Below are 138,591 nucleotides of genomic sequence, written 5' to 3'. Positions count from 1 at the left end.
TAAAGAGTGAACCTGGAGGGTCCAGTTGCATGTGGTTCTGCAAAATGGGTCCCCTGGGGAGTTCACTTGTACCCAAAGTCATCCTTTGGGGTCACTGTTGGATGGGCGAATGGGGCTTGTAACCCATTTTCTGGGGCCCGATTTTTCAGTCGTTTTCCATGTGGGCCAGGGCTATATTTAGGGTTGCTGTGAAAAAGCGAACAGGGAGGGTCCAGTTGAAATGAGGGGCTCCGTAAAGGCTCCCCTGCAAAGTTCAGTTGTACCCAAAGCCTTCCTCTGGGGGCACTTTTGGATGGGCGAAAGGGAGTCGAAATGCATTTTCTGAGGCTTGATTTTTCAGTCTCCTCCCTTTGCGGCTAGGGCTATATTTAGGCTTGTGTAGAACGTGTGAACCCGGAGGGTCCAGTTGCATGTGGTTCTGCAAAATGGCTCCCCTGGGGAGTTCAGTTGTCCTCAAAGCCTTCCTTTGGGGGCACTTTTGGATGGGCGAAAGGGGCTCGTAACGCGTTTTCTTTGGCCCGATTTTTCAGTCGTCTCCGATGCGGGCTAGGGCTATATTTAGGGTTGCTGTGAAAGAGCGAATACGGAGGGTCCAGCTGCATGTGGGGCTGCGTAAAGGCTCCCCTGGGGAGTTCAGTTGTACCCAAAGCCTTCCTTTGGGGGCACTTTTGTATGGGCGAAATGGGCTTGTAACTCCTTTTCTGTGGTCCTATTTTTCATTCGCCTCCCCTGCCAGGTATGGCTATATTTAGTCTTGCGTAGAAAGAGCGAACCCGGAGGGTCCAGTTGCATGTGGGGCTGCGTCAAGGCTCCCCTGGGGAGTTCAGTTGTACCCAAAGCCTTCTTTTGGGGCACTTTTGGATGGGCGAAAGGGGCTTGTAACACGTTTTCTGGGGCCCCATTTTTCAGTCATCTTCAATGTGGTCCAGGGATATATTTAGGGTTGATGAGAAAGAGCGAACCCGGAGGGTCCAGTTGCATGTGGGGCTGCATAAAGGCTCCCCTGGGGAGTTCTCTTGTACCCAAAGCCTTCCTTTGGGGATACTTTTGGATGATTTAAAGGGACTCGTAATGCATTTTCTCGGGCCTGATTTTTCAGTTGTCCTTGATGCCTTCTAGGGCTATATTTAGGTTTGCGGCGAAAGAGCGAACCCGGAGGGTCCATTTGCATGTGGGGCTGCGTAAAGGCTCCCCTGCGGAGTTCAGTTGTACCCAAAGCCTTCCTTTGGGGGCACTTTTGGATGGGTGAATGGGGCTTGTAACGCTTTGTCTTCGGCCCGATTTTTCAGACGTCTCCCATGCCGGCTAGGGATATGTATAGGTTTGCTCCGAAAGAGCGAACCCGGAGGGTCCAGTTGCATGTGGGCCTGCATAAAGGCTCCCCTGGGGAGTTCAGTTGTACCCAAAGCCTTCCTTTGGAAGCACTTTTGGATGGGCGAGAGGGCCTTGTAACGCGTTTTCTGGGCCCGATTTTTCAGTCATCTCCCATGCCGGCTAGGGATATATTTAGGGTTGCTCGGAAAGAGCGAAACCGGAGGGTCCAGTTGCATGTGGGGCTGCGTAAAGGCTCCCCTGGGGAGTTCACTTGTACCCAAAGCCTTCCTTTGGGGGCACATTTGGATGGGCGAAAGGGGCTTGTAACGCATTTTCTGGGGTCTGATTTTTCAGTCGTCTGCCATGCGGGCCAGGGTTATATTTAGGGTTGCTGTGAAAGAGCGAACACAGACGGTCCAGTTGCATGTGGGGCTGCGTAAAGGCTCCCCTGGGGAGTTCAATTGTACCCAAAGCCTTCCTGTGGGGGCACTTTTGGATGAGCGAATGGGGCTTGTAACGCTTTGTCTTTGGCCCGATTTTTCAGTGGTCTGCAATGCAGGCTACGGCTATAGTTAGGCTTGCTGTGAAAAAGCGAACCCGGAGGGTCCAGTTGCATGTGGGGCTGCATAAAGGCTCCCCTGGGGAGTTCAGTTGTACCCAAAGCCTTCCTTTGGGGGCGCTTTTGGATGGGCGAAAGGGGCTTGTAACGCATTTTCTCGGGCCTGATTTTTCAGATGTCCTTGATGCCTTCTAGGACTATATTTAGGTTTGCTGCGAAAGAGCGAACCCGGAGGGTCCAGTTGCATGTGGGCCTGCATAAAGGCTCCCCTGGGGAGTTCAGTTGTACCCAAAGCATTCCTTTGGGGGCACTTTTGGATGGGGGAGAGGGCCTTGTAACGCTTTTTCTCGGGACCGATTTTTCAATCGCCTCCGATGCCGGCTAGGACTGTGTTTAGGTTTGCTGTTAAAGAGTGAATAAGCCTAAATATATCCCTAGCCGCAAAGGGAGAGGACTGAAAAATCGGGCAACAGAAAACGTATTCTGAGCCCCTTTCGCCCATCCGAAATTGCCCCCAGAGGAAGGATTTGGGTACAAGTGAACTCCCCAGGGGAGCCTTTATGCAGCCCCACATGAAACTGGACCCTCCGAATTCGCTCTTTCACAGCAAGCCTAAATATATCCCTAGCCGCAAAGGGAGAAGACTGAAAAAGCGTGCCTCAGAAAACGCATTGCGAGTCCATTTGGACCATCCAAAAGTGTCCCCAAAGGAAGGCTTTGGGTAAAACTGAAGTCCGCAGGGGAGCCTTTATGGAGGCCCACATGCAACTGCACCCTCCGGGTTCGCTCTTTCCGAGCAACCCTGAATATAGCCCATAGCTGGCATCAGAGATGACTGAAAAATCGGGCTAAAGAAAACGCGTTACAAGCCCCTTTCGCCCATCCAAAAGTGCCCCCAGAGGATGTCTTTGTGTACAATTGATCTCACCAGGGGAGCCTTTATGCAGGCCCACATTCAACTGGACCCTCCGTGTTCGCTCTTTCCGAGCAACCCTAAGTATAGCCCTAGCTGGCATCGGAGACAACTGAAAAATCGGGCCCCTGAAAACGCGATACAAGCCCCATTCGCCCATCCAAAAGTGCCCCCAAACGAAGGCTTTGGGTACAAGTGAACACCCCAGGGGAGCCTTTTTGCAGAACCACATGCAACTGGACCCTCCGGGTTCGCTGTTTCCGAGCAACCCTAAATTTTACGTTGCCAGCATGGCAGAAGACTGAAAACTCGGGCCCAAGAAAACGCGTTACGAGCCCCATTCGCCCATGCAAAAGTGCCCCCAAAGGAAGGCTTTGGGTACAACTGAACTCCCCAGGGGACCAATTTTTCAGAACCACATGCAACTGGACCTTCCGGGTTCGCTATTTCAAAGTAAGCCTAAATATATCCCTAGCCGGCATGGGAGACGACTGAAAAATCAGGCCCCAGAAAACTTATTCCGAGCCCCTTTCGCACATCCAAAAGTTCCCCCAAAGGAAGGCATTGGGTACAACTGAACTCCCCAGGGGAGCCTTTATGCAGCCCCACATGCAACTGGACTCTCCGGATTCGCTCTTTCACAGCAACCCTAAATATAGCCATAGCCCACATGGAAGATGACTGAAAAATCATGCCCCAGAAAACTCGTTACAAGCCTCATTCGCCCATGCAAAAGTGCCCCGAAAGGAAGGCTTTGGGTACAAGTGAACTCCCCAGGGGAGCCTTTACGCAGGCCCACATGCAACTGGACCCTCCGTGTTCGCTCTTTCCGAGCAAGAGTAAACTGTACAAAATATATTTAGTGTTGCTCGGAATCAGCGAACAGGGAGGGTCCAGTTGCATGTGGGGCTGGGTAAAGGCTCCCCTGGGGAGTTCTCTTGTACCCAAAGCCTTCCTCTGGGGGCACTCTTGGATGGACGAAAGGGGCTTGTAACACATTATCTGGGGCCTCATTTTTGAGTCAACTTCAATGTGGTCCAGGGCTATATTAAGTTTTGCAGAGAAAGAGCGAACCCGGAGGGTCCAGTTGCATGTGGGGCTGCGTAAAGGCTCCCCTGGGGAGTTCACTTGTACCCAAAGCCTTCCTGTGGGTGCACTTTTGGATGGTCGAAAGGGGCTTGTAACGCGTTTTCTGGGGCCCGATTTTTCAGTCGTCCTTGATGCCTTCTAGGGTGATATATAGGATTGCTGTGAAAGAGCGAACCCGGAGGGTCCAGTTGCATGTGGGGCTGTATAAAGGCTCCCCTGGGGAGTTCAGATGTACCCAAAACCTTCCTTTGGGGGCACTTTTGGATGGTCCAAATGGACTCGTAATGCATTTTTTGAGGCCCGCTTTTTCAGTCTTCTCCCTTTGTGGCTAGGGTTATGTTAAGGCTTGCTATGAAAGATCGAACTCCGAGGGTCCAGTTGCATGTGGGACTGCGTAAAGGCTCCCCTGGGGAGTTCTCTTGTACCCAAAGCCTTCCTCTGATGGCACTTTTGGATGGGCGAAAGGGGCTTGTAATGCTTTGTCTTTGGCCCGATTCTTCAGTCGTGTGCGATGCGAGCTAGGGCTATATTTAGGCTTGCTGTGAAAGAGCGAATCTGGAGGGTCCAGTTGCATGTGGGGCTGCGTAAAGGCTCCCCTGCGGAGTTCAGTTTTACCCAAAGCCTTCCTTTGGGGGCACTTTTGGATGGGCGAAAGGGGCTTGTAACGCGTTGTCTTTGGCCTGATATTTCAGTCGTCTCCGATGCCGGCTAGGGATATATTTAGGGTTGCTCGTAAACAGCGAACACAAAGGGTGCAGTTGCATGTGGTGCTGCGTAAAGGCTCCCCTGGGGAGTTCACTTGTACCCAAAGCCTTCCTCTGGGGCCCTTTTGGATGGGCGAAAGGGACTTGCAATGCATTTTCTGAGGCTTGATTTTTCAGTCTCCTCCCTTTGCGGCTAGGGCTATATTGAGGCTTGCGTAGAAAGAGCGAACCCGGATGGTCCAGTTGCATGTGGGGCTGCGTAAAGCCTCCCCTCGGGAGGTCAGTTGTACCAAAAGCCTTCCTTTGGGGGCACTTTTGGATGGGCGAAAGGGGCTCGTAACGCGTTGTCTTTGGCCCGATTTTTCAGTTGTCTCCGATGCGGGCTAGGGCTATATTTATGGTTGCTGTGAAAGAGCGAATCCGGAGGGTCCAGTTGCATGTGGGGCTGCGTAAAGGCTCCCCTGGGGAGTTCAGTTGTACCCAAAGCCTTCCTCTGGGGGCACTTTTGAATGGGCGAAAGGGGCTTGTAACACGTTTTCTTGGGCCCCGTTTTTCAGTCATCTTCAATGTGGTCCAGGGCTATATTTAGGCTTGCGTAGAAAGAGTGAACCCGGAGGGTCCAGTTGCATGTGGGGCTGCATAAACGCTCCCTTGGGGAGTTCTCTTGTACCCAAAACCTTCCTTTGGGGGTACTTTTGGATGATTTAAAGGGACTCGTAATGCATTTTCTGAGGGCCGCTTTTTCAGTCTCCTCCCTTTGAGGCTAGGGCTATATTTAGGGTTGCTGAGAAAGAGCGAATAAGGAGGGTGCAGTTGCATGTGGGGCTGCGTAAAGGCTCCCCTGGGGAGTTCAGTTGTACCCAAAGCCTTCCTTTGGGGGCACTTTTAGATGGGCGAAAGGGGCTTGTAATGTGTTGTCTTTCGCCCGATTTTTCAGTCGTCTCCCATGCCGGCTAGGGATATATTTAGGGTTGCTCGGAAAGAGAGAGCCCGGAGGGTCCAGTTGCATGTGGGGCTGCGTAAAGGCTCCCCTGGGGAGGTCAGATGTACCCAAAGCCTTCCTTTGGGGGCACTTTTGGATGGACGAAAGGAACTTGTATCGCATTTTCTTTAGCCCGATTTTTCAGACCTCTCTGATGCCAGCTAGGGATATATTCAGGGTTGCTCGGAAAGAGCGAACACGGAGGGTCCAGTTGCATGTGGGGCTGTATAAAGGCTCCCCTGGGGAGTTCACTTTTACCCAAAGCCTTCCTTTTGGGGGCACTTTTGGATGGTCCAAGTGGACTCGCAATGCGTTTTCTGAGGCACGCTTTTTCAGTCTTCTCCCTTTGCGGCTAGGGATATATTTAGGCTTGCTGTGAAAGAGCGAACCCGGAGGGTATAGTTGTATGTGGGACTGCGTAAAGGCTCCCCTGGGGAGTTCAGATGTACCCAAAGCCTTCCTTTGGGGGCACTTTTGGATGGTCCAAATGGACTCGCAATGCGTTTTCTGATGCCCGCTTTTTCAGTCTTCTCCCTTTGCGGCTAGGGCTATATGTAGGCTTGCTGTGAAATAGCGAATACGGAGGGTCCAGTTGCATGTGGGGCTGCGTAAAGGCTCCCCTGGGGAGTTCAGATGTACCCAAAGCCTTCCTCTGGGGGCACTTTTGGATGGGCGAAAGGGGCTCGGAATGCGTTTTCTGAGGCTTGCTTTTTCATTCTTCTGCATTTGCATCTAGGGCTATATTTAAGACTTGTGTAGAAAGAGTGAACATGGAGGGTCCAGTTGCATGTGGTTCTGCAAAAGGGCTCCCCTGGGGAGTTCAGTTGTATCCAAAGCCTTCCTTTTGGGGCACTTTTGGATGGGCGATAGGGGCTTGTAACTCTTTTTCTGGGGGCCGATTTTTCATTCGCCTCCCAGGCCGGCTAGGGTTATATTTAGGCTTGCGTACAAAGAGTGAACCCAGAGGGTCCAGTTGCATGTGGGGCTGTGTAAAGGCTCCCCTGGGGAGTTCACTTGTACCCAAAGCGTTCCTCTGGGGGCACTTTTGGATGGGCGAAAGGGACTCGGAAAGTGTTTTCTGTGGCCTGCTTTTTCAGTCTTCTCCCTTTGCGGCTAGGGCTATATTTAGGCTTGCTCCTAAAGAGTGAACCTGGAGGGTCCAGTTGCATGTGGTTCTGCAAAATCGGTCCCCTGGGGAGTTCACTTGTACCCAAAGTCATCCTTTGGGGTCACTGTTGGATGGGCGAATGGGGCTTGTAACCCATTTTCTGGGGCCCGATTTTTCAGTCGTTTTCCATGCGGGCCAGGGCTATATTTAGGGTTGCTGTGAAAAAGCGAACATGGAGGGTCCAGTTGAAAAGAGGGGCTCCGTAAAGGCTCCCCTGCAAAGTTCAGTTGTACCCAAAGCCTTCCTCTGGGGGCACTTTTGGATGGGCGAAAGGGAGTCGCAATGCATTTTCTGAGCCTTGATTTTTCAGTCTCCTCACTTTGCGGCTAGGGCTATATTTAGGCTTGTGTAGAACGTGTGAACCCGGAGGGTCCAGTTGCATGTGGTTCTGCAAAATGGCTCCCCTGGGGAGTTCAGTTGTCCCCAAAGCCTTCCTTTGGGGGCACTTTTGGATGGGCAAAAGGGGCTCGTAACGCGTTTTCTTTGGCCCGATTTTTCAGTCGTCTCCGATGAGGGCTAGGGTTATGTTCAGGGTTGCTCAGAAAGAGCGAACATGGAGGGTCCAGCTGCATGTGGGGCTGCGTAAAGGCTCCCCTGGGGAGTTCAGTTGTACCCAAAGCCTTCCTTTGGGGGCACTTTTGGATGGGCGAAAGGGGCTTGTAACTCCTTTTCTGTGGTCCTATTTTTCATTCGCCTCCCCTGCCGGGTAGGGCTATATTTAGGCTTGCGTAGAAAGAGCGAACCCAGAGGGTCCAGTTGCATGTGGGGCTGCGTCAAGGCTCCCCTGGGGAGTTCAGTTGTACCCAAAGCCTTCTTTTGGGGCACTTTTGGATGGGCGAAAGGGGCTTGTAACACGTTTTCTGGGGCCCCATTTTTCAGTCATCTTCAATGTGGTCCAGGGATATATTTAGGGTTGATGAGAAAGAGCGAACCCGGAGGGTCCAGTTGCATGTGGGGCTGCATAAAGGCTCCCCTGGGGAGTTCAATTGTACCCAAAGCCTTCCTTTGGGGGTACTTTTGGATGATTTAAAGGGACTCGTAATGCATTTTCTCGGGCCTGATTTTTCAGTTGTCCTTGATGCCTTCTAGGGCTATATTTAGGTTTGCGGCGAAAGAGCGAACACGGAGGGTCCAGTTGCATGTGGGGCTGCGTAAAGGCTCCCCTGCGCAGTTCAGTTGTACCCAAACCCTTCCTTTGGGGGCACTTTTGGATGGGCGAAAGGGACTTGTAACGCTTTGTCTTTGGACCGATTTTTCAGTCATCTCCCATGCCGGCTAGGGATATATATAAGGTTGCTCGGAAAGAGCGAATACGAAGCGTCCAGTTGCATGTGGGGCTGCGTAAAGGCTCCCCTGGGGAGTTCAGTTGTACCCAAAGCCTTCCTCTGGGGGCACTTTTGGATGGGCGAAAGGGAGTCGCAATGTATTTTCTGAGGCTTGATTTTTCAGTCTCCTCCCTTTGCTGCTAGGGCTATATTTAGGCTTGTGTAGAACGTGTGAACCCGGAGGGTCCAGTTGCATGTGGTTCTGCAAAATGGCTCCCCTGGGGAGTTCAGTTGTACCCAAAGCCTTCCTTTGGGGGCACTTTTGGATGGGCGAAAGGGGCTTGTAACGCCTTTTCTGTGGTCCGATTTTTCATTCGCCTCCCCTGCCGGGTAGGGCTATATTTAGGATTGCATAGAAAGAGTGAACCCGTATGGTCCAGTTGTATGTGGGGCTGCGTAAAGGCTCCCCTGGGGAGTTCAGTTGTACCCAAAGCATTCCTTTGGGGAACTTTTGGATGGGCGAATGTGGCTTGTAACACGTTTTCTGGGGCCCCATTTTTCAGTCATCTTCAATGTTTTCCAGGGATATATTTAGGGTTGCTGCGGAAGAGCGAACCCGGAGGGTCCAGTTGCATGTGGGGCTGCATAAAGGCTCCCCTGGGGAGTTCAGTTGTACCCAAAGCATTCCTTTGGGGGCACTTTTGGATGGGCGAGAGGGCCTTGTAACGCTTTTCCTCGGGACCGATTTTTCAATCGCCTCCGATGCCGGCTAGGGCTATGTTTAGGCTTGCTGTTAGAGAGTGAATAAGCCTAAATATATCCCTAGCCGCAAAGGGAGAGGACTGAAAAATCGGGGAACAGAAAACATATTCTGAGCCCCTTTCGACCATCCAAAATTGCCCCCAGAGGAAGGATTTGGGTACAAGTGAACTCCCCAGGGGAGCCTTTATGCAGTCCCACTTACAACTGCACCCTCCGGATTCGCTCTTTCACAGCAAGCCTAAATATATCCCTAGCCGCAAAGGGAGAAGACTGAAAAAGCGTGCCTCAGAAAACGCATTGCGAGTCCACTTGGACCATCCAAAAGTGTCCCCAAAGGAAGGCTTTGGGTAAAACTGACGTCCGCAGGGGAGCCTTTATGGAGGCCCACATGCCACTGCACCCTCCGGGTTCGCTCTTTCCGAGCAACCCTGAATATAGCCCATAGCTGGCATCAGAGATGACTGAAAAATCGGGCTAAAGAAAACGCGTTACAAGCCCCTTTCGCCCATCCAAAAGTGCCCCCAGAGGAAGGCTTTGGGTACAATTGATCTCACCAGGGGAGCCTTTATGCAGGCCCACATTCAACTGGACCCTCCGTGTTCGCTCTTTCCGAGCAACCCTAAGTATAGCCCTAGCTGGCATCGGAGACGACTGAAAAATCGGGCCCCTGAAAACGCGATACAAGCCCCATTCGCCCATCCAAAAGTGCCCCCAAACGAAGGCTTTGGGTACAAGTGAACACCCCAGGGGAGCCTTTTTGCAGAACCACATGCAACTGGACCCTCCGGGTTCACTGTTTCCGAGCAACCCTAAATATTACGTTGCCAGCATGGCAGAAGACTGAAAACTCGGGCCCAAGAAAACGCGTTACAAGCCCCATTCGCCCATGCAAAAGTGCCCCCAAACGAAGGCTTTGGGTACAACTGAACTCCCCAGGGGACCAATTTTTCAGAACCACATGCAACTGGACCCTCCGTATTCGCTCTTTCAAAGTAAGCCTATATATATCCCTAGCCGGCATGGGAGACGACTGAAAAATCAGGCCCCAGAAAACGTATTCCGAGCCCCTTTCGCACATCCAAAAGTTTCCCCAAAGGAAGACATTGGGTACAACTGAACTCCCCAGGGGAGCCTTTATGCAGCCCCACATGCAACTGGACACTCCTGATTCGCTCTTTCACAGCAACCCTAAATATAGCCCTAGCCCACATGGAAGATGACTGAAAAATCATGCCCCAGAAAACTCCTTACAAGACACATTCGCCCATGCAAAAGTGCCCCGAAAGGAAGGCTTTGGGTACAAGTGAACTCCCCAGGGGAGCCTTTACGCAGGCCCACATGCAACTGGACCCTCCGTGTTCGCTCTTTCCGAGCAAGAGTAAACTGTACAAAATATATTTAGTGTTGCTCGGAATCAGCGAACAGGGAGGGTCCAGTTGCATGTGGGGCTTCGTAAAGGCTCCCCTGGGGAGTTCTCTTGTACCCAAAGCCATCCTCTGGGGGCACTCTTGGATGGGCGAAAGGGCCTTGTAACACATTATCTGGGGCCTCATTTTTGAGTCAACTTCAATGTGGTCCAGGGCTATATTAAGTTTTGCAGAGAAAGAGCGAACCCGGAGGGTCCAGTTGCATGTGGGGCTGCGTAAAGGCTCCCCTGGGGAGTTCACTTGTACCCAAAGCCTTCCTCTGGGTGCACTTTTGGATGGGCGAAAGGGGCTTGTAACGCGTTTTCTGGGGCCCGATTTTTCAGTCGTCCTTGATGCCTTCTAGGGAGATATTTAGGCTTGCTGTGAAAGAGCGAACCCGGAGGGTCCAGTTGCATGTGGGGCTGTATAAAGGCTCCCCTGGGGAGTTCAGATGTACCCAAAACCTTCCTTTGGGGGCACTTTTGGATGGTCCAAATGGACTCGTAATGCATTTTTTGAGGCCCGCTTTTTCAGTCTTCTCCCTTTGCGGCTAGGGTTATGTTAAGGCTTGCTATGAAAGATCGAACTCCGAGGGTCCAGTTGCATGTGGGACTGTGTAAAGGCTCCCCTGGGGAGTTCTCTTGTACCCAAAGCCTTCCTCTGATGGCACTTTTGGATGGGCGAAAGGGGCTTGTATTGCGTTGTCTTTGGCCCGATTCTTCAGTCGTGTCCGATGAGAGCTAGGGCTATATTTAGACTTGCTGTGAAAGAGCGAATCTGGAGGGTCCAGTTGCATGTGGGGCTGCGTAAAGGCTCCCCTGGGGAGTTCAGTTTTACCCAAAGCCTTCCTTTGGGGGCACTTTTGGATGGGCGAAAGGGTCTTGTAACGCGTGGTCTTTGGCCTGATATTTCAGTCGTCTCCCTTTGCGGCTAGGGCTATATTTAGGGTTGCTCGTAAACAGCGAACACAAAGGGTGCAGTTGCATGTGGTGCTGCGTAAAGGCTCCCCTGGGGAGTTCACTTGTACCCAAAGCCTTCCTCTGGGGCCCTTTTGGATGGGCGAAAGGGACTTGCAATGCATTTTCTGAGGCTTGATTTTTCAGTCTCCTCCCTTTGCGGCTAGGGCTATATTTAGGCTTGCGTAGAAAGAGCGAACCCGGAGGGTCCAGTTGCATGTGGGGCTGCGTAAAGGCTCCCCTGGGGAGGTCAGTTGTACCAAAAGCCTTCCTTTGGGGGCACTTTTGGATGGGCGAAAGGGGCTCGTAACGCGTTGTCTTTGGCCCGATTTTTCAGTTGTCTCCGATGCGGGCTAGGGCTATATTTATGGTTGCTGTGAAAGAGCGAATCCGGAGGGTCCAGTTGCATGTGGGGCTGCGTAAAGGCTCCCGTGGGGAGTTCAGTTGTACCCAAAGCCTTCCTCTGGGGTCACTTTTGAATGGGCGAAAGGGGCTTGTAACACGTTTTCTTGGGCCCCGTTTTTCAGTCATCATCAAAGTGGTCCAGGGCTATATTTAGGGTTGCTGTGAAAGAGTGAACCCGGAGGGTCCAGTTGCATGTGGGGCTGCATAAACGCTCCCCTGGGGAGTTCAGATGTACCCAAAGCCTTCCTTTGGGGGTACTTTTGGATGATTTAAAGGGACTCGTAATGCATTTTCTGAGGGTCGATTTTCAGTCTCCTCCCTTTGAGGCTAGGGCTATATTTAGGGTTGCTGAGAAAGAGCGAATAAGGAGGGTGCAGTTGCATGTGGGGCTGCGTAAAGGCTCCCCTGGGGAGTTCACTAGTACCCAAAGCCTTCCTTTGGGGGCACTTTTGGATGGTCCAAAGGGACTCGTAATGCATTTTCTGGGGCCCGCTTTTTTCAGTCTTCTCCCTTTGCGGCTAGGGCTATGTTAAGGCTTGCTGTGAAAGAGTGAATAAGCAGGGTCCAGTTGCATGTGGGGCTGCGTAAAGGCTCCCCTGGGGAGTTCAGTTGTACCCAACGCCTTCCTTTGGTGGCACTTTTGGATGGGTGAATGGGGCTTGTAACGCATTTCTGTGGCCCGATTTTTCAATCGTCTCCCATGCCGGCTAGGGATATGTTTAGGTTTGCTCCGAAAGAGCGAAGCCGGAGGGTTCAGTTGCATGTGGGCCTGCATAAAGGCTCCCCTGCGGATTTCAGTTGTACCCAAAGCCTTCCTTTGGGGGCACTTTTGGATGGGCGAAAGGGACTCGCAATGCGTTTTCTGAGGCCCACTTTTTCAGTCTTCTCGCTTTGCGGCTAGGGCTATATTTAGGCTAGCGTAGAAAGAGTGAACCCGGAGGGTCCAGTTGCATGTGGTTGCGCAAAAAGGCTCCCCTGGGGTGTTCACTTGTACCCAAAGCCTTCCTTTGGGGGCACTTTTGGTTGGGCGAAAGGGGCTTGTAATGCGTTTTCTGTGGCCCGATTTTTCAGTCATATTCAATGAGGGCCAGGTCTATATTTAGGGTTGCTGTGAAAGAGCGAATCCGGAGGGTCCAGTTGCATGTGGGGCTGCATAAAGTCTCCCCTGGGGAGTTCTCTGGTACCCAAAGCCTTACTCTGGGGGCACTTTTGGATGGGCGAATGGGGCTTGTATCCCGTTTTCTGGGGCCCGATTTTTCAGTTATCTTCCATGCGGGCCAGGGATATATTTAGGCTTGCTGTGAAAGAGAGAACCCGGAGGGTCCAGTTGCATGTGGGGCTGCGTAAAGGCTCCCTTGGGGAGTTCACTTGTACCCAAAGCCTTCCTTTGGGGGCACTTTTGGATGGGCGAAAGGGGCTTGTAACGCGTTTTCTGGGGCCCGATTTTTCAGTCGTCTTCCAAGCGGGCCAGGGCTATATTTAGGGTTGCTGTGAAAGAGCGAATCCGGAGGGTCCAGTTGCATGTGGGGCTGCGTAAAGGCTCCCCTTGGGAGTTCAGTTGTACCCAAAGCCTTCCTCTGGCGGCACTTTTGGATGGGCGAATGGGGCTTGTATCCCGTTTTCTGGGGCCCGATTTTTCAATCTTCTCCCATGCTGGCTATTGATATGTTTAGGCTTGCGTAGAAAGAGTGAACCCGGAGGGTCCAGTTGCATGTGCGCCTGCATAAAGGCTCCCCTGGGGAGTTCAGTTGTACCCAAAGCCTTCCTTTGGGGGCACTTTTGGATGGGCGAAAGGGGCTTGTAATGCGTTTTCTTTGGCCCGATTTTTCAGTCGTCTCCGATGAGGGCTAGGGCTATATTTAGGGTTGCTCGGAAAGAGCGAACCCGGAGGGTCCAGTTGCATGTGGGGCTGCATAAAGGCTCCCCTGGGGAGTTCACTTGTACCCAAAGCCTTCCTTTGGGGGCAGTTTTGGATGAGCGAATGGGGTTTGTATCCCGTTTTCTGGGGCCCGATTTTTCAGTCATCTTCCATGCGGGCCAGGGGTATATTTAGGCTTGCTGTGAAAGAGCGAACACGGAGGGTCCAGTTGCATGTGGGGCTGCGTAAAGGCTCCCCTGGGGAGTTCAGTTGTACCGAAAGCACTCCTCTGGGGGCACTTTTGTGTGGGCGAAAGGGACTCGCAATGCGTTTTCTGAGGCCCACTTTTTCAGTCTTCTCACTTTGCGGCTAGGGCTATATTTAGGCTTGCGTAGAAAGAGTGAACCCGGAGGGTCCAGTTGCATGTGGGGCTGCGTAAAGGCTCCCCTGGGGAGTTTTCTTGTACCCAAAGCCTTCCTCTGGGGGAACTTTTGGATGGGCGAATGGGGCTTGTATCGCGTTTTCTGGGGCCCTATTCTTCAGTCGTCTCCCATGCCGGCTAGGGATATGTTTAGGTTTGCTCCGAAAGAGCGAACCCGGAGGGTCCAGTTGCATGTGGGGCTGTATAAAGGCTCCCCTGGGGAGTTCACATGTACGCAAAAACTTCCTTTGGGGGCAGTTTTGGATGGTCCAAAGGGAGTCGTAATGCATTTTCTGAGGCCCGCATTTTCAGTCTTCTCCCTTTGCAGCTAGGGCTATATTTAGGCTTGCTGTGAAAGAGAGAATAAGGAGGGTCCAGTTGCATGTGGGGCTGCGTAAAGGCTCCCCTGGGGAGATCACTTGTACCCAAAGCCTTCCTTTGGGGGCACTTTTGGATGGGCGAAAGGGCTTTGTAACGTGTTTTCGGGGCCCGATTTTTCAGTTATCTTTCATGCCGGCCAGGGCTATATTTAGGGTTGCTCGGAAAGAGTGAACCCGGAGGGTCCAGTTGCATGTGGGGCTGCGTAAAGGCTCCCCTGGGGAGTTCAGTTGTACCCAAAGACTTCCTTTGGGGTCAGTATTGTATGGGTGAAAGGGTCTTGTAACGCGTTGTCTTTGTCCCGATTTTTCAGTCGTCTCTGATGCAGGCTAGGGCTATATTTAGGGTTGATCTGAAAGTGCGAACCCGGAGGGTCCAGTTGCATGTGGGGCTGCGTAAAGGCTCCCCTGGGGAGTTCACTTGTACCCAAAGCATTTCTTTGGGGGCACTTTTGGATGGGCGAATGGGGCTTGTAACGCGTTTTCTGGGGCCAGAGTTTTCAGTCATCTTCCATGCGGGCCAGGTATATATATAGGGTTGCTGTGAAAGAGCGAATATTGAGGGTCCAGTTGCATGTGGGGCTGCATAAAGGCTCCCCTGGGGAGTTGACTTGTACCCAAAGCCTTCCTCTGGGGGCACTTCTGGATGGTCGAAAGAGACTCGCAATGCGTTTTCTGAGGCCCGCTTTTTCAGTCTTCTCCCATTGCGCCGAGGGCTATATTTAGGCTTGCGTAGAAACAGTGAACCCGGAGGGTCCAGTTGCATGTGGTTGCGCAAAAAGGCTCCCCTGGGGTGTTCACTTGTACCCAAAGCCTTCCTTTGGGGGCACTTTTCGATGGGCGAAAGGGGCTTGTAATGCGTTTTCTGGGGCCCGATTTTTCAGTCATATTCAATGAGGGCCAGGTCAATATTTAGGGTTGCTGTGAAAGAGCGAACCCGGAGGGTCCAGTTGCATGTGGGGCTGCGTAAAGTCTCCCCTGGGGAGTTCTCTTGTACCCAAAGCCTTCCTCTGGGGGAACTTTTGGATGGGCGAATGGGGCTTGTAACGCGTTTTCTGGGGCCCGATTTTTCAGTCGTCTCCCATGCCAGCTAGGGATATGTTTAGATTTGCTCCGAAAGAGCGAAGCCGGAGGGTCCAGTTGCATGTGGGGCTGTATAAAGGCTGCTCTGGGGAGTTCAGATGTACCCAAAGCCTTCCTTTGGGGGCACTTTTTGATGGTCCAAAGGGAGTCATAATGCATTTTCTGAGGCCCGCTTTTTCAGGCTTCTCCCTTTGCGGCTAGGGCAATATTTAGGCTTGCGTAGAAAGAGTGAACCCGGAGGGTCCAGTTGCATGTGGGGCTGCGTAAAGGCTCCCCTGGGGAGTTCAGTTGTACCCAAAGCCTTCCTTTGGGGGCACTTTTGGATGGGCGAAAGGGACTCGCAATGCGTTTTTTGAGGCCCGATTTTTCAGTCTTCTCCCTTTGCGGCTGGGGCTATATTTAGGCTTGCGTAGAAAGAGTGAACCCGGAGGGTCCAGTTGCATGTGGGGCTCCGTGAACGCTCCCCCGGGATAGTTCAGTTGTACCCAAAGCCTTCCTTAGGGGCACTTTTGGATGGGCGAAAGGGTCTTGTAACCCGTTTTCTGGGGCCCGATTTTTCAATCTTCTCCCATGCCGGCTATTGATATGTTTAGGTTTGCTCCGATAGAGCGAAGCCGGAGGGTCCAGTTGCATGTGGGCCTGCATAAAGGCTCCCCTGCGGAGTTCAGTTGTACCCAAAGCCTTCCTTTGGGGGCACTTTTGGATGGGCGAAAGGGGCTTGTAATGCGTTTTCTTTGGCCCGATTTTTCAGTCGTCTCCGATGAGGGCTAGGGCTATATTTAGGGTTGCTCGGAAAGAGCGAACACGGAGGGTCCAGTTGCATGTGGGGCTTCGTAAATGCTCCCCTGGGGAGTTCACTTGTACCCAAAGCCTTCCTTTGGGGAACTTTTGGATGGGCGAAAGGGCCTTGTAATGTGTTTTCTGGGGCCCGATTTTTCAGTCATCTTTCATGCGGGCCAGGGCTATATTTAGGGTTGCTCGGAATGAGCGAACCCGTTGGGTCCAGTTGCATGTGGGGCTGCGTAAAGGCTCCCCTGGGGAGTTCAGTTGTACCCAAAGCCTTCCTTTGGGGTCAGTATTGTATGGGTGAAAGGGTCTTGTAACACGTTGTCTTTGGCCCGATTTTTCAGTCTTCTCCCTTTGCGTCTAGGGCAATTTTCAAGACTTGCCTAGAAAGTGTGAACCCGGAGGGATCAGTTGCTTGTACGGCTGCAAAAAGGCTCCCCTGGGGAGTTCACTTGTACCCAAAGCCTTCCTCTGGGGGAACCTTTAAATGGGCAAAAGGGACTCGCAATGCGTTTTCTGAGGCCCGATTTTTCAGTCATCTTCCATGTGGGCCAGGGCTATATATAGGCTTGCTGAGAAAGAGCGAACACGGAGGGTCCAGTTGCATGTGGGGCTGCGTAAAGGCTCCCCTGCGGAGTTCACTTGTATCCAAAGCCTTCCTTTGGGGGCACTTTTGGATGGGCGAAAGGGGCTTATAACGCGTTTTCTGGGGCCCGATTTTTCAGTCCTCTCCGATGAGGGCTAGGGATATATTTAGTGTTACTTGGAAACACCGAACCCGGAGGGATCAGTTGCATGTAGAGCTGCAAAAAGGCTCCGTTGTGGAGTTCAGTTTTACCCAAAGTCTTCCTTTGGGGGCACTTTTGGATGGTCCAAGTGGACTCGCAATCCGTTTTCTGAGGCCCGCTTTTTCAGTCTTCTCCCTTTGCGTCTAGGGCTATATTTAAGACTTCCGTAGAAAGTGTGAACCCGGAGGGATCAGTTGCATGTAGGGCTGCAAAAAGGCTCCCCTGGGGAGTTCACTTGTACCCAAAGCCTTCCTTTGGGGGCACTTATGGATGGGCGAATGGGGCTTGTAACCCGTTTTCTGGGGCCCGATTTTTCAGTCATCTTCCATGCGGGCCAGGAATATATTTAGGTTTGCTGTGAAAGAGCGAATACGGACGGTCCAGTTGCCTGTGGGGCTGCGTAAAGGCTCCCCTGGGGAGTTCTCTTGTACCCAAAGCCTTCCTTTGGGGGCACTTTTGGATGGGCGAATGGGGCTTTTATCCCATTTTCTGGGGCCCGATTTTTCAATCTTCTCCCATGCCGGCTATTGATTTGTTTAGGTTTGCTCCGAAAGAGCGAACCCGGAGGGTCCAGTTGCATGTGGGCCTGCATAAAGGCTCCCCTGGGGAGTTCAGTTGTACCCAAAGCCTTCCTTTGAGGGTACTTTTGGATCGGCGAAAGGGACTCGCAATGCGTTTTTTGAGGTCCGATTTTTCAGTCTTCTCCATTTGCGGCTAGGGCTTTATTTAGGCTTGCGTAGAAAGAGTGAACCCGGAGGGTCCAGTTGCATGTGGGGCTCCGTGAACGCTCCCCTGGGGAGTTCAGTTGTACCCAAAGCCTTCCTTTGGGGGCACTTTTGGATGGGCGAAAGGGTCTTGTAACGCCTTTTCTGTGGCCCGATTTTCAGTCGTCTCCCATGCCGGCTAGGGATATGTTTAGGTTTGCTCCGAAAGAGCGAAGCCGGAGGGTCCAGTTGCATGTGGGGCTACGTAAAGGCTCCCCTGGAGAGTTCAGTTGTACCCAAAGCCTTCCTTTGGGGGCACTTTTGGAGGGGCGAAAGGGGCTTGTAACCCGGTTTCTGGGGCCAGATTTTTCAGTCCTCTCCGATGAGGGCTAGGGAAATATTTAGTGTTACTCGGAAACAGCGAACCCGGAGGGTCCAGTTACATGTGGGGCTGCGTAAAGGCTTCCCTGGGGAGTTCAGCTGTACCCAAAGCCTTCCTTTGGGGGCACTTTTGTATGGGCGAAAGGGACTCGCAATGCGTTTTCTGAGGCCCACTTTTTCAGTCTTCTCCCTTTGCGGCTAGGGCTATATTTAGGCTTGCGTAGAAAGAGTGAACCCGGAGGGTCCAGTTGCATGTGGTTGCGCAAAAAGGCTCCCCTGGGGTGTTCACTTGTACCCAAAGCCTTCCTTTGGGGGCACTTTTGGATGGGCGAAAGGGGCTTGTAACCCGTTTTCTGGGGCCCGATTTTTCAGTCATATTCAATGAGGGCCAGGTCTATATTTAGGGTTGCTGTGAAAGAGCGAATACGGAGGGTCCAGTTGCATGTGGGGCTGCGTAAAGGCTCCCCTGGGGAGTTCTCTTGTACCCAAAGCCTTCCTCTGGGGGCACTTTTGGATGGGCGAATGGGGCTTGTATCCCGTTTTCTGGGGACCGATTTTTCAGTCATCTTCCATGCGGGTCAGGGCTATATTTAGGGTTCCTGTGAAAGAGCGAACACGGAGGGTCCAGTTGCATGTGGGGCTGTGTAAAGGCTCCCCTGGGGAGTTCAGTTGTACCCAAAGCCTTCCTTTGGGGGCACTTTTGGATGGGCGAATGGGGATTGTATCCCGTTTTCTGGGGCCCGATTTTTCAATCTTCTCCCATGCCGGCTATTGATATGTTTAGGTTTGCTCCGAAAGAGCGAAGCCGGAGGGTCCAGTTGCATGTGGGCCTGCATAATGGCTCCCCTGGGGAGTTCAGTTGTACCCAAAGCCTTCCTTTGGGGGCACTTTTGGATGGGCGAAAGGGGCTTGTATCCCGTTTTCTGGGGCCCGATTTTTCAGTCATCTTCCATGCGGGTCAGTGTTATATTTAGGGTTGCTGTGAAAGAGCGAAGCCGGAGGGTCCAGTTGCATGTGGGGCTTCGTAAAGGCTCCCCTGGGGAGTTCACTTGTACCCAAAGCCTTCCTTTGGGGTCAGTATTGTATGGGTGAAAGGGTCTTGTAACACGTTGTCTTTGGCCCGATTTTTCAGTCTTCTCCCTTTGCGTCTAGGGCAATTTTCAAGACTTGCCTAGAAAGTGTGAACCCGGAGGGATCAGTTGCTTGTACGGCTGCAAAAAGGCTCCCCTGGGGAGTTCACTTGTACCCAAAGCCTTCCTCTGGGGGAACCTTTAAATGGGCAAAAGGGACTCGCAATGCGTTTTCTGAGGCCCGATTTTTCAGTCATCTTCCATGTGGGCCAGGGCTATATATAGGCTTGCTGAGAAAGAGCGAACACGGAGGGTCCAGTTGCATGTGGGGCTGCGTAAAGGCTCCCCTGCGGAGTTCACTTGTATCCAAAGCCTTCCTTTGGGGGCACTTTTGGATGGGCGAAAGGGGCTTATAACGCGTTTTCTGGGGCCCGATTTTTCAGTCCTCTCCGATGAGGGCTAGGGATATATTTAGTGTTACTTGGAAACACCGAACCCGGAGGGATCAGTTGCATGTAGAGCTGCAAAAAGGCTCCGTTGTGGAGTTCAGTTTTACCCAAAGTCTTCCTTTGGGGGCACTTTTGGATGGTCCAAGTGGACTCGCAATCCGTTTTCTGAGGCCCGCTTTTTCAGTCTTCTCCCTTTGCGTCTAGGGCTATATTTAAGACTTCCGTAGAAAGTGTGAACCCGGAGGGATCAGTTGCATGTAGGGCTGCAAAAAGGCTCCCCTGGGGAGTTCACTTGTACCCAAAGCCTTCCTTTGGGGGCACTTATGGATGGGCGAATGGGGCTTGTAACCCGTTTTCTGGGGCCCGATTTTTCAGTCATCTTCCATGCGGGCCAGGAATATATTTAGGTTTGCTGTGAAAGAGCGAATACGGACGGTCCAGTTGCCTGTGGGGCTGCGTAAAGGCTCCCCTGGGGAGTTCTCTTGTATCCAAAGCCTTCCTTTGGGGGCACTTTTGGATGGGCGAATGGGGCTTTTATCCCATTTTCTGGGGCCCGATTTTTCAATCTTCTCCCATGCCGGCTATTGATTTGTTTAGGTTTGCTCCGAAAGAGCGAACCCGGAGGGTCCAGTTGCATGTGGGCCTGCATAAAGGCTCCCCTGGGGAGTTCAGTTGTACCCAAAGCCTTCCTTTGAGGGTACTTTTGGATCGGCGAAAGGGACTCGCAATGCGTTTTTTGAGGTCCGATTTTTCAGTCTTCTCCATTTGCGGCTAGGGCTTTATTTAGGCTTGCGTAGAAAGAGTGAACCCGGAGGGTCCAGTTGCATGTGGGGCTCCGTGAACGCTCCCCTGGGGAGTTCAGTTGTACCCAAAGCCTTCCTTTGGGGGCACTTTTGGATGGGCGAAAGGGTCTTGTAACGCCTTTTCTGTGGCCCGATTTTCAGTCGTCTCCCATGCCGGCTAGGGATATGTTTAGGTTTGCTCCGAAAGAGCGAAGCCGGAGGGTCCAGTTGCATGTGGGGCTACGTAAAGGCTCCCCTGGAGAGTTCAGTTGTACCCAAAGCCTTCCTTTGGGGGCACTTTTGGAGGGGCGAAAGGGGCTTGTAACCCGGTTTCTGGGGCCAGATTTTTCAGTCCTCTCCGATGAGGGCTAGGGAAATATTTAGTGTTACTCGGAAACAGCGAACCCGGAGGGTCCAGTTACATGTGGGGCTGCGTAAAGGCTTCCCTGGGGAGTTCAGCTGTACCCAAAGCCTTCCTTTGGGGGCACTTTTGTATGGGCGAAAGGGACTCGCAATGCGTTTTCTGAGGCCCACTTTTTCAGTCTTCTCCCTTTGCGGCTAGGGCTATATTTAGGCTTGCGTAGAAAGAGTGAACCCGGAGGGTCCAGTTGCATGTGGTTGCGCAAAAAGGCTCCCCTGGGGTGTTCACTTGTACCCAAAGCCTTCCTTTGGGGGCACTTTTGGATGGGCGAAAGGGGCTTGTAACCCGTTTTCTGGGGCCCGATTTTTCAGTCATATTCAATGAGGGCCAGGTCTATATTTAGGGTTGCTGTGAAAGAGCGAATACGGAGGGTCCAGTTGCATGTGGGGCTGCGTAAAGGCTCCCCTGGGGAGTTCTCTTGTACCCAAAGCCTTCCTCTGGGGGCACTTTTGGATGGGCGAATGGGGCTTGTATCCCGTTTTCTGGGGACCGATTTTTCAGTCATCTTCCATGCGGGTCAGGGCTATATTTAGGGTTCCTGTGAAAGAGCGAACACGGAGGGTCCAGTTGCATGTGGGGCTGTGTAAAGGCTCCCCTGGGGAGTTCAGTTGTACCCAAAGCCTTCCTTTGGGGGCACTTTTGGATGGGCGAATGGGGATTGTATCCCGTTTTCTGGGGCCCGATTTTTCAATCTTCTCCCATGCCGGCTATTGATATGTTTAGGTTTGCTCCGAAAGAGCGAAGCCGGAGGGTCCAGTTGCATGTGGGCCTGCATAATGGCTCCCCTGGGGAGTTCAGTTGTACCCAAAGCCTTCCTTTGGGGGCACTTTTGGATGGGCGAAAGGGGCTTGTATCCCGTTTTCTGGGGCCCGATTTTTCAGTCATCTTCCATGCGGGTCAGTGTTATATTTAGGGTTGCTGTGAAAGAGCGAAGCCGGAGGGTCCAGTTGCATGTGGGGCTTCGTAAAGGCTCCCCTGGGGAGTTCACTTGTACCCAAAGCCTTCCTTTGGGGAACTTTTGGATGGGCGAAAAGGCCTTGTAACTTGTTTTCTGGGGCCCCATTTTTCAGTCATCTTTCATGCGGGCCAGGGCTATATTTAGGGTTGCTCGGAAAGAGCAAACCCATTGGGTCCAGTTGCATGTGGGGCTGCGTAAAGGCTCCCCTGGGGAGTTCAGTTGTACCCAAAGCCTTCCTTTGGGATACGTATTGTATGGGTGAAAGGGTCTTGTAACGCGTTGTCTTTGGCCTGATTTTTCAGTCTTCTCCCTTTGCGTCTAGGGCTATTTTCAAGACTTGCGTAAAAAGAGTGAACCCGGAGGGATCAGTTGCTTGTACGGCTGCAAAAAGGCTCCCCTGGGGAGTTCACTTGTACCCAAAGCCTTCTTCTGGGGGAACCTTTCGATGGGTAGAAGGGACTCGCAATGTGTTTTCTTTGGCCCGCTTTTTCAATCGTCTCCCATGCCGGCTCGGGATATATTTAGTGTTGCTCGGAAACAGCGAACCCGGAGGGTTGCATGTGGGGCTGCGTAAAGGCTCCCCTGGGGAGTTCAGTTGTACCCAAAGACTTCCTTTGGGGTCAGTATTGTATGGGTGAAAGGGTCTTGTAACGCGTTGTCTTTGTCCCGATTTTTCAGTCGTCTCTGATGCAGGCTAGGGCTATATTTAGGGTTGATCTGAAAGTGCGAACCCGGAGGGTCCAGTTGCATGTGGGGCTGCGTAAAGGCTCCCCTGGGGAGTTCACTTGTACCCAAAGCATTTCTTTGGGGGCACTTTTGGATGGGCGAATGGGGCTTGTAACGCGTTTTCTGGGGCCAGAGTTTTCAGTCATCTTCCATGCGGGCCAGGTATATATATAGGGTTGCTGTGAAAGAGCGAATATTGAGGGTCCAGTTGCATGTGGGGCTGCATAAAGGCTCCCCTGGGGAGTTGACTTGTACCCAAAGCCTTCCTCTGGGGGCACTTCTGGATGGTCGAAAGAGACTCGCAATGCGTTTTCTGAGGCCCGCTTTTTCAGTCTTCTCCCATTGCGCCGAGGGCTATATTTAGGCTTGCGTAGAAACAGTGAACCCGGAGGGTCCAGTTGCATGTGGTTGCGCAAAAAGGCTCCCCTGGGGTGTTCACTTGTACCCAAAGCCTTCCTTTGGGGGCACTTTTCGATGGGCGAAAGGGGCTTGTAATGCGTTTTCTGGGGCCCGATTTTTCAGTCATATTCAATGAGGGCCAGGTCAATATTTAGGGTTGCTGTGAAAGAGCGAACCCGGAGGGTCCAGTTGCATGTGGGTCTGCGTAAAGTCTCCCCTGGGGAGTTCTCTTGTACCCAAAGCCTTCCTCTGGGGGAACTTTTGGATGGGCGAATGGGGCTTGTAACGCGTTTTCTGGGGCCCGATTTTTCAGTCGTCTCCCATGCCAGCTGGGGATATGTTTAGATTTCTCCGAAAGAGCGAAGCCGGAGGGTCCAGTTGCATGTGGGGCTGTATAAAGGCTGCTCTGGGGAGTTCAGATGTACCCAAAGCCTTCCTTTGGGGGCACTTTTTGATGGTCCAAAGGGAGTCATAATGCATTTTCTGAGGCCCGCTTTTTCAGGCTTCTACCTTTGCGGCTAGGGCAATATTTAGGCTTGCGTAGAAAGAGTGAACCCGGAGGGTCCAGTTGCATGTGGGGCTGCGTAAAGGCTCCCCTGGGGAGTTCAGTTGTACCCAAAGCCTTCCTTTGGGGGCACTTTTGGATGGGCGAAAGGGACTCGCAATGCGTTTTTTGAGGCCCGATTTTTCAGTCTTCTCCCTTTGCGGCTGGGGCTATATTTAGGCTTGCGTAGAAAGAGTGAACCCGGAGGGTCCAGTTGCATGTGGGGCTCCGTGAACGCTCCCCCGGGATAGTTCAGTTGTACCCAAAGCCTTCCTTAGGGGCACTTTTGGATGGGCGAAAGGGTCTTGTACCCCGTTTTCTGGGGCCCGATTTTTCAATCTTCTCCCATGCCGGCTATTGATATGTTTAGGTTTGCTCCGATAGAGCGAAGCCGGAGGGTCCAGTTGCATGTGGGCCTGCATAAAGGCTCCCCTGCGGAGTTCAGTTGTACCCTAAGCCTTCCTTTGGGGGCACTTTTGGATGGGCGAAAGGGGCTTGTAATGCGTTTTCTTTGGCCCGATTTTTCAGTCGTCTCCGATGAGGGCTAGGGCTATATTTAGGTTTGCTCGGAAAGAGCGAACACGGAGGGTCCAGTTGCATGTGGGGCTTCGTAAATGCTCCCCTGGGGAGTTCACTTGTACCCAAAGCCTTCCTTTGGGGAACTTTTGGATGGGCGAAAGGGCCTTGTAACGTGTTTTCTGGGGCCCGATTTTTCAGTCATCTTTCATGCGGGCCAGGGCTATATTTAGGGTTGCTCGGAATGAGCGAACCCGTTGGGTCCAGTTGCATGTGGGGCTGCGTAAAGGCTCCCCTGGGGAGTTCAGTTGTACCCAAAGCCTTCCTTTGGGGTCAGTATTGTATGGGTGAAAGGGTCTTGTAACACGTTGTCTTTGGCCCGATTTTTCAGTCTTCTCCCTTTGCGTCTAGGGCAATTTTCAAGACTTGCCTAGAAAGTGTGAACCCGGAGGGATCAGTTGCTTGTACGGCTGCAAAAAGGCTCCCCTGGGGAGTTCACTTGTATTCAAAGCCTTCCTCTGGGGGAACCTTTAAATGGGCAAAAGGGACTCGCAATGCGTTTTCTGAGGCCCGATTTTTCAGTCATCTTCCATGTGGGCCAGGGCTATATATAGGCTTGCTGAGAAAGAGCGAACACGGAGGGTCCAGTTGCATGTGGGGCTGCGTAAAGGCTCCCCTGCGGAGTTCACTTGTATCCAAAGCCTTCCTTTGGGGGCACTTTTGGATGGGCGAAAGGGGCTTGTAACGCGTTTTCTGGGGCCCGATTTTTCAGTCCTCTCCGATGAGGGCTAGGGATATATTTAGTGTTACTTGGAAACACCGAACCCGGAGGGATCAGTTGCATGTAGAGCTGCAAAAAGGCTCCGTTGTGGAGTTCAGTTTTACCCAAAGTCTTCCTTTGGGGGCACTTTTGGATGGTCCAAGTGGACTCGCAATCCGTTTTCTGAGGCCCGCTTTTTCAGTCTTCTCCCTTTGCGTCTAGGGCTATATTTAAGACTTCCGTAGAAAGTGTGAACCCGGAGGGATCAGTTGCATGTAGGGCTGCAAAAAGGCTCCCCAGGGGAGTTCAGTTGTACCCAAAGCCTTCTTTTGGGGGCACTTATGGATGGGCGAATGGGGCTTGTAACCCGTTTTCTGGGGCCCGATTTTTCAGTCATCTTCCATGCGGGCCAGGGATATATTTAGGTTTGCTGTGAAAGAGCGAATACGGACGGTCCAGTTGCCTGTGGGGCTGCGTAAAGGCTCCCCTGGGGAGTTCTCCTGTACCCAAAGCCTTCCTTTGGGGGCAATTTTGGATGGGCGAATGGGGCTTTTATCCCATTTTCTGGGGCCCGATTTTTCAATCTTCTCCCATGCCGGCTATTGATTTGTTTAGGTTTGCTCCGAAAGAGCGAACCCGGAGGGTCCAGTTGCATGTGGGCCTGCATAAAAGCTCCCCTGGGGAGTTCACTAGTACCCAAAGCTTTCCTTTGGGGGCACTTTTGGATGGGCGAATGGGGCTTGTATCCCGTTTTCTGGGGCCCGATTTTTCAGTCATCTTCCATGCGGGCCAGGGGTATATTTAGGCTTGCTGTGAAAGAGCGAACACGGAGGGTCCAGTTGGATGTGGGGCTGCGTAAAGGCTCCCCTGGGGAGTTCAGTTGTACCCAAAGCCTTCCTTTGAGGGCACTTTTGGATGGGCGAAAGGGACTCGCAATGCGTTTTTTGAGGTCCGATTTTTCAGTCTTCTCCATTTGCGGCTAGGGCTTTATTTAGGCTTGCGTAGAAAGAGTGAACCCGGAGGGTCCAGTTGCATGTGGGGCTCCGTGAACGCTCCCCTGTGGAGTTCAGTTGTACCCAAAGCCTTCCTTTGGGGGCACTTTTGGATGGGCGAAAGGGTCTTGTAACGCCTTTTCTGTGGCCCGATTTTCAGTCGTCTCCCATGCCGGCTATTGATATGTTTAGGTTTGCTCCGAAAGAGCGAAGCCGGAGGGTCCAGTTGCATGTGGGGCTACGTAAAGGCTCCCCTGGGGATTTCAGTTGTACCCAAAGCCTTCCTTTGGGGGCACTTTTGGAGGGGCGAAAGGGGCTTGTAACCCGGTTTCTGGGGACCGATTTTTCAGTCCTCTCCGATGAGGGCTAGGGATATATTTAGTGTTACTCGGAAACAGCGAACCCGGAGGGTCCAGTTACATGTGGGGCTGCGTAAAGGCTTCCCTGGGGAGTTCAGCTGTACCCAAAGCCTTCCTTTGGGGGCACTTTTGTATGGGCGAATGGGGCTTGTATCCCGTTTTCTGGGACCCGATTTTTCAGTCATCTTCCATGCGGGCCAGGGGTATATTTAGGCTTGCTGTGAAAGAGCGAACCCGGAGGGTCCAGTTGCATGTGGGGCTGCAAAAAGGCTCCCCTGGGGAGTTCACTTGTACCCAAAGCCTTCCTCTGGGGGAACGTTTTGATGGGCCAAAGGGACTCGCAATGCGTTTTCTGAGGCCCGCTTTTTCAATCGTCTCCCATGCCGGCTAGGGATATTTTTAGTGTTGCTCGGAAACAGCGAACCCGGAGGGTCCAGTTGCATGTGGGGCTGCGTAAAGGCTCCCCTGGGGAGTTCACTTGTACCGAAAGCATTCCTCTGGGGGCACTTTTGGGTGGGCGAAAGGGACTCGCAATGCGTTTTCTGAGGCCCACTTTTTCAGTCTTCTCCCTTTGCGGCTAGGGCTATATTTAGGCTTGCGTAGAAAGAGTGAACCCGGAGGGTCCAGTTGCATGTGGTTGCGCAAAAAGGCTCCCCTGGGGTGTTCAGTTGTACCCAAAGCCTTCCTTTGGGGGCACTTTTGGATGGGCGAAAGGGGCTTGTAACCCGTTTTCTGGGGCCCGATTTTTCAGTCATATTCAAAGAGGGCCAGGTCTATATTTAGGGTTGCTCTGAAAGAGCGAACACGGAGGGTCCAGTTGCATGTGGGGCTGCGTAAAGGCTCCCCTGGGGAGTTCTCCTGTACTCAAAGCCTTCCTCTGGGGGCACTTTTGGATGGGCGAATGGGGCTTGTATCCTGTTTTCTGGGGACCGATTTTTCAGTCATCTTCCATGCGGGTCAGGGCTATATTTAGGGTTCCTGTGAAAGAGCGAACACGGAGGGTCCAGTTGCATGTGGGGCTGTGTAAAGGCTCCCCTGGGGAGTTCAGTTGTACCCAAAGCCTTCCTTTGGGGGCACTTTTGGATGGGCGAAATGGGCTTGTATCCCGTTTTCTGGGGACCGATTTTTCAGTCATCTTCCATGCGGGTCAGTGTTATAGTTAGGGTTGCTGTGAAAGAGCGAAGCCGGAGGGTCCAGTTGCATGTGGGCTTCGTAAAGGCTCCCCTGGGGAGTTCACTTGTACCCAAAGCCTTCTTTTGGGGAACTTTTGGATGGGCGAAAAGGCCTTGTAACTTGTTTTCTGGGGCCCCATTTTTCAGTCATCTTTCATGCGGGCCAGGGATATATTTAGGGTTGCTCGGAAAGAGCAAACCCGTTGGGTCCAGTTGCATGTGGGGCTGCGTAAAGGCTCCCCTGGGGAGTTCAGTTGTACCCAAAGCCTTCCTTTGGGATAAGTATTGTATGGGTGAAAGTGTCTTGTAACGCGTTGTCTTTGGCCCGATTTTTCAGTCTTCTCCCTTTGCGTCTATGGCTATTTTCAAGACTTGCGTAAAAAGAGTGAACCCGGAGGGATCAGTTGCTTGTAGGGCTGCAAAAAGGCTCCCCTGGGGAGTTCACTTGTACCCAAAGCCTTCCTCTGGGGGAACCTTTCGATGGGTAGAAGGGACTCGCAATGTGTTTTCTTTGGCCCACTTTTTCAATCGTCTCCCATGCCGGCTCGGGATATATTTAGTGTTGCTCGGAAACAGCGAACCCGGAGGGTTGCATGTGGGGCTGCGTAAAGGCTCCCCTGGGGAGTTCTCTTGTACCCAAAGCCTTCCTCTGGGGGCACTTTTGGATGGGCGAATGGGGCTTGTATCCCGTTTTCTGGGGCCCGATTTTTCAGTCATCTTCCATGCGGGCCAGGGGTATATTTAGGCTTGCTGTGAAAGAGCGAACACGGAGGGTCCAGTTGCATGTGGGGCTGCGTAAAGGCTCCCCTGGGGAGTTCAGTTGTACCCAAAGCCTTCCTTTGGGGGCACTTTTGGATGGGGTAAAGCGGCTTGTAACGCGTTTTCTGGGGCCCGATTTTTCAGTCCTCTCCGATGAGGGCTAGGTGTATATTTAGTGTTACTTGGAAACAGCGAACCCGGAGGGTCAAGTTGCATGTGGGTCTGCGTAGAGGCTCCCCTGGGGAGTTCAGTTGTACCCAAAGCCTTCCTTTGGGGGCACTTTTGGATGCGTGAAAGGGACTTTTAACGCGTTTTCCGGGGCCCTATTTTTCAGTCGTCTCTGATGCCGGCTAAGGTTATATTTAGGGTTGCTGTGAAAGAGCGAACCCGGAGGGTCCAGTTGCATGTGGGGCTGCATAAAGGCTCCCCTGGGGAGTTCAGATGTACCCAAAGCCTTCCTTTGGGGGCACTTTTGGATGGTCCAAGTGCACTCGCAATGCGTTTTCTGAGGCCCGCTTTTTGGGTCTTCTCCCTTTGCGGCTAGGGCTATATTTAAGGCTTGCGTAGAAAGAGTGAACCCGGAGGGATCAGTTGCATATAGGGCTGCAAAAAGGCTCCCCTGGGGAGTTCAGTTGTACCCAAAGCCTTCCTTTGGGGGCATTTTTGGATGGGTGAAAGGGTCTTGTAACGCGTTTTCTGGGGCCCGATTTTTCAGTCGTCTCCCATGCCGGCTAGGGATATGTTTAGGTTTGCTCCGCAAGAGCGAACCCGGAGGGTCCAGTTGCATGTGGGGCTGCAAAATGGCTCCCCTGGGGAGTTCACTTGTACCCAAAGCCTTCCTTTGGGGTCACTTTTGGATGGGCGAGAGGGCCTTGTAACCCATTTTCTGGGGCCCGATTTTTCATTCGTTTTTCATGCGGGCCAGGGCTATATTTAGAGTTGCTGTGAAAGAGCGAATACGGAGGGTCCAGTTGCATGTGGGGCTGCGTAAAGGCTCACCTCCGGAGTTCTCTTGTACCCAAAGCCTTCCTTTGGGGGCACTTTTGGATGGTCCAAATGGACTCGCAATGCGTTTTCTGAGGCCCGCTTTTTCAGTCTTCTCACTTTGCGTCTAGGGCAATTTTCAAGACTTACGTAGAAAGAGTGAACCCGGAGGGATCAGTTGCTTGTAGGGCTGGAAAAAGGCTCCCCTGGGGAGTTCATTTGTACCCAAAGCCTTCCTTTGGGGGAACTTTTGGATGGGCAAATGGGGCTTGTAATCCATTTTCTGGGGCCCGATTTTTCAGTCATCTTCCATGCGGGCCAGGGATATGTTTAGTGTTGCTGTGAAAGAGCGAATACGGAGGGTCCAGTTGCATGTGGAGCTGCAAAAATCTCCCCTGGGGAGTTCAGTTGTACCCAAAGCCTTCCTCTGGGGGAACCTTTCGATGGGCAAAAGGGACTCGCAATGTGTTTTCTGAGGCCCGCTTTTTCAATCGTCTCCCATGCCGGCTAGGGATATATTTAGTGTTGCTCGGAAACAGCGAACCCGGAGGGTCCAGTTACATGTGGGGCTGCGTAAAGGCTCCCCTTGGGAGTTCATTTGTACCGAAAGCATTCCTCTGGGGGCACTTTTGGATGGGCGAAAGGGACTCGCAATGCGTTTTCTGAGGCCCATTTTTTCAGTCGTCTTCCAAGCGGGCCAGGGCTATATTTAGGCTTGCGTAGAAAGAGTGAACCCGGAGGGTCCAGTTGCATGTGGTTGCGCAAAAAGGCTCCCCTGGTGTGTCCACTTGTACCCAATGCCTTCCTTTGGGGGCACTTTTGGATGGGCGAAAGGGGCTTGTAATGCGTTTTCTGGGGCCCGATTTTTCAGTCATATTCAATGAGGGCCAGGTCTATATTTAGGGTTGCTGTGAAAGAGCGAATACGGAGGGTCCAGTTGCATGTGGGGCTGCGTAAAGGCTCCCCTGGGGAGTTCTCTTGTACCCAAAGCCTTCCTCTGGGGGCACTTTTGGATGGGCGAATGGGGCTTGTATCCCGTTTTCTGGGGCCCGATTTTTCAGTCATCTTCCATGCGGGCCAGGGGTATATTTAGGCTTGCTGTGAAAGACCAAACACGGAGGGTCCAGTTGGATGTGGGGCTGCGTAAAGGCTCCCCTGGGGAGTTCAGTTGTACCCAAAGCCTTCCTTTGGGGGCACTTTTGGATGGGCGAAAGAGCCTTGTAACGCGTTTTCTGGGGCCCGATTTTTCAGTCCTCTCCGATGAGTGCTAGGCATATATTTAGTGTTACTTGGAAACAGCGAACCTGGAGTGTCAAGTTGCATGTGGGTCTGCGTAGAGGCTCCCTTGGGGAGTTCTCTTGTACCCAAAGCCTTCCTTTGGGGGCACTTTTGGATGGGCGAAAGGGGCTCGGAATTCGTTTTCTGGGGCCTGATTTTTCAGTCATCTTCTTTGCCTGCAAGTGTTATATTTAGGGGTGCTCGGAAACAGCGTACTCGGAAAGTCCAGTTGCATGTGGGGCTGCGTAAAGGCTCCCCTGGGGAGTTCTCTTGTACCCAAAGCCTTCCTCTGGGGGCACTTTTGGATGGGCGAATGGGGCTTGTATCCCGTTTTCTGGGGCCCGATTTTTCAGTCATCTTCCATGCGGGCCAGGGGTATATTTAGGCTTGCTGTGAAAGACCGAACACGGAGTGTCCAGTTGGATGTGGGGCTGCGTAAAGGCTCCCCTGGGGAGTTCAGTTGTACCCAAAGCCTTCTTTTGGGGTGTCGTGGTTCTGCTCGAGTGGGCAGCCGAGCTCCACCACAGCCGCTCTCTCACTCCCCCTCCTCAAAGAGGAATGGGGAGAAAATATGTGAAAGGGGCTCAAGGATTGAGATAAGGACGAGAAAATCACGCAATAATTAGTGTAACGGGCAAACCAGACTCAGCATAAGAAGACAGATAGTAAGATTTATTGCTCATTACTAACAAGCTAGAGAAGTGAGAAACAAAGGAAAGAAACCAAAAGCACCTCCCCCCCATCCACCCTCTTCCACCTCCTCCCCCCGAGCGGCGCAGGGGAACGGGGGAATGGGGGTTATGGTCAGTCTACAGCACTTCTTCTCTGCCGCTCCTTCTCGGTCACTCTCGTCCCCTGTGCTGTGGGGTCCCACCCACGGGATGCAGTCCTTGACGAACTGATCCGGCGTGGGCTTCCCACAGGCAGCAGCTCTTCCAGAACTGCTCCAGATATGGGTCCGTACCACGGGGTCCATCCCTCAGGAGAAAACTGCTCCAACCTGGCTCCCCTACGGGCAGCAGCTCCTGCCAGATCACCTGCTCCTGCGTGGTCTCCTCTCCACGGGCTACAGGTCCGGCCCGGAATCTGCTCCGGCAGGGGTCTTCCACAGGCGGCAGCCTCCGTCGGTGCAGGGCCACCTGCTCCACCGTGGTCTCCTCCACGGGCTGCAGCGTGAAACCCTGCTCCACCGTGGTACTCCATGGGCTGCAGGGGGACATCCTGCTTCACCATGGTCCTCACCACAGGCCGCAGGGGACTTCTGCTCCGGCGCCTGGAGCACCTCTCCCCCTCCTTCTACACTGACCTTGGCACCTGCAAGGCTGTTTCTCACTCCCTTGACTCTCCCGGCTGCTGTGTGGCGCAGCAGTTTTTTCCCTGTCTTAAATATGCTCTCACAGAGGCGCAAAACAACATCGCTTATTGGCTCAGATTTGGAAAACAATGGGGCCCTTCCGAAACATGGGGCAGCTTCTAGATCTTTCTCACAGAAACCACCCCTATGGCCCCCTGCTACCAAAGCCTTGCCACGTAAACCCACTACATGGGGGCACTTTTGGATGGTCGAATGGGGCTTGTATCCCGTTTTCTGTCTCCTGATTTTTCAGTCATCTTCCAGGCGGGCCAGGGCTATATTTAGGCTTGCTGTGAAAGAGAGAACACGGAGGGTGCACTTGCATGTGGGGCTCCGTAAAGGCTCCCCTGGGGAGTTCTCTTGTACCCAAAGCCTTCCTCTGGGGGCACTTTTGGTTGGGCGAGAGGGCCTTGTAACGCATTTTCCTGGGCCCGATTTTTCAGTCGTCTACCATGAGGGCTAGGGCTATATTTAGGGTTGCTCCAAAAGAGCGAACCCGGAGGGTCGAGTTGCATGTGGGGCTGCGTAAAGGCTCCCCTGGGGAGTTCTCTTGTACCCAAAGCCATCCTCTGGGGGAACATTTCGATGGGCCAAAGGGACTCGCAATGCGTTTTCTGAGGCCCGCTTTTTCAATCGTCTCCCATGCCGGCTAGGGATATATTTAGTGTTGCTCGGAAACAGCGAAGAAGGAGGATCAAGTTGCATGTGGGGCTGCGTAAAGGCTCCACTGGGGAGTTCAGTTGTACCCAAAGCCTTCCTTTGGGGGCATTTTAGGATGGGCGAAAGGGGCTTGTAACGCGTTATCTTGGGCCCGATTCTTCAGTCGTCTCTGATGCCGGCTAGGGCTATATTTAGGGTTGCTGTGAAAGAGCTAACCCGGAGGGTTCAGTTGCATGTGGGGCTGCATAAAGGCTCCCCTGGGGAGTTCAGATGTACACAAAGCCTTCTTTTGGGGGCACTTTTGTATGGTCCACGTGGACTCGCAATGTGTTTTCTGAGGCCCGCTTTTTCAGTCTTCTCCCTTTGCGGCTAGGTCTATATTTAAGGCTTGTGTAGAAAGAGTGAACCCGGAGGCATCAGTTGCATGTAGGGCTGCAAAAAGGCTCCCCTGGGGAGTTCAGATGTACCCAAAGACTACCTTTGGGGGAACTTTTGGATGGGCGAAGGGGTCTTGTAACGCATTGTCTTTAGCCCGATTTTTCAGTCTTCTCTGATGCAGGCTAGGGCCATATTTAGGTTTGCTGGGAAAGAGCGAACACGGAGGGTCCAGTTCCATGTGGGGCTGCGTAAAGGCTCCCCTGCGGAGTTCAGTTGTACCCAAAGCCTTCCTCTGGGGGCACATTTGGATGGGCGAATGGGGTTTGTAACGCGTTTTCTGGGGCCAGAGTTTTCAGTCTTCTGCCATGCTGGCTACATATATGTTTCAATTTGCTCCGAAAGAGCGAATCCAGAGGGTCCAGTTGCATGTGGGCCTTCATAAAGGCTGCCCTGTGGAGTTCAATTGTACCCAAAACCTTCCTCTGGGCGCACTTTTGGATGGGCGAAAGGGACGCGCAATGCGTTTTCTGAGGCTTGCTTTTTCAGTCTTCTCCCTTTGCGGCTAGGGATATATTTAGGCTTGCGCAGAAAGAGTGAACCCGGAGGGTCCAGTTGCATGTGGGGCTGCGTAAAGGCTCCCCTGGGGAGTTCACTTGTACCAAAAGCCTTCCTTTGGGGGCACTTTTGGATGGGCGAAAGGGGCTTGTATCCCGTTTTCTGGGGCCCGAGTTTTCAGTAATCTTCCATGCGGGCCAGGGCTATATTTAGGGTTGCTGTGAAAGAGCGAATACGGAGGGTCCAGTTGCATGTGGGGCTGCGTAAAGGGTCACCTGCGGAGTTCAGTTGTACCCAAAGCCTTCCTTTGGGGGCACTTTTGGATAGGCGAAAGGGGCTTTTAACGCGTTGTCTTTGGCCCGATTTTTCAGTCGTCTCCGATGCAGAATAGGGCTATAATTAGTGTTGCTCGGAAAGAGCGAACACGGAGGGTCCAGTTGCATGTGGGGCTGCGTAAAGGCTCCCCTGCGGAGTTCAGTTGATGACAAAGCCTTCCTCTGGGGGCACTTTTGGATGGGCGAAAGGGACTCGCAATGCGTTTTCTGAGGACCGATTTTTCAGTCTTCTCCCTTTGCGGCTAGGGTTATATTTAGGCTTGAGTAGATAGAGTGAACCCGGAGGGTCCAGTTGCATGTGGGGCTGCGTAAAGGCTGCCCTGTGGAGTTCAGTTGTACCCAAAGCCTTCCTTTGGGGGCACTTTTGGATGGGCGAAAAGGGGTTGTAACGCATTTTCTGGGGCCCGATTTTTCAGTCATCTTCCATGCAGGCCAGGGCTATATTTAGGGTTGCTGTGAAAGAGCGAATACGGAGGGTCCAGTTGCATGTGGGGCTGCGTAAAGGCTCCCCTAGGGAGTTCAGTTGTACCCAAAGCCTTCCTTTGGGGGCACTTTTGGATGGGCGAATGGGGTTTGTATCGTGTTTTCTGCGGCCGGAATTTTCAGTCTTCTGCCATGCTGGCTAAGGATATGTTTCAGTTTGTTCTGAAAGAGTGAACCCGGAGGGTCCAGTTGCATGTGGTCCTGCATAAAGGCTCCCTTGGGGAGTTCACTTTTACCAAAAGCCTTCCTTTGGGGGCACTTTTCGATGGGCGAAAGGGGCTTGTTACGCGTTTTCTCGGGCCCGATTTTTCAGTCGTCTCAGATGCAGGCAAGGGTTTTATTTAGGATTGCTGTGAAAGAGGGAACCCGGAGGGTCCAGTTGCATGTGGGGATGCATAAAGACTCCCCTGGGGAGTTCAGATGTACCCAAAGCCTTCCTTTGGGGGCACTTTTGGATGGTCCAAGGGGACTTGCAATGCATTTTCTGAGGCCTGCTTTTTCAGTCTTCTCCCTTTGCGGCTAGGTCTATATTTAGGCTTGCGTAGAAAGAGTGAACCCGGAGGGTCCAGTTGTATGTGGTTCTGCAAAATGGCTCCCCTGGGGAGTTCAGTTGTACCCAAAGCCTTCCTTTGGGGGCACTTTTGGATGGGCGAAAGGGGCTTGTAACGCGTTGTCTTTGGCCCAATTTTTCAGTCGTCTCCGAGGCCAGCTAGAGCTATATTTAGGGTTGCTCGGAAAGAGCGAACACGGAGGGTCCAGTTGCATGTGGGGCTACGTAAAGGCTCCCCTGGGGAGTTCACTTTTACCCAAAGCCTTCCTTTTGGGGGCACTTTTGAATGGGCAACAGGGGCTTGAACGGCGTTTTCTTTGGCCCGAATTTTCAGTCTTCTGCCATGTGGGCCAGGGCTATATTTAGGGTTGCTGTGAAAGAGCGAATACAGAGGGTGCAGTTCCATGTGGGACTGCGTAAAGGCTTCCCTAGGGAGTTCACTTGTTCCCAAAGCCTTCCTTTGGGGGCACTTTTGGATGGGCGAAAGGCGTTTGTATCCCGTTTTCTTTGGCCCGATTTTTCAGTCATCTTCCATGTGGGCCAGGGCTGTATATAGGGTTGCTGTGAAAGAGCGAACACGGAGGGTCCAGTTGCATGTGGGGCTGCGTAAAGGCTCCCCTGGGGAGTTCTCTTGTACCCAAAGCCTTCCTTTGGGGGCACATTTGGATGGGCGAATGGGGTTTGTAACGCGTTTTCTGGGGCCAGAGTTTTCAGTCTTCTGCCATGCTGGCTACAGATATGTTTCGATTTGCTCCGAAAGAGCGAACACGGAGGGTCCAGTTCCATGTGGGGATGCGTAAAGGCTCCCCTGCGGAGTTCAGTTGTACCCAAAGCCTTCCTTTGGGGGCACATTTGGATGGGCGAATGGGGTTTGTAACGCGTATTCTGAGGCCCGCTTTTTCAGTTTTCTCCCTTTGCGGCTAGGGTTATATTTAGGCTTGAGTAGATAGAGTGAACCCGGAGGGTCCAGTTGCATGTGGGGCTGCGTAAAGGCTCCCCTGGGGAGTTCAGTTGTACCCAAAGCCTTCCTTTGGGGGCACTTTTGGATGGGCGAAAGGGGCTTGTAACGCGTTTTCTCGGGCCCGATTTTTCAGTCGTCTCAGATGCAGGCTAGGGTTATATTTAGGGTTGTTGTGAAAGAGGGAACCCGGAGGGTCCCGTTGCATGTGGGGATGCATAACGACTACCCTGGGGAGTTCAGATGTACCCAAAGCCTTCCTTTGGGGGCACTTTTGGATGGTCCAAGGGGACTTGCAATGCATTTTCTGAGGCCTGCTTTTTCAGTCTTCTCCCTTTGCGGCTAGGTCTATATTTAGGCTTGCGTAGAAAGAGTGAACCCGGAGGGTCCAGTTGTATGTGGTTCTGCAAAATGGCTCCCCTGGGGAGTTCAGTTGTACCCAAAGCCTTCCTTTGGGGGCACTTTTGAATGGGCGAAAGGGGCTTGTAATGCGTTGTCTTTGTCCCAATTTTTCAGTCGTCTCCGAGGTCAGCTAGAGCTATATTTAGGGTTGCTCGGAAAGAGCGAACACGGAGGGTCCAGTTGCATGTGGGGCTACGTAAAGGCTCCCCTGGGGAGTTCACTTTTACCCAAAGCCTTCCTTTTGGGGGCACTTTTGAATGGGCAACAGGGGCTTGAACGGCGTTTTCTTTGGCCCGAATTTTCAGTCTTCTGCCATGTGGGCCAGGTCTATATTTAGGGTTGCTGTGAAAGAGCGAATACAGAGGGTGCAGTTGCATGTGGGACTGCGTAAAGGCTCCCCTGGGGAGTTCAGTTGTACCCAAAGCCTACCTTTGGGGGCACTTTTGGGTGGGCGAAAGGCGCTTGTATCCCGTTTTCTGGGGCCCGAGTTTTCAGTCGTCTCCGATGACAGCAGGGGCTTTATTTAGGGTTTCTCGGAAAGAGCAAACACGGAGGGTCCAGTTGCATGTGGGGCTGCGTAAAGGCTCCCCTGCGCAGTTCAGTTGTACCCAAAGCCTTCTTTTGAGGGCACTTTTGGATGGGCGAAATGGGCTTGAAATGCGTTGTCTTTGGCCCGATTTTTCACTCGTCTCCGATGCAGGATAGGGCTATAATTAGGGTTGCTCGGAAAGAGCGAACACGGAGGGTCCAGTTCCATGTGGGGCTGCGTAAAGGCTCCCCTGCGGAGTTCAGTTGTACCCAAAGCCTTCCTTTGGGGGCACATTTGGATGGGCGAATGGGGTTTGTAACGCGTTTTCTGGGGCCAGAGTTTTCAGTCTTCTGCCATGCTGGCTACGGATATGTTTCAATTTGCTCCGAAAGAGCGAATCCAGAGGGTCCAGTTGCATGTGGGCCTTCATAAAGGCTGCCCTGTGGAGTTCAATTGTACCCAAAACCTTCCTCTGGGCGCACTTTTGGATGGGCGAAAGGGACTCGCAATGCGTTTTCTGAGGCTTGCTTTTTCAGTCTTCTCCCTTTGCGGCTAGGGCTATATTTAGGCTTGCGTAGAAAGAGTGAACCCGGAGGGTCCAGTTGCATGTGGGGCTGCGTACAGGCTCCCCTGGGGAGTTCACTTGTACCAAAAGCCTTCCTTTGGGGGCACTTTTGGATGGGCGAAAGGGGCTTGTATCCCGTTTTCTGAGGCCCGAGTTTTCAGTCATCTTCCATGCGGGCCAGGGCTATATTTAGGGTTGCTGTGAAAGAGCGAATACGGAGGGTCCAGTTGCATGTGGGGCTGCGTAAAGGGTCACCTGCGGAGTTCAGTTGTACCCAAAGCCTTCCTTTGGGGGCACTTTTGGATGGGCGAATGGGGTTTGTAACGCGTTTTCTGGGGCCCGAGTTTTCAGTCTTCCACCATGCTGGCTAGGGATATGTTTTGGTTTGCTCCGAAAGAGCGAACCCGGAGGGTCCAGTTGCATGTGGTCCTGCATAAAGGCTCCCCTGCGGAGTTCACTTGTACCAAAAGCCTTCCTTTCGGGGTACTTTTCGATGGGCGAAAGGGGCTTGTAACGCGTTTTCTCGGGCCCGATTTTTCAGTCGTCTCAGATGCAGGCTAGGGTTATATTTAGGGTTGCTGTGAAAGAGGGAACCCGGAGGGTCCAGTTGCATGTGGGGATGCATAAAGAGTCCCCTGGGGAGTTCAGATGTACCCAAAGCCTTCCTTTGGGGGCACTTTTGGATGGTCCAAGGGGACTTGCAATGCATTTTCTGAGGCCTGCTTTTTCAGTCTTCTCCCTTTGCGGCTAGGGCTATATTTAGGCTTGCGTAGAAAGAGTGAACCCGGAGGGTCCAGTTGTATGTGGTTCTGCAAAATGGCTCCCCTGGGGAGTTCAGTTGTACCCAAAGCCTTCCTTTGGGGGCACTTTTGGATGGGCGAAAGGGGCTTGTAACGCGTTGTCTTTGGCCCAATTTTTCAGTCGTCTCCGAGGCCAGCTAGAGCTATATTTAGGGTTGCTCGGAAAGAGCGAACACGGAGGGTCCAGTTGCATGTGGGCCTGCATAAAGGCTCCCCTGCGGAGTTCAGTTGTACCGAAAGCCTTCCTTTGGGGGCACTTTTGAATGGGCGAAAGGGGCTTGAACGGCGTTTTCTTTGGCCCAAGTTTTTAGTCTTCTGCCATGGGGTGCAGGGCTATATTTAGGGTTGCTGTGAAAGAGCGAATACGGAGGGTCCAGTTGCATGTGGGACTGCGTAAAGGCTCCCCTGGGGAGTTTACTTGTACCCAAAGGCTTCCTTTCGGGGCACGTTTGGATGGACGAAAGGGCTTGTAATCTGTTTTCTGGATCCCGATTTTTCAGTCGTCTCCGATGCCGCCTAGGGATATATTTAGGGTTGCTGTGAAAGAGCGAAACCGGAGGGTCCAGTTGCATGTCCGGCTGCATCATGGCTCCCCTGGGGAGTTCAGTTGTACCCAAAGCCTTCCTTTGAGGGCACTATTGGATGGGCGAAAGGGGCTCGGAAATCGTTTTTTGAGGCCCAAGTTTTCAGTCATCTCCCATGCCGGCTATGGCTATATATAGGCTTGCGTAAAAAGAGTGAACCCGGAGGGTTCAGTTGCATGTGGGGCTGCAAAAAGGCTCCCCTGGGGAGTTCAGTTGTACCCAAAGCCTTCCTTTGGGGGCACTTTTGGATGGGCGAAAGGGACTTGTAACCCGTTTTCTGGGGCCCGATTTTTTAGTCATCATCCATGCGGGCCAGGGCTACATTTAGGGTTGCTGTGAAAGAGCGAATACGGAGGGTCCAGTTGCATGTGGGGCTGCGTAAACTCTCCCCTGGGGAGTTCAGATGTACCCAAAGCCTTCCTCTGGGGGCACTTTTGGATGGTCCAAGTGGACTCGCAATGCGTTTTCTGAGGCTTGCTTTTTCAGTCTTTTCCCTTTGTGGCTGGGGCTATATTTAGGCTTGCGTAGAAAGAGTGAACCCGGAGGGTCCAGTTGCATATGGGGCTGCGTATATGCTCCCCTGGGGACTACTGTTTTACCCAAAGCCGTTTTTTGAGAGCACATTTGGATGGGGAAAAGGGGCTCGGAAAGCGTTTTCTGAGGCCCAACTTTTTAGTCGTCTCCCATGCCGGCTAGGGTTATATTTAGGCTTGCGTAGAAAGAGTGAACACGGAGGGTTCAGTTACATGTGGGGCTTCGTCATGGCTCCACTGGGGACTTCTGTTGTACCCAAAAGCTTACTTTGGGGGCACTTTTGGATGGGCGAGAGGGCCTTGTAACCCATTTTCTGGGGCCCGATTTTTCAGTCATCTTCCATGCGGGCCAGGGCTATATTTAGGGTTGCTGTGAAAGAGCGAATAGGGAGGGTCCAGTTGCATGTGGGACTGCGTAAAGGCTCCCCTGGGGAGTTCACTTGTACCCAAAGCCTTCCTTTTGGGGCACTTTTGGGTGGTCCAAGTGGACTCGCAATGCGTTTTCTGAGGCCCACTTTTTCAGTCTTCTCCCTTTGCGGCTAGGGCTATATTTAGGCTTGTGTAGAAAGACTGAACACGGAGGGTCCTATTGCATGTGGTTCTGCAAAATATCTCCCCTGGGGAGTTCAGTTGTACCCAAAGCCTTCCTTTGGGGGCACTTTTCGATAGGCGAAAGGGGCTTGTAACCCGTTTTCTGGGGACCGATTTTTCAGTCATCTTCCATGCGGGCCATGGCTATATTTAGGGTTGCTCGGAAAGAGCGAATATGGAGGGTCCAGTTGCATGTGGGGCTGCGTAAAGGCTCCCCTGGGGAGTTCACTTGTACCCAAAGCCTTCCTCTGAGGGCATTTTTGGATAGGCGAAAGGGGCTCGGAAAGCGTTTTCTTGGGCCCAAGTTTTCAGTCTTCTACCATGCCGGCTAGGGTTATATTTAGGGTTTCTCAGAAAGAGCGAACACGGTGGGTCCAGTTGCATGTGTGGCTGCGTCATGGCTCCCCTGGGGAGTTCAGTTGTACACAAAGCCTTCCTTTGAGGGCACATTTGGATGGGCGAAAGTGGCTTGTAACCCCTTTTCTGGGGCCCGATTTTTCAGTCGTCTCCGATGCCAGCAGGGGCTTTATTTAGGGTTGCTCGGAAAGAGCGAAGCCGGAGGCTGCAGTTGCATGTGGGGCTGCGTAAAGGCTCCCCTGGGGAGTTCACTTGTACCCAAAGCCTTCCTTTGGGGGCAGATTTGGATGGGCGAAAGGGACTCGCAATGCGTTTTCTGAGGCTTGCTTTTTCAGTCTTCTCCCTTTGCGGCTAGGGTTATATTTAGGCTTGCGTACAAAGAGTGAACCCGGAGGGTCCAGTTGCATGTGGGGCTGCAAAAAGGCTCCCCTGGGGAGTTCACTTGTACCCAAAGCCTTCCTTTGGGGGCACTTTTGGATGGACGAAAGGGGATTGTAACGCATTTTCTGGAGCCCGAGTATTTAGACTTCTGCCATGCAGGGTAGGGATATATTTAGGGTTGCTCGGAAAGAGTAAACACGGAGGGTCCAGTTGCATGTGGGCCTCCATAAAGGCTCCCCTGGGGAGTTCACTTGTACCCAAAGCCTTCCTTTGGGGGCACTTTTGGATGGGCGAAAGGGTCTTGTAACGCATTTTCTGGGGCCCTATTTTTCAGTCGTCTCTGATGCCGCCTAGGAATATATTTAGGCTTGCTGTGAAAGAGCGAATAAGGAGGGTCCAGTTGCATGTGGGCCTCCATAAAGGCTCCCCTGTGGAGTTCAGTTGTAGCCAAAGCCTTCCTTTGGGGGCACTTTTGGATGGGCGAAAGGGGCTTTTACCTCGTTCTCCGGGGCCCGATTTTTCAGTCGTCTCCGATGCCAGCAGGGGCTATATTTAGTGTTGCTTTAAAAGAGCGAATATGGAGGGTCCAGTTGCATGTGGGGCTGCGTAAAGGCTCCCCTGGGGAGTTCACTTGTACCCAAAGCCTTCCTTTGGGGGCACTTTTCGATGGGCGAAAGGGGCTTGTAACCCAATTTCTTGGGCCCGATTTTTCAGTCGTCTCCTTTGCCGCCTAGGGATATATTTAGGCTTGCTGTGAAAAGTGAATAAGGAGGGTCCAGTTGCATGTGGGGCTGCGTAAAGGCTCCCCTGGGGAGTTCAGTTGTACTCAATGCCATCCTTTGGGGGCACTTTTGGATGGGCGAAAGGGGCTCGTAACGCGTTGTCTTTGGCCAGATTTTTCAGTCTTCTCCCATGCCGGCTAGGGATATACTTAGGGTTGCTCGGAAAGAGCGAATACGGAGGGTCCAGTTGCATGTGGGGCTGCGTAAAGGCTCCCCTGGGGAGTTCAGATGTACCCAAAGCCTTCCTGTGGGGGCACTTTTGGATGGTCCAAGTGGACTCGCAATGCGTTTTCTGAGGCCCGATTTTTCAGTCTTCTCCCTTTGTGGCAAGGGATATATTTAGGCCTGCGTAGAAAGACTGAACCCGGAGGGTCCAGTTGCATGTGGGGCTGCGTAAAGGCTCCCCTGCGGAGTTCAGTTGTACCCAAAGCCTTCCTCTGGGTGCACTTTTGGATAGGCGAAAGGGGTTCGGAAAGCGTTTTCTGCGGCCCAGGTTTTCAGTCTTCAGTCATGCCGGCTAGGGTTATATTTAGGGTTGCTCAGAAAGAGCGAACACGGAGGGTCCAGTTGCATGTGGGGCTGCGTCATGGCTCCCCTGGGGACTTCTGTTGTACCCAAAGCCTTCCTTTGAGGGCACATTTGGATGGGCAAAAGGGGCTCGGAAAGCGTTTTCTGCGGCCCAACTTTTCAGTCGTGTCCCATGCCGGCTAGGGCTATATGTAGGCTTGCGTAGAAAGAGTGAACCCGGAGGGTCCAGTTGCATGTGGGGCTGCGTATAGGCTCCCCTTGGGACTACTGTTGTACCCAAAGCCGTTTTTTGAGAGCACATTTGGATGGGGAAAAGGGGCTCGGAAGGCGTTTTCTGCGGCCCAACTTTTTAGTCGTCTCCCATGCCGGCTAGGGCTATATTTAGGCTTGCGTAGAAAGAGTGAACCCGGAGGGTTCAGTTGCATGTGGGGCTTCGTCATGGCTCCCCTGGGGACTTCTGTTGTACCCAAAGGCTTCCTTTGGGGGCACTTTTGGATGGGCGAAAGGGTCTTTTAACCCGTTTTCTGGGGCCCGATTTTTCAGTAATCTTCCATGCGGGCCAGGGCTATATTTAGGGTTGCTGTGAAAGAGCGAATAGGGAGGGTCCAGTTGCATGTGGGACTGCGTAAAGGCTCCCCTGGGGAGTTCACTTGTACCCAAAGCCTTCCTCTGGGGGCATTTTTGGGTGGTCCAAGTGGATTCGCAATGCGTTTTCTGAGGCCCACTTTTTCAGTCTTCTCCCTTTGCAGCTAGGGCTATGTTTAGGCTTGTGTAGAAAGAGTGAACCCGGAGGGTCCTACTGCATGTGGTTCTGCAAAATGTCTCCCCTGGGGAGTTCACTTGTACCCAAAGCCTTCCTTTGGGGGCACTTTTCGATGGGCGAAAGGTGCTTGTAACCCGTTTTCTGGGGACCGATTTTTCAGTCATCTTCCATGCGGGCCAGGGCTATATATAGGGTTGCTGTGAAAGAGCGAATAAGGAGGGTCCAGTTGCATGTGGGGCTGCGTAAAGGCTCCCTTGGGGAGTTCAGTTGTACCCAAAGCCTTCCTTTGGGGGCACTTTTGGATGGGCGAAAGGGGCTCGTAACGCTTTGTCTTTGGCCCGATTTTTCAGTCTTCTCCCATGCCGGCTAGGGATATACTTAGGGTTGCTCGTATACAGCAAAACCGGAGGGTCCAGTTGCATGTGGGGCTGCGTAAAGGCTCCCCTGGGGAGTTCAGTTGTACCGAAAGCCTTCCTGTGGGGGCACTTTTGGATGGTCCAAGTGGACTCGCAATGCGTTTTCTGAGGTCCGCTTTTTCAGTCTTCTCCCATTTGGCTAGGGCAATATTTAGGCCTGCGTAGAAAGACTGAACCCGGAGGGTCCAGTTGCATGTGCGCCTCCATAAAGGCTCCCCTGGGGAGTTCACTTGTACCCAAAGCCTTCCTTTGGGGGCACTTTTGGATAGGCGAAAGGGGCTCGGAAAGCGTTTTCTGGGGCCCAAGTTTTCAGTCTTCTGCCATGCGGGCTAGGGTTATATTTAGGGTTGTTCAGAAAGAGCGAACACGGACGGTCCAGTTGCATGTGGGGCTGCGTCATGGCTCCCCTGGGGACATCTGTTGTACCCAAAGCCTTCCTTTGGGGGCACTTTTGGATGGGCGAAAGGGGCTTGTAACCCCTTTTCTGGGGCCCGATTTTTTAGTCATCTTCCATGCGGGACAGGGCTACATTTAGGGTTGCTGTGAAAGAGCGAACACGGAGGGTCCAGTTGCATGTGGGGCTACGTAAAGGCTCCCCTGGGGAGTTCACTTGTACCCCAAGCCTTCCTTTGAGGGCACTTTTGGATATGCGAATGTGGCTTGTAACGCATTTTCTGGGGCCCGAATTTTCAGTCGTCTCCCATGCTGGCTAGGGTTATATTTAGGGTTGTTCGGAAAGAGCGAACACGGAGGTTCCATTTGCATGTGGGGCTGCGTAAACACTCCCCTGCGGAGTTCAGATGTACCCAAAGCCTTCCTCTGCGGGCACTTTTGGATGGGCGAAAGGGACTCGTAATGCGTTTTCTGAGGCTTGCTTTTTCAGACTTTTCCCTTTGTGGCTAGGGCTATATTTAGGCTTGCGTAGAAATTGTGAACCCGGAGGGTCCAGTTGCATGTGGTTCTGCAAAATGTCTCCCCTGGGGAGTTCAGTTGTACCCAAAGCCTTCCTTTGGGGGCACTTTTGGATGGCCGAAAGGGAATTGTAACGCGTTTTCTGGGGCCTGATTTTTCAGTCATCTCCGATGCCAGCAGGGGATTTATTTAGGGTTGCTCGGAAAGAGCAAACACGGAGGGTAAAGTTCCATGTGGGGCTGCGTAAAGGCTCCCTTGGGGAGTTCACTTGTACCCAAAGCCTTCCTGTGGGGGCACCTTTGGATGGGCAAAAGGGTCTTGTAACGCATTTTCTGGGGCCCGATTTTTCCTTCGTCTCCGATGCCGCCTAGGGATATATTTAGGCTTGCTGTGAAAGAGCGAATATGGAGGGTCCAGTTGCATGTGGGGCTGCGTCATGACTCCCCTGGGGAGTTCACTTGTACCCAAAGCCTTCCTTTGGGAGTACTTTTGGATGGGCGAAAGGGGCGCGTAACGCATTTTCTGCGGCCCGAGTTTTCAGTCGTCTCCTATTCTGGCTAGGGTTATATTTAGGGTTGCTAAGTTAGAGCGAACACGGAATGTGCAGTTGCATGTGGGGCTGTGTAAAATCTCCCCTGGGGAGTTCAGTTGTACCCAAAGCCTTCCTCTGGGGGCACTTTTGGATGGGCGAAAGGGGCTTGTAACGCATTTTCTGGGGCTCGAGTTTTGAGTCTTCTGCCATGTGGGCCAGGGCTATATTTAGGGTTGCTTGGAAAGAGTAAACATGGAGGGTCCAGTTGCATGTGGGACTGCGTAAAGGCTCCCCTGGGGAGTTCAGTTGTATCCAAAGCATTCCTTTGAGGCCACATTTGGATGGGTGAAAAGGGCTTGTAACGCGTTTTCAGGGGCCCGATTTTTCAGTCATCTCCGATGCCAGCAGTGGACATATTTAGGGTTGCTCGGAAAGAGCGAACCCGGAGGGTAGAGTTGCATGTGGGGCTGCATAAAGGCTCCCCTGCGAAGTTCACTTGTACCCAAAGCCTTCCTTTGGGGGCACTTTTGGATGGTCCAAGTGGACTCGGAATGCGTTTTCTGAGGCCCGATTTTTCAGTCTTCTCCCTTTGCGGCTAGGGCTATATTTAGGCTTGCCTAGAAAGAGTGAACCCGGAGGCTCCAGTTGCATGTGGGGCTGCGTAAAGGCTCCCCTGGGGAGTTCAGTTGTACCCAAAGCCTTCCTTAGGGGGCACTTTTGGATGGGCGAAAGGGGCTTTTAACGCATTTTCTGGGGCCCGAGTTTTTAATCTTCTGCCATGCTGGCTAGGGTTATATTTAGGGTTGCTCGGAAAGAGCAAACACGGAGGGTCCAGTTGCATGTCGGCCTCCATAAAGGCTCCCCTGGGGAGTTCAGTTGTACCCAAAGCCTTCCTTTGGGGGCACTTTTGGATGGGCGAAACGGGCTCGGAAAGCATTGTCTTCGGCCTGATTTTTCAGTCATCTCCGATGCCGCCTTGGGATATATTTAGTTTTGCTGTGAAAGAGAGAATAAGAAGGGTCCAGTTGCATGTGGGGCTGCGTAAAGGCTCCCCTAGTGAGTTCACTTCTACCCAAAGCCTTCCTCTGGGGGCACTTTTGGATGGTCCAAGTGGACTCGCAATGCGTTTTCTGAGGCCAGCTTTTTCAGTCTTCGCCCTTTGTGGATAGGGATATATTTAGGCTTTCGTAGAAAGACTGAACACGGAGGGTCCTGTTGCATGTGGTTCTGCAAAATGGCTCCCCTGGGGAGTTCAGTTGTACCCAAAGACTTCCTTTAGGGCACTTTTGGTTGGGCGAAACGGATTGTAACGCGTTTTCTGGGGCCCGAGTTTTAGTCTTCTTCCATGCTGGCTAGGGTTATATTTAGGGTTGCTCGGAAAGATCAAACACGGAGGGTGCAGTTGCATGTGGGCCTCCATAAAGGCTCCCCTGCGGAGTTCAGTTGTACCCAAAGCCTTCCTCTGGGGGCACTTTTGGATGGGCGAAAGGGGCTCGTAACGCGTTGTCTTTGGCCCGATTTTTCAGTCTTCTCCCATGCCGGCTAGGGATATACTTAGGGTTGCTCGTATACAGCAAAACCGGAGGGTCCAGTTGCATGTGGGGCTGCGTAAAGGCTCCCCTGGGGAGTTCAGTTGTACCGAAAGCCTTCCTGTGGGGGCACTTTTGGATGGTCCAAGTGGACTCGCAATGCGTTTTCTGAGGTCCGCTTTTTCAGTCTTCTCCCATTTGGCTAGGGCAATATTTAGGCCTGCGTAGAAAGACTGAACCCGGAGGGTCCAGTTGCATGTGCGCCTCCATAAAGGCTCCCCTGGGGAGTTCACTTGTACCCAAAGCCTTCCTTTGGGGGCACTTTTGGATAGGCGAAAGGGGCTCGGAAAGCGTTTTCTGGGGCCCAAGTTTTCAGTCTTCTGCCATGCGGGCTAGGGTTATATTTAGGGTTGTTCAGAAAGAGCGAACACGGACGGTCCAGTTGCATGTGGGGCTGCGTCATGGCTCCCCTGGGGACATCTGTTGTACCCAAAGCCTTCCTTTGGGGGCACTTTTGGATGGGCGAAAGGGGCTTGTAACCCCTTTTCTGGGGCCCGACTTTTTAGTCATCTTCCATGCGGGACAGGGCTACATTTAGGGTTGCTGTGAAAGAGCGAACACGGAGGGTCCAGTTGCATGTGGGGCTACGTAAAGGCTCCCCTAGGGAGTTCACTTGTACCCCAAGCCTTCCTTTGAGGGCACTTTTGGATATGCGAATGTGGCTTGTAACGCATTTTCTGGGGCCCGAATTTTCAGTCGTCTCCCATGCTGGCTAGGGTTATATTTAGGGTTGTTCGGAAAGAGCGAACACGGAGGTTCCATTTGCATGTGGGGCTGCGTAAACACTCCCCTGCGGAGTTCAGATGTACCCAAAGCCTTCCTCTGCGGGCACTTTTGGATGGGCGAAAGGGACTCGTAATGCGTTTTCTGAGGCTTGCTTTTTCAGACTTTTCCCTTTGTGGCTAGGGCTATATTTAGGCTTGCGTAGAAATTGTGAACCCGGAGGGTCCAGTTGCATGTGGTTCTGCAAAATGTCTCCCCTGGGGAGTTCAGTTGTACCCAAAGCCTTCCTTTGGGGGCACTTTTGGATGGCCGAAAGGGAATTGTAACGCGTTTTCTGGGGCCTGATTTTTCAGTCATCTCCGATGCCAGCAGGGGATTTATTTAGGGTTGCTCGGAAAGAGCAAACACGGAGGGTAAAGTTCCATGTGGGGCTGCGTAAAGGCTCCCTTGGGGAGTTCACTTGTACCCAAAGCCTTCCTGTGGGGGCACCTTTGGATGGGCAAAAGGGTCTTGTAACGCATTTTCTGGGGCCCGAGTTTTCCTTCGTCTCCGATGCCGCCTAGGGATATATTTAGGCTTGCTGTGAAAGAGCGAATATGGAGGGTCCAGTTGCATGTGGGGCTGCGTCATGACTCCCCTGGGGAGTTCACTTGTACCCAAAGCCTTCCTTTGGGAGTACTTTTGGATGGGCGAAAGGGGCGCGTAACGCATTTTCTGGGGCCCGAGTTTTCAGTCGTCTCCTATTCTGGCTAGGGTTATATTTAGGGTTGCTAAGTTAGAGCGAACACGGAATGTGCAGTTGCATGTGGGGCTGTGTAAAATCTCCCCTGGGGAGTTCAGTTGTACCCAAAGCCTTCCTCTGGGGGCACTTTTGGATGGGCGAAAGGGGCTTGTAACGCATTTTCTGGGGCTCGAGTTTTGAGTCTTCTGCCATGTGGGCCAGGGCTATATTTAGGGTTGCTTGGAAAGAGTAAACATGGAGGGTCCAGTTGCATGTGGGACTGCGTAAAGGCTCCCCTGGGGAGTTCAGTTGTATCCAAAGCATTCCTTTGAGGCCACATTTGGATGGGTGAAAAGGGCTTGTAACGCGTTTTCAGGGGCCCGATTTTTCAGTCATCTCCGATGCCAGCAGTGGACATATTTAGGGTTGCTCGGAAAGAGCGAACCCGGAGGGTAGAGTTGCATGTGGGGCTGCATAAAGGCTCCCCTGCGAAGTTCACTTGTACCCAAAGCCTTCCTTTGGGGGCACTTTTGGATGGTCCAAGTGGACTCGGAATGCGTTTTCTGAGGCCCGATTTTTCAGTCTTCTCCCTTTGCGGCTAGGGCTATATTTAGGCTTGCCTAGAAAGAGTGAACCCGGAGGGTCCTGTTGCATGTGGGGCTGCGTAAAGGCTCCCCTGGGGAGTTCAGTTGTACCCAAAGCCTTCCTTAGGGGGCACTTTTGGATGGGCGAAAGGGGCTTTTAACGCATTTTCTGGGGCCCGAGTTTTTAATCTTCTGCCATGCTGGCTAGGGTTATATTTAGGGTTGCTCGGAAAGAGCAAACACGGAGGGTCCAGTTGCATGTCGGCCTCCATAAAGGCTCCCCTGGGGAGTTCAGTTGTACCCAAAGCCTTCCTTTGGGGGCACTTTTGGATGGGCGAAACGGGCTCGGAAAGCATTGTCTTCGGCCTGATTTTTCAGTCATCTCCGATGCCGCCTTGGGTTATATTTAGTTTTGCTGTGAAAGAGAGAATAAGAAGGGTCCAGTTGCATGTGGGGCTGCGTAAAGGCTCCCCTAGTGAGTTCACTTCTACCCAAAGCCTTCCTCTGGGGGCACTTTTGGATGGTCCAAGTGGACTCGCAATGCGTTTTCTGAGGCCAGCTTTTTCAGTCTTCGCCCTTTGTGGATAGGGATATATTTAGGCTTTCGTAGAAAGACTGAACACGGAGGGTCCTGTTGCATGTGGTTCTGCAAAATGGCTCCCCTGGGGAGTTCAGTTGTACCCAAAGACTTCCTTTAGGGCACTTTTGGTTGGGCGAAACGGATTGTAACGCGTTTTCTGGGGCCCGAGTTTTAGTCTTCTTCCATGCTGGCTAGGGTTATATTTAGGGTTGCTCGGAAAGATCAAACACGGAGGGTGCAGTTGCATGTGGGCCTCCATAAAGGCTCCCCTGCGGAGTTCAGTTGTACCCAAAGCCTTCCTCTGGGGGCACTTTTGGATGGGCGAAAGGGGCTCGTAACGCGTTGTCTTTGGCCCGATTTTTCAGTCTTCTCCCATGCCGGCTAGGGATATACTTAGGGTTGCTCGTATACAGCAAAACCGGAGGGTCCAGTTGCATGTGGGGCTGCGTAAAGGCTCCCCTGGGGAGTTCAGTTGTACCGAAAGCCTTCCTGTGGGGGCACTTTTGGATGGTCCAAGTGGACTCGCAATGCGTTTTCTGAGGTCCGCTTTTTCAGTCTTCTCCCATTTGGCTAGGGCAATATTTAGGCCTGCGTAGAAAGACTGAACCCGGAGGGTCCAGTTGCATGTGCGCCTCCATAAAGGCTCCCCTGGGGAGTTCACTTGTACCCAAAGCCTTCCTTTGGGGGCACTTTTGGATAGGCGAAAGGGGCTCGGAAAGCGTTTTCTGGGGCCCAAGTTTTCAGTCTTCTGCCATGCGGGCTAGGGTTATATTTAGGGTTGTTCAGAAAGAGCGAACACGGACGGTCCAGTTGCATGTGGGGCTGCGTCATGGCTCCCCTGGGGACATCTGTTGTACCCAAAGCCTTCCTTTGGGGGCACTTTTGGATGGGCGAAAGGGGCTTGTAACCCCTTTTCTGGGGCCCGATTTTTTAGTCATCTTCCATGCGGGACAGGGCTACATTTAGGGTTGCTGTGAAAGAGCGAACACGGAGGGTCCAGTTGCATGTGGGGCTACGTAAAGGCTCCCCTGGGGAGTTCACTTGTACCCCAAGCCTTCCTTTGAGGGCACTTTTGGATATGCGAATGTGGCTTGTAACGCATTTTCTGGGGCCCGAATTTTCAGTCGTCTCCCATGCTGGCTAGGGTTATATTTAGGGTTGTTCGGAAAGAGCGAACACGGAGGTTCCATTTGCATGTGGGGCTGCGTAAACACTCCCCTGCGGAGTTCAGATGTACCCAAAGCCTTCCTCTGCGGGCACTTTTGGATGGGCGAAAGGGACTCGTAATGCGTTTTCTGAGGCTTGCTTTTTCAGACTTTTCCCTTTGTGGCTAGTGCTATATTTAGGCTTGCGTAGAAATTGTGAACCCGGAGGGTCCAGTTGCATGTGGTTCTGCAAAATGTCTCCCCTGGGGAGTTCAGTTGTACCCAAAGCCTTCCTTTGGGGGCACTTTTGGATGGCCGAAAGGGAATTGTAACGCGTTTTCTGGGGCCTGATTTTTCAGTCATCTCCGATGCCAGCAGGGGATTTATTTAGGGTTGCTCGGAAAGAGCAAACACGGAGGGTAAAGTTCCATGTGGGGCTGCGTAAAGGCTCCCTTGGGGAGTTCACTTGTACCCAAAGCCTTCCTGTGGGGGCACCTTTGGATGGGCAAAAGGGTCTTGTAACGCATTTTCTGGGGCCCGATTTTTCCTTCGTCTCCGATGCCGCCTAGGGATATATTTAGGCTTGCTGTGAAAGAGCGAATATGGAGGGTCCAGTTGCATGTGGGGCTGCGTCATGACTCCCCTGGGGAGTTCACTTGTACCCAAAGCCTTCCTTTGGGAGTACTTTTGGATGGGCGAAAGGGGCGCGTAACGCATTTTCTGGGGCCCGAGTTTTCAGTCGTCTCCTATTCTGGCTAGGGTTATATTTAGGGTTGCTAAGTTAGAGCGAACACGGAATGTGCAGTTGCATGTGGGGCTGTGTAAAATCTCCCCTGGGGAGTTCAGTTGTACCCAAAGCCTTCCTCTGGGGGCACTTTTGGATGGGCGAAAGGGGCTTGTAACGCATTTTCTGGGGCTCGAGTTTTGAGTCTTCTTCCATGTGGGCCAGGGCTATATTTAGGGTTGCTTGGAAAGAGTAAACATGGAGGGTCCAGTTGCATGTGGGACTGCGTAAAGGCTCCCCTGGGGAGTTCAGTTGTATCCAAAGCATTCCTTTGAGGCCACATTTGGATGGGTGAAAAGGGCTTGTAACGCGTTTTCAGGGGCCCGATTTTTCAGTCATCTCCGATGCCAGCAGTGGACATATTTAGGGTTGCTCGGAAAGAGCGAACCCGGAGGGTAGAGTTGCATGTGGGGCTGCATAAAGGCTCCCCTGCGAAGTTCACTTGTACCCAAAGCCTTCCTTTGGGGGCACTTTTGGATGGTCCAAGTGGACTCGCAATGCGTTTTCTGAGGCCCGATTTTTCAGTCTTCTCCCTTTGCGGCTAGGGCTATATTTAGGCTTGCCTAGAAAGAGTGAACCCGGAGGGTCCTGTTGCATGTGGGGCTGCGTAAAGGCTCCCCTGGGGAGTTCAGTTGTACCCAAAGCCTTCCTTAGGGGGCACTTTTGGATGGGCGAAAGGGGCTTTTAACGCATTTTCTGGGGCCCGAGTTTTTAATCTTCTGCCATGCTGGCTAGGGTTATATTTAGGGTTGCTCGGAAAGAGCAAACACGGAGGGTCCAGTTGCATGTCGGCCTCCATAAAGGCTCCCCTGGGGAGTTCAGTTGTACCCAAAGCCTTCCTTTGGGGGCACTTTTGGATGGGCGAAACGGGCTCGGAAAGCATTGTCTTCGGCCCGATTTTTCAGTCATCTCCGATGCCGCCTTGGGATATATTTAGTTTTGCTATGAAAGAGAGAATAAGAAGGGTCCAGTAGCATGTGGGGCTGCGTAAAGGCTCCCCTAGTGAGTTCACTTCTACCCAAAGCCTTCCTCTGGGGGCACTTTTGGATGGTCCAAGTGGACTCGCAATGCGTTTTCTGAGGCCAGCTTTTTCAGTCTTCGCCCTTTGTGGATAGGGATATATTTAGGCTTTCGTAGAAAGACTGAACACGGAGGGTCCTGTTGCATGTGGTTCTGCAAAATGGCTCCCCTGGGGAGTTCAGTTGTACCCAAAGACTTCCTTTAGGGCACTTTTGGTTGGGCGAAACGGATTGTAACGCGTTTTCTGGGGCCCGAGTTTTAGTCTTCTTCCATGCTGGCTAGGGTTATATTTAGGGTTGCTCGGAAAGATCAAACACGGAGGGTGCAGTTGCATGTGGGCCTCCATAAAGGCTCCCCTGCGGAGTTCAGTTGTACCCAAAGCCTTCCTCTGGGGGCACTTTTGGATGGGCGAAAGGGGCTCGTAACGCGTTGTCTTTGGCCCGATTTTTCAGTCTTCTCCCATGCCGGCTAGGGATATACTTAGGGTTGCTCGTATACAGCAAAACCGGAGGGTCCAGTTGCATGTGGGGCTGCGTAAAGGCTCCCCTGGGGAGTTCAGTTGTACCGAAAGCCTTCCTGTGGGGGCACTTTTGGATGGTCCAAGTGGACTCGCAATGCGTTTTCTGAGGTCCGCTTTTTCAGTCTTCTCCCATTTGGCTAGGGCAATATTTAGGCCTGCGTAGAAAGACTGAACCCGGAGGGTCCAGTTGCATGTGCGCCTCCATAAAGGCTCCCCTGGGGAGTTCACTTGTACCCAAAGCCTTCCTTTGGGGGCACTTTTGGATAGGCGAAAGGGGCTCGGAAAGCGTTTTCTGGGGCCCAAGTTTTCAGTCTTCTGCCATGCGGGCTAGGGTTATATTTAGGGTTGTTCAGAAAGAGCGAACACGGACGGTCCAGTTGCATGTGGGGCTGCGTCATGGCTCCCCTGGGGACATCTGTTGTACCCAAAGCCTTCCTTTGGGGGCACTTTTGGATGGGCGAAAGGGGCTTGTAACCCCTTTTCTGGGGCCCGATTTTTTAGTCATCTTCCATGCGGGACAGGGCTACATTTAGGGTTGCTGTGAAAGAGCGAACACGGAGGGTCCAGTTGCATGTGGGGCTACGTAAAGGCTCCCCTAGGGAGTTCACTTGTACCCCAAGCCTTCCTTTGAGGGCACTTTTGGATATGCGAATGTGGCTTGTAACGCATTTTCTGGGGCCCGAATTTTCAGTCGTCTCCCATGCTGGCTAGGGTTATATTTAGGGTTGTTCGGAAAGAGCGAACACGGAGGTTCCATTTGCATGTGGGGCTGCGTAAACACTCCCCTGCGGAGTTCAGATGTACCCAAAGCCTTCCTCTGCGGGCACTTTTGGATGGGCGAAAGGGACTCGTAATGCGTTTTCTGAGGCTTGCTTTTTCAGACTTTTCCCTTTGTGGCTAGGGCTATATTTAGGCTTGCGTAGAAATTGTGAACCCGGAGGGTCCAGTTGCATGTGGTTCTGCAAAATGTCTCCCCTGGGGAGTTCAGTTGTACCCAAAGCCTTCCTTTGGGGGCACTTTTGGATGGCCGAAAGGGAATTGTAACGCGTTTTCTGGGGCCTGATTTTTCAGTCATCTCCGATGCCAGCAGGGGATTTATTTAGGGTTGCTCGGAAAGAGCAAACACGGAGGGTAAAGTTCCATGTGGGGCTGCGTAAAGGCTCCCTTGGGGAGTTCACTTGTACCCAAAGCCTTCCTGTGGGGGCACCTTTGGATGGGCAAAAGGGTCTTGTAACGCATTTTCTGGGGCCCGATTTTTCCTTCGTCTCCGATGCCGCCTAGGGATATATTTAGGCTTGCTGTGAAAGAGCGAATATGGAGGGTCCAGTTGCATGTGGGGCTGCGTCATGACTCCCCTGGGGAGTTCACTTGTACCCAAAGCCTTCCTTTGGGAGTACTTTTGGATGGGCGAAAGGGGCGCGTAACGCATTTTCTGGGGCCCGAGTTTTCAGTCGTCTCCTATTCTGGCTAGGGTTATATTTAGGGTTGCTAAGTTAGAGCGAACACGGAATGTGCAGTTGCATGTGGGGCTGTGTAAAATCTCCCCTGGGGAGTTCAGTTGTACCCAAAGCCTTCCTCTGGGGGCACTTTTGGATGGGCGAAAGGGGCTTGTAACGCATTTTCTGGGGCTCGAGTTTTGAGTCTTCTTCCATGTGGGCCAGGGCTATATTTAGGGTTGCTTGGAAAGAGTAAACATGGAGGGTCCAGTTGCATGTGGGACTGCGTAAAGGCTCCCCTGGGGAGTTCAGTTGTATCCAAAGCATTCCTTTGAGGCCACATTTGGATGGGTGAAAAGGGCTTGTAACGCGTTTTCAGGGGCCCGATTTTTCAGTCATCTCCGATGCCAGCAGTGGACATATTTAGGGTTGCTCGGAAAGAGCGAACCCGGAGGGTAGAGTTGCATGTGGGGCTGCATAAAGGCTCCCCTGCGAAGTTCACTTGTACCCAAAGCCTTCCTTTGGGGGCACTTTTGGATGGTCCAAGTGGACTCGGAATGCGTTTTCTGAGGCCCGATTTTTCAGTCTTCTCCCTTTGCGGCTAGGGCTATATTTAGGCTTGCCTAGAAAGAGTGAACCCGGAGGGTCCTGTTGCATGTGGGGCTGCGTAAAGGCTCCCCTGGGGAGTTCAGTTGTACCCAAAGCCTTCCTTAGGGGGCACTTTTGGATGGGCGAAAGGGGCTTTTAACGCATTTTCTGGGGCCCGAGTTTTTAATCTTCTGCCATGCTGGCTAGGGTTATATTTAGGGTTGCTCGGAAAGAGCAAACACGGAGGGTCCAGTTGCATGTCGGCCTCCATAAAGGCTCCCCTGGGGAGTTCAGTTGTACCCAAAGCCTTCCTTTGGGGGCACTTTTGGATGGGCGAAACGGGCTCGGAAAGCATTGTCTTCGGCCCGATTTTTCAGTCATCTCCGATGCCGCCTTGGGATATATTTAGTTTTGCTATGAAAGAGAGAATAAGAAGGGTCCAGTAGCATGTGGGGCTGCGTAAAGGCTCCCCTAGTGAGTTCACTTCTACCCAAAGCCTTCCTCTGGGGGCACTTTTGGATGGTCCAAGTGGACTCGCAATGCGTTTTCTGAGGCCAGCTTTTTCAGTCTTCGCCCTTTGTGGATAGGGATATATTTAGGCTTTCGTAGAAAGACTGAACACGGAGGGTCCTGTTGCATGTGGTTCTGCAAAATGGCTCCCCTGGGGAGTTCAGTTGTACCCAAAGACTTCCTTTAGGGCACTTTTGGTTGGGCGAAACGGATTGTAACGCGTTTTCTGGGGCCCGAGTTTTAGTCTTCTTCCATGCTGGCTAGGGTTATATTTAGGGTTGCTCGGAAAGATCAAACACGGAGGGTGCAGTTGCATGTGGGCCTCCATAAAGGCTCCCCTGCGGAGTTCAGTTGTACCCAAAGCCTTCCTCTGGGGGCACTTTTGGATGGGCGAAAGGGACTCGCAGTGTGTTTTCTGAGGCTTGCATTTTCAGTCTTCTCCCTTTGTGGCTAGGGCTATATTTAGGCTTGTGTAGAAAGAGTGAACCAGGAGGGTCCAGTTGCATGTGGGGATGCATAAAGACTCCCCTGGGGAGTTCACTTGTACCCAAAGCCTTCCTTTGGGGGCACTTTTGGATGGGTGAAAGGGGCTCGGAAAGCATTTTCTGGGGCCCAATTTTTCAGTCGTCTCTGATGCAGGCTAGGGATATATTTAGGCTTGCTCGGAAAGAGCAAATACAGAGGGTCCAGTTGCATGTGGGACTGCGTAAAGGTTCCCCTGGGGAGTTCAGTTGTACCCAAAGCCTTCCTTTGGGGGCACTTTTGGATGGGCGAAAGGGGCTCGGAATGCGTTTTCTGCGGCCCGAGTTTTCAGTCGTCTCCCATGCCGGTTAGGGCTATATTTAGGGTTGCTCGGAAACAGCGAACCGGAGGATCCAGTTGCATGTGGGACTGCGTAAAGGCTCCCCTGGGTAGTTCAGTTGTACCCAAAGCCTTCCTGTGGGGGCACTTTTGGATGGTCCAAGTGGACTCGCAATGCGTTTTCTGAGGGCCGATTTTTCAGTCTTCTCCTTTTGCGGCTAGGTCTATATTTAGGCTTGCGTAGAAAGAGTGAACCTGGAGGCTGCAGTTGCATGTGGGGCTGCAAAAAGGCTCCCCTGGGGAGTTCAGTTGTACCCAAAGCCTTCCTTTGGGGGCACTTTTGGATGGGCGAAAGGGGCTTGTAACGCATTTTCTGGAGCCCGATTTTTCAGTCGTCTCCGATGCCGCCTAGGGATATATTTAGGCTTGCTGTGAAAGAGCGAATAAGGGGGGTCCAGTTGCATGTGGGGCTGTGTAAAGGCTCCCCTGGGGAGTTCACTTGTACTCAAAGCCTTCCTTTGGGGGCACTTTTGAATAGGCGAAAGGGGCTCGGAAAGCATTTTCTGGGGCCCAATTTTTCAGTGGTCTCCCATGTGGGGCAGGGCTATATTTAGGGTTGCTGTGAAAGAGCGAATACGGAGGGTCCAGTTGCATGTGGGGCTGCGTAAAGGCTCCCCTAGGGAGTTCAGTTGTACCCAAAGACTTCCTTTGGGGGCACTTTTGGTTGGGCGAAACGGGTTGTAACTCGATTTCTGGGGCCCGAGTTTTTAGTCTTCTTCCATGCTGGCTAGGGATATATTTAGGGTTGCTTGGAAAGATCAAACACGGAGGGTACAGTTGCATGTGGGCCTCCATAAAGGCTCCCCTGCGGAGTTCAGTTGTACCCAAAGCCATCCTCTGGGGGCACTTTTGGATGGGCGAAAGGGACTCGCAATTTGTTTTCTGAGGCTTGCTTTTTCAGTCTTCTCCCTTTGTGGCTAGGGCTATATTTAGGCTTGCGTAGAAAGAGTGAACCAGGAGGGTCCACTTGAATGTGGGGCTGCGTAAAGGCTCCCCTGGGGAGTTAACTTGTACCCAAAGCCTTCCTTTGGGGGCACTTTTGGATAGGTGAAAGGGGCTCGGAAAGCATTTTCTGGGGCCCAATTTTTCAGTCGTCTCCCATGTGGGGCAGGGCTATATTTAGGGTTGCTGTGAAAGAGCGAATACGGATGGTCCAGTTGCATGTGGGGCTCCATAAAGGCTCCCCTGCAGAGTTCAGTTGTACCCAAAGCCTTCCTTTGGGGGCACTTTTGGATGGTTCAATTGGACTCGCAATGCGTTTTCTGAGGCCCACTTTTTCAGACTTCTCCCTTTCTGGCCAGGGCTATATTTAGGCTTGAGTAGAAAGAGTGAACCCGGATGGTCCAGTTGCATGTGGTTCTGCAAAATGTCTCCCCTGGGGAGTTCAGTTGTACCCAAAGCCTTCCTTTGGAGGCACTTTTGGATGGGCGAAAGGGGCTTGTAACCTGTTTTCTGGGGCCCGATCTTTCAGTCATCTTCCAAGCGGGCCAGGGCTATATTAAGGTTTGATGCGAAAGAGCGAATACGGAGGGTCCAGTTGCATGTGGGGCTGCGTAAAGTCTACCCTGTGGAGTTCACTTGTACCCAAAGCCTTCCTTTTGGGGGCACTTTTGGATGGGCGAAACGGTCTTGTAACGCGTTGTCTTTGGCCCGATTTTTCAGTCGTCTCTGATTCCGGCTAGGGTTATATTTAGGTTTGCTCGGAAAGAGCGAATTAGGAGGGTCCAGTTGCATGTGGGCCTCCATAAAGGCTCCCCTGGGGAGTTCAGTTGTACCCAAAGCCTTCCGTTGGGGGCACTTTCCGATGGGCGAAATGGGCTCGGAATGCGTTTTCTGCGGCCCGAGTTTTCAGTCGTCTCCCATGCCGGCTAGGGCTTTATTTAGTGTTCCTCGGAAACAGCGAACCAGAGGGTCCAGTTGCATGTGTGGCTGCGTAAAGGCTCCCCTGGGGAGTTCAATTGTACCCAAAGCCTTCCTGTGGGGGCACTTTTGGATGGGCGAAAGGGACTGGCAATGCGTTTGCTTAGGCTTGCTTTTTCAGTCTTATCCCTTTGCGGCTACGGCTATATTTAGGCTTGCGTAGAAAGAGTGAACCCGGAGGGTCCAGTTGCATGTGGTTCTGCAAAATGGCTCCCCTGGGGAGTTCACTTGTACCCAAAGCCTTCCTTTGGGGGCACTTTTGGATGGGCGAAAGGGGCTTGTATCCCGTTTTCTGGGGCCCGAGTTTTCAGTCTTCTGCCATGCGGGCTATGGTAATATTTAGGGTTGCTGTGAAAGAGCGAATACGGAGGGTGCAGTTGCATGTGGGGCTGCGTAAAGGCTCCCCTGGGGAGTTCACTTGTACCCAAAGCCTTCCTTTGAGGGCAGTTTTGGATGGGCGAAAGGGGCTTGTAACGCATTTTCTGGGGCTCGATTTTTCAGTCATCTCCGATGCTGGATAGGGATATATTTAGGCTTGCTGTGAAAGAGCGAATAAGGAGGGTCCACTTGCATGTGGTTCTGAAAAATGGCTCCCCTGGCGAGTTCAGTTGTACCCAAAGCCTTCCTGTGGGGGCACTTTTGGATGGTCCAAGTGGACACGAAATGAGTTTTCTGAGGCCCGCTTTTTCAGTCTTCTCCCTTTGCGGCTAGGGATATATTTACGGTTGCTGTGAAAGACTGAACCCGGAGGGTCCTGTTGCATGTGTTTCTGCAAAATGGCTCCCCTGGGGAGTTCAGTTGTACCCAAAGCCTTCCTTTGGGGGCACTTTTGGATGGGCGTAAGGGGCTCGGAAAGCGTTTTCTGCGGCCCGAATTTTCTCTCGTCTCCCATGCCGGCTAGGGTTATATTTAGGGTTGCTCGGAAACAGTGAAACCGGAGGATCCAGTTGCATGTGGGGCTGCAAAAAGGCTCCCCCGAGCAGTTCAGATGTACCCAAAGCCTTCCTTTGGGGGCACTTTTGAATGGGAGAAACGGTCTTGAAACGCGTTGACTTTGGCCCGATTTTTTAGTCGTCTCTGATGCGTGCTAGGGCTATATTTAGGGTTGCTCGGAAACAGTGAAACCGGAGGGTCCAGTTGCATGTGGGACTGCGTAAAGGCTCCCTTGGGTAGTTCAGTTGTACCCAAAGCCTTCCTCTGGGCGCACTTTTGGATGGTCCAAGTGGACTCGAAATGCGTTTTCTGAGGCCCGATTTTTCAGTCTTCTCCTTTTGCGGCTAGGGCTATATTTAGGCTTGCGTAGAAAGAGTGAACCCGGAGGGTTCAGTTGCATGTGGGGCTGCAAAAAGGCTCCCCTGGGGAGTTCAGTTGTACCCAAAGCCTTCCTTTGGGGGCACTTTTGGATGGGCGAAAGGGGCTTGTAACGCGTTTTCTGGGGCCCGATTTTTCAGTCATCTTCCATGCGGGCCAGTGATGTATTTAGATTTCCTCGGAAAGAGCGAACACGGAGGGTCCAGCTGCATGTGGTGCTGCAAAAATGCTCCCCTGGGGAGTTCACTTGTGCCCAAAGCCTTCCTCTGGGGGCACTTTTGGATGGAGAAAGGGGCTTGTAACGCATTTTCTGGGGCCCGATTTTTCAGTCGTCTCCGATGCCGCCTAGGGATATATTTAGGGTTGCTCGGAAAGAGCGAATAAGGAGGGTCCAGTTGCATGTGGGGCTGCGTAAAGGCTCCCCTGGGCAGTTCACTTGTACCCAAAGCCTTCCTTTGGGGGCACTTTTGGATTGGTGAAAGTGGCTCGGAAAGCATTTTCTGGGGCCCAATTTTTCAGTTGTCTCCCATGTGGGGCAGGGCTATATTTAGGGTTGCTGTGAAAGAGCGAATACGGAGGGTCCAGTTGCATGTGGGGCTGCATAAAGGTTCCCCTGCAGAGTTCAGTTGTACCCAAAGCCTTCCTTTGGGGGCATTTTGGATGGTTCAATTGGACTCGCAATGCGTTTTCTGAGGCCCACTTTTTCAGACTTCTCCCTTTCTGGCCAGGGCTATATTTAGGCTTGCGTAGAAAGACTGAAACCGAATGGTCCAGTTGCATGTGGTTCTGCAAAATGTCTCCCCTGGGGAGTTCAGTTGTACCCAAAGACTTCCTTTGGGGGCACATTTGGATGGGCGAAACGGTATTGTAACGCGTTGTTTTGGCCCGATTTTTAAGTCGTCTCTGATGCAGGCTAGGGATATATTTAGGCTTGCTCGGAAAGAGCGAACACGGAGGGTCCAGTTGCATGTGGGACTGCGTAAAGGATCCCCTGGGGAGTTCAGTTGTACCCAAAGCCTTCCTTTGGGGGCACTTTTGGATGGGCGAAAGGGGCTCGGAATGCGTTTTCTGCGGCCCGAGTTTTCAGTCGTGTCCCATGCCGGCTAGGGCTATATTTAGGGTTGCTCGGAAACAGCGAACCGGAGGATCCAGTTGCATGTGGGACTGCGTAAAGGCTCCCCTGGGTAGTTCAGTTGTACCCAAAGCCTTCCTGTGGGGGCACTTTTGGATGGTCCAAGTGGACTCGCAATGCGTTTTCTGAGGCCCGAGTTTTCAGTCGTCTCCTTTTGCGGCTAGGGCTATATTTAGGCTTGCTGTGAAAGAGTGAACCCGGAGGCTGCAGTTGCATGTGCGGCTGCAAAAAGGCTCCCCTGGGGAGTTCACTTGTACCCAAAGCCTTCCTTTGGGGGCACTTTTGGATAGGTGAAAGGGGCTCGGAAAGCATTTTCTGGGGCCGAATTTTTCAGTTGTCTCCCCTGTGGGGCAGGGCTATATTTAGGGTTGCTGTGAAAGAGTGAACCCGGAGGGTTAGTTGCATATGGGGCTGCAAAAAGACTCCCCTGGGGAGTTCAGTTGTACTCAAAGCCTTCCTTTGGGGGCACTTTTGGATGGGCGAAAGGGGCTTGTAACGCATTTTCTGGGGCTCGATTTTTCAGTCATCTCCGATGCGGGATAGGGATATATTTAGGCTTGCTGTGAAAGAGCGAATAAGGAGGGTCCACTTGCATGTGGTTCTGCAAAATGACTCCCCTGGCGAGCTCAGTTGTACCCAAAGCCTTCCTCTGGGGGCACTTTTGGATGGTCCAAGTGGACTCGCAATGAGTTTTCTGAGGACCGCTTTTTCATTCTTCTCCCTTTGCGGCTAGGGGTATATTTAGGGTTGCTGTGAAAGATTGAACCAGGAGGGTACTGTTGCATGTGTTTCTGCAAAATGGCTCCCCTGGGGAGTTCAGTTGTACCCAAAGCCTTCCTTTGGGGGCACTTTTGGATTGTCCAAGTGGACTCGCAATGCGTTTTCTGAGGCCCGATTTTTCAGTCTTCTCCTTTTGCGGCTAGAGTTTTATTTAGTCTTGCGTAGAAAGAGTGAACCCGGAGGGTTCTGTTGCATATGGTTCTGCAAAATGGCTCCCCTGGGGAGTTTAGTTGTAACCAAAGACTTCCTTTTGGGGCACTTTTGGATGGGCGAAAGGGGCGCGTAACGCATTTTCTGGGGCCCGAGTTTTCAGTCTTCTGCCATGCGGGCTAGGGTTATATTTAGGGTTGCTGTGAAAGAGCGAATACGGAGGGTCCAGTTGCATGTGGGGCTCCGTAAAGGCTCCCCTGGGGAGTTCAGATGTACCCAAAGCCTTCCTCTGGGGGCACTTTTGGATGGACTAAACGGACTCGCAATGCGTTTTATGAGGCCCGCTTTTTCAGTCTTCTCCTTTTGCGGCTAGGGCTATATTTAGGCTTGCGTAGAAAGATTGAACCCGGAGGGTCCAGTTGCATGTGGGGCTGCGTAAAGGCTCCCCTGGGGAGTTCACTTGTACCCAAAGCCTTCCTCTGGGGGCACTTTTGGATGGGCGAAAGGGGCTCGGAATGTGTTTTCTGCGGCCCAAGATTTCAGTCGTCTCTCATGCAGGCTAGGGGTTTATTTAGGTTTGCGTAGAAAGAGTGAACCCGGAGGGTTCAGTTGCATGTGGGGCTGCAAAAAGGCTCCCCTGGGGAGTTCAGTTGTACCCAAAGCCTTCCTTTGGGGGCACTTTTGGATGGGCGAAAGGGGCTCGGAAAGCGTTTTCTGCGGCCCGAGTTTTCAGTCGTCTCCCATGCCGGTTAGGGCTATATTTAGGGTTGCTCGGAAACAGCGAACCAGAGAGTCCAGTTGCATGTGGGGCTGCGTAAAGGCTCCCCTGGGGAGTTCACTTCTACCCAAAGCCTTCCTGTGGGGGCACTTTTGGATGGTCCAAGTGGACTCGGAATGCGTTTTCTGAGGCCCGATTTTTCATTCTTCTCCCTTTGCGGCTAGGGCAATATTTAGGATTGCTGTGAAAGACTGAACCCGGAGAGTCCTGTTGCATGTGTTTCTGCAAAATGGCTCTCCTGGGGAGTTCAGTTGTACCCAAAGACTTCCTGTGGGGGCACTTTTGGATGGTCCAAGTGGACTCGCAATGTGTTTTCTGAGGCCCAATTTTTCAGTCTTCTCCTTTTGCGGCTAGGGCTATATTTAGGCTTGCGTAGTAAGAGTGAACCCGGAGGGTTCAGTTGCATGTGGGGCTGCAAAAAGGCTCCCCTGGGGAGTTCAGTTGTACCCAAAGCCTTCATTTAGGGGCACTTTTGGATGGGCGAAAGGGGCTCGTAACGCGTTTTCTTTCGCCCGATTTTTCAGTCGTCTCACATGCGGGCTAGGGCTATATTTAGGGTTGCTTGGAAAGAGCGAATACGGAGGGTCCAGTTGCATGTGGGCCTGCGTAAAGGCTCCCCTGGGGAGTTCAGTTGTACCCAAAGCCTTCCTTTGGGGGCACTTTTGGATGGGCGAAAGGGGCTCGTAACGTGTTGTTTTTGGCACGATTTTTCAGTTATCTTCCATGCGGGAGAGTGTTATATTTAGGGCTGCTCGGAAAGAGCGAACACGGAGGGTCCAGTTGCATGTGGGACTGCGTAAAGGCTCCCCTGGGGAGTTCAGTTGTACCCAAAGCCTTCCTTTGGGGGCACTTTTGGATGGTCCAAGTGGACTCGTAATGCGTTTTCTGAGGCCCTATTCTTCAGTCTTCTCCCTTTGCGGCTAGGGCAATATTTAGGCTTGCGTAGAAAGACTGAACCCGGAGGGTCCTGTTGCATGTGGTTCTGCAAAATGGCTCCCCTAGGGAGTTCAGTTGTACCCAGAGACTTCCTTTGGGGGCACTTTTGGATGGGCGAATCGGTCTTGTAACGCATTGTTTTGGCCCGATTTTTCAGTCGTCTCTGATGCAGGCTAGGTATATATTTAGGCTTGCTCGTAAAGAGCGAACACGGAGGGTCCAGTTGCATGTGGGACTGCGTAAAGGCTCCCCTGGGGAGTTCAGTTGTACCCAAAGCCTTCCTTTGGGGGCACTTTTGGATGGTCCAAGTGGACTCGCAATGCGTTTTCTGAGGCCCGCTTCTTCAGTCTTCTCCCTTTGCGGCTAGGGCTATATTTAGGATTGCGTAGAAAGACTGAACACGGAGGGTCCAGTTGCATGTGGGACTGTGTAAAGGCTCCCCTGGGGAGTTCAGTTGTACCCAAAGCTTTCCTTTAGGGGCACTTTTGGATGGTCCAAGTGACTCGCAATGCGTTTTCTGAGGCCCGCTTCTTCAGTCTTCTCCCTTTGCGGCTAGGGCTATATTTAGGATTGCGTAGAAAGACTGAACACGGAGGGTCCAGTTGCATGTGGGGCTGCAAAAAGGCTTCCCTTGGGAGTTCAGTTGTACCCAAAGCCTTCCTTTGGGGGCACTTTTGGATGGGCGAAAGGGGCTTGTAACGCGTTTTCTCGGGCCCGATTTTTCAGTCATCTTCCATGCGGGCCAGTGATATATTTAGTGTTGCTGTGAAAGATCGAATATGGAGGGTCCAGTTGCATGTGGGGCTGCGTAAAGGCTTCCCTGGGGAGTTCAGTGGTACCCAAAGCCTTCCTTTGGGGGCACTTTTGGATGGGCGAAAGGGACTCGCAATGCGTTTTCTGAGGCTTGCTTTTTTAGTCTTCTCCGTTTGTGGCTAGGGCTATATTTAGGCTTGCGTAGAAAGAGTGAACCAGGAGGGTCCAGTTCCATGTGGGGCTGCGTAAAGGCTCCCCTGGGGAGTTCACTTGTACCCAAAGCCTTCCTTTGGGGGCACTTTTGGATGGGCGAAAGGGGCTTGTAACGCATTTTCTGGAGCCCGAGTTTTCAGTCGACTCCGATGCCGCCTAGGGATATATTTAGGCTTGCTGTGAAAGAGCGAATAAGGAGGGTCCAGTTGCATTTGGGGCTGTTAAAGGCTCCCCTGGGGAGTTCACTAGTACCCAAAGCCTTCCTTTGGGGGCACTTTTGGATGGTCCAAGTGGACTCGCAATGCGTTTTCTGAGGCCCCCTTTTTCAGTCTTCTCCCTTTGCGGCTAGGGCTATATTTAGGATTGCGTAGAAAGACTGAACCCGGAGGGTCCAGTTGCATGTGGGGCTGCAAAAAGGCTCCCCTGGGGAGTTCACTTGTACCCAAAGCCTTCCTTTGGAGGCACTTTTGGATGGGCGAAAGGGGCTTGTAACGCATTTTCTGGGGCCCGATCTTACAGTCGTCTTCCAAGCGGGCCAGGGATATATTTAGGTTTGATGCGAAAGAGCAAATACGGAGGGTCCAGTTGCATGTGGGGCTGCGTAAAGGCTCCCCTTGGGAGTTCAGTTGTACCCAAAGCCTTCCTTTGGGGGCACTTTTGGATGGGCGAAACGGTCTTGTAACGCGTTGTCTTTGGCCCGATTTTTCAGTCGTCTCTGATTCCGGCTAGGGCTATATTTAGGTTGCTCGGAAAGAGCGAATTACGAGGGTCCAGTTGCATGTGGGCCTCCATAAAGGCTCCCCTGGGGAGTTCACTTGTACTCAAAGCCTTCCTTTGGGGACACTTTTGGATGGGCGAAATGGGCTCGGAAAGCGTTTTCTGCGGCCCGAGTTTTCAGTCGTCTCCCATGCCGGCTAGGGCTTTATTTAGTGTTCCTCGGAAACAGCGAACCAGAGGGTCCAGTTGCATATGGGGCTGCGTAAAGGCTCCCCTGGGGAGTTCACTTGTACCCAAAGCCTTCCTCTGGGGGCACTTTTGGATGGGCGAAAGGGGCTTGTAACGCATTTTCTGGGGCCCGAGTTTTAAGTCTTCTGCCATGCGGGCTAGGGATATATTTAGGGTTGCTGTGAAAGAGCGAATACGGAGGGTGCAGTTGCATGTGGGGCTACGTAAAGGCTCCCCTGGGGAGTTGAGTTGTACCCAAAGCCTTTCTTTGAGGGCACTTTTGGATGGGCGAAAGGGGCTTGTAACGCATTTTCTGGGGCTCGATTTTTCAGTCATCTCCGATGCGGGATAGAGATATATTTAGGCTTGCTGTGAAAGAGCGAATAAGGAGGGTCCACTTGCATGTGGTTCTGAAAAATGGCTCCCCTGGCGAGTTCAGTTGTACCCAAAGCCTTCCTGTGGGGGCACTTTTGGATGGTCCAATTGGACACGCAATGAGTTTTCTGAGGCCCGCTTTTTCAGTCTTCTCCCTTTGCGGCTAGGGATGTATTTACGGTTGCTGTGAAAGACTGAACCCGGAGGGTCCTGTTGCATGTGTTTCTGCAAAATGGCTCCCCTGGGGAGTTCAGTTGTACCCAAAGCCTTCCTTTGGGGGCACTTTTGGATGGGCGAAAGGGGCTCGGAAAGCGTTTTCTGCGGCCCGAGTTTTCAGTCGTCTCCCATGCCGGCTAGGGCTATATTTAGGGTTGCTCGGAAACAGCGAACCGGAGGATCCAGTTGCATGTGGGGCTGCGTAAAGGCTCCCCTGGGGAGTTCAGTTGTACCCAAAGCCTTCCTTTGGGGGCACTTTTGGATGGGCGAAAGGGGCTCGTAACGTGTTGTTTTTGGCACGATTTTTCAGTTATCTTCCATGCGGGAGAGTGTTATATTTAGGGCTGCTCGGAAAGAGCGAACACGGAGGGTCCAGTTGCATGTGGGACTGCGTAAAGGCTCCCCTGGGGAGTTCAGTTGTACCCAAAGCCTTCCTTTGGGGGCACTTTTGGATGGTCCAAGTGGACTCGCAATGCGTTTTCTGAGGCCCCCTTTTTCAGTCTTCTCCCTTTGCGGCTAGGGCTATATTTAGGATTGCGTAGAAAGACTGAACCCGGAGGGTCCAGTTGCATGTGGGGCTGCAAAAAGGCTCCCCTGGGGAGTTCACTTGTACCCAAAGCCTTCCTTTGGAGGCACTTTTGGATGGGCGAAAGGGGCTTGTAACGCATTTTCTGGGGCCCGATCTTACAGTCGTCTTCCAAGCGGGCCAGGGATATATTTAGGTTTGATGCGAAAGAGCGAATACGGAGGGTCCAGTTGCATGTGGGGCTGCGTAAAGGTTCCCCTTGGGAGTTCAGTTGTACCCAAAGCCTTCCTTTGGGGGCACTTTTGGATGGGCGAAACGGTCTTGTAACGCGTTGTCTTTGGCCCGATTTTTCAGTCGTCTCTGATTCCGGCTAGGGCTATATTTAGGTTGCTCGGAAAGAGCGAATTACGAGGGTCCAGTTGCATGTGGGCCTCCATAAAGGCTCCCCTGGGGAGTTCACTTGTACTCAAAGCCTTCCTTTGGGGACACTTTTGGATGGGCGAAATGGGCTCGGAAAGCGTTTTCTGCGGCCCGAGTTTTCAGTCGTCTCCCATGCCGGCTAGGGCTTTATTTAGTGTTCCTCGGAAACAGCGAACCAGAGGGTCCAGTTGCATGTGGGGCTGCGTAAAGGCTCCCCTGGGGAGTTCACTTGTACCCAAAGCCTTCCTCTGGGGGCACTTTTGGATGGGCGAAAGGGGCTTGTAACGCATTTTCTGGGGCCCGAGTTTTAAGTCTTCTGCCATGCGGGCTAGGGATATATTTAGGGTTGCTGTGAAAGAGCGAATACGGAGGGTGCAGTTGCATGTGGGGCTACGTAAAGGCTCCCCTGGGGAGTTGAGTTGTACCCAAAGCCTTTCTTTGAGGGCACTTTTGGATGGGCGAAAGGGGCTTGTAACGCATTTTCTGGGGCTCGATTTTTCAGTCATCTCCGATGCGGGATAGAGATATATTTAGGCTTGCTGTGAAAGAGCGAATAAGGAGGGTCCACTTGCATGTGGTTCTGAAAAATGGCTCCCCTGGCGAGTTCAGTTGTACCCAAAGCCTTCCTGTGGGGGCACTTTTGGATGGTCCAATTGGACACGCAATGAGTTTTCTGAGGCCCGCTTTTTCAGTCTTCTCCCTTTGCGGCTAGGGATGTATTTACGGTTGCTGTGAAAGACTGAACCCGGAGGGTCCTGTTGCATGTGTTTCTGCAAAATGGCTCCCCTGGGGAGTTCAGTTGTACCCAAAGCCTTCCTTTGGGGGCACTTTTGGATGGGCGAAAGGGGCTCGGAATGCGTTTTCTGCGGCCCGAATTTTCACTCGTCTCCCATGCCGGCTAGGGCTATATTTAGGGTTGCTCGGAAACAGTGAAACCGGAGGGTCCAGATGCATGTGGGGCTGCAAAAAGGCTCCCCTGGGCAGTTCAGATGTTCCCAAAGCCTTCCTTTGGGGGCACTTTTGGATGGGCGAAACGGTCTTGTAACGCTTTGTCTTTGGCCCGATTTTTCAGTCGTCTCTGATGCGTGCTAGGGCTATATTTAGGTTTGCTCGGAAAGAGCGAACTACGAGGGTCCAGTTGCATGTGGGGCTGCGTAAAGGCTCCCCTGGGTAGTTCAGTTGTACCCAAAGCCTTCCTGTGGGGCCACTTTTGGATGGTCCAAGTGGACTCGAAATGCGTTTTCTGAGGCCCGAGTTTTCAGTTTTCTCCGTTTGTGGCTAGGGCTATATTTAGGCTTGCGTAGAAAGAGTGAACCCGGAGGCTGCAGTTGCATGTGGGGCTGCAAAAAGGCTCCCCTGGGGAGTTCAGTTGTACCCTAACCCTTCCTTTGGGGGCACTTTTGGATGGGCGAAAGGGGCTTGTAACGCGTTTTCTCGGGCCCGATTTTTCAGTCATCTTCCATGCGGGCTAGTGATGTATTTAGATTTCCTCGGAAAAAGCGAACACGGAGGGTCAAGCTGCATGTGGGGTTGCGTAAAGGCTCCCCTGGGGAGTTCAGATGTACCCAAAGTCTTCCTCTGGGGGCACTTTTGGATGGAGAAAGGGGCTTGTAACGGATTTTCTGGGGCCCTATTTTTCAGTCGTCTCCGATGCCGCCTAGGGATATATTTAGGCTTGCTGTGAAAGAGCGAATAGGGAGGGTCCAGTTGCATGTGGGGCTGCAAAAAGGCTCCCCTGGGGAGTTCAGTTGTACCCAAAGCCTTCCTTTGGGGGCACTTTTGGATGGGCGAAAGGGGCTTGTAACGCATTTTCTGGGGCCCGATTTTTCAGTCGTCTCTGATGCAGGCTAGGGATATATTTAGGCTTGCTCGGAAAGAGCGAACACGGAGGGTCCAGTTGCATGTGGGACTCTGTAAAGGTTCCCCTGGGGAGTTCAGTTGTACCCAAAGCCTTCCTTTGGGGACACTTTTGGATGGGCGAAAGGGGCTCGGAAAGCGTTTTCTGCGGCCCGAGTTTTCAGTCGTCTCCCATGCCGGCTAGGGCTATATTTAGGGTTGCTCGGAAACAGCGAACCGGAGGATCCAGTTGCATGTGGGGCTGCGTAAAGGCTCCCCTGGGGAGTTCTCTTGTACCCAAAGCCTTCCTTTGGGGGCACTTTTGGATGGGCGAAAGGGGCTCGTAACGTGTTGTTTTTGGCACGATTTTTCAGTTATCTTCCATGCGGGAGAGTGTTATATTTAGGGCTGCTCGGAAAGAGCGAACACGGAGGGTCCAGTTGCATGTGGGACTGCGTAAAGGCTCCCCTGGGGAGTTCAGTTGTACCCAAAGCCTTCCTTTGGGGGCACATTTGGATGGTCCAAGTGGACTCGCAATGCGTTTTCTGAGGCCCGCTTCTTCAGTCTTCTCCCTTTGCGGCTAGGGCTATATTTAGGGTTGCTCGGAAACAGCGAACCGGAGGATCCAGTTGCATGTGGGGCTGCGTAAAGGCTCCCCTGGGGAGTTCAGTTGTACCCAAAGCCATCCTGTGGGGGTACTTTTGGATGGTCCAAGTGGACTCGCAATGCGTTTTCTGAGGCCCAAGTTTTCAGTCTTCTCCTTTTGCGGCTAGGGCTATATTTAGGCTTGCTGTGAAAGAGTGAACCCGGAGGCTGCAGTTGCATGTGGGGCTACAAAAAGGCTCCCCTGGGGAGTTCAGTTGTACCCAAAGCCTTCCTTTGGGGGCACTTTTGGATGGGCGAAAGGGGCTTGTAACGCGTTTTCTCGGGCCCGAGTTTTCAGTCATCTTCCATGCGGGCCAGTGATATATTTAGATTTGCTCGGAAAGAGCGAACACGGAGGGTCCAGCTGCATGTGGGGCTGCGTAAAGGCTCCCCTGGGGAGATCACTTGTACCCAAAGCCTTTCTCTGGAGGCACATTTGGATGGCGAAAGGGGCTTGTAACGCATTTTCTGGGGCCCGAGTTTTCAGTCTTCTGCCATGCGGGCTATGGTTATATTTAGGTTTGCTGTGAAAGAGCGAATAAGGAGGGTCCACTTGCATGTGGTTCTGCAAAATGGCTCCCCTGGGGAGTTCAGTTGTACCCAAAGCCTTCCTGTGGGGGCACTTTTGGATGGTCCAAGTGGACACGCAATGAGTTTTCTGAGGCCCGCTTTTTCAGTCTTCTCCCTTTGCGGCTAGGGATATATTTACGGTTGCTGTGAAAGACTGAACCCGGAGGGTCCTGTTGCATGTGTTTCTGCAAAATGGCTCCCCTGGGGAGTTCAGTTGTACCCAAAGCCTTCCTTTGGGGGCACTTTTGGATGGGCGAAAGGGGCTCGGTATGCGTTTTCTGCGGCCCGAATTTTCACTCGTCTCCCATGCCAGCTAGGGCTATATTTAGGGTTGCTCGGAAACAGTGAAACCGGAGGGTCCAGTTGCATGTGGGGCTGCAAAAAGGCTCCCCTGGGCAGTTCAGATGTACCCAAAGCCTTCCTTTGGGGGCACTTTTGGATGGGCGAAACGGTCTTGTAACGCGTTGTCTTTGGCCCGATTTTTCAGTCGTCTCTGATGCGTGCTAGGGCTATATTTAGGCTTGCTCGGAAAGAGCGAACACGGAGGGTCAAGTTGCATGTGGGACTGCGTAAAGGCTCCCCTGGGGAGTTCAGTTGTACCCAAAGCCTTCCTTTGGGGGCACTTCTGGATGGGCGAAAGGGGCTCGGAAAGCGTTTTCTGCGGCCCGATTTTTCAGTCGTCTCCGATGCAGTCTAGGGATATATTTAGGCTTGCTCGGAAAGAGCGAACACGGAGGGTCCAGTTGCATGTGGGACTGTGTAAAGGTTCCCCTGGGCAGTTCACTTGTACCCAAAGCCTTCCTTTGGGGGCACTTTTGGATGGGCGAAAGGGGCTCGGAAAGCGTTTTCTGCGGCCCGAGTTTTCAGTCGTCTCCCATGCCGGCTAGGGCTATATTTAGGGTTGCTCGGAAACAGCGAACCGGAGGATCCAGTTGCATGTGGGGCTGCGTAAAGGCTCCCCTGGGGAGTTCAGTTGTACCCAAAGCCTTCCTTTGAGGGCACTTTTGGATGGGCGAAAGGGGCTCTGAATACGTTTTCTTGGGCCTGATGTTTCAGTCGTCTCCCATGCCGGCTAGGGCTATATTGAGGCTTGCGTAGAAAAAGTGAACCCGGAAAGTTCAGGTGCAGGTGAGGTTGCGTAAAGTCTCCCCTGGGGAGTTCAGATGTACCCAAAGCCTTCCTTTGAGGGCACTTTTGTATTGGCGAAAGGGGCTTGTAACGCATTTTCTGGGGCTCGATTTTTCAGTCATCTCCGATGCGGGATAGGGATATATTTAGGCTTGCTGTGAAAGAGCGAATAAGGAGGGTCCACTTGCATGTGGTTCTGCAAAATGACTCCCCTGGCGAGTTCAGTTGTACCCAAAGCCTTCCTGTGGGGGCACTTTTGGATGGTCCAAGTGGACTCGCAATGCATTTTCTGAGGCCCGCTTTTTCATTCTTCTCCCTTTTCGGCTAGGGCTATATTTAGGGTTGCTGTGAAAGACTGAACCAGGAGGGTACTGTTGCATGTGTTTCTGCAAAATGGCTCCCCTGGGGAGTTCAGTTGTACCCAAAGCCTTCCTTTGGTGGCACTTTTGGATTGTCCAAGTGGACTCGCAATGGGTTTTCTGAGGCCCGATTTTTCAGTCTTCTCCTTTTGCGGCTAGGGCTATCTTTAGGATTGCGTAGAAAGAGTGAACCCGGAGGGTTCAGTTGCATGTGGGGCTGCAAAAACGCTCCCCTGGGGAGTTCAGTTGTACCCAAAGCCTTCCTTTGGGGGCACTTTTGGATGGGCGAAAGGGGCTCGGAAAGCGTTTTCTAAGGCCCGATTTTTCAGTCGTCTCCCATGCCGGCAAGGGCTATATTTAGGGTTGCTCGGATACAGCTAAAACAGATGGTCCAGTTGCATGTGGGGCTGCGTAAAGGCTCCCCTGGGGAGTTCAGTTGTACCCTAACCCTTCCTTTGGGGGCACTTTTGGATGGGCGAAAGGGGCTTGTAACGCGTTTTCTCGGGCCCGATTTTTCAGTCATCTTCCATGCGGGCTAGTGATGTATTTAGATTTCCTCGGAAAGAGCGAACACGGAGGGTCAAGCTGCATGTGGGGCTGCGTAAAGGCTCCCCTGGGGAGTTCAGATGTACCCAAAGTCTTCCTCTGGGGGCACTTTTGGATGGAGAAAGGGGCTTGTAACGGATTTTCTGGGGCCCTATTTTTCAGTCGTCTCCGATGCCGCCTAGGGATATATTTAGGCTTGCTGTGAAAGAGCGAATAGGGAGGGTCCAGTTGCATGTGGGGCTGCAAAAAGGCTCCCCTGGGGAGTTCAGTTGTACCCAAAGCCTTCCTTTGGGGGCACTTTTGGATGGGCGAAAGGGGCTTGTAACGCATTTTCTGTGGCCCGAGTTTTCAGTCTTCTGCAACGCGTTCTAGGGTTATATTTAGGGTTGCTGTGAAAGAGCGAATACGGAGGGTCCAGTTGCATGTGGGGCTGCGTAAAGGCTCCCCTGGGGAGTTGAGTTGTACCCAAAGCCTTCCTTTGGGGGCACTTTTGGATGGGCGAAAGGGGCTCCTAACTCATTTTCTGGGGCAAGAGTTTTCAGTCATCTTCCATGCGGGCCAGTGCTATAGTTAGGATTGCTGTGAAAGAGCGAATAGGGAGGGTCCAGTTGCATGTGGGGCTGCGTCATTGCTCCCCTGGGGAGTTCAGATGTACCCAAAGCCTTTTTTGGGGGGCACTTTTGAATGGACTAAAGGGACTAGCAATGCGTTTTCTGAGGCCTGCTGTTTCAGTCTTCTCCTTTTGCGGCTAGGGCTATATTTAGGCTTGCGTAGAAAGAGTGAACCCGGAGGGTCCAGTTGCATGTTGGGCTGCGTAAAGGTTCCCCTGGGGAGTTCAGTTGTACCCAAAGCCTTGCTTTGGGGGCAATTTTGGATGGGCAAAAGGGGCTTGGAAGGCGTTTTCTCGGGCCCGATTTTTCATTCGTCTCCGATGCAGGCCAGGGCTATACTTAGGTTTGCTCCGAAAGAGCGAACACGGATGGTGCAGTTGCATGTGGGACTGCATAAAGGCTCCCCTGGGTGGTTCCGTTCCACCCAAAGCCCATCTTATGTGCAGATCAACTCTCCAGCAGAGCCTTTACGCTGCCCCACATGCAACTGGACCCTCCAGTTTCGTTGTATCCGAGCAAAACTAAAAATAGCACTAGCCGGCATGGGAGACGTCTGAAAACTTGGGCCGCAGAAAACGCTTTCCGAGCCCCTTTCGACCATCCAAAAGTATCCCCAAAGGAAGGCTTTGGGTACAAGTGAACTCCCCAGGGGAGCCTTCGTGCAGCCGCACATACAACTCGACCTTTCGTATTCGATCTTTACGGACAACCCGAATCATAGCTCTAGTCGGTATGGGAGAGGAATTGAAAATATGGACCCAGAAAATGCATTCAAAGACCCTTTCGCCCATCCATAAATTCCCCCAAAGAAAGGTTTTGGGGAGAGCTGAACCCCCCAGGGGAGCCTTCACGCAGCCCCACATGCCTCTGGACCCTCTGTCTTCGCTCTTTCTGAGCAACCCCAATAATATCTTTTCCGGATTTGGAGAGGAATTCAAAAGAGGGCCCGAGAAATGGAGTTCAAAGCCCCTTTCGCCCATCAAAATGCGCCGCAAAGGAAGGCCTTTGGTACAGGTGAACTCCCCAAGGGGACCTTCCCACAGCCTGAAAAATTGGGCCCTGGAAAACGCGTTCATTTAAGGATATGGTGAGTGGGTTAGGTTAATGTTTCGGGTTCTGGTTAGGTTTAGGTTAAGGTGAGAGTATTAGGGTTAGGTTAGGGATAGGGTTAGAGAATTAGGTTTAGTGTAAGGGTAAGTTTTAGGTTTAGTGTAACTTTTTTTTACCGTAAGGTTAAGGGTTAAGTTTTGGATAAGAGTAAGGGTTAGAGTTAGGGTAAGTGTTAAAGGGTTAGAGGAAGGGGAAGAGGAAGGGGAATGGAAAGGGGAAGGGGAAGGAAAGGGTAACGGGAACGGGAATAGGATCGGGAAGTGTTAATGTAGTGGCCGTCCCGGTGCTGGTATTCAGTTACATGCGGATGGGAGGCTTGCGGTCCCAAGCTCCCGGCTGCTTCCGTCCGGAGGCGAGGAAGCAGACCGTCCCGAGCCCCTTGGTTCCGGTCTTGGGAGACAATAGTGCTAACCGCAGCGGGGTCCAGAGCCGACCTCGGGTGTCTCGGAGACGGCTATCCAATGGCACAAGTATCTAGCCACATACGGCGCGGTACTTGCAATGCGTTGAACGAGGTTGTTGCTGTTGAGACGTTCGGGGACCGGCTGTTCCGAAATCTGTTGACTGTGTCGGGAGGCATGCCGGCAGACTGTCCCGTGTCCCCGGTGTCCGGCCTCGATCGGCACGTTGGCCGGCGTACCGTGAAGCGGGAGGCTGGTGTCCGATGGAACGGGAACTCGCCGTTCCCGTTCTATCCCGTGCAGATCGGCGAAGGACCATCCCACGCTCCCGGTTATATCCGTTCGGAGGTGCGGGAGCAGACCGTCCCGAGCCCCTTGACTCAGGTCGTGGGCAAAGTGCGTGCTAGCCACACCGCGGTCCGGGCCCCGTCTTGGGCGGCTCGGGGAAGGAGATCCCACGACACAGTGGTCCGGCCACGAGCTGCATGCGGAGCGGCCGTGTCGTGAACAGGAGGCTGTCATCCGCTGGCTCGGGGGCTGGCTGTCCCCGAGACCAAAGCTTCTGTCCTGTGCGGAGCGGCGGCCGTCCGTCCCGAACAGCCATGCTCCGGTCCTGGCCGATGTGTGTGCTAGCCGCACTAGGTCCCGATCGGACCTCGGTCGGCTCCGCTATTTCGATCGCAGGATTCGAGTGTCCCTCCACGGGCAGCGTGGGTCCGGCTTCCCGAGCCCTTTGGCTCCATCCTGGGTGTCGTGTTTGCTCGCCGCACCGGGGTCCGGATCCCATTTCGGGCGCTTCGGGGAAGGAGATCCTACGACACGGTTGTCCGGCCACAAGCGCTGTGGCTGCCAGCCGTGTGGAGAAGTGGAGGCTGCCGTTCAGCGGCTCGGAGTTACGCAGTGCCGGGGACCGGGCATTCAGACAGTCGAGAGCGGCAGGCGTCCGGATGTGGACACGGGGCTCCGGTCCTGGGCGACGTGTGTGCTAGCTGCACGGGGGTCCGGGTTCTGTCTTGGGCGGCTCGGGAAACGAGATCCCACGACACAGTGGTCCGGCCACGAGCTGCATGCGGAGCGGCCGTGTCGTGAACAGGAGTCTGTCATCCGCTGGCTCGGGGGCTGGCTGTCCCCGAGACCAAAGCTTCTGTCCTGTGCGGAGCGGCGGCCATCTGTCCCGAACAGCCATGCTCCGGTCCTGGGCGACGTGTGTGCTAGCTGCACGGGGGTCCGGGTTCTGTCTTGGGCGGCTCGGGAAACGAGATCCCACGACACAGTGGTCCGGCCACGAGCTGCATGCGGAGCGGCCGTGTCGTGAACAGGAGGCTGTCATCCGCTGGCTCGGGGGCTGGCTGTCCCCGAGACCAAAGCTTCTGTGCTGTGCGGAGCGGCGGCCGTCCGTCCCGAACAGCCATGCTCCGGTCCTGGGCGATGTGTGTGCTAGCCGCACTAGGTCCCGGTCGGACCTCGGTCGGCTCCGCTATTTCGATCGCAGGATTCGAGTGTCCCTCCACGGGCAGCGTGGGTCCGGCTTCCCGAGCCCTTTGGCTCCATCCTGGGCGTCGTGTTTGCTCGCCGCACCGGGGTCCGGATCCCATTTCGGGCGCTTCGGGGAAGGAGATCCTACGACACGGTTGTCCGGCCACAAGCGCTGTGGCTGCCAGCCGTGTGGAGAAGTGGAGGCTGCCGTTCAGCGGCTCGGAGTTACGCAGTGCCGGGGACCGGGCATTCAGACAGTCGAGAGCGGCAGGCGTCCGGATGTGGACACGGGGCTCCGGTCCTGGGCGACGTGTGTGCTAGCTGCACGGGGGTCCGGGTTCTGTCTTGGGCGGCTCGGGAAACGAGATCCCACGACACAGTGGTCCGGCCACGAGCTGCATGCGGAGCGGCCGTGTCGTGAACAGGAGGCTGTCATCCGCTGGCTCGGGGGCTGGCTGTCCCCGAGACCAAAGCTTCTGTGCTGTGCGGAGCGGCGGCCGTCCGTCCCGAACAGCCATGCTCCGGTCCTGGGCGATGTGTGTGCTAGCCGCACTAGGTCCCGATCGGACCTCGGTCGGCTCCGCTATTTCGATCGCAGGATTCGAGTGTCCCTCCACGGGCAGCGTGGGTCCGGCTTCCCGAGCCCTTTGGCTCCATCCTGGGCGTCGTGTTTGCTCGCCGCACCGGGGTCCGGATCCCATTTCGGGCGCTTCGGGGAAGGAGATCCTACGACACGGTTGTCCGGCCACAAGCGCTGTGGCTGCCAGCCGTGTGGAGAAGTGGAGGCTGCCGTTCAGCGGCTCGGAGTTACGCAGTGCCGGGGACCGGGCATTCAGACAGTCGAGAGCGGCAGGCGTCCGGATGTGGACACGGGGCTCCGGTCCTGGGCGACGTGTGTGCTAGCTGCACGGGGGTCCGGGTTCTGTCTTGGGCGGCTCGGGAAACGAGATCCCACGACACAGTGGTCCGGCCACGAGCTGCATGCGGAGCGGCCGTGTCGTGAACAGGAGGCTGTCATCCGCTGGCTCGGTGGCTGGCTGTCCCCGAGACCAAAGCTTCTGTCCTTTTGCGGAGCGGCGGCCGTCCGTCCCGAACAGCCATGCTCCGGTCCTGGGCGATGTGTGTGCTAGCCGCACTAGGTCCCGATCGGACCTCGGTCGGCTCCGCTATTTCGATCGCAGGATTCGAGTATCCCTCCACGGGCAGCGTGGGTCTGGCTTCCCGAGCCCTTTGGCTCCATCCTAGGCGTCGTGTTTGCTCGCCGCACCGGGGTCCGGATCCCATTTCGGGCGCTTCGGGGAAGGAGATCCTACGACACGGTTGTCCGGCCACAAGCGCTGTGGCTGCCAGCCGTGTGGAGAAGTGGAGGCTGCCGTTCAGCGGCTCGGAGTTACGCAGTGCCGGGGACCGGGCATTCAGACAGTCGAGAGCGGCAGGCGTCCGGATGTGGACACGGGGCTCCGGTCCTGGGCGACGTGTGTGCTAGCTGCACGGGGGTCCGGGTTCTGTCTTGGGCGGCTCGGGAAACGAGATCCCACGATACAGTGGTCCGGCCACGAGCTGCATGCGGAGCGGCCGTGTCGTGAACAGGAGGCTGTCATCCGCTGGCTCGGGGGCTGGCTGTCCCCGAGACCAAAGCTTCTGTGCTGTGCGGAGCGGCGGCCGTCCGTCCCGAACAGCCATGCTCCGGTCCTGGGCGATGTGTGTGCTAGCCGCACTAGGTCCCGATCGGACCTCGGTCGGCTCCGCTATTTCGATCGCAGGATTCGAGTATCCCTCCACGGGCAGCGTGGGTCTGGCTTCCCGAGCCCTTTGGCTCCATCCTAGGCGTCGTGTTTGCTCGCCGCACCGGGGTCCGGATCCCATTTCGGGCGCTTCGGGGAAGGAGATCCTACGACACGGTTGTCCGGCCACAAGCGCTGTGGCTGCCAGCCGTGTGGAGAAGTGGAGGCTGCCGTTCAGCGGCTCGGAGTTACGCAGTGCCGGGGACCGGGGATTCAGACAGTCGAGAGCGGCAGGCGTCCGGATGTGGACACGGGGCTCCGGTCCTGGGCGACGTGTGTGCTAGCTGCACGGGGGTCCGGGTTCTGTCTTGGGCGGCTCGGGAAACGAGATCCCACGATACAGTGGTCCGGCCACGAGCTGCATGCGGAGCGGCCGTGTCGTGAACAGGAGGCTGTCATCCGCTGGCTCGGGGGCTGGCTGTCCCCGAGACCAAAGCTTCTGTGCTGTGCGGAGCGGCGGCCGTCCGTCCCGAACAGCCATGCTCCGGTCCTGGGCGATGTGTGTGCTAGCCGCACTAGGTCCCGGTCGGACCTCGGTCGGCTCCGCTATTTCGATCGCAGGATTCGAGTGTCCCTCCACGGGCAGCGTGGGTCCGGCTTCCCGAGCCCTTTGGCGCCATCCTGGGTGTCGTGTTTGCTCGCCGCACCGGGGTCCGGATCCCATTTCGGGCGCTTCGGGGAAGGAGATCCTACGACACGGTTGTCCGGCCACAAGCGCTGTGGCTGCCAGCCGTGTGGAGAAGTGGAGGCTGCCGTTCAGCGGCTCGGAGTTACGCAGTGCCGGGGACCGGGCATTCAGACAGTCGAGAGCGGCAGGCGTCCGGATGTGGACACGGGGCTCCGGTCCTGGGCGACGTGTGTGCTAGCTGCACGGGGGGCCGGGTTCTGTCTTGGGCGGCTCGGGAAACGAGATCCCACGACACAGTGGTCCGGCCACGAGCTGCATGCGGAGCGGCCGTGTCGTGAACAGGAGGCTGTCATCCGCTGGCTCGGGGGCTGGATGTCCCCGAGACCAAAGCTTCTGTGCTGTGCGGAGCGGCGGCCGTCCGTCCCGAACAGCCATGCTCCGGTCCTGGGCGATGTGTGTGCTAGCCGCACTAGGTCCCGATCGGACCTCGGTCGGCTCCGCTATTTCGATCGCAGGATTCGAGTATCCCTCCACGGGCAGCGTGGGTCCGGCTTCCCGAGCCCTTTGGCTCCATCCTGGGCGTCGTGTTTGCTCGCCGCACCGGGGTCCGGATCCCATTTCGGGCGCTTCGGGGAAGGAGATCCTACGACACGGTTGTCCGGCCACAAGCGCTGTGGCTGCCAGCCGTGTGGAGAAGTGGAGGCTGCCGTTCAGCGGCTCGGAGTTACGCAGTGCCGGGGACCGGGGATTCAGACAGTCGAGAGCGGCAGGCGTCCGGATGTGGACACGGGGCTCCGGTCCTGGGCGACGTGTGTGCTAGCTGCACGGGGGGCCGGGTTCTGTCTTGGGCGGCTCGGGAAACGAGATCCCACGACACAGTGGTCCGGCCACGAGCTGCATGCGGAGCGGCCGTGTCGTGAACAGGAGGCTGTCATCCGCTGGCTCGGGGGCTGGCTGTCCCCGAGACCAAAGCTTCTGTGCTGTGCGGAGCGGCGGCCGTCCGTCCCGAACAGCCATGCTCCGGTCCTGGGCGATGTGTGTGCTAGCCGCACTAGGTCCCGATCGGACCTCGGTCGGCTCCGCTATTTCGATCGCAGGATTCGAGTGTCCCTCCACGGGCAGCGTGGGTCCGGCTTCCCAAGTCCTTTGGCTCCATCCTGGGCGTCGTGTTTGCTCGCCGCACCGGGGTCCGGATCCCATTTCGGGCGCTTCGGGGAAGGAGATCCTACGACACGGTTGTCCGGCCACAAGCGCTGTGGCTGCCAGCCGTGTGGAGAAGTGGAGGCTGCCGTTCAGCGGCTCGGAGTTACGCAGTGCCGGGGACCGGGGATTCAGACAGTCGAGAGCGGCAGGCGTCCGGATGTGGACACGGGGCTCCGGTCCTGGGCGACGTGTGTGCTAGCTGCACGGGGGTCCGGGTTCTGTCTTGGGCGGCTCGGGAAACGAGATCCCACGACACAGTGGTCCGGCCACGAGCTGCATGCGGAGCGGCCGTGTCGTGAACAGGAGGCTGTCATCCGCTGGCTCGGGGGCTGGCTGTCCCCGAGACCAAAGCTTCTGTGCTGTGCGGAGCGGCGGCCGTCCGTCCCGAACAGCCATGCTCCGGTCCTGGGCGATGTGTGTGCTAGCCGCACTAGGTCCCGGTCGGACCTCGGTCGGCTCCGCTATTTCGATCGCAGGATTCGAGTGTCCCTCCACGGGCAGCGTGGGTCCGGCTTCCCGAGCCCTTTGGCGCCATCCTGGGTGTCGTGTTTGCTCGCCGCACCGGGGTCCGGATCCCATTTCGGGCGCTTCGGGGAAGGAGATCCTACGACACGGTTGTCCGGCCACAAGCGCTGTGGCCGCCAGCCGTGTGGAGAAGTGGAGGCTGCCGTTCAGCGGCTCGGAGTTACGCAGTGCCGGGGACCGGGCATTCAGACAGTCGAGAGCGGCAGGCGTCCGGATGTGGACACGGGGCTCCGGTCCTGGGCGACGTGTGTGCTAGCTGCACGGGGGTCCGGGTTCTGTCTTGGGCGGCTCGGGAAACGAGATCCCACGATACAGTGGTCCGGCCACGAGCTGCATGCGGAGCGGCCGTGTCGTGAACAGGAGGCTGTCATCCGCTGGCTCGGGGGCTGGCTGTCCCCGAGACCAAAGCTTCTGTGCTGTGCGGAGCGGCGGCCGTCCGTCCCGAACAGCCATGCTCCGGTCCTGGGCGATGTGTGTGCTAGCCGCACTAGGTCCCGATCGGACCTCGGTCGGCTCCGCTATTTCGATCGCAGGATTCGAGTGTCCCTCCACGGGCAGCGTGGGTCCGGCTTCCCGAGCCCTTTGGCTCCATCCTGGGTGTCGTGTTTGCTCGCCGCACCGGGGTCCGGATCCCATTTCGGGCGCTTCGGGGAAGGAGATCCTACGACACGGTTGTCCGGCCACAAGCGCTGTGGCTGCCAGCCGTGTGGAGAAGTGGAGGCTGCCGTTCAGCGGCTCGGAGTTACGCAGTGCCGGGGACCGGGCATTCAGACAGTCGAGAGCGGCAGGCGTCCGGATGTGGACACGGGGCTCCGGTCCTGGGCGACGTGTGTGCTAGCTGCACGGGGGTCCGGGTTCTGTCTTGGGCGGCTCGGGAAACGAGATCCCACGACACAGTGGTCCGGCCACGAGCTGCATGCGGAGCGGCCGTGTCGTGAACAGGAGGCTGTCATCCGCTGGCTCGGGGGCTGTCTGTCCCCGAGACCAAAGCTTCTGTCCTGTGCGGAGCGGCGGCCATCTGTCCCGAACAGCCATGCTCCGGTCCTGGGCGACGTGTGTGCTAGCTGCACGGGGGTCCGGGTTCTGTCTTGGGCGGCTCGGGAAACGAGATCCCACGACACAGTGGTCCGGCCACGAGCTGCATGCGGAGCGGCCGTGTCGTGAACAGGAGGCTGTCATCCGCTGGCTCGGGGGCTGGCTGTCCCCGAGACCAAAGCTTCTGTGCTGTGCGGAGCGGCGGCCGTCCGTCCCGAACAGCCATGCTCCGGTCCTGGGCGATGTGTGTGCTAGCCGCACTAGGTCCCGGTCGGACCTCGGTCGGCTCCGCTATTTCGATCGCAGGATTCGAGTGTCCCTCCACGGGCAGCGTGGGTCCGGCTTCCCGAGCCCTTTGGCGCCATCCTGGGTGTCGTGTTTGCTCGCCGCACCGGGGTCCGGATCCCATTTCGGGCGCTTCGGGGAAGGAGATCCTACGACACGGTTGTCCGGCCACAAGCGCTGTGGCTGCCAGCCGTGTGGAGAAGTGGAGGCTGCCGTTCAGCGGCTCGGAGTTACGCAGTGCCGGGGACCGGGGATTCAGACAGTCGAGAGCGGCAGGCGTCCGGATGTGGACACGGGGCTCCGGTCCTGGGCGACGTGTGTGCTAGCTGCACGGGGGGCCGGGTTCTGTCTTGGGCGGCTCGGGAAACGAGATCCCACGACACAGTGGTCCGGCCACGAGCTGCATGCGGAGCGGCCGTGTCGTGAACAGGAGGCTGTCATCCGCTGGCTCGGGGGCTGGCTGTCCCCGAGACCAAAGCTTCTGTCCTTTTGCGGAGCGGCGGCCGTCCGTCCCGAACAGCCATGCTCCGGTCCTGGGCGATGTGTGTGCTAGCCGCACTAGGTCCCGATCGGACCTCGGTCGGCTCCGCTATTTCGATCGCAGGATTCGAGTATCCCTCCACGGGCAGCGTGGGTCTGGCTTCCCGAGCCCTTTGGCTCCATCCTGGGCGTCGTGTTTGCTCGCCGCACCGGGGTCCGGATCCCATTTCGGGCGCTTCGGGGAAGGAGATCCTACGACACGGTTGTCCGGCCACAAGCGCTGTGGCTGCCAGCCGTGTGGAGAAGTGGAGGCTGCCGTTCAGCGGCTCGGAGTTACGCAGTGCCGGGGACCGGGGATTCAGACAGTCGAGAGCGGCAGGCGTCCGGATGTGGACACGGGGCTCCGGTCCTGGGCGACGTGTGTGCTAGCTGCACGGGGGTCCGGGTTCTGTCTTGGGCGGCTCGGGAAACGAGATCCCACGACACAGTGGTCCGGCCACGAGCTGCATGCGGAGCGGCCGTGTCGTGAACAGGAGGCTGTCATCCGCTGGCTCGGGGGCTGGCTGTCCCCGAGACCAAAGCTTCTGTGCTGTGCGGAGCGGCGGCCGTCCGTCCCGAACAGCCATGCTCCGGTCCTGGGCGATGTGTGTGCTAGCCGCACTAGGTCCCGATCGGACCTCGGTCGGCTCCGCTATTTCGATCGCAGGATTCGAGTGTCCCTCCACGGGCAGCGTGGGTCCGGCTTCCCAAGTCCTTTGGCTCCATCCTGGGCGTCGTGTTTGCTCGCCGCACCGGGGTCCGGATCCCATTTCGGGCGCTTCGGGGAAGGAGATCCTACGACACGGTTGTCCGGCCACAAGCGCTGTGGCTGCCAGCCGTGTGGAGAAGTGGAGGCTGCCGTTCAGCGGCTCGGAGTTACGCAGTGCCGGGGACCGGGCATTCAGACAGTCGAGAGCGGCAGGCGTCCGGATGTGGACACGGGGCTCCGGTCCTGGGCGACGTGTGTGCTAGCTGCACGGGGGTCCGGGTTCTGTCTTGGGCGGCTCGGGAAACGAGATCCCACGACACAGTGGTCCGGCCACGAGCTGCATGCGGAGCGGCCGTGTCGTGAACAGGAGGCTGTCATCCGCTGGCTCGGGGGCTGGCTGTCCCCGAGACCAAAGCTTCTGTCCTGTGCGGAGCGGCGGCCGTCCGTCCCGAACAGCCATGCTCCGGTCCTGGGCGATGTGTGTGCTAGCCGCACTAGGTCCCGATCGGACCTCGGTCGGCTCCGCTATTTCGATCGCAGGATTCGAGTGTCCCTCCACGGGCAGCGTGGGTCCGGCTTCCCGAGCCCTTTGGCGCCATCCTGGGTGTCGTGTTTGCTCGCCGCACCGGGGTCCGGATCCCATTTCGGGCGCTTCGGGGAAAGAGATCCTACGACACGGTTGTCCGGCCACAAGCGCTGTGGCTGCCAGCCGTGTGGAGAAGTGGAGGCTGCCGTTCAGCGGCTCGGAGTTACGCAGTGCCGGGGACCGGGCATTCAGACAGTCGAGAGCGGCAGGCGTCCGGATGTGGACACGGGGCTCCGGTCCTGGGCGACGTGTGTGCTAGCTGCACGGGGGTCCGGGTTCTGTCTTGGGCGGCTCGGGAAACGAGATCCCACGACACAGTGGTCCGGCCACGAGCTGCATGCGGAGCGGCCGTGTCGTGAACAGGAGGCTGTCATCCGCTGGCTCGGGGGCTGGCTGTCCCCGAGACCAAAGCTTCTGTCCTGTGCGGAGCGGCGGCCGTCCGTCCCGAACAGCCATGCTCCGGTCCTGGGCGATGTGTGTGCTAGCCGCACTAGGTCCCGGTCGGACCTCGGTCGGCTCCGCTATTTCGATCGCAGGATTCGAGTGTCCCTCCACGGGCAGCGTGGGTCCGGCTTCCCGAGCCCTTTGGCGCCATCCTGGGCGTCGTGTTTGCTCGCCGCACCGGGGTCCGGATCCCATTTCGGGCGCTTCGGGAAAGGAGATCCTACGACACGGTTGTCCGGCCACAAGCGCTGTGGCTGCCAGCCGTGTGGAGAAGTGGAGGCTGCCGTTCAGCGGCTCGGAGTTACGCAGTGCCGGGGACCGGGGATTCAGACAGTCGAGAGCGGCAGGCGTCCGGATGTGGACACGGGGCTCCGGTCCTGGGCGACGTGTGTGCTAGCTGCACGGGGGTCCGGGTTCTGTCTTGGGCGGCTCGGGAAACGAGATCCCACGATACAGTGGTCCGGCCACGAGCTGCATGCGGAGCGGCCGTGTCGTGAACAGGAGGCTGTCATCCGCTGGCTCGGGGGCTGGCTGTCCCCGAGACCAAAGCTTCTGTGCTGTGCGGAGCGGCGGCCGTCCGTCCCGAACAGCCATGCTCCGGTCCTGGGCGATGTGTGTGCTAGCCGCACTAGGTCCCGATCGGACCTCGGTCGGCTCCGCTATTTCGATCGCAGGATTCGAGTGTCCCTCCACGGGCAGCGTGGGTCCGGCTTCCCGAGCCCTTTGGCTCCATCCTGGGCGTCGTGTTTGCTCGCCGCACCGGGGTCCGGATCCCATTTCGGGCGCTTCGGGGAAGGAGATCCTACGACACGGTTGTCCGGCCACAAGCGCTGTGGCTGCCAGCCGTGTGGAGAAGTGGAGGCTGCCGTTCAGCGGCTCGGAGTTACGCAGTGCCGGGGACCGGGCATTCAGACAGTCGAGAGCGGCAGGCGTCCGGATGTGGACACGGGGCTCCGGTCCTGGGCGACGTGTGTGCTAGCTGCACGGGGGTCCGGGTTCTGTCTTGGGCGGCTCGGGAAACGAGATCCCACGACACAGTGGTCCGGCCACGAGCTGCATGCGGAGCGGCCGTGTCGTGAACAGGAGGCTGTCATCCGCTGGCTCGGGGGCTGGCTGTCCCCGAGACCAAAGCTTCTGTCCTGTGCGGAGCGGCGGCCGTCCGTCCCGAACAGCCATGCTGCGGTCCTGGGCGATGTGTGTGCTAGCCGCACTAGGTCCCGGTCGGACCTCGGTCGGCTCCGCTATTTCGATCGCAGGATTCGAGTGTCCCTCCACGGGCAGCGTGGGTCCGGCTTCCCGAGCCCTTTGGCGCCATCCTGGGTGTCGTGTTTGCTCGCCGCACCGGGGTCCGGATCCCATTTCGGGCGCTTCGGGGAAGGAGATCCTACGACACGGTTGTCCGGCCACAAGCGCTGTGGCCGCCAGCCGTGTGGAGAAGTGGAGGCTGCCGTTCAGCGGCTCGGAGTTACGCAGTGCCGGGGACCGGGCATTCAGACAGTCGAGAGCGGCAGGCGTCCGGATGTGGACACGGGGCTCCGGTCCTGGGCGACGTGTGTGCTAGCTGCACGGGGGTCCGGGTTCTGTCTTGGGCGGCTCGGGAAACGAGATCCCACGACACAGTGGTCCGGCCACGAGCTGCATGCGGAGCGGCCGTGTCGTGAACAGGAGGCTGTCATCCGCTGGCTCGGGGGCTGGCTGTCCCCGAGACCAAAGCTTCTGTGCTGTGCGGAGCGGCGGCCGTCCGTCCCGAACAGCCATGCTCCGGTCCTGGGCGATGTGTGTGCTAGCCGCACTAGGTCCCGGTCGGACCTCGGTCGGCTCCGCTATTTCGATCGCAGGATTCGAGTGTCCCTCCACGGGCAGCGTGGGTCCGGCTTCCCGAGCCCTTTGGCGCCATCCTGGGCGTCGTGTTTGCTCGCCGCACCGGGGTCCGGATCCCATTTCGGGCGCTTCGGGAAAGGAGATCCTACGACACGGTTGTCCGGCCACAAGCGCTGTGGCTGCCAGCCGTGTGGAGAAGTGGAGGCTGCCGTTCAGCGGCTCGGAGTTACGCAGTGCCGGGGACCGGGCATTCAGACAGTCGAGAGCGGCAGGCGTCCGGATGTGGACACGGGGCTCCGGTCCTGGGCGACGTGTGTGCTAGCTGCACGGGGGTCCGGGTTCTGTCTTGGGCGGCTCGGGAAACGAGATCCCACGATACAGTGGTCCGGCCACGAGCTGCATGCGGAGCGGCCGTGTCGTGAACAGGAGGCTGTCATCCGCTGGCTCGGGGGCTGGCTGTCCCCGAGACCAAAGCTTCTGTGCTGTGCGGAGCGGCGGCCGTCCGTCCCGAACAGCCATGCTCCGGTCCTGGGCGATGTGTGTGCTAGCCGCACTAGGTCCCGATCGGACCTCGGTCGGCTCCGCTATTTCGATCGCAGGATTCGAGTGTCCCTCCACGGGCAGCGTGGGTCCGGCTTCCCGAGCCCTTTGGCTCCATCCTGGGTGTCGTGTTTGCTCGCCGCACCGGGGTCCGGATCCCATTTCGGGCGCTTCGGGGAAGGAGATCCTACGACACGGTTGTCCGGCCACAAGCGCTGTGGCTGCCAGCCGTGTGGAGAAGTGGAGGCTGCCGTTCAGCGGCTCGGAGTTACGCAGTGCCGGGGACCGGGCATTCAGACAGTCGAGAGCGGCAGGCGTCCGGATGTGGACACGGGGCTCCGGTCCTGGGCGACGTGTGTGCTAGCTGCACGGGGGTCCGGGTTCTGTCTTGGGCGGCTCGGGAAACGAGATCCCACGACACAGTGGTCCGGCCACGAGCTGCATGCGGAGCGGCCGTGTCGTGAACAGGAGGCTGTCATCCGCTGGCTCGGGGGCTGTCTGTCCCCGAGACCAAAGCTTCTGTCCTGTGCGGAGCGGCGGCCATCTGTCCCGAACAGCCATGCTCCGGTCCTGGGCGACGTGTGTGCTAGCTGCACGGGGGTCCGGGTTCTGTCTTGGGCGGCTCGGGAAACGAGATCCCACGACACAGTGGTCCGGCCACGAGCTGCATGCGGAGCGGCCGTGTCGTGAACAGGAGGCTGTCATCCGCTGGCTCGGGGGCTGGCTGTCCCCGAGACCAAAGCTTCTGTGCTGTGCGGAGCGGCGGCCGTCCGTCCCGAACAGCCATGCTCCGGTCCTGGGCGATGTGTGTGCTAGCCGCACTAGGTCCCGGTCGGACCTCGGTCGGCTCCGCTATTTCGATCGCAGGATTCGAGTGTCCCTCCACGGGCAGCGTGGGTCCGGCTTCCCGAGCCCTTTGGCGCCATCCTGGGTGTCGTGTTTGCTCGCCGCACCGGGGTCCGGATCCCATTTCGGGCGCTTCGGGGAAGGAGATCCTACGACACGGTTGTCCGGCCACAAGCGCTGTGGCTGCCAGCCGTGTGGAGAAGTGGAGGCTGCCGTTCAGCGGCTCGGAGTTACGCAGTGCCGGGGACCGGGCATTCAGACAGTCGAGAGCGGCAGGCGTCCGGATGTGGACACGGGGCTCCGGTCCTGGGCGACGTGTGTGCTAGCTGCACGGGGGGCCGGGTTCTGTCTTGGGCGGCTCGGGAAACGAGATCCCACGACACAGTGGTCCGGCCACGAGCTGCATGCGGAGCGGCCGTGTCGTGAACAGGAGGCTGTCATCCGCTGGCTCGGGGGCTGGCTGTCCCCGAGACCAAAGCTTCTGTCCTTTTGCGGAGCGGCGGCCGTCCGTCCCGAACAGCCATGCTCCGGTCCTGGGCGATGTGTGTGCTAGCCGCACTAGGTCCCGATCGGACCTCGGTCGGCTCCGCTATTTCGATCGCAGGATTCGAGTATCCCTCCACGGGCAGCGTGGGTCTGGCTTCCCGAGCCCTTTGGCTCCATCCTGGGCGTCGTGTTTGCTCGCCGCACCGGGGTCCGGATCCCATTTCGGGCGCTTCGGGGAAGGAGATCCTACGACACGGTTGTCCGGCCACAAGCGCTGTGGCTGCCAGCCGTGTGGAGAAGTGGAGGCTGCCGTTCAGCGGCTCGGAGTTACGCAGTGCCGGGGACCGGGGATTCAGACAGTCGAGAGCGGCAGGCGTCCGGATGTGGACACGGGGCTCCGGTCCTGGGCGACGTGTGTGCTAGCTGCACGGGGGTCCGGGTTCTGTCTTGGGCGGCTCGGGAAACGAGATCCCACGACACAGTGGTCCGGCCACGAGCTGCATGCGGAGCGGCCGTGTCGTGAACAGGAGGCTGTCATCCGCTGGCTCGGGGGCTGGCTGTCCCCGAGACCAAAGCTTCTGTGCTGTGCGGAGCGGCGGCCGTCCGTCCCGAACAGCCATGCTCCGGTCCTGGGCGATGTGTGTGCTAGCCGCACTAGGTCCCGATCGGACCTCGGTCGGCTCCGCTATTTCGATCGCAGGATTCGAGTGTCCCTCCACGGGCAGCGTGGGTCCGGCTTCCCGAGCCCTTTGGCTCCATCCTGGGCGTCGTGTTTGCTCGCCGCACCGGGGTCCGGATCCCATTTCGGGCGCTTCGGGGAAGGAGATCCTACGACACGGTTGTCCGGCCACAAGCGCTGTGGCTGCCAGCCGTGTGGAGAAGTGGAGGCTGCCGTTCAGCGGCTCGGAGTTACGCAGTGCCGGGGACCGGGCATTCAGACAGTCGAGAGCGGCAGGCGTCCGGATGTGGACACGGGGCTCCGGTCCTGGGCGACGTGTGTGCTAGCTGCACGGGGGTCCGGGTTCTGTCTTGGGCGGCTCGGGAAACGAGATCCCACGACACAGTGGTCCGGCCACGAGCTGCATGCGGAGCGGCCGTGTCGTGAACAGGAGGCTGTCATCCTCTGGCTCGGGGGCTGGCTGTCCCCGAGACCAAAGCTTCTGTGCTGTGCGGAGCGGCGGCCGTCCGTCCCGAACAGCCATGCTCCGGTCCTGGGCGATGTGTGTGCTAGCCGCACTAGGTCCCGATCGGACCTCGGTCGGCTCCGCTATTTCGATCGCAGGATTCGAGTGTCCCTCCACGGGCAGCGTGGGTCCGGCTTCCCGAGCCCTTTGGCTCCATCCTGGGCGTCGTGTTTGCTCGCCGCACCGGGGTCCGGATCCCATTTCGGGCGCTTCGGGGAAGGAGATCCTACGACACGGTTGTCCGGCCACAAGCGCTGTGGCTGCCAGCCGTGTGGAGAAGTGGAGGCTGCCGTTCAGCGGCTCGGAGTTACGCAGTGCCGGGGACCGGGCATTCAGACAGTCGAGAGCGGCAGGCGTCCGGATGTGGACACGGGGCTCCGGTCCTGGGCGACGTGTGTGCTAGCTGCACGGGGGTCCGGGTTCTGTCTTGGGCGGCTCGGGAAACGAGATCCCACGACACAGTGGTCCGGCCACGAGCTGCATGCGGAGCGGCCGTGTCGTGAACAGGAGGCTGTCATCCGCTGGCTCGGTGGCTGGCTGTCCCCGAGACCAAAGCTTCTGTCCTTTTGCGGAGCGGCGGCCGTCCGTCCCGAACAGCCATGCTCCGGTCCTGGGCGATGTGTGTGCTAGCCGCACTAGGTCCCGATCGGACCTCGGTCGGCTCCGCTATTTCGATCGCAGGATTCGAGTATCCCTCCACGGGCAGCGTGGGTCTGGCTTCCCGAGCCCTTTGGCTCCATCCTAGGCGTCGTGTTTGCTCGCCGCACCGGGGTCCGGATCCCATTTCGGGCGCTTCGGGGAAGGAGATCCTACGACACGGTTGTCCGGCCACAAGCGCTGTGGCTGCCAGCCGTGTGGAGAAGTGGAGGCTGCCGTTCAGCGGCTCGGAGTTACGCAGTGCCGGGGACCGGGCATTCAGACAGTCGAGAGCGGCAGGCGTCCGGATGTGGACACGGGGCTCCGGTCCTGGGCGACGTGTGTGCTAGCTGCACGGGGGTCCGGGTTCTGTCTTGGGCGGCTCGGGAAACGAGATCCCACGATACAGTGGTCCGGCCACGAGCTGCATGCGGAGCGGCCGTGTCGTGAACAGGAGGCTGTCATCCGCTGGCTCGGGGGCTGGCTGTCCCCGAGACCAAAGCTTCTGTGCTGTGCGGAGCGGCGGCCGTCCGTCCCGAACAGCCATGCTCCGGTCCTGGGCGATGTGTGTGCTAGCCGCACTAGGTCCCGATCGGACCTCGGTCGGCTCCGCTATTTCGATCGCAGGATTCGAGTATCCCTCCACGGGCAGCGTGGGTCTGGCTTCCCGAGCCCTTTGGCTCCATCCTAGGCGTCGTGTTTGCTCGCCGCACCGGGGTCCGGATCCCATTTCGGGCGCTTCGGGGAAGGAGATCCTACGACACGGTTGTCCGGCCACAAGCGCTGTGGCTGCCAGCCGTGTGGAGAAGTGGAGGCTGCCGTTCAGCGGCTCGGAGTTACGCAGTGCCGGGGACCGGGGATTCAGACAGTCGAGAGCGGCAGGCGTCCGGATGTGGACACGGGGCTCCGGTCCTGGGCGACGTGTGTGCTAGCTGCACGGGGGTCCGGGTTCTGTCTTGGGCGGCTCGGGAAACGAGATCCCACGATACAGTGGTCCGGCCACGAGCTGCATGCGGAGCGGCCGTGTCGTGAACAGGAGGCTGTCATCCGCTGGCTCGGGGGCTGGCTGTCCCCGAGACCAAAGCTTCTGTGCTGTGCGGAGCGGCGGCCGTCCGTCCCGAACAGCCATGCTCCGGTCCTGGGCGATGTGTGTGCTAGCCGCACTAGGTCCCGGTCGGACCTCGGTCGGCTCCGCTATTTCGATCGCAGGATTCGAGTGTCCCTCCACGGGCAGCGTGGGTCCGGCTTCCCGAGCCCTTTGGCGCCATCCTGGGTGTCGTGTTTGCTCGCCGCACCGGGGTCCGGATCCCATTTCGGGCGCTTCGGGGAAGGAGATCCTACGACACGGTTGTCCGGCCACAAGCGCTGTGGCTGCCAGCCGTGTGGAGAAGTGGAGGCTGCCGTTCAGCGGCTCGGAGTTACGCAGTGCCGGGGACCGGGCATTCAGACAGTCGAGAGCGGCAGGCGTCCGGATGTGGACACGGGGCTCCGGTCCTGGGCGACGTGTGTGCTAGCTGCACGGGGGGCCGGGTTCTGTCTTGGGCGGCTCGGGAAACGAGATCCCACGACACAGTGGTCCGGCCACGAGCTGCATGCGGAGCGGCCGTGTCGTGAACAGGAGGCTGTCATCCGCTGGCTCGGGGGCTGGATGTCCCCGAGACCAAAGCTTCTGTGCTGTGCGGAGCGGCGGCCGTCCGTCCCGAACAGCCATGCTCCGGTCCTGGGCGATGTGTGTGCTAGCCGCACTAGGTCCCGATCGGACCTCGGTCGGCTCCGCTATTTCGATCGCAGGATTCGAGTATCCCTCCACGGGCAGCGTGGGTCCGGCTTCCCGAGCCCTTTGGCTCCATCCTGGGCGTCGTGTTTGCTCGCCGCACCGGGGTCCGGATCCCATTTCGGGCGCTTCGGGGAAGGAGATCCTACGACACGGTTGTCCGGCCACAAGCGCTGTGGCTGCCAGCCGTGTGGAGAAGTGGAGGCTGCCGTTCAGCGGCTCGGAGTTACGCAGTGCCGGGGACCGGGGATTCAGACAGTCGAGAGCGGCAGGCGTCCGGATGTGGACACGGGGCTCCGGTCCTGGGCGACGTGTGTGCTAGCTGCACGGGGGTCCGGGTTCTGTCTTGGGCGGCTCGGGAAACGAGATCCCACGACACAGTGGTCCGGCCACGAGCTGCATGCGGAGCGGCCGTGTCGTGAACAGGAGGCTGTCATCCGCTGGCTCGGGGGCTGGCTGTCCCCGAGACCAAAGCTTCTGTGCTGTGCGGAGCGGCGGCCGTCCGTCCCGAACAGCCATGCTCCGGTCCTGGGCGATGTGTGTGCTAGCCGCACTAGGTCCCGATCGGACCTCGGTCGGCTCCGCTATTTCGATCGCAGGATTCGAGTGTCCCTCCACGGGCAGCGTGGGTCCGGCTTCCCAAGTCCTTTGGCTCCATCCTGGGCGTCGTGTTTGCTCGCCGCACCGGGGTCCGGATCCCATTTCGGGCGCTTCGGGGAAGGAGATCCTACGACACGGTTGTCCGGCCACAAGCGCTGTGGCTGCCAGCCGTGTGGAGAAGTGGAGGCTGCCGTTCAGCGGCTCGGAGTTACGCAGTGCCGGGGACCGGGGATTCAGACAGTCGAGAGCGGCAGGCGTCCGGATGTGGACACGGGGCTCCGGTCCTGGGCGACGTGTGTGCTAGCTGCACGGGGGTCCGGGTTCTGTCTTGGGCGGCTCGGGAAACGAGATCCCACGACACAGTGGTCCGGCCACGAGCTGCATGCGGAGCGGCCGTGTCGTGAACAGGAGGCTGTCATCCGCTGGCTCGGGGGCTGGCTGTCCCCGAGACCAAAGCTTCTGTCCTGTGCGGAGCGGCGGCCGTCCGTCCCGAACAGCCATGCTCCGGTCCTGGGCGATGTGTGTGCTAGCCGCACTAGGTCCCGGTCGGACCTCGGTCGGCTCCGCTATTTCGATCGCAGGATTCGAGTGTCCCTCCACGGGCAGCGTGGGTCCGGCTTCCCGAGCCCTTTGGCGCCATCCTGGGTGTCGTGTTTGCTCGCCGCACCGGGGTCCGGATCCCATTTCGGGCGCTTCGGGGAAGGAGATCCTACGACACGGTTGTCCGGCCACAAGCGCTGTGGCCGCCAGCCGTGTGGAGAAGTGGAGGCTGCCGTTCAGCGGCTCGGAGTTACGCAGTGCCGGGGACCGGGCATTCAGACAGTCGAGAGCGGCAGGCGTCCGGATGTGGACACGGGGCTCCGGTCCTGGGCGACGTGTGTGCTAGCTGCACGGGGGTCCGGGTTCTGTCTTGGGCGGCTCGGGAAACGAGATCCCACGACACAGTGGTCCGGCCACGAGCTGCATGCGGAGCGGCCGTGTCGTGAACAGGAGGCTGTCATCCGCTGGCTCGGGGGCTGGCTGTCCCCGAGACCAAAGCTTCTGTGCTGTGCGGAGCGGCGGCCGTCCGTCCCGAACAGCCATGCTCCGGTCCTGGGCGATGTGTGTGCTAGCCGCACTAGGTCCCGGTCGGACCTCGGTCGGCTCCGCTATTTCGATCGCAGGATTCGAGTGTCCCTCCACGGGCAGCGTGGGTCCGGCTTCCCGAGCCCTTTGGCGCCATCCTGGGCGTCGTGTTTGCTCGCCGCACCGGGGTCCGGATCCCATTTCGGGCGCTTCGGGAAAGGAGATCCTACGACACGGTTGTCCGGCCACAAGCGCTGTGGCTGCCAGCCGTGTGGAGAAGTGGAGGCTGCCGTTCAGCGGCTCGGAGTTACGCAGTGCCGGGGACCGGGCATTCAGACAGTCGAGAGCGGCAGGCGTCCGGATGTGGACACGGGGCTCCGGTCCTGGGCGACGTGTGTGCTAGCTGCACGGGGGTCCGGGTTCTGTCTTGGGCGGCTCGGGAAACGAGATCCCACGATACAGTGGTCCGGCCACGAGCTGCATGCGGAGCGGCCGTGTCGTGAACAGGAGGCTGTCATCCGCTGGCTCGGGGGCTGGCTGTCCCCGAGACCAAAGCTTCTGTGCTGTGCGGAGCGGCGGCCGTCCGTCCCGAACAGCCATGCTCCGGTCCTGGGCGATGTGTGTGCTAGCCGCACTAGGTCCCGATCGGACCTCGGTCGGCTCCGCTATTTCGATCGCAGGATTCGAGTGTCCCTCCACGGGCAGCGTGGGTCCGGCTTCCCGAGCCCTTTGGCTCCATCCTGGGTGTCGTGTTTGCTCGCCGCACCGGGGTCCGGATCCCATTTCGGGCGCTTCGGGGAAGGAGATCCTACGACACGGTTGTCCGGCCACAAGCGCTGTGGCTGCCAGCCGTGTGGAGAAGTGGAGGCTGCCGTTCAGCGGCTCGGAGTTACGCAGTGCCGGGGACCGGGCATTCAGACAGTCGAGAGCGGCAGGCGTCCGGATGTGGACACGGGGCTCCGGTCCTGGGCGACGTGTGTGCTAGCTGCACGGGGGTCCGGGTTCTGTCTTGGGCGGCTCGGGAAACGAGATCCCACGACACAGTGGTCCGGCCACGAGCTGCATGCGGAGCGGCCGTGTCGTGAACAGGAGGCTGTCATCCGCTGGCTCGGTGGCTGGCTGTCCCCGAGACCAAAGCTTCTGTCCTTTTGCGGAGCGGCGGCCGTCCGTCCCGAACAGCCATGCTCCGGTCCTGGGCGATGTGTGTGCTAGCCGCACTAGGTCCCGATCGGACCTCGGTCGGCTCCGCTATTTCGATCGCAGGATTCGAGTATCCCTCCACGGGCAGCGTGGGTCTGGCTTCCCGAGCCCTTTGGCTCCATCCTAGGCGTCGTGTTTGCTCGCCGCACCGGGGTCCGGATCCCATTTCGGGCGCTTCGGGGAAGGAGATCCTACGACACGGTTGTCCGGCCACAAGCGCTGTGGCTGCCAGCCGTGTGGAGAAGTGGAGGCTGCCGTTCAGCGGCTCGGAGTTACGCAGTGCCGGGGACCGGGCATTCAGACAGTCGAGAGCGGCAGGCGTCCGGATGTGGACACGGGGCTCCGGTCCTGGGCGACGTGTGTGCTAGCTGCACGGGGGTCCGGGTTCTGTCTTGGGCGGCTCGGGAAACGAGATCCCACGATACAGTGGTCCGGCCACGAGCTGCATGCGGAGCGGCCGTGTCGTGAACAGGAGGCTGTCATCCGCTGGCTCGGGGGCTGGCTGTCCCCGAGACCAAAGCTTCTGTGCTGTGCGGAGCGGCGGCCGTCCGTCCCGAACAGCCATGCTCCGGTCCTGGGCGATGTGTGTGCTAGCCGCACTAGGTCCCGATCGGACCTCGGTCGGCTCCGCTATTTCGATCGCAGGATTCGAGTATCCCTCCACGGGCAGCGTGGGTCTGGCTTCCCGAGCCCTTTGGCTCCATCCTAGGCGTCGTGTTTGCTCGCCGCACCGGGGTCCGGATCCCATTTCGGGCGCTTCGGGGAAGGAGATCCTACGACACGGTTGTCCGGCCACAAGCGCTGTGGCTGCCAGCCGTGTGGAGAAGTGGAGGCTGCCGTTCAGCGGCTCGGAGTTACGCAGTGCCGGGGACCGGGGATTCAGACAGTCGAGAGCGGCAGGCGTCCGGATGTGGACACGGGGCTCCGGTCCTGGGCGACGTGTGTGCTAGCTGCACGGGGGTCCGGGTTCTGTCTTGGGCGGCTCGGGAAACGAGATCCCACGATACAGTGGTCCGGCCACGAGCTGCATGCGGAGCGGCCGTGTCGTGAACAGGAGGCTGTCATCCGCTGGCTCGGGGGCTGGCTGTCCCCGAGACCAAAGCTTCTGTGCTGTGCGGAGCGGCGGCCGTCCGTCCCGAACAGCCATGCTCCGGTCCTGGGCGATGTGTGTGCTAGCCGCACTAGGTCCCGGTCGGACCTCGGTCGGCTCCGCTATTTCGATCGCAGGATTCGAGTGTCCCTCCACGGGCAGCGTGGGTCCGGCTTCCCGAGCCCTTTGGCGCCATCCTGGGTGTCGTGTTTGCTCGCCGCACCGGGGTCCGGATCCCATTTCGGGCGCTTCGGGGAAGGAGATCCTACGACACGGTTGTCCGGCCACAAGCGCTGTGGCTGCCAGCCGTGTGGAGAAGTGGAGGCTGCCGTTCAGCGGCTCGGAGTTACGCAGTGCCGGGGACCGGGCATTCAGACAGTCGAGAGCGGCAGGCGTCCGGATGTGGACACGGGGCTCCGGTCCTGGGCGACGTGTGTGCTAGCTGCACGGGGGGCCGGGTTCTGTCTTGGGCGGCTCGGGAAACGAGATCCCACGACACAGTGGTCCGGCCACGAGCTGCATGCGGAGCGGCCGTGTCGTGAACAGGAGGCTGTCATCCGCTGGCTCGGGGGCTGGATGTCCCCGAGACCAAAGCTTCTGTGCTGTGCGGAGCGGCGGCCGTCCGTCCCGAACAGCCATGCTCCGGTCCTGGGCGATGTGTGTGCTAGCCGCACTAGGTCCCGATCGGACCTCGGTCGGCTCCGCTATTTCGATCGCAGGATTCGAGTATCCCTCCACGGGCAGCGTGGGTCCGGCTTCCCGAGCCCTTTGGCTCCATCCTGGGCGTCGTGTTTGCTCGCCGCACCGGGGTCCGGATCCCATTTCGGGCGCTTCGGGGAAGGAGATCCTACGACACGGTTGTCCGGCCACAAGCGCTGTGGCTGCCAGCCGTGTGGAGAAGTGGAGGCTGCCGTTCAGCGGCTCGGAGTTACGCAGTGCCGGGGACCGGGGATTCAGACAGTCGAGAGCGGCAGGCGTCCGGATGTGGACACGGGGCTCCGGTCCTGGGCGACGTGTGTGCTAGCTGCACGGGGGGCCGGGTTCTGTCTTGGGCGGCTCGGGAAACGAGATCCCACGACACAGTGGTCCGGCCACGAGCTGCATGCGGAGCGGCCGTGTCGTGAACAGGAGGCTGTCATCCGCTGGCTCGGGGGCTGGCTGTCCCCGAGACCAAAGCTTCTGTGCTGTGCGGAGCGGCGGCCGTCCGTCCCGAACAGCCATGCTCCGGTCCTGGGCGATGTGTGTGCTAGCCGCACTAGGTCCCGATCGGACCTCGGTCGGCTCCGCTATTTCGATCGCAGGATTCGAGTGTCCCTCCACGGGCAGCGTGGGTCCGGCTTCCCAAGTCCTTTGGCTCCATCCTGGGCGTCGTGTTTGCTCGCCGCACCGGGGTCCGGATCCCATTTCGGGCGCTTCGGGGAAGGAGATCCTACGACACGGTTGTCCGGCCACAAGCGCTGTGGCTGCCAGCCGTGTGGAGAAGTGGAGGCTGCCGTTCAGCGGCTCGGAGTTACGCAGTGCCGGGGACCGGGGATTCAGACAGTCGAGAGCGGCAGGCGTCCGGATGTGGACACGGGGCTCCGGTCCTGGGCGACGTGTGTGCTAGCTGCACGGGGGTCCGGGTTCTGTCTTGGGCGGCTCGGGAAACGAGATCCCACGACACAGTGGTCCGGCCACGAGCTGCATGCGGAGCGGCCGTGTCGTGAACAGGAGGCTGTCATCCGCTGGCTCGGGGGCTGGCTGTCCCCGAGACCAAAGCTTCTGTCCTGTGCGGAGCGGCGGCCGTCCGTCCCGAACAGCCATGCTCCGGTCCTGGGCGATGTGTGTGCTAGCCGCACTAGGTCCCGGTCGGACCTCGGTCGGCTCCGCTATTTCGATCGCAGGATTCGAGTGTCCCTCCACGGGCAGCGTGGGTCCGGCTTCCCGAGCCCTTTGGCGCCATCCTGGGTGTCGTGTTTGCTCGCCGCACCGGGGTCCGGATCCCATTTCGGGCGCTTCGGGGAAGGAGATCCTACGACACGGTTGTCCGGCCACAAGCGCTGTGGCCGCCAGCCGTGTGGAGAAGTGGAGGCTGCCGTTCAGCGGCTCGGAGTTACGCAGTGCCGGGGACCGGGCATTCAGACAGTCGAGAGCGGCAGGCGTCCGGATGTGGACACGGGGCTCCGGTCCTGGGCGACGTGTGTGCTAGCTGCACGGGGGTCCGGGTTCTGTCTTGGGCGGCTCGGGAAACGAGATCCCACGACACAGTGGTCCGGCCACGAGCTGCATGCGGAGCGGCCGTGTCGTGAACAGGAGGCTGTCATCCGCTGGCTCGGGGGCTGGCTGTCCCCGAGACCAAAGCTTCTGTGCTGTGCGGAGCGGCGGCCGTCCGTCCCGAACAGCCATGCTCCGGTCCTGGGCGATGTGTGTGCTAGCCGCACTAGGTCCCGGTCGGACCTCGGTCGGCTCCGCTATTTCGATCGCAGGATTCGAGTGTCCCTCCACGGGCAGCGTGGGTCCGGCTTCCCGAGCCCTTTGGCGCCATCCTGGGCGTCGTGTTTGCTCGCCGCACCGGGGTCCGGATCCCATTTCGGGCGCTTCGGGAAAGGAGATCCTACGACACGGTTGTCCGGCCACAAGCGCTGTGGCTGCCAGCCGTGTGGAGAAGTGGAGGCTGCCGTTCAGCGGCTCGGAGTTACGCAGTGCCGGGGACCGGGCATTCAGACAGTCGAGAGCGGCAGGCGTCCGGATGTGGACACGGGGCTCCGGTCCTGGGCGACGTGTGTGCTAGCTGCACGGGGGGCCGGGTTCTGTCTTGGGCGGCTCGGGAAACGAGATCCCACGATACAGTGGTCCGGCCACGAGCTGCATGCGGAGCGGCCGTGTCGTGAACAGGAGGCTGTCATCCGCTGGCTCGGGGGCTGGCTGTCCCCGAGACCAAAGCTTCTGTGCTGTGCGGAGCGGCGGCCGTCCGTCCCGAACAGCCATGCTCCGGTCCTGGGCGATGTGTGTGCTAGCCGCACTAGGTCCCGATCGGACCTCGGTCGGCTCCGCTATTTCGATCGCAGGATTCGAGTGTCCCTCCACGGGCAGCGTGGGTCCGGCTTCCCGAGCCCTTTGGCTCCATCCTGGGTGTCGTGTTTGCTCGCCGCACCGGGGTCCGGATCCCATTTCGGGCGCTTCGGGGAAGGAGATCCTACGACACGGTTGTCCGGCCACAAGCGCTGTGGCTGCCAGCCGTGTGGAGAAGTGGAGGCTGCCGTTCAGCGGCTCGGAGTTACGCAGTGCCGGGGACCGGGCATTCAGACAGTCGAGAGCGGCAGGCGTCCGGATGTGGACACGGGGCTCCGGTCCTGGGCGACGTGTGTGCTAGCTGCACGGGGGTCCGGGTTCTGTCTTGGGCGGCTCGGGAAACGAGATCCCACGACACAGTGGTCCGGCCACGAGCTGCATGCGGAGCGGCCGTGTCGTGAACAGGAGGCTGTCATCCGCTGGCTCGGGGGCTGTCTGTCCCCGAGACCAAAGCTTCTGTCCTGTGCGGAGCGGCGGCCATCTGTCCCGAACAGCCATGCTCCGGTCCTGGGCGACGTGTGTGCTAGCTGCACGGGGGTCCGGGTTCTGTCTTGGGCGGCTCGGGAAACGAGATCCCACGACACAGTGGTCCGGCCACGAGCTGCATGCGGAGCGGCCGTGTCGTGAACAGGAGGCTGTCATCCGCTGGCTCGGGGGCTGGCTGTCCCCGAGACCAAAGCTTCTGTGCTGTGCGGAGCGGCGGCCGTCCGTCCCGAACAGCCATGCTCCGGTCCTGGGCGATGTGTGTGCTAGCCGCACTAGGTCCCGGTCGGACCTCGGTCGGCTCCGCTATTTCGATCGCAGGATTCGAGTGTCCCTCCACGGGCAGCGTGGGTCCGGCTTCCCGAGCCCTTTGGCGCCATCCTGGGTGTCGTGTTTGCTCGCCGCACCGGGGTCCGGATCCCATTTCGGGCGCTTCGGGGAAGGAGATCCTACGACACGGTTGTCCGGCCACAAGCGCTGTGGCTGCCAGCCGTGTGGAGAAGTGGAGGCTGCCGTTCAGCGGCTCGGAGTTACGCAGTGCCGGGGACCGGGGATTCAGACAGTCGAGAGCGGCAGGCGTCCGGATGTGGACACGGGGCTCCGGTCCTGGGCGACGTGTGTGCTAGCTGCACGGGGGGCCGGGTTCTGTCTTGGGCGGCTCGGGAAACGAGATCCCACGACACAGTGGTCCGGCCACGAGCTGCATGCGGAGCGGCCGTGTCGTGAACAGGAGGCTGTCATCCGCTGGCTCGGGGGCTGGCTGTCCCCGAGACCAAAGCTTCTGTCCTTTTGCGGAGCGGCGGCCGTCCGTCCCGAACAGCCATGCTCCGGTCCTGGGCGATGTGTGTGCTAGCCGCACTAGGTCCCGATCGGACCTCGGTCGGCTCCGCTATTTCGATCGCAGGATTCGAGTATCCCTCCACGGGCAGCGTGGGTCTGGCTTCCCGAGCCCTTTGGCTCCATCCTGGGCGTCGTGTTTGCTCGCCGCACCGGGGTCCGGATCCCATTTCGGGCGCTTCGGGGAAGGAGATCCTACGACACGGTTGTCCGGCCACAAGCGCTGTGGCTGCCAGCCGTGTGGAGAAGTGGAGGCTGCCGTTCAGCGGCTCGGAGTTACGCAGTGCCGGGGACCGGGGATTCAGACAGTCGAGAGCGGCAGGCGTCCGGATGTGGACACGGGGCTCCGGTCCTGGGCGACGTGTGTGCTAGCTGCACGGGGGTCCGGGTTCTGTCTTGGGCGGCTCGGGAAACGAGATCCCACGACACAGTGGTCCGGCCACGAGCTGCATGCGGAGCGGCCGTGTCGTGAACAGGAGGCTGTCATCCGCTGGCTCGGGGGCTGGCTGTCCCCGAGACCAAAGCTTCTGTGCTGTGCGGAGCGGCGGCCGTCCGTCCCGAACAGCCATGCTCCGGTCCTGGGCGATGTGTGTGCTAGCCGCACTAGGTCCCGATCGGACCTCGGTCGGCTCCGCTATTTCGATCGCAGGATTCGAGTGTCCCTCCACGGGCAGCGTGGGTCCGGCTTCCCAAGTCCTTTGGCTCCATCCTGGGCGTCGTGTTTGCTCGCCGCACCGGGGTCCGGATCCCATTTCGGGCGCTTCGGGGAAGGAGATCCTACGACACGGTTGTCCGGCCACAAGCGCTGTGGCTGCCAGCCGTGTGGAGAAGTGGAGGCTGCCGTTCAGCGGCTCGGAGTTACGCAGTGCCGGGGACCGGGCATTCAGACAGTCGAGAGCGGCAGGCGTCCGGATGTGGACACGGGGCTCCGGTCCTGGGCGACGTGTGTGCTAGCTGCACGGGGGTCCGGGTTCTGTCTTGGGCGGCTCGGGAAACGAGATCCCACGACACAGTGGTCCGTCCACGAGCTGCATGCGGAGCGGCCGTGTCGTGAACAGGAGGCTGTCATCCGCTGGCTCGGGGGCTGGCTGTCCCCGAGACCAAAGCTTCTGTCCTGTGCGGAGCGGCGGCCGTCCGTCCCGAACAGCCATGCTCCGGTCCTGGGCGATGTGTGTGCTAGCCGCACTAGGTCCCGATCGGACCTCGGTCGGCTCCGCTATTTCGATCGCAGGATTCGAGTGTCCCTCCACGGGCAGCGTGGGTCCGGCTTCCCGAGCCCTTTGGCGCCATCCTGGGTGTCGTGTTTGCTCGCCGCACCGGGGTCCGGATCCCATTTCGGGCGCTTCGGGGAAGGAGATCCTACGACACGGTTGTCCGGCCACAAGCGCTGTGGCTGCCAGCCGTGTGGAGAAGTGGAGGCTGCCGTTCAGCGGCTCGGAGTTACGCAGTGCCGGGGACCGGGCATTCAGACAGTCGAGAGCGGCAGGCGTCCGGATGTGGACACGGGGCTCCGGTCCTGGGCGACGTGTGTGCTAGCTGCACGGGGGTCCGGGTTCTGTCTTGGGCGGCTCGGGAAACGAGATCCCACGACACAGTGGTCCGGCCACGAGCTGCATGCGGAGCGGCCGTGTCGTGAACAGGAGGCTGTCATCCGCTGGCTCGGGGGCTGGCTGTCCCCGAGACCAAAGCTTCTGTCCTGTGCGGAGCGGCGGCCGTCCGTCCCGAACAGCCATGCTCCGGTCCTGGGCGATGTGTGTGCTAGCCGCACTAGGTCCCGGTCGGACCTCGGTCGGCTCCGCTATTTCGATCGCAGGATTCGAGTGTCCCTCCACGGGCAGCGTGGGTCCGGCTTCCCGAGCCCTTTGGCGCCATCCTGGGCGTCGTGTTTGCTCGCCGCACCGGGGTCCGGATCCCATTTCGGGCGCTTCGGGAAAGGAGATCCTACGACACGGTTGTCCGGCCACAAGCGCTGTGGCTGCCAGCCGTGTGGAGAAGTGGAGGCTGCCGTTCAGCGGCTCGGAGTTACGCAGTGCCGGGGACCGGGGATTCAGACAGTCGAGAGCGGCAGGCGTCCGGATGTGGACACGGGGCTCCGGTCCTGGGCGACGTGTGTGCTAGCTGCACGGGGGTCCGGGTTCTGTCTTGGGCGGCTCGGGAAACGAGATCCCACGATACAGTGGTCCGGCCACGAGCTGCATGCGGAGCGGCCGTGTCGTGAACAGGAGGCTGTCATCCGCTGGCTCGGGGGCTGGCTGTCCCCGAGACCAAAGCTTCTGTGCTGTGCGGAGCGGCGGCCGTCCGTCCCGAACAGCCATGCTCCGGTCCTGGGCGATGTGTGTGCTAGCCGCACTAGGTCCCGATCGGACCTCGGTCGGCTCCGCTATTTCGATCGCAGGATTCGAGTGTCCCTCCACGGGCAGCGTGGGTCCGGCTTCCCGAGCCCTTTGGCTCCATCCTGGGTGTCGTGTTTGCTCGCCGCACCGGGGTCCGGATCCCATTTCGGGCGCTTCGGGGAAGGAGATCCTACGACACGGTTGTCCGGCCACAAGCGCTGTGGCTGCCAGCCGTGTGGAGAAGTGGAGGCTGCCGTTCAGCGGCTCGGAGTTACGCAGTGCCGGGGACCGGGCATTCAGACAGTCGAGAGCGGCAGGCGTCCGGATGTGGACACGGGGCTCCGGTCCTGGGCGACGTGTGTGCTAGCTGCACGGGGGTCCGGGTTCTGTCTTGGGCGGCTCGGGAAACGAGATCCCACGACACAGTGGTCCGGCCACGAGCTGCATGCGGAGCGGCCGTGTCGTGAACAGGAGGCTGTCATCCGCTGGCTCGGGGGCTGGCTGTCCCCGAGACCAAAGCTTCTGTCCTGTGCGGAGCGGCGGCCGTCCGTCCCGAACAGCCATGCTCCGGTCCTGGGCGATGTGTGTGCTAGCCGCACTAGGTCCCGGTCGGACCTCGGTCGGCTCCGCTATTTCGATCGCAGGATTCGAGTGTCCCTCCACGGGCAGCGTGGGTCCGGCTTCCCGAGCCCTTTGGCGCCATCCTGGGTGTCGTGTTTGCTCGCCGCACCGGGGTCCGGATCCCATTTCGGGCGCTTCGGGGAAGGAGATCCTACGACACGGTTGTCCGGCCACAAGCGCTGTGGCCGCCAGCCGTGTGGAGAAGTGGAGGCTGCCGTTCAGCGGCTCGGAGTTACGCAGTGCCGGGGACCGGGCATTCAGACAGTCGAGAGCGGCAGGCGTCCGGATGTGGACACGGGGCTCCGGTCCTGGGCGACGTGTGTGCTAGCTGCACGGGGGTCCGGGTTCTGTCTTGGGCGGCTCGGGAAACGAGATCCCACGACACAGTGGTCCGGCCACGAGCTGCATGCGGAGCGGCCGTGTCGTGAACAGGAGGCTGTCATCCGCTGGCTCGGGGGCTGGCTGTCCCCGAGACCAAAGCTTCTGTGCTGTGCGGAGCGGCGGCCGTCCGTCCCGAACAGCCATGCTCCGGTCCTGGGCGATGTGTGTGCTAGCCGCACTAGGTCCCGGTCGGACCTCGGTCGGCTCCGCTATTTCGATCGCAGGATTCGAGTGTCCCTCCACGGGCAGCGTGGGTCCGGCTTCCCGAGCCCTTTGGCGCCATCCTGGGCGTCGTGTTTGCTCGCCGCACCGGGGTCCGGATCCCATTTCGGGCGCTTCGGGAAAGGAGATCCTACGACACGGTTGTCCGGCCACAAGCGCTGTGGCTGCCAGCCGTGTGGAGAAGTGGAGGCTGCCGTTCAGCGGCTCGGAGTTACGCAGTGCCGGGGACCGGGCATTCAGACAGTCGAGAGCGGCAGGCGTCCGGATGTGGACACGGGGCTCCGGTCCTGGGCGACGTGTGTGCTAGCTGCACGGGGGTCCGGGTTCTGTCTTGGGCGGCTCGGGAAACGAGATCCCACGATACAGTGGTCCGGCCACGAGCTGCATGCGGAGCGGCCGTGTCGTGAACAGGAGGCTGTCATCCGCTGGCTCGGGGGCTGGCTGTCCCCGAGACCAAAGCTTCTGTGCTGTGCGGAGCGGCGGCCGTCCGTCCCGAACAGCCATGCTCCGGTCCTGGGCGATGTGTGTGCTAGCCGCACTAGGTCCCGATCGGACCTCGGTCGGCTCCGCTATTTCGATCGCAGGATTCGAGTGTCCCTCCACGGGCAGCGTGGGTCCGGCTTCCCGAGCCCTTTGGCTCCATCCTGGGTGTCGTGTTTGCTCGCCGCACCGGGGTCCGGATCCCATTTCGGGCGCTTCGGGGAAGGAGATCCTACGACACGGTTGTCCGGCCACAAGCGCTGTGGCTGCCAGCCGTGTGGAGAAGTGGAGGCTGCCGTTCAGCGGCTCGGAGTTACGCAGTGCCGGGGACCGGGCATTCAGACAGTCGAGAGCGGCAGGCGTCCGGATGTGGACACGGGGCTCCGGTCCTGGGCGACGTGTGTGCTAGCTGCACGGGGGTCCGGGTTCTGTCTTGGGCGGCTCGGGAAACGAGATCCCACGACACAGTGGTCCGGCCACGAGCTGCATGCGGAGCGGCCGTGTCGTGAACAGGAGGCTGTCATCCGCTGGCTCGGGGGCTGTCTGTCCCCGAGACCAAAGCTTCTGTCCTGTGCGGAGCGGCGGCCATCTGTCCCGAACAGCCATGCTCCGGTCCTGGGCGACGTGTGTGCTAGCTGCACGGGGGTCCGGGTTCTGTCTTGGGCGGCTCGGGAAACGAGATCCCACGACACAGTGGTCCGGCCACGAGCTGCATGCGGAGCGGCCGTGTCGTGAACAGGAGGCTGTCATCCGCTGGCTCGGGGGCTGGCTGTCCCCGAGACCAAAGCTTCTGTGCTGTGCGGAGCGGCGGCCGTCCGTCCCGAACAGCCATGCTCCGGTCCTGGGCGATGTGTGTGCTAGCCGCACTAGGTCCCGGTCGGACCTCGGTCGGCTCCGCTATTTCGATCGCAGGATTCGAGTGTCCCTCCACGGGCAGCGTGGGTCCGGCTTCCCGAGCCCTTTGGCGCCATCCTGGGTGTCGTGTTTGCTCGCCGCACCGGGGTCCGGATCCCATTTCGGGCGCTTCGGGGAAGGAGATCCTACGACACGGTTGTCCGGCCACAAGCGCTGTGGCTGCCAGCCGTGTGGAGAAGTGGAGGCTGCCGTTCAGCGGCTCGGAGTTACGCAGTGCCGGGGACCGGGCATTCAGACAGTCGAGAGCGGCAGGCGTCCGGATGTGGACACGGGGCTCCGGTCCTGGGCGACGTGTGTGCTAGCTGCACGGGGGGCCGGGTTCTGTCTTGGGCGGCTCGGGAAACGAGATCCCACGACACAGTGGTCCGGCCACGAGCTGCATGCGGAGCGGCCGTGTCGTGAACAGGAGGCTGTCATCCGCTGGCTCGGGGGCTGGCTGTCCCCGAGACCAAAGCTTCTGTCCTTTTGCGGAGCGGCGGCCGTCCGTCCCGAACAGCCATGCTCCGGTCCTGGGCGATGTGTGTGCTAGCCGCACTAGGTCCCGATCGGACCTCGGTCGGCTCCGCTATTTCGATCGCAGGATTCGAGTATCCCTCCACGGGCAGCGTGGGTCTGGCTTCCCGAGCCCTTTGGCTCCATCCTGGGCGTCGTGTTTGCTCGCCGCACCGGGGTCCGGATCCCATTTCGGGCGCTTCGGGGAAGGAGATCCTACGACACGGTTGTCCGGCCACAAGCGCTGTGGCTGCCAGCCGTGTGGAGAAGTGGAGGCTGCCGTTCAGCGGCTCGGAGTTACGCAGTGCCGGGGACCGGGGATTCAGACAGTCGAGAGCGGCAGGCGTCCGGATGTGGACACGGGGCTCCGGTCCTGGGCGACGTGTGTGCTAGCTGCACGGGGGTCCGGGTTCTGTCTTGGGCGGCTCGGGAAACGAGATCCCACGACACAGTGGTCCGGCCACGAGCTGCATGCGGAGCGGCCGTGTCGTGAACAGGAGGCTGTCATCCGCTGGCTCGGGGGCTGGCTGTCCCCGAGACCAAAGCTTCTGTGCTGTGCGGAGCGGCGGCCGTCCGTCCCGAACAGCCATGCTCCGGTCCTGGGCGATGTGTGTGCTAGCCGCACTAGGTCCCGATCGGACCTCGGTCGGCTCCGCTATTTCGATCGCAGGATTCGAGTGTCCCTCCACGGGCAGCGTGGGTCCGGCTTCCCAAGTCCTTTGGCTCCATCCTGGGCGTCGTGTTTGCTCGCCGCACCGGGGTCCGGATCCCATTTCGGGCGCTTCGGGGAAGGAGATCCTACGACACGGTTGTCCGGCCACAAGCGCTGTGGCTGCCAGCCGTGTGGAGAAGTGGAGGCTGCCGTTCAGCGGCTCGGAGTTACGCAGTGCCGGGGACCGGGCATTCAGACAGTCGAGAGCGGCAGGCGTCCGGATGTGGACACGGGGCTCCGGTCCTGGGCGACGTGTGTGCTAGCTGCACGGGGGTCCGGGTTCTGTCTTGGGCGGCTCGGGAAACGAGATCCCACGACACAGTGGTCCGTCCACGAGCTGCATGCGGAGCGGCCGTGTCGTGAACAGGAGGCTGTCATCCGCTGGCTCGGGGGCTGGCTGTCCCCGAGACCAAAGCTTCTGTCCTGTGCGGAGCGGCGGCCGTCCGTCCCGAACAGCCATGCTCCGGTCCTGGGCGATGTGTGTGCTAGCCGCACTAGGTCCCGATCGGACCTCGGTCGGCTCCGCTATTTCGATCGCAGGATTCGAGTGTCCCTCCACGGGCAGCGTGGGTCCGGCTTCCCGAGCCCTTTGGCTCCATCCTGGGTGTCGTGTTTGCTCGCCGCACCGGGGTCCGGATCCCATTTCGGGCGCTTCGGGGAAGGAGATCCTACGACACGGTTGTCCGGCCACAAGCGCTGTGGCTGCCAGCCGTGTGGAGAAGTGGAGGCTGCCGTTCAGCGGCTCGGAGTTACGCAGTGCCGGGGACCGGGCATTCAGACAGTCGAGAGCGGCAGGCGTCCGGATGTGGACACGGGGCTCCGGTCCTGGGCGACGTGTGTGCTAGCTGCACGGGGGTCCGGGTTCTGTCTTGGGCGGCTCGGGAAACGAGATCCCACGACACAGTGGTCCGGCCACGAGCTGCATGCGGAGCGGCCGTGTCGTGAACAGGAGGCTGTCATCCGCTGGCTCGGGGGCTGGCTGTCCCCGAGACCAAAGCTTCTGTGCTGTGCGGAGCGGCGGCCGTCCGTCCCGAACAGCCATGCTCCGGTCCTGGGCGATGTGTGTGCTAGCCGCACTAGGTCCCGGTCGGACCTCGGTCGGCTCCGCTATTTCGATCGCAGGATTCGAGTGTCCCTCCACGGGCAGCGTGGGTCCGGCTTCCCGAGCCCTTTGGCGCCATCCTGGGCGTCGTGTTTGCTCGCCGCACCGGGGTCCGGATCCCATTTCGGGCGCTTCGGGAAAGGAGATCCTACGACACGGTTGTCCGGCCACAAGCGCTGTGGCTGCCAGCCGTGTGGAGAAGTGGAGGCTGCCGTTCAGCGGCTCGGAGTTACGCAGTGCCGGGGACCGGGCATTCAGACAGTCGAGAGCGGCAGGCGTCCGGATGTGGACACGGGGCTCCGGTCCTGGGCGACGTGTGTGCTAGCTGCACGGGGGTCCGGGTTCTGTCTTGGGCGGCTCGGGAAACGAGATCCCACGATACAGTGGTCCGGCCACGAGCTGCATGCGGAGCGGCCGTGTCGTGAACAGGAGGCTGTCATCCGCTGGCTCGGGGGCTGGCTGTCCCCGAGACCAAAGCTTCTGTGCTGTGCGGAGCGGCGGCCGTCCGTCCCGAACAGCCATGCTCCGGTCCTGGGCGATGTGTGTGCTAGCCGCACTAGGTCCCGATCGGACCTCGGTCGGCTCCGCTATTTCGATCGCAGGATTCGAGTGTCCCTCCACGGGCAGCGTGGGTCCGGCTTCCCGAGCCCTTTGGCGCCATCCTGGGCGTCGTGTTTGCTCGCCGCACCGGGGTCCGGATCCCATTTCGGGCGCTTCGGGAAAGGAGATCCTACGACACGGTTGTCCGGCCACAAGCGCTGTGGCTGCCAGCCGTGTGGAGAAGTGGAGGCTGCCGTTCAGCGGCTCGGAGTTACGCAGTGCCGGGGACCGGGCATTCAGACAGTCGAGAGCGGCAGGCGTCCGGATGTGGACACGGGGCTCCGGTCCTGGGCGACGTGTGTGCTAGCTGCACGGGGGTCCGGGTTCTGTCTTGGGCGGCTCGGGAAACGAGATCCCACGATACAGTGGTCCGGCCACGAGCTGCATGCGGAGCGGCCGTGTCGTGAACAGGAGGCTGTCATCCGCTGGCTCGGGGGCTGGCTGTCCCCGAGACCAAAGCTTCTGTGCTGTGCGGAGCGGCGGCCGTCCGTCCCGAACAGCCATGCTCCGGTCCTGGGCGATGTGTGTGCTAGCCGCACTAGGTCCCGATCGGACCTCGGTCGGCTCCGCTATTTCGATCGCAGGATTCGAGTGTCCCTCCACGGGCAGCGTGGGTCCGGCTTCCCGAGCCCTTTGGCTCCATCCTGGGTGTCGTGTTTGCTCGCCGCACCGGGGTCCGGATCCCATTTCGGGCGCTTCGGGGAAGGAGATCCTACGACACGGTTGTCCGGCCACAAGCGCTGTGGCTGCCAGCCGTGTGGAGAAGTGGAGGCTGCCGTTCAGCGGCTCGGAGTTACGCAGTGCCGGGGACCGGGCATTCAGACAGTCGAGAGCGGCAGGCGTCCGGATGTGGACACGGGGCTCCGGTCCTGGGCGACGTGTGTGCTAGCTGCACGGGGGTCCGGGTTCTGTCTTGGGCGGCTCGGGAAACGAGATCCCACGACACAGTGGTCCGGCCACGAGCTGCATGCGGAGCGGCCGTGTCGTGAACAGGAGGCTGTCATCCGCTGGCTCGGGGGCTGTCTGTCCCCGAGACCAAAGCTTCTGTCCTGTGCGGAGCGGCGGCCATCTGTCCCGAACAGCCATGCTCCGGTCCTGGGCGACGTGTGTGCTAGCTGCACGGGGGTCCGGGTTCTGTCTTGGGCGGCTCGGGAAACGAGATCCCACGACACAGTGGTCCGGCCACGAGCTGCATGCGGAGCGGCCGTGTCGTGAACAGGAGGCTGTCATCCGCTGGCTCGGGGGCTGGCTGTCCCCGAGACCAAAGCTTCTGTGCTGTGCGGAGCGGCGGCCGTCCGTCCCGAACAGCCATGCTCCGGTCCTGGGCGATGTGTGTGCTAGCCGCACTAGGTCCCGGTCGGACCTCGGTCGGCTCCGCTATTTCGATCGCAGGATTCGAGTGTCCCTCCACGGGCAGCGTGGGTCCGGCTTCCCGAGCCCTTTGGCGCCATCCTGGGTGTCGTGTTTGCTCGCCGCACCGGGGTCCGGATCCCATTTCGGGCGCTTCGGGGAAGGAGATCCTACGACACGGTTGTCCGGCCACAAGCGCTGTGGCTGCCAGCCGTGTGGAGAAGTGGAGGCTGCCGTTCAGCGGCTCGGAGTTACGCAGTGCCGGGGACCGGGCATTCAGACAGTCGAGAGCGGCAGGCGTCCGGATGTGGACACGGGGCTCCGGTCCTGGGCGACGTGTGTGCTAGCTGCACGGGGGGCCGGGTTCTGTCTTGGGCGGCTCGGGAAACGAGATCCCACGACACAGTGGTCCGGCCACGAGCTGCATGCGGAGCGGCCGTGTCGTGAACAGGAGGCTGTCATCCGCTGGCTCGGGGGCTGGCTGTCCCCGAGACCAAAGCTTCTGTCCTTTTGCGGAGCGGCGGCCGTCCGTCCCGAACAGCCATGCTCCGGTCCTGGGCGATGTGTGTGCTAGCCGCACTAGGTCCCGATCGGACCTCGGTCGGCTCCGCTATTTCGATCGCAGGATTCGAGTATCCCTCCACGGGCAGCGTGGGTCTGGCTTCCCGAGCCCTTTGGCTCCATCCTGGGCGTCGTGTTTGCTCGCCGCACCGGGGTCCGGATCCCATTTCGGGCGCTTCGGGGAAGGAGATCCTACGACACGGTTGTCCGGCCACAAGCGCTGTGGCTGCCAGCCGTGTGGAGAAGTGGAGGCTGCCGTTCAGCGGCTCGGAGTTACGCAGTGCCGGGGACCGGGGATTCAGACAGTCGAGAGCGGCAGGCGTCCGGATGTGGACACGGGGCTCCGGTCCTGGGCGACGTGTGTGCTAGCTGCACGGGGGTCCGGGTTCTGTCTTGGGCGGCTCGGGAAACGAGATCCCACGACACAGTGGTCCGGCCACGAGCTGCATGCGGAGCGGCCGTGTCGTGAACAGGAGGCTGTCATCCGCTGGCTCGGGGGCTGGCTGTCCCCGAGACCAAAGCTTCTGTGCTGTGCGGAGCGGCGGCCGTCCGTCCCGAACAGCCATGCTCCGGTCCTGGGCGATGTGTGTGCTAGCCGCACTAGGTCCCGATCGGACCTCGGTCGGCTCCGCTATTTCGATCGCAGGATTCGAGTGTCCCTCCACGGGCAGCGTGGGTCCGGCTTCCCAAGTCCTTTGGCTCCATCCTGGGCGTCGTGTTTGCTCGCCGCACCGGGGTCCGGATCCCATTTCGGGCGCTTCGGGGAAGGAGATCCTACGACACGGTTGTCCGGCCACAAGCGCTGTGGCTGCCAGCCGTGTGGAGAAGTGGAGGCTGCCGTTCAGCGGCTCGGAGTTACGCAGTGCCGGGGACCGGGCATTCAGACAGTCGAGAGCGGCAGGCGTCCGGATGTGGACACGGGGCTCCGGTCCTGGGCGACGTGTGTGCTAGCTGCACGGGGGTCCGGGTTCTGTCTTGGGCGGCTCGGGAAACGAGATCCCACGACACAGTGGTCCGTCCACGAGCTGCATGCGGAGCGGCCGTGTCGTGAACAGGAGGCTGTCATCCGCTGGCTCGGGGGCTGGCTGTCCCCGAGACCAAAGCTTCTGTCCTGTGCGGAGCGGCGGCCGTCCGTCCCGAACAGCCATGCTCCGGTCCTGGGCGATGTGTGTGCTAGCCGCACTAGGTCCCGATCGGACCTCGGTCGGCTCCGCTATTTCGATCGCAGGATTCGAGTGTCCCTCCACGGGCAGCGTGGGTCCGGCTTCCCGAGCCCTTTGGCTCCATCCTGGGTGTCGTGTTTGCTCGCCGCACCGGGGTCCGGATCCCATTTCGGGCGCTTCGGGGAAGGAGATCCTACGACACGGTTGTCCGGCCACAAGCGCTGTGGCTGCCAGCCGTGTGGAGAAGTGGAGGCTGCCGTTCAGCGGCTCGGAGTTACGCAGTGCCGGGGACCGGGCATTCAGACAGTCGAGAGCGGCAGGCGTCCGGATGTGGACACGGGGCTCCGGTCCTGGGCGACGTGTGTGCTAGCTGCACGGGGGTCCGGGTTCTGTCTTGGGCGGCTCGGGAAACGAGATCCCACGACACAGTGGTCCGGCCACGAGCTGCATGCGGAGCGGCCGTGTCGTGAACAGGAGGCTGTCATCCGCTGGCTCGGGGGCTGGCTGTCCCCGAGACCAAAGCTTCTGTGCTGTGCGGAGCGGCGGCCGTCCGTCCCGAACAGCCATGCTCCGGTCCTGGGCGATGTGTGTGCTAGCCGCACTAGGTCCCGGTCGGACCTCGGTCGGCTCCGCTATTTCGATCGCAGGATTCGAGTGTCCCTCCACGGGCAGCGTGGGTCCGGCTTCCCGAGCCCTTTGGCGCCATCCTGGGCGTCGTGTTTGCTCGCCGCACCGGGGTCCGGATCCCATTTCGGGCGCTTCGGGAAAGGAGATCCTACGACACGGTTGTCCGGCCACAAGCGCTGTGGCTGCCAGCCGTGTGGAGAAGTGGAGGCTGCCGTTCAGCGGCTCGGAGTTACGCAGTGCCGGGGACCGGGCATTCAGACAGTCGAGAGCGGCAGGCGTCCGGATGTGGACACGGGGCTCCGGTCCTGGGCGACGTGTGTGCTAGCTGCACGGGGGTCCGGGTTCTGTCTTGGGCGGCTCGGGAAACGAGATCCCACGATACAGTGGTCCGGCCACGAGCTGCATGCGGAGCGGCCGTGTCGTGAACAGGAGGCTGTCATCCGCTGGCTCGGGGGCTGGCTGTCCCCGAGACCAAAGCTTCTGTGCTGTGCGGAGCGGCGGCCGTCCGTCCCGAACAGCCATGCTCCGGTCCTGGGCGATGTGTGTGCTAGCCGCACTAGGTCCCGATCGGACCTCGGTCGGCTCCGCTATTTCGATCGCAGGATTCGAGTGTCCCTCCACGGGCAGCGTGGGTCCGGCTTCCCGAGCCCTTTGGCTCCATCCTGGGTGTCGTGTTTGCTCGCCGCACCGGGGTCCGGATCCCATTTCGGGCGCTTCGGGGAAGGAGATCCTACGACACGGTTGTCCGGCCACAAGCGCTGTGGCTGCCAGCCGTGTGGAGAAGTGGAGGCTGCCGTTCAGCGGCTCGGAGTTACGCAGTGCCGGGGACCGGGCATTCAGACAGTCGAGAGCGGCAGGCGTCCGGATGTGGACACGGGGCTCCGGTCCTGGGCGACGTGTGTGCTAGCTGCACGGGGGTCCGGGTTCTGTCTTGGGCGGCTCGGGAAACGAGATCCCACGACACAGTGGTCCGGCCACGAGCTGCATGCGGAGCGGCCGTGTCGTGAACAGGAGGCTGTCATCCGCTGGCTCGGGGGCTGTCTGTCCCCGAGACCAAAGCTTCTGTCCTGTGCGGAGCGGCGGCCATCTGTCCCGAACAGCCATGCTCCGGTCCTGGGCGACGTGTGTGCTAGCTGCACGGGGGTCCGGGTTCTGTCTTGGGCGGCTCGGGAAACGAGATCCCACGACACAGTGGTCCGGCCACGAGCTGCATGCGGAGCGGCCGTGTCGTGAACAGGAGGCTGTCATCCGCTGGCTCGGGGGCTGGCTGTCCCCGAGACCAAAGCTTCTGTGCTGTGCGGAGCGGCGGCCGTCCGTCCCGAACAGCCATGCTCCGGTCCTGGGCGATGTGTGTGCTAGCCGCACTAGGTCCCGGTCGGACCTCGGTCGGCTCCGCTATTTCGATCGCAGGATTCGAGTGTCCCTCCACGGGCAGCGTGGGTCCGGCTTCCCGAGCCCTTTGGCGCCATCCTGGGTGTCGTGTTTGCTCGCCGCACCGGGGTCCGGATCCCATTTCGGGCGCTTCGGGGAAGGAGATCCTACGACACGGTTGTCCGGCCACAAGCGCTGTGGCTGCCAGCCGTGTGGAGAAGTGGAGGCTGCCGTTCAGCGGCTCGGAGTTACGCAGTGCCGGGGACCGGGGATTCAGACAGTCGAGAGCGGCAGGCGTCCGGATGTGGACACGGGGCTCCGGTCCTGGGCGACGTGTGTGCTAGCTGCACGGGGGGCCGGGTTCTGTCTTGGGCGGCTCGGGAAACGAGATCCCACGACACAGTGGTCCGGCCACGAGCTGCATGCGGAGCGGCCGTGTCGTGAACAGGAGGCTGTCATCCGCTGGCTCGGGGGCTGGCTGTCCCCGAGACCAAAGCTTCTGTCCTTTTGCGGAGCGGCGGCCGTCCGTCCCGAACAGCCATGCTCCGGTCCTGGGCGATGTGTGTGCTAGCCGCACTAGGTCCCGATCGGACCTCGGTCGGCTCCGCTATTTCGATCGCAGGATTCGAGTATCCCTCCACGGGCAGCGTGGGTCTGGCTTCCCGAGCCCTTTGGCTCCATCCTGGGCGTCGTGTTTGCTCGCCGCACCGGGGTCCGGATCCCATTTCGGGCGCTTCGGGGAAGGAGATCCTACGACACGGTTGTCCGGCCACAAGCGCTGTGGCTGCCAGCCGTGTGGAGAAGTGGAGGCTGCCGTTCAGCGGCTCGGAGTTACGCAGTGCCGGGGACCGGGGATTCAGACAGTCGAGAGCGGCAGGCGTCCGGATGTGGACACGGGGCTCCGGTCCTGGGCGACGTGTGTGCTAGCTGCACGGGGGTCCGGGTTCTGTCTTGGGCGGCTCGGGAAACGAGATCCCACGACACAGTGGTCCGGCCACGAGCTGCATGCGGAGCGGCCGTGTCGTGAACAGGAGGCTGTCATCCGCTGGCTCGGGGGCTGGCTGTCCCCGAGACCAAAGCTTCTGTGCTGTGCGGAGCGGCGGCCGTCCGTCCCGAACAGCCATGCTCCGGTCCTGGGCGATGTGTGTGCTAGCCGCACTAGGTCCCGATCGGACCTCGGTCGGCTCCGCTATTTCGATCGCAGGATTCGAGTATCCCTCCACGGGCAGCGTGGGTCTGGCTTCCCGAGCCCTTTGGCTCCATCCTAGGCGTCGTGTTTGCTCGCCGCACCGGGGTCCGGATCCCATTTCGGGCGCTTCGGGGAAGGAGATCCTACGACACGGTTGTCCGGCCACAAGCGCTGTGGCTGCCAGCCGTGTGGAGAAGTGGAGGCTGCCGTTCAGCGGCTCGGAGTTACGCAGTGCCGGGGACCGGGCATTCAGACAGTCGAGAGCGGCAGGCGTCCGGATGTGGACACGGGGCTCCGGTCCTGGGCGACGTGTGTGCTAGCTGCACGGGGGTCCGGGTTCTGTCTTGGGCGGCTCGGGAAACGAGATCCCACGACACAGTGGTCCGTCCACGAGCTGCATGCGGAGCGGCCGTGTCGTGAACAGGAGGCTGTCATCCGCTGGCTCGGGGGCTGGCTGTCCCCGAGACCAAAGCTTCTGTCCTGTGCGGAGCGGCGGCCGTCCGTCCCGAACAGCCATGCTCCGGTCCTGGGCGATGTGTGTGCTAGCCGCACTAGGTCCCGATCGGACCTCGGTCGGCTCCGCTATTTCGATCGCAGGATTCGAGTGTCCCTCCACGGGCAGCGTGGGTCCGGCTTCCCGAGCCCTTTGGCGCCATCCTGGGTGTCGTGTTTGCTCGCCGCACCGGGGTCCGGATCCCATTTCGGGCGCTTCGGGGAAGGAGATCCTACGACACGGTTGTCCGGCCACAAGCGCTGTGGCTGCCAGCCGTGTGGAGAAGTGGAGGCTGCCGTTCAGCGGCTCGGAGTTACGCAGTGCCGGGGACCGGGCATTCAGACAGTCGAGAGCGGCAGGCGTCCGGATGTGGACACGGGGCTCCGGTCCTGGGCGACGTGTGTGCTAGCTGCACGGGGGTCCGGGTTCTGTCTTGGGCGGCTCGGGAAACGAGATCCCACGACACAGTGGTCCGGCCACGAGCTGCATGCGGAGCGGCCGTGTCGTGAACAGGAGGCTGTCATCCGCTGGCTCGGGGGCTGGCTGTCCCCGAGACCAAAGCTTCTGTGCTGTGCGGAGCGGCGGCCGTCCGTCCCGAACAGCCATGCTCCGGTCCTGGGCGATGTGTGTGCTAGCCGCACTAGGTCCCGGTCGGACCTCGGTCGGCTCCGCTATTTCGATCGCAGGATTCGAGTGTCCCTCCACGGGCAGCGTGGGTCCGGCTTCCCGAGCCCTTTGGCGCCATCCTGGGCGTCGTGTTTGCTCGCCGCACCGGGGTCCGGATCCCATTTCGGGCGCTTCGGGAAAGGAGATCCTACGACACGGTTGTCCGGCCACAAGCGCTGTGGCTGCCAGCCGTGTGGAGAAGTGGAGGCTGCCGTTCAGCGGCTCGGAGTTACGCAGTGCCGGGGACCGGGGATTCAGACAGTCGAGAGCGGCAGGCGTCCGGATGTGGACACGGGGCTCCGGTCCTGGGCGACGTGTGTGCTAGCTGCACGGGGGTCCGGGTTCTGTCTTGGGCGGCTCGGGAAACGAGATCCCACGATACAGTGGTCCGGCCACGAGCTGCATGCGGAGCGGCCGTGTCGTGAACAGGAGGCTGTCATCCGCTGGCTCGGGGGCTGGCTGTCCCCGAGACCAAAGCTTCTGTGCTGTGCGGAGCGGCGGCCGTCCGTCCCGAACAGCCATGCTCCGGTCCTGGGCGATGTGTGTGCTAGCCGCACTAGGTCCCGATCGGACCTCGGTCGGCTCCGCTATTTCGATCGCAGGATTCGAGTGTCCCTCCACGGGCAGCGTGGGTCCGGCTTCCCGAGCCCTTTGGCTCCATCCTGGGTGTCGTGTTTGCTCGCCGCACCGGGGTCCGGATCCCATTTCGGGCGCTTCGGGGAAGGAGATCCTACGACACGGTTGTCCGGCCACAAGCGCTGTGGCTGCCAGCCGTGTGGAGAAGTGGAGGCTGCCGTTCAGCGGCTCGGAGTTACGCAGTGCCGGGGACCGGGCATTCAGACAGTCGAGAGCGGCAGGCGTCCGGATGTGGACACGGGGCTCCGGTCCTGGGCGACGTGTGTGCTAGCTGCACGGGGGTCCGGGTTCTGTCTTGGGCGGCTCGGGAAACGAGATCCCACGACACAGTGGTCCGTCCACGAGCTGCATGCGGAGCGGCCGTGTCGTGAACAGGAGGCTGTCATCCGCTGGCTCGGGGGCTGGCTGTCCCCGAGACCAAAGCTTCTGTCCTGTGCGGAGCGGCGGCCGTCCGTCCCGAACAGCCATGCTCCGGTCCTGGGCGATGTGTGTGCTAGCCGCACTAGGTCCCGGTCGGACCTCGGTCGGCTCCGCTATTTCGATCGCAGGATTCGAGTGTCCCTCCACGGGCAGCGTGGGTCCGGCTTCCCGAGCCCTTTGGCGCCATCCTGGGTGTCGTGTTTGCTCGCCGCACCGGGGTCCGGATCCCATTTCGGGCGCTTCGGGGAAGGAGATCCTACGACACGGTTGTCCGGCCACAAGCGCTGTGGCCGCCAGCCGTGTGGAGAAGTGGAGGCTGCCGTTCAGCGGCTCGGAGTTACGCAGTGCCGGGGACCGGGCATTCAGACAGTCGAGAGCGGCAGGCGTCCGGATGTGGACACGGGGCTCCGGTCCTGGGCGACGTGTGTGCTAGCTGCACGGGGGTCCGGGTTCTGTCTTGGGCGGCTCGGGAAACGAGATCCCACGACACAGTGGTCCGGCCACGAGCTGCATGCGGAGCGGCCGTGTCGTGAACAGGAGGCTGTCATCCGCTGGCTCGGGGGCTGGCTGTCCCCGAGACCAAAGCTTCTGTGCTGTGCGGAGCGGCGGCCGTCCGTCCCGAACAGCCATGCTCCGGTCCTGGGCGATGTGTGTGCTAGCCGCACTAGGTCCCGGTCGGACCTCGGTCGGCTCCGCTATTTCGATCGCAGGATTCGAGTGTCCCTCCACGGGCAGCGTGGGTCCGGCTTCCCGAGCCCTTTGGCGCCATCCTGGGCGTCGTGTTTGCTCGCCGCACCGGGGTCCGGATCCCATTTCGGGCGCTTCGGGAAAGGAGATCCTACGACACGGTTGTCCGGCCACAAGCGCTGTGGCTGCCAGCCGTGTGGAGAAGTGGAGGCTGCCGTTCAGCGGCTCGGAGTTACGCAGTGCCGGGGACCGGGCATTCAGACAGTCGAGAGCGGCAGGCGTCCGGATGTGGACACGGGGCTCCGGTCCTGGGCGACGTGTGTGCTAGCTGCACGGGGGTCCGGGTTCTGTCTTGGGCGGCTCGGGAAACGAGATCCCACGATACAGTGGTCCGGCCACGAGCTGCATGCGGAGCGGCCGTGTCGTGAACAGGAGGCTGTCATCCGCTGGCTCGGGGGCTGGCTGTCCCCGAGACCAAAGCTTCTGTGCTGTGCGGAGCGGCGGCCGTCCGTCCCGAACAGCCATGCTCCGGTCCTGGGCGATGTGTGTGCTAGCCGCACTAGGTCCCGATCGGACCTCGGTCGGCTCCGCTATTTCGATCGCAGGATTCGAGTGTCCCTCCACGGGCAGCGTGGGTCCGGCTTCCCGAGCCCTTTGGCTCCATCCTGGGTGTCGTGTTTGCTCGCCGCAACGGGGTCCGGATCCCATTTCGGGCGCTTCGGGGAAGGAGATCCTACGACACGGTTGTCCGGCCACAAGCGCTGTGGCTGCCAGCCGTGTGGAGAAGTGGAGGCTGCCGTTCAGCGGCTCGGAGTTACGCAGTGCCGGGGACCGGGCATTCAGACAGTCGAGAGCGGCAGGCGTCCGGATGTGGACACGGGGCTCCGGTCCTGGGCGACGTGTGTGCTAGCTGCACGGGGGTCCGGGTTCTGTCTTGGGCGGCTCGGGAAACGAGATCCCACGACACAGTGGTCCGGCCACGAGCTGCATGCGGAGCGGCCGTGTCGTGAACAGGAGGCTGTCATCCGCTGGCTCGGGGGCTGTCTGTCCCCGAGACCAAAGCTTCTGTCCTGTGCGGAGCGGCGGCCATCTGTCCCGAACAGCCATGCTCCGGTCCTGGGCGACGTGTGTGCTAGCTGCACGGGGGTCCGGGTTCTGTCTTGGGCGGCTCGGGAAACGAGATCCCACGACACAGTGGTCCGGCCACGAGCTGCATGCGGAGCGGCCGTGTCGTGAACAGGAGGCTGTCATCCGCTGGCTCGGGGGCTGGCTGTCCCCGAGACCAAAGCTTCTGTGCTGTGCGGAGCGGCGGCCGTCCGTCCCGAACAGCCATGCTCCGGTCCTGGGCGATGTGTGTGCTAGCCGCACTAGGTCCCGGTCGGACCTCGGTCGGCTCCGCTATTTCGATCGCAGGATTCGAGTGTCCCTCCACGGGCAGCGTGGGTCCGGCTTCCCGAGCCCTTTGGCGCCATCCTGGGTGTCGTGTTTGCTCGCCGCACCGGGGTCCGGATCCCATTTCGGGCGCTTCGGGGAAGGAGATCCTACGACACGGTTGTCCGGCCACAAGCGCTGTGGCTGCCAGCCGTGTGGAGAAGTGGAGGCTGCCGTTCAGCGGCTCGGAGTTACGCAGTGCCGGGGACCGGGCATTCAGACAGTCGAGAGCGGCAGGCGTCCGGATGTGGACACGGGGCTCCGGTCCTGGGCGACGTGTGTGCTAGCTGCACGGGGGGCCGGGTTCTGTCTTGGGCGGCTCGGGAAACGAGATCCCACGACACAGTGGTCCGGCCACGAGCTGCATGCGGAGCGGCCGTGTCGTGAACAGGAGGCTGTCATCCGCTGGCTCGGGGGCTGGCTGTCCCCGAGACCAAAGCTTCTGTCCTTTTGCGGAGCGGCGGCCGTCCGTCCCGAACAGCCATGCTCCGGTCCTGGGCGATGTGTGTGCTAGCCGCACTAGGTCCCGATCGGACCTCGGTCGGCTCCGCTATTTCGATCGCAGGATTCGAGTATCCCTCCACGGGCAGCGTGGGTCTGGCTTCCCGAGCCCTTTGGCTCCATCCTGGGCGTCGTGTTTGCTCGCCGCACCGGGGTCCGGATCCCATTTCGGGCGCTTCGGGGAAGGAGATCCTACGACACGGTTGTCCGGCCACAAGCGCTGTGGCTGCCAGCCGTGTGGAGAAGTGGAGGCTGCCGTTCAGCGGCTCGGAGTTACGCAGTGCCGGGGACCGGGCATTCAGACAGTCGAGAGCGGCAGGCGTCCGGATGTGGACACGGGGCTCCGGTCCTGGGCGACGTGTGTGCTAGCTGCACGGGGGTCCGGGTTCTGTCTTGGGCGGCTCGGGAAACGAGATCCCACGACACAGTGGTCCGTCCACGAGCTGCATGCGGAGCGGCCGTGTCGTGAACAGGAGGCTGTCATCCGCTGGCTCGGGGGCTGGCTGTCCCCGAGACCAAAGCTTCTGTCCTGTGCGGAGCGGCGGCCGTCCGTCCCGAACAGCCATGCTCCGGTCCTGGGCGATGTGTGTGCTAGCCGCACTAGGTCCCGATCGGACCTCGGTCGGCTCCGCTATTTCGATCGCAGGATTCGAGTGTCCCTCCACGGGCAGCGTGGGTCCGGCTTCCCGAGCCCTTTGGCGCCATCCTGGGTGTCGTGTTTGCTCGCCGCACCGGGGTCCGGATCCCATTTCGGGCGCTTCGGGGAAGGAGATCCTACGACACGGTTGTCCGGCCACAAGCGCTGTGGCTGCCAGCCGTGTGGAGAAGTGGAGGCTGCCGTTCAGCGGCTCGGAGTTACGCAGTGCCGGGGACCGGGCATTCAGACAGTCGAGAGCGGCAGGCGTCCGGATGTGGACACGGGGCTCCGGTCCTGGGCGACGTGTGTGCTAGCTGCACGGGGGTCCGGGTTCTGTCTTGGGCGGCTCGGGAAACGAGATCCCACGACACAGTGGTCCGGCCACGAGCTGCATGCGGAGCGGCCGTGTCGTGAACAGGAGGCTGTCATCCGCTGGCTCGGGGGCTGGCTGTCCCCGAGACCAAAGCTTCTGTGCTGTGCGGAGCGGCGGCCGTCCGTCCCGAACAGCCATGCTCCGGTCCTGGGCGATGTGTGTGCTAGCCGCACTAGGTCCCGGTCGGACCTCGGTCGGCTCCGCTATTTCGATCGCAGGATTCGAGTGTCCCTCCACGGGCAGCGTGGGTCCGGCTTCCCGAGCCCTTTGGCGCCATCCTGGGCGTCGTGTTTGCTCGCCGCACCGGGGTCCGGATCCCATTTCGGGCGCTTCGGGAAAGGAGATCCTACGACACGGTTGTCCGGCCACAAGCGCTGTGGCTGCCAGCCGTGTGGAGAAGTGGAGGCTGCCGTTCAGCGGCTCGGAGTTACGCAGTGCCGGGGACCGGGGATTCAGACAGTCGAGAGCGGCAGGCGTCCGGATGTGGACACGGGGCTCCGGTCCTGGGCGACGTGTGTGCTAGCTGCACGGGGGTCCGGGTTCTGTCTTGGGCGGCTCGGGAAACGAGATCCCACGATACAGTGGTCCGGCCACGAGCTGCATGCGGAGCGGCCGTGTCGTGAACAGGAGGCTGTCATCCGCTGGCTCGGGGGCTGGCTGTCCCCGAGACCAAAGCTTCTGTGCTGTGCGGAGCGGCGGCCGTCCGTCCCGAACAGCCATGCTCCGGTCCTGGGCGATGTGTGTGCTAGCCGCACTAGGTCCCGATCGGACCTCGGTCGGCTCCGCTATTTCGATCGCAGGATTCGAGTGTCCCTCCACGGGCAGCGTGGGTCCGGCTTCCCGAGCCCTTTGGCTCCATCCTGGGTGTCGTGTTTGCTCGCCGCACCGGGGTCCGGATCCCATTTCGGGCGCTTCGGGGAAGGAGATCCTACGACACGGTTGTCCGGCCACAAGCGCTGTGGCTGCCAGCCGTGTGGAGAAGTGGAGGCTGCCGTTCAGCGGCTCGGAGTTACGCAGTGCCGGGGACCGGGCATTCAGACAGTCGAGAGCGGCAGGCGTCCGGATGTGGACACGGGGCTCCGGTCCTGGGCGACGTGTGTGCTAGCTGCACGGGGGTCCGGGTTCTGTCTTGGGCGGCTCGGGAAACGAGATCCCACGACACAGTGGTCCGGCCACGAGCTGCATGCGGAGCGGCCGTGTCGTGAACAGGAGGCTGTCATCCGCTGGCTCGGGGGCTGTCTGTCCCCGAGACCAAAGCTTCTGTCCTGTGCGGAGCGGCGGCCATCTGTCCCGAACAGCCATGCTCCGGTCCTGGGCGACGTGTGTGCTAGCTGCACGGGGGTCCGGGTTCTGTCTTGGGCGGCTCGGGAAACGAGATCCCACGACACAGTGGTCCGGCCACGAGCTGCATGCGGAGCGGCCGTGTCGTGAACAGGAGGCTGTCATCCGCTGGCTCGGGGGCTGGCTGTCCCCGAGACCAAAGCTTCTGTCCTTTTGCGGAGCGGCGGCCGTCCGTCCCGAACAGCCATGCTCCGGTCCTGGGCGATGTGTGTGCTAGCCGCACTAGGTCCCGATCGGACCTCGGTCGGCTCCGCTATTTCGATCGCAGGATTCGAGTGTCCCTCCACGGGCAGCGTGGGTCTGGCTTCCCGAGCCCTTTGGCTCCATCCTAGGCGTCGTGTTTGCTCGCCGCACCGGGGTCCGGATCCCATTTCGGGCGCTTCGGGGAAGGAGATCCTACGACACGGTTGTCCGGCCACAAGCGCTGTGGCTGCCAGCCGTGTGGAGAAGTGGAGGCTGCCGTTCAGCGGCTCGGAGTTACGCAGTGCCGGGGACCGGGCATTCAGACAGTCGAGAGCGGCAGGCGTCCGGATGTGGACACGGGGCTCCGGTCCTGGGCGACGTGTGTGCTAGCTGCACGGGGGTCCGGGTTCTGTCTTGGGCGGCTCGGGAAACGAGATCCCACGATACAGTGGTCCGGCCACGAGCTGCATGCGGAGCGGCCGTGTCGTGAACAGGAGGCTGTCATCCGCTGGCTCGGGGGCTGGCTGTCCCCGAGACCAAAGCTTCTGTGCTGTGCGGAGCGGCGGCCGTCCGTCCCGAACAGCCATGCTCCGGTCCTGGGCGATGTGTGTGCTAGCCGCACTAGGTCCCGATCGGACCTCGGTCGGCTCCGCTATTTCGATCGCAGGATTCGAGTATCCCTCCACGGGCAGCGTGGGTCTGGCTTCCCGAACCCTTTGGCTCCATCCTAGGCGTCGTGTTTGCTCGCCGCCCCGGGGTCCGGATCCCATTTCGGGCGCTTCGGGGAAGGAGATCCTACGACACGGTTGTCCGGCCACAAGCGCTGTGGCTGCCAGCCGTGTGGAGAAGTGGAGGCTGCCGTTCAGCGGCTCGGAGTTACGCAGTGCCGGGGACCGGGCATTCAGACAGTCGAGAGCGGCAGGCGTCCGGATGTGGACACGGGGCTCCGGTCCTGGGCGACGTGTGTGCTAGCTGCACGGGGGTCCGGGTTCTGTCTTGGGCGGCTCGGGAAACGAGATCCCACGACACAGTGGTCCGGCCACGAGCTGCATGCGGAGCGGCCGTGTCGTGAACAGGAGGCTGTCATCCGCTGGCTCGGGGGCTGGCTGTCCCCGAGACCAAAGCTTCTGTGCTGTGCGGAGCGGCGGCCGTCCGTCCCGAACAGCCATGCTCCGGTCCTGGGCGATGTGTGTGCTAGCCGCACTAGGTCCCGGTCGGACCTCGGTCGGCTCCGCTATTTCGATCGCAGGATTCGAGTGTCCCTCCACGGGCAGCGTGGGTCCGGCTTCCCGAGCCCTTTGGCGCCATCCTGGGTGTCGTGTTTGCTCGCCGCACCGGGGTCCGGATCCCATTTCGGGCGCTTCGGGGAAGGAGATCCTACGACACGGTTGTCCGGCCACAAGCGCTGTGGCTGCCAGCCGTGTGGAGAAGTGGAGGCTGCCGTTCAGCGGCTCGGAGTTACGCAGTGCCGGGGACCGGGGATTCAGACAGTCGAGAGCGGCAGGCGTCCGGATGTGGACACGGGGCTCCGGTCCTGGGCGACGTGTGTGCTAGCTGCACGGGGGTCCGGGTTCTGTCTTGGGCGGCTCGGGAAACGAGATCCCACGACACAGTGGTCCGGCCACGAGCTGCATGCGGAGCGGCTGTGTCGTGAACAGGAGGCTGTCATCCGCTGGCTCGGGGGCTGGCTGTCCCCGAGACCAAAGCTTCTGTGCTGTGCGGAGCGGCGGCCGTCCGTCCCGAACAGCCATGCTCCGGTCCTGGGCGATGTGTGTGCTAGCCGCACTAGGTCCCGGTCGGACCTCGGTCGGCTCCGCTATTTCGATCGCAGGATTCGAGTGTCCCTCCACGGGCAGCGTGGGTCCGGCTTCCCGAGCCCTTTGGCTCCATCCTGGGTGTCGTGTTTGCTCGCCGCACCGGGGTCCGGATCCCATTTCGGGCGCTTCGGGGAAGGAGATCCTACGACACGGTTGTCCGGCCACAAGCGCTGTGGCTGCCAGCCGTGTGGAGAAGTGGAGGCTGCCGTTCAGCGGCTCGGAGTTACGCAGTGCCGGGGACCGGGCATTCAGACAGTCGAGAGCGGCAGGCGTCCGGATGTGGACACGGGGCTCCGGTCCTGGGCGACGTGTGTGCTAGCTGCACGGGGGTCCGGGTTCTGTCTTGGGCGGCTCGGGAAACGAGATCCCACGACACAGTGGTCCGGCCACGAGCTGCATGCGGAGCGGCCGTGTCGTGAACAGGAGGCTGTCATCCGCTGGCTCGGGGGCTGGCTGTCCCCGAGACCAAAGCTTCTGTCCTGTGCGGAGCGGCGGCCGTCCGTCCCGAACAGCCATGCTCCGGTCCTGGGCGATGTGTGTGCTAGCCGCACTAGGTCCCGGTCGGACCTCGGTCGGCTCCGCTATTTCGATCGCAGGATTCGAGTGTCCCTCCACGGGCAGCGTGGGTCCGGCTTCCCGAGCCCTTTGGCGCCATCCTGGGCGTCGTGTTTGCTCGCCGCACCGGGGTCCGGATCCCATTTCGGGCGCTTCGGGAAAGGAGATCCTACGACACGGTTGTCCGGCCACAAGCGCTGTGGCTGCCAGCCGTGTGGAGAAGTGGAGGCTGCCGTTCAGCGGCTCGGAGTTACGCAGTGCCGGGGACCGGGGATTCAGACAGTCGAGAGCGGCAGGCGTCCGGATGTGGACACGGGGCTCCGGTCCTGGGCGACGTGTGTGCTAGCTGCACGGGGGTCCGGGTTCTGTCTTGGGCGGCTCGGGAAACGAGATCCCACGATACAGTGGTCCGGCCACGAGCTGCATGCGGAGCGGCCGTGTCGTGAACAGGAGGCTGTCATCCGCTGGCTCGGGGGCTGGCTGTCCCCGAGACCAAAGCTTCTGTGCTGTGCGGAGCGGCGGCCGTCCGTCCCGAACAGCCATGCTCCGGTCCTGGGCGATGTGTGTGCTAGCCGCACTAGGTCCCGATCGGACCTCGGTCGGCTCCGCTATTTCGATCGCAGGATTCGAGTGTCCCTCCACGGGCAGCGTGGGTCTGGCTTCCCGAGCCCTTTGGCTCCATCCTGGGCGTCGTGTTTGCTCGCCGCACCGGGGTCCGGATCCCATTTCGGGCGCTTCGGGGAAGGAGATCCTACGACACGGTTGTCCGGCCACAAGCGCTGTGGCTGCCAGCCGTGTGGAGAAGTGGAGGCTGCCGTTCAGCGGCTCGGAGTTACGCAGTGCCGGGGACCGGGGATTCAGACAGTCGAGAGCGGCAGGCGTCCGGATGTGGACACGGGGCTCCGGTCCTGGGCGACGTGTGTGCTAGCTGCACGGGGGTCCGGGTTCTGTCTTGGGCGGCTCGGGAAACGAGATCCCACGACACAGTGGTCCGGCCACGAGCTGCATGCGGAGCGGCCGTGTCGTGAACAGGAGGCTGTCATCCGCTGGCTCGGGGGCTGGCTGTCCCCGAGACCAAAGCTTCTGTGCTGTGCGGAGCGGCGGCCGTCCGTCCCGAACAGCCATGCTCCGGTCCTGGGCGATGTGTGTGCTAGCCGCACTAGGTCCCGATCGGACCTCGGTCGGCTCCGCTATTTCGATCGCAGGATTCGAGTGTCCCTCCACGGGCAGCGTGGGTCCGGCTTCCCAAGTCCTTTGGCTCCATCCTGGGTGTCGTGTTTGCTCGCCGCACCGGGGTCCGGATACCATTTCGGGCGCTTCGGGGAAGGAGATCCTACGACACGGTTGTCCGGCCACAAGCGCTGTGGCTGCCAGCCGTGTGGAGAAGTGGAGGCTGCCGTTCAGCGGCTCGGAGTTACGCAGTGCCGGGGACCGGGGATTCAGACAGTCGAGAGCGGCAGGCGTCCGGATGTGGACACTGGGCTCCGGTCCTGGGCGACGTGTGTGCTAGCTGCACGGGGGGGCCGGGTTCTGTCTTGGGCGGCTCGGGGAAGGAGATCCCACGACACAGTGGTCCGGCCACGAGCTGCATGCGGAGCGGCCGTGTCGTGAACAGGAGGCTGTCATCCGCTGGCTCGGGGGCTGGCTGTCCCCGAGACCAAAGCTTCTGTCCTGTGCGGAGCGGCGGCCGTCCGTCCCGAACAGCCATGCTCCGGTCCTGGGCGATGTGTGTGCTAGCCGCACTAGGTCCCGGTCGGACCTCGGTCGGCTCCGCTATTTCGATCGCAGGATTCGAGTATCCCTCCACGGGCAGCGTGGGTCCGGCTTCCCGAGCCCTTTGGCGCCATCCTGGGCGTCGTGTTTGCTCGCCGCACCGGGGTCCGGATCCCATTTCGGGCGCTTCGGGAAAGGAGATCCTACGACACGGTTGTCCGGCCACAAGCGCTGTGGCTGCCAGCCGTGTGGAGAAGTGGAGGCTGCCGTTCAGCGGCTCGGAGTTACGCAGTGCCGGGGACCGGGGATTCAGACAGTCGAGAGCGGCAGGCGTCCGGATGTGGACACGGGGCTCCGGTCCTGGGCGACGTGTGTGCTAGCTGCACGGGGGTCCGGGTTCTGTCTTGGGCGGCTCGGGAAACGAGATCCCACGACACAGTGGTCCGGCCACGAGCTGCATGCGGAGCGGCCGTGTCGTGAACAGGAGGCTGTCATCCGCTGGCTCGGGGGCTGGCTGTCCCCGAGACCAAAGCTTCTGTCCTGTGCGGAGCGGCGGCCGTCCGTCCCGAACAGCCATGCTCCGGTCCTGGGCGATGTGTGTGCTAGCCGCACTAGGTCCCGATCGGACCTCGGTCGGCTCCGCTATTTCGATCGCAGGATTCGAGTGTCCCTCCACGGGCAGCGTGGGTCCGGCTTCCCGAGCCCTTTGGCTCCATCCTGGGTGTCGTGTTTGCTCGCCGCACCGGGGTCCGGATCCCATTTCGGGCGCTTCGGGGAAGGAGATCCTACGACACGGTTGTCCGGCCACAAGCGCTGTGGCTGCCAGCCGTGTGGAGAAGTGGAGGCTGCCGTTCAGCGGCTCGGAGTTACGCAGTGCCGGGGACCGGGGATTCAGACAGTCGAGAGCGGCAGGCGTCCGGATGTGGACACGGGGCTCCGGTCCTGGGCGACGTGTGTGCTAGCTGCACGGGGGTCCGGGTTCTGTCTTGGGCGGCTCGGGAAACGAGATCCCACGACACAGTGGTCCGGCCACGAGCTGCATGCGGAGCGGCCGTGTCGTGAACAGGAGGCTGTCATCCGCTGGCTCGGGGGCTGGCTGTCCCCGAGACCAAAGCTTCTGTCCTGTGCGGAGCGGCGGCCGTCCGTCCCGAACAGCCATGCTCCGGTCCTGGGCGATGTGTGTGCTAGCCGCACTAGGTCCCGGTCGGACCTCGGTCGGCTCCGCTATTTCGATCGCAGGATTCGAGTGTCCCTCCACGGGCAGCGTGGGTCCGGCTTCCCGAGCCCTTTGGCGCCATCCTGGGTGTCGTGTTTGCTCGCCGCACCGGGGTCCGGATCCCATTTCGGGCGCTTCGGGGAAGGAGATCCTACGACACGGTTGTCCGGCCACAAGCGCTGTGGCTGCCAGCCGTGTGGAGAAGTGGAGGCTGCCGTTCAGCGGCTCGGAGTTACGCAGTGCCGGGGACCGGGGATTCAGACAGTCGAGAGCGGCAGGCGTCCGGATGTGGACACGGGGCTCCGGTCCTGGGCGACGTGTGTGCTAGCTGCACGGGGGTCCGGGTTCTGTCTTGGGCGGCTCGGGAAACGAGATCCCACGACACAGTGGTCCGGCCACGAGCTGCATGCGGAGCGGCCGTGTCGTGAACAGGAGGCTGTCATCCGCTGGCTCGGGGGCTGGCTGTCCCCGAGACCAAAGCTTCTGTGCTGTGCGGAGCGGCGGCCGTCCGTCCCGAACAGCCATGCTCCGGTCCTGGGCGATGTGTGTGCTAGCCGCACTAGGTCCCGATCGGACCTCGGTCGGCTCCGCTATTTCGATCGCAGGATTCGAGTGTCCCTCCACGGGCAGCGTGGGTCTGGCTTCCCGAGCCCTTTGGCTCCATCCTGGGCGTCGTGTTTGCTCGCCGCACCGGGGTCCGGATCCCATTTCGGGCGCTTCGGGGAAGGAGATCCTACGACACGGTTGTCCGGCCACAAGCGCTGTGGCTGCCAGCCGTGTGGAGAAGTGGAGGCTGCCGTTCAGCGGCTCGGAGTTACGCAGTGCCGGGGACCGGGGATTCAGACAGTCGAGAGCGGCAGGCGTCCGGATGTGGACACGGGGCTCCGGTCCTGGGCGACGTGTGTGCTAGCTGCACGGGGGTCCGGGTTCTGTCTTGGGCGGCTCGGGAAACGAGATCCCACGACACAGTGGTCCGGCCACGAGCTGCATGCGGAGCGGCCGTGTCGTGAACAGGAGGCTGTCATCCGCTGGCTCGGGGGCTGGCTGTCCCCGAGACCAAAGCTTCTGTGCTGTGCGGAGCGGCGGCCGTCCGTCCCGAACAGCCATGCTCCGGTCCTGGGCGATGTGTGTGCTAGCCGCACTAGGTCCCGGTCGGACCTCGGTCGGCTCCGCTATTTCGATCGCAGGATTCGAGTGTCCCTCCACGGGCAGCGTGGGTCTGGCTTCCCGAGCCCTTTGGCTCCATCCTGGGCGTCGTGTTTGCTCGCCGCACCGGGGTCCGGATCCCATTTCGGGCGCTTCGGGGAAGGAGATCCTACGACACGGTTGTCCGGCCACAAGCGCTGTGGCTGCCAGCCGTGTGGAGAAGTGGAGGCTGCCGTTCAGCGGCTCGGAGTTACGCAGTGCCGGGGACCGGGGATTCAGACAGTCGAGAGCGGCAGGCGTCCGGATGTGGACACGGGGCTCCGGTCCTGGGCGACGTGTGTGCTAGCTGCACGGGGGTCCGGGTTCTGTCTTGGGCGGCTCGGGAAACGAGATCCCACGACACAGTGGTCCGGCCACGAGCTGCATGCGGAGCGGCCGTGTCGTGAACAGGAGGCTGTCATCCGCTGGCTCGGGGGCTGGCTGTCCCCGAGACCAAAGCTTCTGTGCTGTGCGGAGCGGCGGCCGTCCGTCCCGAACAGCCATGCTCCGGTCCTGGGCGATGTGTGTGCTAGCCGCACTAGGTCCCGATCGGACCTCGGTCGGCTCCGCTATTTCGATCGCAGGATTCGAGTGTCCCTCCACGGGCAGCGTGGGTCCGGCTTCCCAAGTCCTTTGGCTCCATCCTGGGTGTCGTGTTTGCTCGCCGCACCGGGGTCCGGATACCATTTCGGGCGCTTCGGGGAAGGAGATCCTACGACACGGTTGTCCGGCCACAAGCGCTGTGGCTGCCAGCCGTGTGGAGAAGTGGAGGCTGCCGTTCAGCGGCTCGGAGTTACGCAGTGCCGGGGACCGGGGATTCAGACAGTCGAGAGCGGCAGGCGTCCGGATGTGGACACTGGGCTCCGGTCCTGGGCGACGTGTGTGCTAGCTGCACGGGGGGGCCGGGTTCTGTCTTGGGCGGCTCGGGGAAGGAGATCCCACGACACAGTGGTCCGGCCACGAGCTGCATGCGGAGCGGCCGTGTCGTGAACAGGAGGCTGTCATCCGCTGGCTCGGGGGCTGGCTGTCCCCGAGACCAAAGCTTCTGTCCTGTGCGGAGCGGCGGCCGTCCGTCCCGAACAGCCATGCTCCGGTCCTGGGCGATGTGTGTGCTAGCCGCACTAGGTCCCGGTCGGACCTCGGTCGGCTCCGCTATTTCGATCGCAGGATTCGAGTGTCCCTCCACGGGCAGCGTGGGTCCGGCTTCCCGAGCCCTTTGGCGCCATCCTGGGCGTCGTGTTTGCTCGCCGCACCGGGGTCCGGATCCCATTTCGGGCGCTTCGGGAAAGGAGATCCTACGACACGGTTGTCCGGCCACAAGCGCTGTGGCTGCCAGCCGTGTGGAGAAGTGGAGGCTGCCGTTCAGCGGCTCGGAGTTACGCAGTGCCGGGGACCGGGGATTCAGACAGTCGAGAGCGGCAGGCGTCCGGATGTGGACACGGGGCTCCGGTCCTGGGCGACGTGTGTGCTAGCTGCACGGGGGTCCGGGTTCTGTCTTGGGCGGCTCGGGAAACGAGATCCCACGACACAGTGGTCCGGCCACGAGCTGCATGCGGAGCGGCCGTGTCGTGAACAGGAGGCTGTCATCCGCTGGCTCGGGGGCTGGCTGTCCCCGAGACCAAAGCTTCTGTCCTGTGCGGAGCGGCGGCCGTCCGTCCCGAACAGCCATGCTCCGGTCCTGGGCGATGTGTGTGCTAGCCGCACTAGGTCCCGGTCGGACCTCGGTCGGCTCCGCTATTTCGATCGCAGGATTCGAGTGTCCCTCCACGGGCAGCGTGGGTCCGGCTTCCCGAGCCCTTTGGCGCCATCCTGGGCGTCGTGTTTGCTCGCCGCACCGGGGTCCGGATCCCATTTCGGGCGCTTCGGGAAAGGAGATCCTACGACACGGTTGTCCGGCCACAAGCGCTGTGGCTGCCAGCCGTGTGGAGAAGTGGAGGCTGCCGTTCAGCGGCTCGGAGTTACGCAGTGCCGGGGACCGGGGATTCAGACAGTCGAGAGCGGCAGGCGTCCGGATGTGGACACGGGGCTCCGGTCCTGGGCGACGTGTGTGCTAGCTGCACGGGGGTCCGGGTTCTGTCTTGGGCGGCTCGGGAAACGAGATCCCACGACACAGTGGTCCGGCCACGAGCTGCATGCGGAGCGGCCGTGTCGTGAACAGGAGGCTGTCATCCGCTGGCTCGGGGGCTGGCTGTCCCCGAGACCAAAGCTTCTGTCCTGTGCGGAGCGGCGGCCGTCCGTCCCGAACAGCCATGCTCCGGTCCTGGGCGATGTGTGTGCTAGCCGCACTAGGTCCCGATCGGACCTCGGTCGGCTCCGCTATTTCGATCGCAGGATTCGAGTGTCCCTCCACGGGCAGCGTGGGTCCGGCTTCCCGAGCCCTTTGGCGCCATCCTGGGTGTCGTGTTTGCTCGCCGCACCGGGGTCCGGATCCCATTTCGGGCGCTTCGGGGAAGGAGATCCTACGACACGGTTGTCCGGCCACAAGCGCTGTGGCTGCCAGCCGTGTGGAGAAGTGGAGGCTGCCGTTCAGCGGCTCGGAGTTACGCAGTGCCGGGGACCGGGGATTCAGACAGTCGAGAGCGGCAGGCGTCCGGATGTGGACACGGGGCTCCGGTCCTGGGCGACGTGTGTGCTAGCTGCACGGGGGTCCGGGTTCTGTCTTGGGCGGCTCGGGAAACGAGATCCCACGACACAGTGGTCCGGCCACGAGCTGCATGCGGAGCGGCCGTGTCGTGAACAGGAGGCTGTCATCCGCTGGCTCGGGGGCTGGCTGTCCCCGAGACCAAAGCTTCTGTGCTGTGCGGAGCGGCGGCCGTCCGTCCCGAACAGCCATGCTCCGGTCCTGGGCGATGTGTGTGCTAGCCGCACTAGGTCCCGATCGGACCTCGGTCGGCTCCGCTATTTCGATCGCAGGATTCGAGTGTCCCTCCACGGGCAGCGTGGGTCTGGCTTCCCGAGCCCTTTGGCTCCATCCTGGGCGTCGTGTTTGCTCGCCGCACCGGGGTCCGGATCCCATTTCGGGCGCTTCGGGGAAGGAGATCCTACGACACGGTTGTCCGGCCACAAGCGCTGTGGCTGCCAGCCGTGTGGAGAAGTGGAGGCTGCCGTTCAGCGGCTCGGAGTTACGCAGTGCCGGGGACCGGGGATTCAGACAGTCGAGAGCGGCAGGCGTCCGGATGTGGACACGGGGCTCCGGTCCTGGGCGACGTGTGTGCTAGCTGCACGGGGGTCCGGGTTCTGTCTTGGGCGGCTCGGGAAACGAGATCCCACGACACAGTGGTCCGGCCACGAGCTGCATGCGGAGCGGCCGTGTCGTGAACAGGAGGCTGTCATCCGCTGGCTCGGGGGCTGGCTGTCCCCGAGACCAAAGCTTCTGTGCTGTGCGGAGCGGCGGCCGTCCGTCCCGAACAGCCATGCTCCGGTCCTGGGCGATGTGTGTGCTAGCCGCACTAGGTCCCGGTCGGACCTCGGTCGGCTCCGCTATTTCGATCGCAGGATTCGAGTGTCCCTCCACGGGCAGCGTGGGTCCGGCTTCCCAAGTCCTTTGGCTCCATCCTGGGCGTCGTGTTTGCTCGCCGCACCGGGGTCCGGATCCCATTTCGGGCGCTTCGGGGAAGGAGATCCTACGACACGGTTGTCCGGCCACAAGCGCTGTGGCTGCCAGCCGTGTGGAGAAGTGGAGGCTGCCGTTCAGCGGCTCGGAGTTACGCAGTGCCGGGGACCGGGGATTCAGACAGTCGAGAGCGGCAGGCGTCCGGATGTGGACACGGGGCTCCGGTCCTGGGCGACGTGTGTGCTAGCTGCACGGGGGGCCGGGTTCTGTCTTGGGCGGCTCGGGAAACGAGATCCCACGACACAGTGGTCCGGCCACGAGCTGCATGCGGAGCGGCCGTGTCGTGAACAGGAGGCTGTCATCCGCTGGCTCGGGGGCTGGCTGTCCCCGAGACCAAAGCTTCTGTGCTGTGCGGAGCGGCGGCCGTCCGTCCCGAACAGCCATGCTCCGGTCCTGGGCGATGTGTGTGCTAGCCGCACTAGGTCCCGGTCGGACCTCGGTCGGCTCCGCTATTTCGATCGCAGGATTCGAGTGTCCCTCCACGGGCAGCGTGGGTCCGGCTTCCCGAGCCCTTTGGCGCCATCCTGGGTGTCGTGTTTGCTCGCCGCACCGGGGTCCGGATCCCATTTCGGGCGCTTCGGGGAAGGAGATCCTACGACACGGTTGTCCGGCCACAAGCGCTGTGGCTGCCAGCCGTGTGGAGAAGTGGAGGCTGCCGTTCAGCGGCTCGGAGTTACGCAGTGCCGGGGACCGGGGATTCAGACAGTCGAGAGCGGCAGGCGTCCGGATGTGGACACGGGGCTCCGGTCCTGGGCGACGTGTGTGCTAGCTGCACGGGGGTCCGGGTTCTGTCTTGGGCGGCTCGGGAAACGAGATCCCACGACACAGTGGTCCGGCCACGAGCTGCATGCGGAGCGGCCGTGTCGTGAACAGGAGGCTGTCATCCGCTGGCTCGGGGGCTGGCTGTCCCCGAGACCAAAGCTTCTGTCCTGTGCGGAGCGGCGGCCGTCGTTCCCGAACGCAAAGGCTCCGGTCCTGCGTGACGTGTGTGCTAGCCGCGCTGCGCTCCGCGTCCCGCCTCGTGCGGATTGGGGACAACGATCTCATTATGCGGTTGTCCAGCCATGAGCGGCATGGGAGCCAGACTTGCCGCGAAGCGTGAGGCTGTCATCAGACGGCTTTAGGCTTGCAGTGAAAGAGCGAAAAAGTAGGGTCCAGTGGCATGTGGGGCTGCGTTAAGGCTACACTGGGGAGTTCAGTTGTACCCAAAGTTTTTCTAAGGGGGCACTTTTGGATGGGCGAAATGGGCTTTGAACGCATTTTCTCGGGCCCTATTTTGAATTCATCTCGCATGCTGAGTATGGCTATGTTTCTGTTTGCTCAGAAAGAGCAAAGACAGATGGTACGGTGGAATGTGGGGCTGCGTGAAGGCTCCCATGGGGAGTTCAGTTGTACCCAAAACCTTCCTTTGGAGACACTCTTGGATGGTCCAAACCGGATCAGAACGCGTTTTCTGGAGCCCCCTTTTGAATTCGCCAAAGACTGTGGTTAGGGCTATGATTTGCGGTGCTAAGAAAGAGCGACGACAAACCTCCCCAGGGGAGCCATTGTACTTTCTACGGAAGCCTACATATAGCTCTAGCCGCAAAGGGAGTAAACTGGAAAAGCGGGCGTCAGAAAACGCATTGCGAGTCCCTTTCGCCCATCCAAAAGTGCCCCCAAAGGAAGACTTTGGGTACATCTGAACTCCCCAGGGGAGCCTTTTTGCAGAACCACATGCAAATGGACCCTCCGGGTTCGCTCTTTCACAGCAGGCCTAAATATAACCGTAGAAGGCATCGGAGACGACGGAAAAATCGTGCCCCAGAAAATGCATTCCGAGGCCCTTTCGCCCATCCAAAAGTGCCCCCAGAGGAAGGCTTTGGGTACAAGTGAAGTCCCCAGGGGAGCCTTTCCGCAGCCCCACATGCAACTGGACCCAACGGGTTCACTGTTTCCGATGAACCCTTAATATAGCCCTAACCGCAAAGGGATAAGACTGAAAAAGCGGGCCTCAGAAAACGCGTTACAAGCCCCTTTCGCCCATTCAAAAGTGCCCCCAAAGGAAGGCTTTGGGTACAACTGAACTCCCCAGGGGAGCCTTTACGCAGTCCCACATGCAACTGGACCCTCCGTGTTCACTGATTCCGAGTAACAGTAAATATATGTTGTCCAGTTTTCTGTTGCTCGGAATGAGCGAACACGGATGGTCCAGTTGCATGTGGGGCTGCGTAAAGGCTCCCCTGGGGAGTTCACTTGTACCTAAAGCCTTCCTCTGGGGGCACTTTTGGTTGGGCGAAAGTTGCTTTGTACGCATTTTCTGGGGCCCTTTTATGAATTCGTCTCAGATTCTGGGTAGTGCTATGGTTTGCGTTGCTCAGAAAGAGCGACGACAGAGGTTACAGTTGTCTGTGTAGCTGTTTGAAGGTCCCCTGGGGAGTTCAGATGTACCCAAAGCCTTCCTTTGGGGGCACTTTTGGATGGTCCAAGTGGACTCGCAATGCGTTTTCTGAGGCTTGCTTTTTCATTCTTCTCCATTTTCGGCTAGGGCTATATTTAGGGTTGCGTAGAAAGAGTGAACCCGGAGGGTCCAGTTGCATGTGGGGCTGCGTGAAGGCTCCCCTGGGGAGTTCAGTTGTTCCCAAAGCCTTCCTTTGGGGGCACCTTTGGATAGGCGAAAGGGGCTCGGATTGCGTTTTCTGGTGCCCGATTTTTCAGTCATCTTCCATGCGGGCCAGGGTTATATTTAGGGTTGCTGTGAAATAGCGAATAAGGAGGGTTCAGTTGCATGTGGGGCTGCGTAAAGGCTCCCCTGGGGAGTTCAGTTTTATCCAAAGCCTTCCTTTGGGGGCACTTTTGGATGGTCCAAGTGGACTCGCAATGCGTTTTCTGAGGCTTGCTTTTTCATTCTTCTCCATTTTCGGCTAGGGCTATATTTAGGGTTGCGTAGAAAGAGTGAACCAGGAGGGTCCAGTTGCATGTGGGGCTGTGTAAAGGCTCCCCTGGGGACTTCTGTTGTTCCCAAAGCCTTCCTTTGGGGGCACCTTTGGATAGGCGAAAGGGGCTCGGATTGCGTTTTCTGGTGCCCGATTTTTCAGTCATCTTCCATGCGGGCCAGGGTTATATTTAGGGTTGCTGTGAAAGAGCGAATAAGGAGGGACCAGTTGCATGTGGGGCTGCGTAAAGGCTCCCCTGGGGAGTTCAGATGTACCCAAAGCCTTCCTTTGGGGGCACTTTTAAATGGGCGAATGGGTCTTTTAACGCGTTGTATTTGGCCGATGTTTCAGTGTTCTCTGATGCAGGCCAGGGCTATATATAGATTTGCTCGGAAAGAGCGAACACGGAGGGTCCAGTTGCATGTGGGACTGCGTAAAGGCTCCCTTGGGGAGTTCACTTGTACCCAAAGCCTTCCTTTATGGGCACTTTTGGATGGGCGAAAGGGGCTCGTAACGCGTTGTCTTTGGCCCGATTTTTCAGTCGTCTCCGATGCGGGCGAGGGCTATATTTAGGGCTGCTCGGAAAGAGCAAACACAGAGGGTCCAGTTTCATGTGGGCTTCAATAAAGGCTCCCCTTGGGAGTTCAGATGTACCCAAAGCCTTTTTCTGAGGGCACTTTTGGATGGGCGAAACGGTCTTGTAACGCGTTGTCTTTGGCCCGATTTTTCAGTCCACTCTGATGCAGGCTAGGGATATTTTTAGGTTTGCTCGGAAAGATCGAACACGGAGGGTCCAGTTGCATGTGGGGATGCAAATAGGCTCCCCTGGCGAGTTCAGTTGTACCCAAAGCCTTCCTGTGGGGGCACTTTTGGATGGTCCAAGTGGACTCGCAATGCGTTTTCTGAGGCACGATTTTTCAGTCTTCTCCGTTTGTGGCTAGGGCAATATTTAGGCCTGCGTAGAAAGACTGAACCCAGAGGGTCCAGTTGCATGTGCGCCTCCATAAAGGCTCCCCTGGGGAGTTCACTTGTACCCAAAGCCTTCCTTTGGGGGCACTTTTGGATAGGCAAAAAGGGCTTGGAATGCGTTTTCTGGGGCCCAAGTTTTCAGTCTTCTGCCATGCCGGCTAGGGATATACTTAGGGTTGCTCGGAAAGAGCGAACACGGAGGGTCCAGTTGCATGTGGGACTGCGTAAAGGCTCCCCTGGTGAGTTCAGTTGTACCCAAAGCCTTCCTTTGGGGGCACTTTTGGATGGGCGAAAGGGTCTTGTAATGCGTTGTCTTTGGCCCGAGTATTCAGTCGTCTCCTATGCCGCCTAGGGATATATTAAGGCTTGCTGTGAAAGAGCGAATAAGGAGGGTCCAGTTGCATGTGGGGCTGCAAAAAGGCTCCCCTGGGGAGTTCAGTTGTACCCAAAGCCTTCCTGTGGGGGCACTTTTGGATGGTCCAAGTGGACTCGCAATGCGTTTTCTGAGGCACGATTTTTCAGTGTTCTCCCTTTGTTTGAAGGGATATATTTAGGCCTGCATAGAAAGACTGAACCCGGAGGGTCCAGTTGCATGTGCGACTCCATAAAGGCTCCCCTGGGGAGTTCACTTGTACCCAAAGCCTTCCTCTGGGGGCACTTTTGGATAGGCGAAAGGGGCTCGGAATGCATTTTCTGGGGCCCAAGTTTTCAGTCTTCTGTCATGCCGGCTAGGGTTATATATAGGGTTGCTCAGAAAGAGCGTACACGGAGGGTCCAGTTGCATGTGGGGCTGCGTCATGGCTCCCCTGGGGACTTCTGTTGTACCCAAAGCCTTCCTTTGAGGGCACTATTGGATGGGCGAAAGGGGCTCGGAAATCGTTTTCTGAGGCCCAAGTTTTCAGTCATCTCCCATGCCGGCTAGGGCTATATATAGGCTTGCGTAAAAAGAGCGAACCCGGAGGGTTCAGTTGCATGTGGGGCTGCGTAAAGGCTCCCCTGGGGAGTTCAGTTGTACCCAATGCCTTCCTTTGGGGGCACTTTTGGATGGGTGAAAGGGACTTGTAACCCGTTTTCTGGGGCCCGATTTTTTAGTCATCTTCCATGCGGGCCAGGGCTACATTTAGGGTTGCTGTGAAAGAGCGAATACGGAGGGTCCAGTTGCATGTGGGGCTACGTAAAGGCTCCCCTAGGGAGTTCACTTTTACCGAAATCCTTCCTCTGGGGGCACTTTTGGATGGGCGAAAGGGTCTTGTAACGAATTTTCTGGGGCCCGAGTTTTCAGTCGTCTGCCATGCTGGCTAGGGATATATTTAGGGTTGCTCGGAAAGAGCGAACACGGAGGGTGCAGTTGCATGTGGGGCTGAGTAAACTCTCCCCTGGGGAGTTCAGATGTACCCAAAGCCTTCCTCTGGGCGCACTTTTGGATGGGCGAAAGGGACTTGCAATGCGTTTTCTGAGGCTTGCTTTTTCAGTCTTCTCCCTTTGTGGCTAGGGCTATATTTATTCTTGCGCAGAAAGAGTGAACCCGGAGGGTCCAGTTGCATATGGGGCTGCGTATAGGCTCCCCTGGGGACTACTGTTTTACCCAAAGCCGTTTTTTGAGAGCACATTTGGATGGGGAAAAGGGGCTCGGAAAGCGTTTTCTGCGGCCCAACTTTTTAGTCGTCTCCCATGCCGGCTAGGGTTATATTTAGGCTTGCGTATAAAGACTGAACCCGGAGGGTCCTATTGCATGTGGTTCTGCAAAATGTCTCCCCTGGGGAGTTCACTTGTACCCAAAGCCTTCCTCTGGGGGCACTTTTGGATGGGCGAAAGGGCCTTGTAACATGTTTTCCGGGGCCCGATTTTTCAGTCATCTTTAATGCGGGCCAGGGCTATATTTAGTGTTGCTCGGAAAGAGCGAACCCGTTGGGTCCAGTTGCATGTGGGGCTGTGTAAACGCTCCCCTGGGGAGTTCAGTTGTACCCAAAGCCTTCCTTTGGGGGCACTTTTGGATGGGCGAAAGGGGCATGTAACGCATTGTCTTTGGCCCGATTTTTCAGTCTTCTCCCATGCGGGCTAGGGCTGTATTTAGGGTTGCTCGTATACAGCGAAACCGGAGGGTCCAGTTGCATGTGGGGCTGCGTAAAGGCTCCCCTGTGGAGTTCACTTGTACCCAAAGCCTTCCTTTGGGGGCACTTTTGGATGGACTAAAGGGACTCGCAATGCGTTTTATGAGGCCCGCTTTTTAAGTCTTCTCCATTGTGGCTAGGCTTGCGTAGAAAGAGTGAACCTGGAGGGTCCAGTTGTATGTGGGGCTGCGTCATGGCTCCCCTGGGGACTTCTGTTGTACCCAAAGCCTTATTTTGAGGGCACATTTGGATGGGCGAAAGGGGCTCGGAAAGCGTTTTCTGCGGCCCAAGTTTTTAGTCGTGTCCCATGCCGGCTAGGGCTATATTTAGGCTTGCGTAGAAAGAGTGAACCCGGAGGGTTCAGTTGCATGTGGGGCTTCGTCATGGCTCCCCTGGGGACTTCTGTTGTACCCAAAGCCTTCCTTTGGGGGCACTTTTGGATGGGCGAAAGGGTCTTTTAACCCGTTTTCTGGGGCCCGATTTTTCAGTCATCTTCCATGCGGGCCAGGGTTATATTTAGGGTTGCTGTGAAAGAGCGAATAGGGAGGGTCCAGTTGCATGTGGGACTGCGTAAAGGCTCCCCTGGGGAGTTCAGTTGTACCCAAAGCCTTCCTTTGGGGGCACTTTTGGGTGGTCCAAGTGGACTCGCAATGCGTTTTCTGAGGCTTGCTTTTTCAGTCTTCTCCCTTTGTGGCTAGGGCTATATTTAGGCTCGTGTAGAAAGACTGAACCCGGAGGGTCCTATTGCATTTGGTTCTGCAAAGTGTCTCCCCTGGGGAGTTCAGTTGTACCCAAAGCCTTCCTTTGGGGGCACATCGATGGGCGAAATGTGCTTGTAACCCGTTTTCTGGGGACCGATTTTTCAGTCAACTTCCATGCGGGCCAGGGCTATATATAGGGTTGCTGTGAAAGAGCGAAAAAGGAGGGTCCAGTTGCATGTGGGGCTGCGTAAAGGCTCCCCTGGGGAGTTCAGTTGTACCCAAAGCCTTCATTTGGGGGCACTTTTGGATGGGAGAAAGGGGCTCGTAACGCGTTGTCTTTGGCCCGATTTTTCAGTCTTCTGTCATGCCGGCTAGGGTTATATTTAGGGTTGCTCAGAAAGAGCGAACACGGAGGGTCCAGTTGCATGTGGGGCTGCGTCATGGCTCCCCTGGGGACTTCTGTTGTACCCAAAGCCTTCCTTTGAGAGCACATTTGGATGGGCGAAAGGGGCTCGGAAAGCGTTTTCTGCGGCCCAAGTTTTCAGTCGTGTCCCATGCCGGCTAGGGCTATATTTAGGCTTGCGTAGAAAGAGTGAACCCGGAGGGTTCAGTTGCATGTGGGGCTGCGTAAAGGCTCCCCTGGGGAGTTCAGTTGTACCCAAAGCCTTCCTTTGGGGGCACTTTTGGATGGGCGAATGGGGCTCGTAACGCGTTATCTTTGGCCCGATGTTTCAGTCTTCTCCCTTTGCGGCTAGAGATATATTTAGGCTTGTGTAGAAAGAGTGAACCCGGAGGGTCCAGTTGCATGTGGTTCTGCAAAAAGGCTCCCCTGGGGAGTTCAGTTGTACCCAAAGCGTTCCTTTGGGGACAGTTTAGGATGGGCGAAAGGGGCTCGGAAAGCGTTTTCTGCGGCCCGAGTGTTCAGTCGTCTCCCATGCCGGCTAGGGCTATATTTAGGGTTGCTCGTACACAGCGAAACCGGAGGGTCCAGTTGCATGTGGGCCTGCATAAAGGCTCCCCTGGGGAGTTCAGTTGTACCCAAAGCCTTCATTTGAGGGCACATTTTGGATGGGCGAAAGGGGCTTGTAACGCATTTTCTGGGGCCCGATTTTTCAGTCGTCTCCGATGCCAACAGGGGATTTATTTAGGGTTGCTCGGAAAGAGCGAACCCGGAGGGTGCAGTTGCATGTGGGGCTGCGTAACGGCTCCCTTGGGGAGTTCACTTGCACCCAAAGCCTTCCTCTGGGGGCTCTTTTGGATGGGCGAAAGGGGCTTGTAACGCATTTTCTGGGGATCGAGTTTTCAGTCGTCTCCCATGCTGGCTAGGGTTATATTAAGGGTTGCTGAGAAAGAGCGAACACGGAGGGTGCAGTTGAATGTGGGGCTGCAAAAAGGCTCCCCTGGGGAGTTCAGTTGTACCCAAAGCCTTCCTGTGGGGGCACTTTTGGATGGTCCAAGTGAACTCGCAATGCGTTTTCTGAGGTCCGCTTTTTCAGTCTTCTCCATTTTGGCTAGGGCAATATTTAGGCCTGCGTAGAAAGACTGAACCCGGAGGGTCAAGTTGCATGTGTGCCTCCATAAAGGCTCCCCTGGGGAGTTCACTTGTACCCAAAGCCTTCCTTTGGGGGCACTTTTGGATAGGCGAAAGGGGCTCGGAAAGCGTTTTCTGGGGCCCAAGTTTTCAGTCTTCTGCCATGCGGGCTAGGGTTATATTTAGGGTTGTTCAGAAAGAGCGAACACGGACGGACCAGTTGCATGTGGGACTGCGTCATGGCTCCCCTGGGGACATCTGTTGTACCCGAAGCCTTCCTTTGAGGGCACTTTTGGATGGGCGAAAGGGGCTTGTAACCCCTTTTCTGGGGCCCGATTTTTTAGTCATCTTCCATGCGGGACAGGGCTACATTTAGGGTTGTTGTGAAAGAGCGAATACGGAGGGTCCAGTTGCATGTGGGGCTACGTAAAGGCTCCCCTAGGGAGTTCAGTTGTAGCCCAAGCCTTCCTTGGAGGGCACTTTTGGATGTGCGAAAGGGGCTTGTATCGCATTTTCTGGGGCCCGAATTTTCAGTCGTCTCCCATGCTGGCTAGGGTTATATTTAGGGTTGCTCGGAAAGAGCGAACACGGAGGGTCCAGTTGCATGTGGGGCTGGGTAAACTCTCCCCTGCGGAGTTCAGATGTACCCAAAGCCTTCCTCTGGGGGCACTTTTGGATGCGCGAAAGGGACTCGTAATGCGTTTTCTGAGGCTTGCTTTTTCAGACTTTTCCCTTTGTGGCTAGGGCTATATTTAGGCTTGCGTAGAAAGAGTGAACCCGGAGGGTCCAGTTGCATGTGGTTCTGCAAAATGGCTCCCCTGGGGAGTTCAGTTGTACACAAAGCCTTCCTTTGGGGGCACTTTTGGATGGCCGAAAGGGAATTGTAATGCATTTTCTGGTGCCTGATTTTTCAGTCATCTCCGATGCCAGCATGGGATTTATTTAGGGTTGCTCGGAAAGAGCAAACACGGAGGGTCCAGTTGCATGTGGGGCTGCGTAAAGGCTCCCTTGGGGAGTTCAGTTGTACCCAAAGCCTTCCTGTGGGGGCACCTTTGGATGGGCAAAAGGGTCTTGTAACGCAGTTTCTGGGGCCCGATTTTTCAGTCGTCTCCTATGCCGCCTAGGGATATATTTAGGCTTGCTGTGAAAGAGCGAATATGGAGGGTCCAGTTGCATGTGGGGCTGCGTCATGACTCCCCTGGGGAGTTCAC

Source organism: Anas platyrhynchos, chromosome 32 (assembly GCF_047663525.1).
Source record: "Anas platyrhynchos isolate ZD024472 breed Pekin duck chromosome 32, IASCAAS_PekinDuck_T2T, whole genome shotgun sequence".
Lineage (NCBI taxonomy): Eukaryota > Metazoa > Chordata > Aves > Anseriformes > Anatidae > Anas > Anas platyrhynchos.
The sequence above is the reverse complement of the archived record's forward strand: the minus strand, read 5'-3'. Positions refer to the sequence as shown.